Below are 143,639 nucleotides of genomic sequence, written 5' to 3'. Positions count from 1 at the left end.
GTAACCATGTTTCTGGGGACGCCATCAACTTTTTACCTTTGTTGGATATCATGTGAGATGCTATGCATGTTCGTCTTGTCTGAAGTAAGTGCGATTTCATGATCAAATGGTTTGAGTATGCATATGTTAGAGAAGAACATTGGGCAGCCAACTAAAGCCATGTATCATGGTGGAAGTTTCAGTGTGGACATACAACCTCAATCTCTTATGAGAATACTATTTGTTGTTGAATGCTTAAGCATTAAAAGAGGAGTCCATTATCTGTTGTCTATGTTGTCCCGGTATGGATGTCTAAGTTGAGAATAATCAAAAGCGAGAAATCCAATGCGTGCTTTCTCCTTAGACCTTTGTACAGGCGGCATAGAGGTACCCCTTTGTGACACTTGGTTGAAACATATGTCATGTGATGATAATCCGTGTTATCCGAGCTGATTAGGACAAGGTGCGAGCACTATTAGTACTCTATGCATGAGACTTGCAACTTGTAGGAAGTATTATGCATAGCACATATGAATTATTAATACCGTTGACAAAATTGTTTCTATGTTTTCAAAACAAAAGCTTTAGCACAAAAATAGTAATCCATGCTTCCCTCTGCGAAGGGCCATTCTTTTACTTTATGTTGAGTCAGTCTACCCACTTCTTTCTATCTTAGAAGCAAACACTTGTGTTAACTGTGTGCATTGATTCTTATATGTTTACTTATTGCACTTGTTATATTACTCTATGTTGACAAATATCCATGAGATATACATGTTACAAGTTGAAAGCAATTGCTGAAACTTAATCATCCTTTGTGTTGCTTCAATGCATTCTACTTAGAATTTATTGCTTATGAGTTAGCTCTTATGCAAGTATTGTTGATACTTGTCTTGAAAGTACTATTCATGAAAAGTTTTGCTATATGATTCATTTGTTTAGTCATTATCTTTGTTAGCAATCTTTTGTTCAGATCACTCCATTCATCTCATATGCTTTACAATAATGTTGATCAAGATTATGTTGGTAGCATGTCACTTCAGAAATTATTTGTGTTATCGTTTACCTACTCGAGGACGAGTAGGAACTAAGCTTGGGGATGCTTGATACGTCTCAAACGTATCTATAATTTCTTATGTTCCATGCTACTTTTATGACAATACTTGAATGTTTTATACATACTTTGCAGCATTACTATACATTTTCCGGCACTAACCTATTAACAAGATGCAGAAGCGCGAGTTGCTGTTTTCTGCTGTTTTTGGTTTCAGAAATCCTAGTAAGGAAATATTCTCGGAATTGGACGAAATCAACGCCCAGGGTCCTATTTTTACACGAAGCTTCCAGAAGACCGAGGGGGAAAGGAAGTGGGGCCACGAGGCGCCGACACACTAGGGCGGTGCGACCCAAGCCCTGGCCGCGCCGGCCTGTTGTGTAGGGCCCTCGTGTGGCCCCCTGACCTACCCTTCCGCCTACTTAAAGCCTTCGTCGCGAATACCCCTGTACCGAGAGCCACGATACGGAAAACCTTCCAGAGACGCCGCAGCCGCCAATCCCATCTCGGGGGATTCAGGAGATCGCCTCCGGCACCCTGCCGGAGAGGGGAATCATCACCGGAGGGGCTCTACATCATCATGCCCGCCTCCGGATTGATGCGTGAGTAGTTCATCCTTGGACTATGGGTCCATAGCAGTAGCTAGATGGTTGTCTTCTCCGCATGTGCTATCATTGTTTAGATCTTGTGAGCTGCCTAACATGATCAAAATCATCTATTTGTAATGCTACATGTTGTGTTTGGTGGGATCCGATGAATCTAGAATACTATGTTAAGTTGATTATCAATCTATCATATATGTGTTGTTTATCTTCTTGTGTGCTCTCTGTTGCTAGTAGAGGCTCTGGCCAAGTTGATACTTGTAACTCCAAGAGGGGGTAATTATGCTCGATAGTGGGTTCATGCCTCCATTGAATCTGGGATCGTGACAGTAGGTTCTAAGTTTGTGGATGTGCTGTTGCTACTAGGGATAAAACATTGATGCTTTGTCTAAGGATATTTGTGTTGATTACATTACGCACCATACTTAATGCAATTATCTGTTGTTTACCACTTAATACTGGAGGGGGTGCGGATGCTAACCTGAAGGTGGATTATTTAGGCATAGATGCATGCTGGATAGCGGTCTATGTACTTTGTCGTAATTCCCTGATTAAATCACATAGTAATCATCATTGATATGTATTGAATCTTGATTTTTCAATTGCCCACCTGTAATTTGTTCACCCAGCATGTTAGTTATCTTATTGGAGAGACACCACTAGTGAACTGTGGACCCCGGTCCATTCTTTTATATCTGAATACATTCTACTGCAATTATTGTTCTTTACTGTTCTTTGCAAACAAACACCATCTTCCACTCGATACGCTTATCCTTTGTTTTCAGCAAGCCGGTGAGATTGACAACCTCACTGTTACGTTGGGGCAAAGTATCTTGATTGTGTTGTGCAGGTTCCACGTTGGCGCCGGTTTCACTGGTGTTGCGCCGCACTACACTCCTCCACCAACAACCTTCACGTGCTTCTTGGCTCCTACTGGTTCGATAACCTTGGTTTCTTTCTGAGGGAAAACTTATTGATGTGCGCATCATACCTTCCTCTTGGGGTTCCCAATGGACGTGTACATCTACGTGCATCACCGCTGCTGTCTCCCATGATGAGGAGGGAGTAGTTCTCCCCCGAGGCTGAGGGCTCTACCGGTAGCTATGTGGTTCATCTCTCTCTCCCATGGTGTGATCTTTATATGATCATGAGCTTTGTATCACTATTAATCTATGTGTTACTCTAGTGATGTTATTAAAGTAGTCTATTCCTCCTCCATGATGTAAAGGTGACAATGTGTGCATCATGTAGTACTTGGCGTAGGTTATGATTGTAATCTCTTGTAGATTATGAAGTTAACTATTACTATAATAGTATTGATGTGATCTATTTCCCCTTTCATAGCTATTGGTGACAGTGTGTATGCTATGTTAGTACTCGGTCTAAATTTCAACGGTCTATTATGCACTCTAGAGGTTACTTTAATATGAACTCCGGATGTTGTGGAGCTTGTTTACTCCGGCTTGAGGTGTGCTCTTGTAGCCCTACACAATGAATGATGTTTGTTATCCAACAAGAGAGTGTTTGAAAGTAGCACAAGTGAGGAGAAGTTATTTATTTATTATGTGATCATTGTTGAGAGTGTCCACTAGTGAAAGTAGGATCCATAGGCCTTGTTTCCAAATACTGCAAACATCGCTTATTTACTGTTTTACTGCATCTTTACTTCCTGCAATATTTACTTCATATCGCAACCGTTTACCACCATCTATACCATCTGCGTTTTACTATCTCTTCGCCGAACTAGTGCACCTATACATCTGACAAGTGTATTAGGTGTGTTGGGGACACAAGAGACTTCTTGTATCTTAATTGCAGGGTTGCTTGAGAGGAATATCTTTGACATCTACCTCCCAGAGTTTGATAAACCTTGGGTGATCCACTTAAGGGAAACTTGCTGCTGTTCTACAAACCTCTGCTCTTGGAGGCCCAACACTGTCTATAGGAATAGAAGCGTGCGTAGACATCAATATTCTGTTTAAGAAATTGGTTATTCCATTTAGATGATACATATGTGTTATGTGTTGTTATTAATCATGCTAGTTTTATCTCGGGTCATATGCTCCCCTCTCTCTCTCCCTAGTTCTTTCTCTATTCATTGATTATTTCTACTTGTAAGTAGTTCATGTGGTTTAACATCGAATTTCACTTAGGTTCCACTATATAAAAGCATTTACCAGTAGAGAAAGAGTGGTCAGAACAACCTTCCTCAACATGATGGTGTGCATGCATGGTGGAAGAACTAGACCAAAACATGAACACTGAAAACACAACCATCACTGGCCACATGTCCAGATTCCAGTGGTAAGTCGAGTGGTGTTTTTTTGATACATTGTAAATTTAACCAAGCAACACCAACATCTCAATGTAATGATTTTCATGTCTAGTCTTGGTTATCTTGTTAAGACAATTTCCATATAGTTAACTTAATTCTTTGTTTACATTTGAATAAGAATACCATGCTATTCCCATCCATCGCTATTGTGACGCTTTGGTGCATTGCATAAATTACTTTATTAAAAATATTTTATACATGTAACCAAAATGTCACACTCTCGTGACAATAGTATTTAGAATTCGGTGACACTGCATAAAAATACCTATGTGGGTGTTGCATGGCAAAAAAAAATTGTTGTCAAGACTCATATGATAGAGCTAACTTAAAAATATTTTGTTTTCAAAACGTGAAGTTAATTTACTTGCTATAGTTATTTTCTACTAGTGATGAGCTAACTTAAAAATATTTTGTTTTCAAAACGTGAAGTTAATTTACTTGCTATAGTTGGATGCTCCATGTTTCTTCAAGTATATAAAATCAAACTTCAGTACTTATTCACCACTTCATTGGAGGGAGTATTTATGTTAAGTTTTACGGTGAGTCAAACATCGATTCACATGGTAATTTCTTTAGTAGCCCCTAGCAGGCTGGTCGATGCTCTTTGACGCTCTCCTTCGTAAGCTTTGTCGAAATAGGCTTTCTCTGTCTTATAAATAAAGCCACACATAGTTAATTGAACCGATACAAGGTGACTAGAGGAGCCTCTTACAAAGCATATCAAAGATAAAAACAAGAAAACAAGGATCGCGAACTTGCCACCGAAAGCAGTGGAGCATGACCGGGGGATACCGAAGCTCCACGACGACGCCCCCAAGAGGGTAATGGCGTGATGCGTCGCCGTCGTCAAGACCAACGGTCAAGGATTTTCACCCAAAGCCCTATATCGATGAATGTAAACACAACAACGCCACCAGGAGGGTTACAATACCCGCAAACACTAAAGTGTTGAGCTTTCGCCCGGAAAAATATGCGCATCATGCCCGGTATGTTGTCCCGCTCACTGCTTTCGAGCCAGACCGCCATACCTCGCGTGATGACGAGAATGCCTCACCCTCGGCAGCACTCTCTGGCAGCAGCGAGGAACGAGGGGCGGAGGGAAGGGGTCCAACAATACGGATTTACGATTCCTCCCTGTTGGGGGGATGACCCCCGGTATGCCAAAGATATGTCATACCGGATGGTATCACCCTTCGAGATACCGGTTTAATGTCCATGCCGGAATAAGAAAATAGAGTTTGGCTAAGTGAAGCTAGGCCGGTATCCCCAAGAGGGGTATACCGGAACCAGGAAGGAAAGACACCGGCGCACCGGAAGGAGGAACATGCCGGCTGACTGGTCAAAGATTCCGTCAGGAGCTAAAGGACAAGGATGAGCTAAGCAAAGTAGCTTTAAACGAAGACTAGAAGACAAGGAGGAGGATGACGGTCAAAGAAGCCGGTGGACGTCATCCTTCATGTTTAAAGAAGACCCCGGCGTCATCTGTGATTAAAGTAGCTTTATAAAGTATCTTTGTAAAGTAGTTTGTCTAGTCAAAGATCCCATTAGGGTTTCTTGTTCTGTAAGCCACCCTCTCCCCTATATAAGGAGAGGGGGCAGCCTCTTTCATACGCGCGATACACAGAAGGGAGAACAACCTGTAACCTGTCTTGAGATCAATGAACATGGTGATCTAGAGCGAGTTCGTCCTTGTGTCTTTCTTCTTCTACCTCTGGCCTTGGCCAAGTTCTTGAGGAAAGCATCCGGAAGTTCGTCCTTCTAGTCACAAACCCTCCCCCGAATCCTCTAGCGTCCATTCGGCCCCAACATAAGCCATCCCATGGCATCTGCTCGTTCACCACGACGACAATTGGCGCCCACCGTGGGGCATGAAGTGGCGCTTGCTGGAGTTCATATTCGGGCGGGCATCCTCGACATCAACGGCGAGCGCACGGTGTCCGCGCTCGTGGAAACCATCTACAACATGGACTTCATCAACGATAACGCTGGCTGCTTCGCCAACGGCGGCAAGTTCCCGCAGAACGGCCGCACCATCGAGTTCGGCAGCATCCGCGTCTACCTCGGCACCGTCCCTGTGCGCCAGCGCCTCTCGCCGGTGCTGGTGGCGCCGGATCCGCCAAGATGGCTGTGCGCTGGCCGCGCCGCTGGCAGTGTGGAGGTCATGATGGCTGGTGCGGTCAACACCGGCAAGGGAGCTACGGAGCAAGGAGATGAACGTGCAGCATCGACCCGCGCAGCGAAACCACCGCTGGAGCGTGACGCCGGCGTCGCGGGAGCATCATCAGCACCACCGGCAACGCCTCTCCAAGCGGCGATGAACACGTTGGCCACGCCCATCGCGCAGAACATCGACCCGGCAAAGGCTCAGGAGGAGCTGGAGGCCACGCGCAAGGCCCTGCTTACCGGTGGCGCCGACATCATCCGGGCGCAGCGCGAGCTGAACCTAACCCTACGTGAGTACAATGCTGCCCATGGCTTTGCTTCAGTTAGTGCTCATGCTGCTAGGATACCGGAAAACCGGCTTAAAGCTCGCAATCTAGATCAGGATTTGCGCAAAGAAGTTCTTGCCGGCAAAAGTGCATCTGTATCTGTGAGCATTGTAGAAAAGCCTAAGTACAGTAGTCCGGATAAAACTATAAAAGCCGCTAAAGCTGCAGTAGAGCTATGTGAATCTCTTTCCGGTGATGAGTTGGCAAAGCAGCAAGAGCGTGTAAAAGAGCTGTTGAAAACCATTGAGCAGCAAAATGCTGAGCAACTGGCTAAGCTGAACGAGGCAGTGGCCTCAAAGTCCGCGCGTTCAACAAAGAATGCCGGAAGCAAGTCTCAGGGGCAGGCATCATCCCCTCACCCGGACAAAAGAAAAGAAAAGAACGCACGGCAGATGACTGTGTATGACCCAGTTCTTGCCGGAAAACAAAAAGCCGGGCAACATGATGCCGGTAGAAAAAGCCAAGGGGCAGATCGGGGCTATGCCAAGGGAGGCTATGCCGGAAACAATCATGCCGGTAGATATGAAGCCGGGCAAAATTATCAAGCCGCAAGGGTGGCGTGCGTGGATGAAGAGATGCCACCACCAGGGTACCGGCAGGCAAGGGCCGCGGAACTGGAAGAATATGATGAATCAGATTCCGAGGCGGAACGAACAAGAGTCCACCGGAACCCCTTGGGAGAACGCCTAGGGGAAAGATGTTTGCCAGACCGGGATGCGAGGCACAGGCTGGACAGAGTACGTCTATCTGCGATAGTTGAATGTGAAGGACCTCCTGGTCCAAGGTGCTTTGGCCCTCGGATCATGAGAGAAGAACCACCAGTGCGCAATTTCCAGTTGCCCCGAGACACAAGAACATACGATGGTACGACCAAGCCGGAAGACTGGCTGGCAGATTATGTCACAGCTGTTTATGTGGCTGGTGGTGGAGTAAATCGGCGCTGGGCGGTAAGAATCATACCGTCCTACCTCGTGGGTCCTGCGAGGATCTGGCTAAACAACTTGCCGGCAGGAAGTATTAACGGATGGTTGGACTTTGAGGAAGCGTTTGTGAACAACTTCAGCAGTACTTACAAGAGGCCAAACCGGCCCCAGCAGCTTGCCCTGTGCCAACAGCGTGCAGGAGAACCAGACCGGGATTATCTCACCCGGTGGAACTCAATGAGAAACACATGTGAAGGAGTGATTGAGGCGCAAGCTATAGCTTGGTTCAGTCAAGGATGCCGGAGAGGATCGCCTTTGTGGCAAAGACTGCAGAGAAGCATGCCCACAACTCTAGCAGAGATGATACGTGTGGCAGACAGCTATGCATTGGGAGACCCAATGCAGCCGGCAGTGCAAGCTGAGCCGGAGCAGTCGAATCCGCATCAGCAGCAATACCGGGATAACCGGAACAACAAAAGGAGGGAAGATTTCCCGGATCGAAGATATGCATCACAGCAAGTTGCTGCCGTGCAAGAAAATTCTGACGCCAGCGGCGGCCAGAGACAAAAAACCGGATCGCAGCCGTGGGCGGGTCCTAAGAAGCAGTGGGTAGAAAAGAAACCCTGGGGCCAGAAAAAGAACTGGCAGGAACCCGTGAAATACACCATGGAAGCCGCCATGGACCAACCTTGCCGGTGGCACACGCCGAATCCGGATCACCCGTCGAATCACTTGACGAAGGATTGTTCTTGGACCAAGTTCTTGATGCAAAGGGGAGCAGTAAAAGATGCGCAGGCGCCAGGGGGCCCCATGCAGCAACAACAACAATTACCACCTCCACCACCGCTCACTGGAGCAAACGCCTTACCGGTGCAGCCAAACAGGCAGCAGTATCAGCAGGTCAACCGGGTGGAGCAAAACAATGACCAGCCACCTCCACCGGCACCTTTAGGCCGGAATATTTATGAAGACCCACACTTGTGCATGGTTGTTTTTGTCACTGAGCCAATGGATAGGCAAAGCGTGCATCGCCGTTCCATGGAAGTGAACGCCGTGATGCCGGCAGTCCCAAAATACATGCTGTGGTCTGATCAGGAAATCACCTGGTCGTTCAAGGATCACCCTAAGGTCATGCCGAATCCGGGTGGATACGCTCTCGTTGTGGACCCAATCATGAAGGGGCCGGAAACTCGAGTAAAATTCAGCAAGGTGCTGATAGACAATGGTAGCAGCATAAACATCATGTACAAGCACACCATGCGTACGCTGGGCATAACATAGAATATGCTGCAGCCAACTCATACAACTTTCCATGGGATTGTTCCCGGTTTGTCTTGCGCCCCGATAGGAAAAATTCGGGTGGATGTGTCGTTTGGAGGACGCGACAATTGTCGTGTTGAGAACCTTGAGTTCGAGGTGGTGGACTTAGATAGTCCCTACCATGCCTTATTGGGGAGACCGGCTTTGGCAGCGTTCATAGCATCAACCCATACGGCCTATCTTAAGATGAAGATGCCGGCACCTCGTGGACCACTAACTGTGGTGGGAAACTACAAAGTCTCAATGGAGACAGCATCTGCCGGATCGAACCTAGCGGAATCGCTGGTGATCGCGGAGGAGAAAAAGAGAATGCAAACTGCTGTTGCGCTGGCTCAGTCTTCAAAGTTGAGCCTAGCGGCAATGAGTGGAAGCTTGGACTCACCGGCATTCAAGCCGACAAATGAGACAAAGAACATTGTGCTGGATCCGGCTTACCCAGAGCGCACCGTCCGTATCGGTGCCGGCCTCAGCCAAGCATAGGAAAGCGCGCTCGTCAGCTTCCTCCGTGAGAATCGGAATATCTTCGCCTGGTCTACTGATGATTTGGTGGGTGTTCCGAGGGAGCTGGCTGAGCACTCTCTAAATGTCCGGAAGGATGCTAAGCCGGTACGGCAACCTTTGCGCCGGTTCGCTGAAGATAGGAGAAAAATCATTGGAGAAGAAGTAACAAAGCTGCTGGTTGCCGGTTTCATCGTAGAGGTCACGCACACAGAGTGGCTGGCCAATCCGGTTTTGGTTGAAAAGAAAAAAGATGAGAACCTGGAGGCAAAACTAGCAAAAATATGGCGCATGTGCATCGACTATACCAACCTCAACAAAGCTTGCCCAAGAGACCCTTTCCCTTTGCCCCGAATCGATCAAGTGATTGATTCTACTGCTAGGTGTGAGCTGTTGTCTTTCCTGGATGCTTATTCCGGCTTCCATCAAATCCCTCTGAAAAAAGAAGATCAAATAAAAACTGCGTTCATTACCCCGCACGGGGCTTATTGCTATGTCACTATGCCTTTTGGTTTGCGCAACGCTGGTGCAACGTACCAGCGCTGTATGCAAAAATGCTTTTTTGATCAAATCGGAAAAAATGTGCAAGTTTATGTGGATGACATCGTGATAAAAACTAAGGTAAAAGATACCCTAATCGACGACATCCGGCAAACATTTGATAACCTAAGGCGGTTCCGGATGAAACTCAATCCGGCAAAGTGCACCTTTGGTGTCCCTGCCGGCAAGCTGCTTGGTTTCCTTGTGTCAAGCCGGGGCATTGAGGTTAATCCGGTAAAAATCCGGGCAATAGAAAGAATGACTATCCCACGAGAACTGAAAGATGTGCAAAAGTTTACCGGAAGCTTGGCATCGCTAAGCCGGTTCATAAGCAGGCTAGGAGAAAAAGCCTTGCCGCTCTATGCTTTGATGAGAAAATCGGATACTTTCGTCTGGACCACGCAGGCATACGCAGCGTTTAAAGAATTGAAAAACATGCTCGTAACGGCCCCTGTTTTGGCCTCACCCTTGGAAAGAGAACCTATGTTGCTTTATATAGCGGCAACGAACCGGGTGGTTAGTGTTGTGGTTGTGGTGGAAAGAGAAGAGTAAGGAAAAACCGTCCAGAGGCCGGTATACTACCTGAGCGAGGTGCTCTCCTCATCAAAACAAAACTACCCACACTTCCAAAAAATGACCTATGGCGTGTTTATGGCCGCCACGAAGCTCAAGCATTACTTTGAGGAACACCCCATGAAGGTGGTGAGCGAGGCACCCATCTCCGATATCATGGGTAACAAGGACGCCAGTGGCCGGATTGCAAAATGGGCAATTCAGCTATCACCGTATGTACCGGTATATGAAAGAAGAGATGCCATAAAATCGCAAGCTTTAGCTGATTTCTTGGTCGATTGGGCGGAAATACAATACAAACCGCCAGAGCACAAGGTAGAGTACTGGAAGATGCATTTTGACGGATCCAAGCTCAAGGAGGGCCTAGGTGCCGGTGTAGTACTCACCTCACCAAAAGGAGACCACCTCCGGTATGTTCTGCAAGTGCACTTCAGGGCATCAAACAATGTCGCTGAATACGAAGCTCTGATACATGGGCTCAAGGTCGCAAAAGAAATCGGTGCACTCAGGATCATTTGCTATGGTGATTCAGATCTTGTGGTGCAACAGTGTTCCGGAGATTGGGACGCAAAAGATGCCAACATGGCCTCATACCGGTTCCAGGTGCAAAAGATTGCCGGATTCTTTGAAGGGTGTGAGTTTCACCATGTGCCGCGCGCAGAAAACGAAGCCGCGGATACCTTATCCAAGCTAGGTTCGTCCAGGCAAGAAATTCCTCCCGGAATAGCTCTGGCACACTTGAGAGTTCCATCGATCAAGCCAAGTCCGGAGTCGGAATCAATTTTTGTACCGGAATCACATGTGGTGCCAATGGAGATTGACGAAGGAAACCTGGGGACTGTACCGGCAAACTCGGGGACTGCGACGCCCATGCCGGAAGAGGCAATGCTTGTAGACAGCATGGACATAGACATGCCGGTGTTTGTGGTTAAAGAGGCGCCATCTTGGGTTGAACCTATTAAGGAATTCCTGATCAACGGCACCTTGCCGGTTGACGAAAATGAATCGAGAAGAATACAGAGAAGATCCAAAGCCTACACCATCATCAATGGCGAGGTGTACAAGAGAAGTGTTACCGGTGTCCTCCAAAGATGTGTGGAGCCGGAAGAAGGAAGAGAAATGCTAGAGGAAATTCATCGAGGAGAGTGCGGGCACCACGCCTCTTCGAGGGCTTTGGTAGCAAAGGTGTTCCGGCATGGGTTCTACTGGCCCACAGCCTTGGACAATGCTGAGGATTTGGTAAGGAAATGCAATGGCTGCCAGAGGTACGCTAAGCAAAACCATACCCCAGCATCCGGCTTAAAAACCATACCGCTAACTTGGCCTTTCGCTGTTTGGTGCCTGGACATGGTTGGACCGTTCAAAACCGCAAGGGGAAACATGACCCACATCTTGGTAATGGTGGATAAATTCACCAAGTGGCTGGAGGTGAAGCCTATCGCAAAATGTGATGGCCACACAGCAGTAAAATTCCTAAAAGATGTAATCCTACGATATGGATACCCACATAGCATCATAACTGACAATGGCACGAACTTCGCCCAAGGAGAGTTCAAGCGGTTTTGTGAAAGCAAAAACATCCGGCTGGATTTGTGCTCAGTGGCGCACCCGCAAGGCAACGGTCAAGTTGAGAGAACGAATGCTTTGGTACTTTCCGGTATCAAACCAAGACTCATTGATGCAATGGAAAAATCGCCGGGATGTTGGATCGATGAGCTACCGTCAGTGCTGTGGAGTCTAAGGACAACTCCGAACCGGTCTACCGGATACACGCCATTCTTCATGGTTTATGGAGCAGAAGCGGTCATACCAACCGACATTCTCCATGACTCACCAAGGGTGCAGCTCTATACCGAAGAAGAGGTAAAAGAGGCCAGAGAAAATGATGTAGACTTGCTAGAAGAAGCAAGAGAGCTAGCTTTGGCAAGAACAGCCATTTACCAGCAGAACCTCCGACGCTATCATAGCCGGAAGGTAAACCCGAGGGTATTCCGAGAAGGAGACCTGGTTTTACGCCTGGTGCAGCGCACTGAAGGCAGACACAAGCTGTCCCCTCCATGGGAAGGACCTTTCATTGTGAGCAAGGCTCTCCACAATGATGCATATTACCTAATCGATGCGCAGGAATGGAAGAAGGGAAAGGCGGACAAGTCCGGAGACGAGACCAAACGCCCATGGAACGTAGCCTTGTTGCGTCCTTTCTACTCTTGAAGCTGTGCCGTAAGAAGTTCCTTTTTTGTACCTTATGTGCTATGAATAAAAAGATGTCGGAACCTCGAATGAATCTCGGGGACTTGCTTTACTAAATTGCATGAAACCTGTCTATTTTTTCTGTTGCCGGTTGCTTATTGAATGTTTTTTCTTTCCGGTTTAGTAATGTGCTAAACCCTACCGGAGTCTTCGACTCTGCTGTCGTCCATAACTTGGCTTCATGGCAAGCAAGATAAACCGGTAGGGGATAAGCACATGAACTGTGGAGAGGGAAACCGGAAAATAACAATCCGGAAAAATCTAACTAACCCCGGTTATACCGGTTTTTTGCAAAAATTTCGAGTATTTCTAAGTTCAAGAAAATGCTTATTTGGTGAAAGAACCTTGTGCTCATACGCCAAAAAACGCCCAGAGAAGGCAGGCAGAGTCAAGGCAAAAGAACCAAGTGTGCATCGAATTGGATGCAGAAACAATTCGGAAATCTTTGCAAGTGCAAGATAAAAGCAGAACCAAACGTAAAATGCTAAGGCAGCTTAAAATAATTAGCTACCGGTATAACTTACCGGCACAAAATATTGTACGTCAACCATGAGCAGATTTAAAGTTTTACATCATAAGCCCCGGCATACCGGGGCAGAATTTAACGGAATATTGTCTTAAGCCACACAGGGCCAAACGTCATAGCAGGTTATGCCTCAAAGTAGATAATCAGGCAGCAGGAGCTTCCGGAGGAGCGTCGCCAGCACCGGCATCTTTGAGAGGCTCCTCATCGGCTTCATCTTCCTCTTCATCAAGATAATCTTGAACGCCGTGAGGGGGAGGAATGAAGGTGCGCATTTCGGCGTACTCCGCGATGCGATACGCGCGATCCTGCCGCTTAGCGGCAAGGATCGGGTCCAGATCGGTTTCCGCGCCTTCGCGCACTCCGGTGAGGGCATCCAGATCGAGCTCCGGGTACCAGGAACAGGCGACGCGGAGGACAGAGTCCGCTCCAGCGCGTGCAGCGGAGCATTGCCACTCCCGGATCCTTCTGCAAGCACCCTTTAACCGGTCGCTGATCAGGGAGAAGGTATCCGGCACCACTTCACCAGGCCAAAGAGTCTTGAAAAGTTGGGAGGCTACTTCAGGGATGTCGGAAAGATTCCGATCCACTGAGCGCATGTGGGAGATCCGCGCGCTTAGAGCAACCAAGTGATCGTAGGGATCCCAAGGTGCACCCAAGTTGGCGCCGGCCTGCTTTGCCCGGTGCTCCGCAACCTTCTTCATCGCATGGGCCTGAGAGTCCGGAAAGAGCCCTGCGAGACACAAAACAGCTAAGTATATGATACCGGAACAGGCAAGCTTTTAAGCAGGAACCGGAAAAGAAAGAAAAAGAAACTTACGGAGGGCAAGCGCGTCAGTCCGCGTGACCAGAAGGTCGTACTCCTTCTGTTCCGCTTTCAGCCGCGCAACCTCGCTCTCGGCTGCTTTCTGGGCCTTCTTGGCCTCCTCCGCGGCAGCTTTATGCGCTTTGGCGGCTTTGCCCTCGGCTGCTTTTATCGCCTTGGCGCCCTCCTCCAGCTCTGCCTGCAACACCGCATTGGCATTGCCGGCATCCTCCAGCGCCTCATTTAGCCTGGCCTCCGCGGCAGCTTCGGCGGCCTTCAGCTCCTCCGCGTACCGGACTGCGGCCTGCATAGCCTGGTCCTTGAGCTCTCTGGAGATGTCCCTTTGGGCGTCCAAGGCCTCCTGCTGATCCCGGATGAGCTGCTCCTTCTCAGCTAAGAACCGGAAGAGAAGATATTAGCAAAACACAAAGACACACGAGAAGCGAGTCAACCGGATAGAAGTTGTACCTTGGAGCTTGGCAACCTGCTCCTTGAGGGCCTCAATGGAGGCTTCCGGGATAGCTGTTGTGCCAAAAACTTGTCAGTCATAAAGAAAAGAAAAACCTTCCGATGAAAAGATGTCGGAGGTGCGAGAACTTACCTAGGCACTTGCTGTGTGCCTCAGCAAGGCTCCAGTGCTCCCATAGAATCTCCTCAAAGAGGGCTTTCCGGGCGTCGGCCGTGCTCTGTTTAAGGAAGTGAGGTTAGTGAAGCACAAAGGTTTTTAACCCGAAACTCGGGGACTGGTAATGCCGGTTTCATGCATTGCTAAAAAGTTTTGCGCTAAGAGCGGGCTCTCAACCCAAAACTCGGGGACTGGGAGTTTGCGGCATCTTTAAAGAAAGAGTTTTGCGCTAAGAGATAGATGCCGGTTTCGGAAGTCCTTTAAAAAGAAAGTTTTGCCCTCAGAGTTGCACTCTAAGCCCAAAACTCGGGGACTGGGAGGATAGACAAGATCCGGAAAGAGGAAAACCGGCATCAAGAAAATTTACAAGAAAAGTTGATAAAACTTACCACCACGTTGGCGGTGGCGTCGTACCACGCGCTATCGAACTCCTTCACGGCACGCTTGAGGCGCGCGAAGTGTTCTTCGGTTGAGCGAGGCCCGGCAGGATCCGGCGCTGGGAGGCGGTCCTTCCCCAAGCTGCGGGTAGCTACGGAGATGTCCGCAGCGTTCCAGCGTTGGGCGTAAGGAAGGAGAGGCCCCAATTCTTGGCCTCCGCGCTTGAGCTCAACGATCCGGCCCAAGAGGCCGGTCGGTTTGTCTTGAACCACCATGGCGGCAGGCCCGGTGTGCAGCACTAAGGGCTGCGAGCCACTTGAGGCGCTGCCGTCCGTAGCCTTTCCGCGCGACGCCCCCGGCTTCAGATAGTCGGTGATCTTGAGGGACGCTGGCGGCGGCTTGGGCGCGGTCGCGGAAGCTCCTTGGGTCGATGGAGGCGTTGGCGTAGGCCCGGTTGCCTCAGGAGCAGAGGTTTCCGGTGGCGGCGGCGGTGCTGAAGTCTCAGGCGCGGAAGCTTCCGGCCCGGTCCTGGAAGAGGTCTTCTTCTTTTTCTTCTTCTCAGGGACGGGAGGAACAGAAGGTTCCGCCCGCCCGGCAGGTTCTTTTCCGGCGCCCATGTTGCTGGCGCCGGTGTCTTGGGTCTCTGGAGGGGAAGCAAAGTCCTCCTCCGCGCGGGGATCTGGCGGTGTAGGGGCCGCGCGCCCCGAACTTGTTGTGCCCCCCAGAGGGGAGGCAGAGGTGTTGCCGGCACCAGATGGTGCCGGACTAGAGTGAGGAGGAGTCGAGGTCCTGGCCGAGCCGGCAGGGCCCTCAGGCCTGGCGCCAAGCTTAAGCGCGGGGCTGAAAGAGAAAAAAAAGAAGGAAAGATTGAGAAAAAGCAACTGAAAAAGAACTTGGTGGAAATAGAACAAGCAAGAGGAGAAGCTTTACCCGGTGGCCGTCGGCATCTGCTTGCGGCGCTTCATGGCAACGACCTTGCCCGCAACGGGCTCGGTCCTGAAGCGTTTGGCGGAAGGAGTTTGGCTTGAGCCGGCATCAGAGGCCGGGGTCTCGTTCTTCTTGCCCTGGGCCTTGAGTTCCTGGGCCATGAGTTTGTCCACAAACTCTTTGCCGGCCTCGGCCTGCAGCGGCGTCACGCGCTCATGGACCTGTGGGTCGAGGTTGGCTGAGGGCGCATCTACAGAAGGACAATAGCAAAAGAATATGAGAGGAATGAAAGAAAAGCTACCTCAAGGATGGTCAGTTCATCGGACGAACCGGAAGGTTCCGGCGGAGTCTTGCCGAGACGCGCGGCTGGAGTCCGGCCCATCTTCAAGTCCTTCCAAAAGATGACGGGGTCAGGGTCGAACTTGTCGAGACCGCGCTTCCGGCAACGGCCGCGCCTGTCGGATTCGATGCCGGGGAAACGGTCCTTGGCCTGAAAGAACAAAAGAGAGAGAAGGAGGTTAATCGCGATAAAAGATACCGGTAAACCGACCCGAGTCGCGTAATTTCTTACTTCTTGGGTCGGAGGGTTAGTAGAGCTAAGAGGCCGGAGGCCCCATTCCCACTCTTCCGGCATGGAGGTCTGGCAGATCTGCCTGGCCTTAAGGACAACATCCTTCTTGCTGAGAGGAAGCCCGGTGATCTTGGTAGGATCACCAGGGCCATACATCTCGCACATCTTGTGGGAGCGGCGCTGGAGAGGAAGCACCCGGCGCGAGACGAAGGTGCGGACGATGTCGTCGGAGCAGAGGCCGGTGTCCTTCATCTGCTGTTTCATGAAGCGTATGATCCGGTTTGTCTCGTTGTGAGACTCCTTCGGATTATAGCTCCAGTTAGTTTTGGTGGGCGGCGCCGGATCAAAAGGAGGCAGATCTATGAGATCCGCGGCGCCGGTGTTCTTAACATAGAAGAAGGTCCCTTGCCATGACCGGCATGACTCGAGACCGGAAAACTTGAAAAAGGGGCTCCCTTGACGGGAGCCGATGATGCAAGACCCGCATTGTACGGGAGGTTTAGGAGGAGGAATATCTAAGGCCCTGAACGGAATTAATCCGAAGGGCAAAGAATCGAGCAAACGTCTCGCGAGTGGGACGAATGCCGATGTAAGCCTCCATGAAGGTGGCATAGCAAGAAAGATAGAAGATGGCATTGCCGGGAAGATGGTGAGGTTGGAGTTTGTAGAAGTCAAGGAAATCCCGGAAAAAAGAAGAGACGGGAAGGCCGAAGCCGCGCTCAAAGTGAGCGAGAAAGACAACACGTTCGCCGGGTTCGAGCACCGGTTCGATCTCTTTGCCGGGAATCCGGCAGGAAACTCCTTCCGGAATCCTCCGGGACCGGTATAACCAGTCGATCTCATACTTACTCACGCTAGAGCCCATCCAGGCTCCGCGGGTGACCTCGGATAGATCGGTACCGGAAGCTAGGCTAGAGCTTCCGGCATATTGTTCTTGGGAGCTCTCGGTTTCCGTCTGCGCAAGTTCTGCGCTGACCCCGTCAGATGCGGGATCTTCCGGGTTACCGGAGGAAGAGGAGGAAGCGTATAGTTCGGAAGACATCCGGATTCAAGAGGTTTTTGGTATCTACTCGGAAGAAACAGATTCCCTAAAAACTACCCACGCGAGAAGATCTACGAAGAACAGAAAAGGCAAAGAAAAGGAAAGAATAAATATGCTTTCAACTCAAGATCCGAACTGCGAGTAAAAGAGGAGTAAATGGGAAAAAGAACTAACCTGGGGCGGCAGAATCACACAGGGAAGTGACCACCGGCGTCGGAGCGGACTCGCTGCAGACGGAGAGGTCCGGCGACGGCGAGGTGGGGAGGAACTCGAAGAAGCTCCAATGCCGCGGCGGAAAAGGAAGCGCCGCGGAAGTTTTTCCCGCGGAGAAGTCCGGCGGCGTCCGGCGGCGCGTTCGAAAGAGTTTGCTGGGCGGCGGAACTCGAGCGAAGGAGCGGCGGAGGCGTGCGAGCGAAGAACGGCAGTGCGCGAGGAAGTGGAGAATGCGAAGAAGAAGAAGGAGAAGGGGCGGTTTTGCCCTTATAAAGAAAAAGAAGTGGGCCAAAAACCGCCGAACCGTAGCGGTTCGGCCGTGGGCCGGGACGGTTCGCCTCGCGTGTGGCCACGTGGCGCAAAGATACACGCGCGGAAGAAAAGGGGCCACACGGAGGCACACAGGATCCGGAATAATGATTGGGATCCGGTGCGGCCCAATTAATGCGCGCGCGGAAGCCGAACGGAAGTGACTACTGACACTGGCACGACAGTCATAGTGCGCATGTCTCTGTCAGGCGCGGGGCCCGATATATTCTCGACTTGGCCGAGGAAGTATTTAATGACCAAGATGCCGGACAATAAGCTGCCGGAGAATGCCTTGCGAAGAAAGAAGGCATGAGTCCGGGCTAAGATGCCGGAGCCAAGTTGAACGCCGGATAAATTAAACCGGTATAAAAGAACGTGGGAACCTGGCATGGTCTGTTGGATAGAATCCGTCAGACTATACCAGCTTCGGGGACTAATGTTGGGGGGATGACCCCCGGTATGCCAAAGATATGTCATACCGGATGGTATCACCCTTCGAGATACCGGTTTAATGTCCATGCCGGAATAAGAAAATAGAGTTTGGCTAAGTGAAGCTAGGCCGGTATCCCCAAGAGGGGTATACCGGAACCAGGAAGGAAAGACACCGGCGCACCGGAAGGAGGAACATGCCGGCTGACTGGTCAAAGATTCCGTCAGGAGCTAAAGGACAAGGATGAGCTAAGCAAAGTAGCTTTAAACGAAGACTAGAAGACAAGGAGGAGGATGACGGTCAAAGAAGCCGGTGGACGTCATCCTTCATGTTTAAAGAAGACCCCGACGTCATCTGTGATTAAAGTAGCTTTATAAAGTATCTTTGTAAAGTAGTTTGTCTAGTCAAAGATCCCATTAGGGTTTCTTGTTCTGTAAGCCACCCTCTCCCCTATATAAGGAGAGGGGGCAGCCTCTTTCATACGCGCGATACACAGAAGGGAGAACAACCTGTAACCTGTCTTGAGATCAATGAACATGGTGATCTAGAGCGAGTTCGTCCTTGTGTCTTTCTTCTTCTACCTCTGGCCTTGGCCAAGTTCTTGAGGAAAGCATCCGGAAGTTCGTCCTTCTAGTCACAAACCCTCCCCCGAATCCTCTAGCGTCCATTCGGCCCCAACATAAGCCATCCCATGGCATCTGCTCGTTCACCACGACGACACTCCCTGTCCCCTCGCGGGAGCGGAGCTTGGTGTTTTTTTCCTACACGCTATCAAAAGCTCCTTGGTAAGCTCACACACAAATCTCCGCCGCCCCTAGGCGAAAAAACAACCACGACACAACAACAATCCCTCTCCACTCCTGGCACAACCAACACTGCTTGCATCTTGAGTACTCCCTCCATTCCATGAATAAGCCATCCTCATTTTCCGTGTTTTTTTTACCAAAAATTACTTCAAATATATAAAGATTCGTGGTATAAAATTAGCATCATTAGAAAGTGTTTTCCAATACGAATCCAACGATAATAATTATGTACAATATAGTCAAGATTTTGTTGTTATGTTTTTTCAGACAATGTTCATCTTCCAATACGCATTCGCCTTATTCATCGGAATGGAAATTGCGCCGATTAATTTGAGACGGAGGGAGTAGTAGTAGTGTTTGAGTCATAAATTTGGTGTTTTGAAAACTTACCCGGTTACCCCCTCTACCTCCGTTTCAACAAATAAGGCGCACACGTATTTTAAGATGAACTTTGACCATAAAAATTGAGCAATAAAATCTTAATTATATTATGTGTAATTAGTATCGTTGGATTTGTATTGAAAAGCACTTTTTAATGATACTAATTTCAAAAAAAATCTTTATCTATTTAAAGTAATTTTTGGTCAACCAAAAAACACGTAAAACGAGGACGCATTATTCCTCGAAACGGATGTGCTACTATGAAATATGTACCACAAAAATTATTATACCATTGGATTCACATGGCACAAAAATTATACCATTGAATTCATTTTTTTTCAATGATATAATGTTGTGGTCATTTTTTGTTGACCTCATGGTCAATTTTTGTTGACCCCATGGTCATTTTTTTTCCCTCAAACCTGTATAGAGAGAGTAATACTCGTAGGCCATTCAAACTTACAACCTGTTCAAAGAATAGTTTCCAATGTGTTTTTTTTGTGAATCAGCCAAGACGACCTCACTGGTTCACACGGCCGCCTAAACGCATGCAGTGGTGGCTGCTATTCAACGGTAGCAAATGTGCTCGGATTACCGAAGGACTTAAACTTATCCGCTTCACGATGCACCTAGGGACTAGGGTAGTCGATCCGTCGTCAAGTGTAAACACGTCGTCGGCGCTGGTACTTATAAAATGGGGCGCGGTCGAAATCCCAGTCGCCCGCATCGCTGTGAGATTCGCGGACGCTGGGGCCCGCGTCGGAGTCGTTGACCGAGGTTTTCCTCATATACGAGCGCACCTACGTACAATCGCAGTGTACTTTATACGAATATACGGTGAGCCAACCCCACGTCGCTCGGTGTACCCAGCCACTGCGCCACCTGCCCCAGTTCCAATTTCAAAGCAGTAGTCCTCCCAAACCGAGCCTCCCCCTTCCTCTCCTCTTCCGCCGCCGTGCGGCGTTGATCCTCCATGCAGATCCATGGCCGGCCCCAAGTTTTTAGTGAGCTGCTTATCAGGTAAGATCCCACCGTTCGGTTTTCCAAACATCCGATTTTCTGAGGTTTCCTCCGATCTGTTTCTGAGATCTCCTCCGATCTATTTCTGAGATTTCCTTCGATCTGATGGAAGAGAATCAAACTGCAGCATGAAGAGGTCTGGAGTGGCAGCAGGTCGAGTGCTGGGAGAAGTTCGTCGCCGGCAACGCCATGAACACCCGTCGTGCGTCCACCGGGCTCTGCGATGACCTGCGTCGAGGACGCCTCCACCTTGGTTGGATCTGCAGCTCGCTGTCATCTCGCAGCTTGTCAGACGGGGGACGCCGTGGAATTAGGTTATCTTTTGGAGGCGCCGACTCGCCGGGATCTGAAACCGGCGCCATCCATCCAAGTGGATCTGACTCCAGATACGAACGTCAATCCCGGCCAAGTCCACGCTCGCGGGTCGTCCGGCTCTCCTTAGCGCTTTGTGGTATGGTTACGTACATGACTGTCAATTCTTGCAGTTCAAAATCTGCTTGTGTTTGGCGAATTAAAAATTGTAGACATCTTCTAGTATTTAAGGTATTGTTGCTTCTATGCTTTCTAATTTTAGTTGTACAAAACACCGTGAGATAATGAAAAATAAGATCGACCTGGCACTAGCTTTTCCTGCTTGCAGGCTGCGATCATGTAATATGTCACTGACCTCCAACAGACCAATGGTGCTAAAGGGCACATGTGCTGAAAAATACCCTACTATGCCATATGCTAGTTATACTTATATAGCTTATCTGCAGTGTGTGCTTCTCCTTTTTTTTTTCTTCTCTAGTATCTTTGACATCTTGGTGTTTTATCTTCTCAGCTGTAGTAATTTCATGAGGCTTACTTCATGTTTTGTGAATTTAAATATACAGGCCTGCTGAATCAGCTTCTTCTGAGCTTCGGTCCTCTGTTTGAGCGGATGACATCTGTAATTTCATGGGTTCCGCAAAGAGGCACTGTACAGAAAAGAGCAAGATACCTGTAGATAGCGACGTAATCAGGTGAAGTGCTTTATTTGCTCTGAGTTTTGTGCTTCAGCTTTCCTTTTCTTGTGCTTTTCAACATATATGAAGCATGGGAATAGTTTCACTGCCCATGAGATTTGTATGGAAATGTTGCACTGACGTTCTCCATGCAGCTGTTGGCACATTATACGGGTTTCCTTTTTTACTTGTATTCCCACTAAGTCAGATATCTGCTTGTTCCATTAGTGCTGTATGGTTGCAGTATGATTGTATGATTGTTGTCACTCTTCATTGTTTTGTAATGTAATTCTATCGATAGTCCTTACTTTTGTCGTACGCAGCAAATAGGTATTCGTTTTGCATGGCATTTGCTTCAAATAGTTGCCGTTAATTCGCATATTTATAATCTAGTTATAGTTATTTTCTCCATGAGCTTCTTTTGCTAAAATGCTTATAATACAGTCTTTGTTCTTGAAGCCTGTGATCTGTAAGTATGATTAGGTTGCACTGTACATGTTAGGAAATGTATTCATTACCTGGTTAAGTTATTATTCAGAATTTTCAGGATGTAGCATATGCCAAATATGAAATTGTATTCTCCTTGTCTACATTTCATTCAATATATCTGAATTTGTTTACTTTATCCTGTAATGCAGAAAACAGCTAATAAGTGATTCTGGAAGAGTATTTAAGTCAAAAATTCCGGAGCAGATAAGGGAAGACCTGATTCAATCCCTTATATTATACTTCCATGACATATTTGATGGATACTAAAGCTTTTTCGTGGAATTTTTTCTCAAGGTAATAATAATAAGCTTACCTATATTTTTTCACAACCGGTGCAAACATAATCTTACTGAAAATTCCATGTCTCATGCGGAAATGCATGTTTTTGGTTATGGTGATGATCCTATTGTCCAGTTGGTATATTTACAATATTGCCCTTCAATACTAACAGGTTGACGTGCTTCACTATGTAGGTGGCGGTGGAATCCTGTTGGTCTACTACTCTACTACGAGATACTTGTGCCTTCTGCTGCTTATTTTTTTTAGGAATTTTTTGTTTTCTAAGATGAGATGAGAAGTAGAGTGGCCAACTCAGTTTGCTTTCGTTCTATATGCTATGGGCTTGTAACCCCAGTCTCGTTCCACCCCTTCTGTTTGTACTATGCAGCAAATTATCTCTGTCTTTCTAACAGACATAGCATAGAGGGTACGCTATGAGTTACCACAATGTACTCTATGGAACAGTATCAAAGGACAGAATGCTTAAGAAAATTTTCCTTTATCCAATATCGATTTTGGGGCTCCAAGATGTACTCTATGAGACAATACGCTAGATACCACAATGTACTCTATAGATAGTCTACAATATATCTATGGATTAGTCAATAAGATATGTAACTAGAGTTTTCATGCTGAATTACCAATCAACATACGTAAATTTTCGATGCAAAAATTAATATTAAGTGTGACATCATTCAACGAATGAGAGAATACAAATTTATAATAGTCCATGAAAGTGGTATAATTATAGTGGTGCCCGGAGCGAAGGTGCAAAGCTGTGCATGTGATATGTAGATGATTCAGAGAGGTCTTCACTGAGGGCATAGAAGTTCAAACGTGTAAATATATCTAGATATGTAGATTCAAAGAGGTCTTCACCGAGGGCATAGAAGTTCAAATGTGTAAATTTATCTCATAGCACTTCAATGACACCAAAAATCTTTCCAGACAAATATACAAGAGTGCCACACCAAAAATCTTTCCAAACGAGGATACAAGTGCCACTTCCAGCCGAATAGCTGGTAATCCTTCGATAATTCTCCACTAAACCAATAATATATCACTATCATTCCATGTTATTCTAATTTGTTGTTGAGAACAGGTGTGCACAATCACACACGGTCATTTTTGACATAGAATCAGGCGAGTAGGTTCATAACTGAGATGGGAAGAACTCCAGATCACTCATAAATGTACCACATGGTATATTTTCGAAGGACCACATGGTTAACACCGTCGGCTTTTTTTTTCTTCTATATGCTCGATTGTCATTCTCCTTGCGCCAAAAGTATTTTGTGCTCAATTTTTTAAGCACCAAACCTTGTCATGAACTATCGGCTTAATGATGAGACCATCTTTTAATCCATGCTCTTTGTATGGATTTATTGGAAACGGGTGACAATGAATTCCCCACCCGCCTCCGACATTGTCATGAATTTGGGCTTAATGATAAGATCAGTCTTTACTTTCTTGGCTACATATTTGCTTATGGGCTCAAAGCTTACCAACAAGGATCGTCATGTTTTTCAATGTTAAACCATGAATCATGTTATTCCGTGCTAATTTCTAAATTGTTGTTAGTAAAGGTGTGTATGATTACCTAGAGACGAAAAATACTTGGAATCTTGTGGGTAGTTTCACACCCGAGATGGAAGAGACTATATATCATTCAAAATGCACCATATGGCATAATTTCGAATAACCGCACGGTTAGTTTCACACCCGAGCTGGAATGGACTATATCATTAAAAAAATGTACCATGTGGTTTGTCATTTTTCGTGCTCAGAGCTTTTTTTCGTGCTTATGCGCTAGAAGTTCTTCGTGATCAAAACGTTTTTCAACCCAGGATTGCATGAACTAGGGCTCCGAGAGATGAACACCAGTCTCGCCTACGAGATGAGAGGGTACGCTATGAGATAATACAATGTACTTCATCAAATGGTATCCAAGAACTGAATGATTATGGAAAAGGACTCTCTCATTGTAGACTATTTTATGAGGGAGTACGTTATAAGATAACACAACGTACTCTATAGAGTAGCCTACCTACAATGTACTCTATAAAATAGTCTACAATACTCTATAGATTAGTCTATAATATATTCTCCAAGAATTTTCATGGTGAATTACCAATCAACATGAGCTTATTTTCAATGCACAAACTAATGTTAACAAATATGCAATGTGAATAGTCATGATGAATTACCAGTCAACATGAAATTATTTTTCAATGCACATATAACCAATATATATGACCATAATTGTTGTGTTTGGCAATGACCTTGTTGAAGGCATTGTCTTGAGAGTGGAGACTATCTTCAGCGTGGAAACCTAAGATCTACGATCGGGCGATGACGTTGTTTCCTTCATGGAGGCATTGCTTCTGGAGAACCTGGACTTCAGGTGTTGTCTTGGTAATCCTTGGATAATTCTCCACTAAACCGATAGTAGATCACCATTATTCCATGTTATTGTAATTTATTGTTGAGACCGGGTGTGCACGATCACACATAGACATTTTTTACTTAGAATCGGGTGAGTAGGTTCATAACTGAGATGGTAAGGGCTCCACATCATTCAGAAATGTACCACATGGCATATTTTCGAAGGACCATATGGTTAACACCGCCGGTTTTTTTTTCTATATGCCGGATTCTCATTCTCCATTCTCCGCTCAGATTTTTTTGCACCAAGCCTTGTCATGAACTATCGGCTTAACGACGATACTATATTTTAATCCATGCTCTTTGTATGGATTTTTTGGAAACGGGTGGCAATGAATTCCCCGCTCGCCTCCGAGATGAGAGAGTATGCTACGTGATACCACAATGTACTACATGGAAAGGTATCGAAGAACTGAATGCTTAAGGCAACCAAATATGGATTTTGCACCCCCCCCCCCCCCAAAGATATATGCAATGTGAATAGTCATGATGAATTACCAATCAACATCATATTAATTTTCAGTGCAAATATAACCAATCAAAAAACTTAAGACATTTTTTCTTTACGCTTGTTTTTTCCATGCCCTTGGATTATGCCACTATAATTTTCATGGTGCATTAACAAACAATAAGATAAGGTTTATTAGGTCAATGATTTTTACACCCGAGCTGGAATGGACTCTACAAATCGTTAGTCATTGTACACTATAGATATGGAACAAGATCTATTTTACGAGAACACATTCACATTTTTTTTACTTGTGTCCTTTAAGATGCAACAATGTAACTATGCAGGTGTTCTATTTATTTGAGGGGCCCATGCCAATATCTTCTTCTCGATTGATGTCGGCCGTATTTTGAGGATACATGAAAGACTCTATGATATTAGATTGTGAACGATATGAAAATTTTGATAAGGACCGCATGTATTATACGAGGTTAAATCGACAAGACAATGATATCACACCCGTAGGCATGAGGAGAACTAAAGGAGATTCAACTATGTAAGTCTTGAATAATTCTTGTCTTGACTTGTCACCTCTATGAGACGCAACAATGTACAGTGTAGATGATTCTTTGAGGGCGGCATGCCAATAACTTCATGATTAATCTAGCCTGTGTATGAGGTTACATGAAGTACTCTATGATATTACGATGTGTAATATATGGAGATTTTGATAAGGACTATATGATATTACCTGGTGTACGATATGGCTATTTAGTTAAGGATTGCATCGCTATACTAGTTCTAAAGATGACGAGATCACATCCGGAGGTATTAGCAAGGCTATAATAGATGGAAGGGTGTATTTTTTATGAAATTTTTGATTTTACTTGTCTCCCATGAGATGCATCAATGTAATATGGGGGTATTTTATTTATTTGAGAGCCCCATGCTAATATTGGTTCCTCGATTAATTCCGCCCATGAAGAGATCAATGCCTAAGGTAATTTTTCTTGATCCAATATCAATTTTGAGGCCCTAATTAAGATCTCCAAACAACTAGGGTTTCTTTTCAGTGAACATATAACCAATCAATAAGATTAAGACCATCTTATCTATTTTATAAAAAACATAAACAACTGTTAGAGTTGGGCCAATGTTAACATGTGCGAGCGCTAAGATTAAGAGTACTCTATGAGATTCAATAATGTACAATATGCATGGGTTTTTATTTGAAGAACTGCATGCTCCAGACAATTGGTATCCATATAGATGATAAGAAGAAGAGGACTCTATGAAATTTAACAACATACCCTACTTCATATGGTAAGGACTCCATATCATCCAACCATGTACTACAAATCGTTAGTCATTGTACTCTAAAGATATATCTATCTAAGCATTGCATAGGAACTTGTCCTCTTCGGTGGTGTAGCTCGCTGTCCTTTGGTTAACCTTCTTGCCGTCGGAAACCGTCGCAGAAAGTGATGCGGCGTGTGACTTGGGTGATTCCCTCCGCCATGGCTTTGCTAACGCCGTCGCCCATGGCTTGGGTGAAGCCGTCATTGCCAAACAATGGTTGATTGACAATGGAGTAGCCCTCATGAGCCTCATCACTAAGTCTCGTCATATTGAGCGTAGTCGTCGTCTTCCTCGCCGGCGTCGTTGTTGATCATGTCATGCAAGAGGGCCTCACCATTGTTCTCCATGTTCTACACACATAATGCCATGGAAAGGCGTTAGCAGGACCGACTAGCAATGGAAAACAATTATAAGATCAAGTTGGCAGGCGGAGCAATGTGCAAGAAATTACCGTCTTGCTCGCCGAAGGTACCTCATCAGTCAATCTGTCGAACAGGTTGACTGGCGGCGGCATATCGGCGGCAGAGATTCGTCGTTGCTTCTTCGTTGCCTCGAGCGATGATTGTCCGACCTTGGGAGTGCGATTGAGGTTGATGCCTTGCCCAGGCATCTCGGACGACTGTCGCGCGGGGATCACCTAGCCGGGACAACGTGCATCCAGCCCTCCCGTGGCCGCCTCCCTGGGATGGCGTATGCGGGCCTGGCGGCCAGGGTAGAAGAGAAGGTCGGCCGCTCGGCGTAGACTTGCGGAGCTCGTGAACGATGTGTCGGCCACGACACGGCCAGGGGGAGCCAGAGTGATAACCACACCATGGCCGAACGCCACGCTCGGTGCCTCCTAGTTCATCATCATGGCGGCCTGCTATGCGGCTTTCTACACGAGCAGCTCACCGTCGGCATACACACGCTAGGCGATGACGCGCTTGTTCGCCTTGAGCCACTCTTCTTCCAGCTTGGCGTCGGCTCCTCTTCAGCATGCGCGCTTGTCCGACTCAACCCGACGCTCGTCCGGCTTCTTGCCGGTGGTACCGTGGCAGGAGTGGCGGGGAGATCCGAATTTATGTGGAAAGGTAATTTATTAGTTGAGATGTCATTCTCAACCAAAATGGTGCACAAAAATAGAGATATCCATCATCAAGATCTATCAACGAGTCTTGAGGGTTCCCATGCATGATTGAGAGCATAGATTGCATGCACTGAAAGTGGAAGAACTGCCCATTTGGATAACAGTGTCAGTACAGCAGCCATGCGGAGGGATGCATTGTCATTCTTGAAGGAGTGATATCTCAAGATTTATGGATTTGATATTCATTCTTTGGCATGGCAGGTCCAACAATAACATCAATGTGTTGCACCGATCACCAGTTTTTAATAGGCTTATACAAGCCAAAGCTCCTTAGGTGAGCTACGAGATCAATGAAGATGAATATGACAAGCCATATTATTTTGCTGATGACATCTATCCTAACTGGACCACACTGGTGAAAACTGTCCGTAATCCAAGCACTGAAAAATTTGGAGGTTTGCCAAGATGCCAGAGGCTTGCAGGAAAGATGTAGAACGGGGATTTGGTGTGCTCCAATCTCGATGGGCAATTGTCCGTCACCCGGCAAGAACATGGTCGCTGAAGACCATGCATGAGGCGATTACATGTTGTGTGATCATGCACAACATGATCGTTGAGAATGAGCGTATTGATGGCCGCAATGAGCACCAATGAAAATTTTAAGGTGAGCTAGTTGCGCCAATCCTTAGGGCATCAACCTGGCAGCAGTATCCACATATGAATGTTGAAGTCACTGACGAGAGCATATTCAAACACCTACAGCGGATCTGATTAAACATCAATGGGTATTGGCTGACCATGAAGAAATTGCGTAGTGCTCAATATCACCTTATTTTCATATAGAATTTAAAAAATTGGAGGTAATAACTGGAACTACTTTGAACCTGTTTATTTTGTTGTTTTTATGTCCACGGTCTAAATGCGTCGACCTGCTGAAGGAACCCCAGACGCAAACGGCCGCGCGGTAAAAACGACTATTTTCGTGTCTACATGACGACGCAAACAAACGTGTGCAGACAATTTAGGTGTTTGAAAATGCGTGGTCCAGTTAGAGATGCCATTAGTCTAAACAGGTTATAAAATGTGGAGGAGTTACAACAATTGAATAAAGTAGATAGCTTAAACTGATAATTATTTGGATGGATAAGGATTAAGGAGGACTCCGGGCTGGCCGCATCTCTTCCATAAGCGTCTGTTCATCTAGTTTTCCTCAAAAGTCCGGCGACAACGAAGATCGAGGTCGCGCCGCTGGGGTGTGTACTCTGGCCGGGCTTCTTGGCCTCACCACGCCAGCGAGAGTTCCGTGGCCGCGCCTCGCCACGACGCGCTCTCTTCCCGCGTCCAAGGGGGATTCGCGGCGTCGCTCTTCAACACGGCGGAACCGGAGTGCTGCCTCCGGGCGCGGGTTCGCGCATGCGGAGCCTCCGGCGCGGGTGGTCTTCAGCAGGAGCAGCCTGGAGCTCTTCGCGACGCCGGAGACGGTTGCCCGAATATGGATCTTGGCGACGGCGACCCGAGGCGTCTCAGGGATCTGGTTTGGGCTTTCTGATCCGGAGCCGCCATTATTTTCACAGCCTTGACCCTTGGTGCGTATCGACTGCACACAGCTTTTCGCGTGTTGAATCTGAGTTCTGGCTGCATGACTGGATGTAGATAATTGGGTCGCTGCTAGTATTAGGATGCGTCCAGGGTATGCAGCTAATTTGCTATGTGTTTGGCGATTTAGCTATTTGCTTTGGAGTTGCTAAATGCTTTTTTTTGCTTATTCCACCATGACCAGATTCCGTTGATTTGATTTGCTTTTCATGGAAAAAGACACGGAACCTTGTATAGATAGTGACAAGGGATTAACTTGTCAATGCCTATGGATTGTAGGCTAGGGTTTAGTTAGAAGTAGAGGGTAAGTAGATCTCGAAGGTTTCAGCCGAAAAGTACTCGACGATTGTGAAAACTAGGGTTTGCAGACAATGATTAGGTTGATTCTTTTGTCCCTCGACTCCCCCTTATATATGAGGTGAAGCCGAGGGATTCGTGCTATACAAGTTTACAGAGTCCGGGACGGTTTCTAACTCGTCCCGCCAGATTACAAACAACACTTCCTATTACAACTCTATCTTTCCTTAGTAAATCTTGGGCTCCCGAATCTTCTTATTCTTCTTATTGGGCCTCCAAGAAACCCCGGTACCATCTTCGCGAGCCCATTTGGGATGCCTATGTCGATAGCCCCCGAGATTTTGCTTGAATCGTAGAGTCGTGGAAAATCTCCATTGTTTATTTTTACTCGAAAGCTTTAACCTTTTATATTTCTTCACATAAAATTCTATATTGTACGGGGATACCGGTAATTGGGGCTAGTTCATCCGACGGATCGTGTACTAGTTAATCGCTCTAGTGGCAATCCGCAAAAACCTACTTCAAAATCACGTCCCCGGACATGATCTCGGATACTGGTGTAAACGTCGACAGGTGCCGCTTAAGGTCTTACCATTCTCGTCGAGTCCCGGCCAAATTTATCGGATACCTAACGCGTCCGTTAGATTTTTCTTCGTATCTGTTGATAAGGATAAAAGTAGCGTAGCGTTACTTTGGCGATGCCACGCCCAACAGAACGGATCTGGGTCTTACCTTCGCAAATTTGCGGCATTCGTAAATTGATCGCAACTTCGGCGTTCCGAGAATATATTGTCGAGTGCTTTTAAAATTTGTTGGAATGGCACATTTTATCGAGTCATATATGACTTATATTGTTCTCCCGATGGGAGTATATGTAGAGTTAATTATAACTCGAAATATACTCTCTTGTTTTTCTATTTTTGTTAATTTCATCGGGCACGCGAACAGCGTTCCCGATGGGAGTAGCCCCCGAGGCTACAACCAAGAACTTGTGCTTGGTTGTAGGCTCAACATTTTAGTCCACCTTGTCGCTATATTTTCATTACTTCCCAATATGATCTCTTTCTTCTTCTCTCTTTTTTTTTTTTTTTTTTTTTATCTCTCGGGTGCGCGAGCAGTTCTTGATGGGAGTAGCCCCCGAGGCTACGGCCAAGGACTTGTGCTTGGTTGTAGGCTCCCGCAATTTCTATATTTATCATACTCGAAAATTTACTTTTTCTCAAGTAGCCCCCGAGCATTTGGGCAAAAACTTGTATTTGACCAAAGGTTCCCGAGGTATTGAATAATTCTTTCGTCGCCGTTTTTCTTGTCGACATACTTCCCTTAATCAAATTTACTTCATCCTCCTCGAATAGTCGTGATTTTTCTCGCCTCGTGGGTCCATTGCTTCGACTACGGTGACACGTCCTGCACGGAGTGGACACACGACCTCCGCATTTCCAGGCGCACGGACGGTAACGCCAATGTCAGTAAAAAGACTCCTATGCCCATGTGTCAAGAAGATCCATCCCCACCCCACGATATCTTCATCCAACGGCACACCGCTTCACCCGAATCTTATATAAACCCTTCTTCAACCTTCGTTCATCCCTCGCTTGCGCCGCTCACCTGCTTCTCTTCGCAAAACTTCCCTCGCGCCCAACTCTCTCCAATCTTCCGTACGCACATACATTGCTCGCCCATCGCCGTTGATGCCACCGCGCACGCGTCTCGACTTCGCCACAAAGACGCCGAATCCAAGATGGCCGCCGAGGATCTTGAGTGGGAGAGATCCAAAATCTCCAATCAAGACATCAACACGCCGAAGAGGCTCGGCCTCATGACGAAGGAGGACGCCATCCGCTTCCTAGCGAAGAAAGCTACCCCAAGCCTCCAATGGAGTATCGGGTTAGTTTTGTTGATCACCCGATCCGCGGCCTTTCAACCCCAATCCACGATTTCCTCCGCGGCCTTCTTTTTGTTTATGGGATTCAACCGCACCCGCTTGACTCCCAATTCCATCCTTCACATTTCTATTTTTATCACACTTTGCGAATGCTTCCTCGGAATCACTCCCAATTGGGCTCGTGGAAGCGCATTTTCCGCCTCCGCCGTAATGGCTCCCACAACGTCACTTATAACATAGGTGGCGTTGTTATCTCGTGTTCTGGACCGATGTCGATTATTTCGACGTCAAGTTTCCCGATTCTGTCCAAGGATGGCGCAAAAAGTGGCTCTACATCCACGAAGAAAGCGCCAATTGGTGGAGCACAACATAGTTCCTTTCGACGGAAGTGCCAGGATTCGGCGTCGCCGTTCCCCTGGGATGCCGAAGCTTCGAAGAAGAGAAAAGCGACAGAGGCGCTCATGGCTCGTATCCGTCATCTTCAAAACACTCGAGGCAAAGAGCTATCTGGTGTTCAAATTATCGCCTACTTCCTTAGGATTAGAGTGCACCTCTTCGTGCTCGCAAAAATCCCCTTTGGACGTATTCTCGTGAAAATGACGCCAATGTAATCTCCATGATCTTTCTCGTAAAGGACTTGGAAAAATTGGTTCGAAGAATTTCTCGATTAGGCAAGAAGGATCCTATTCCCTCCTCCCGTCGAGTGGAACCATACAAGGCTTCCAATCCTCTTCCCGAGGTATTTTCTCTTCTCGAAGTTCTATCTTGTTCTCGAACTATTCCTTGTATCTTATTGCGGTGGTATCTCACTTATTCTCTTTTGTCACTATTTCCTTGTAGAATCATCCTACTATGGCTTCCCTTCCTCCTCTTCCCGAGGATGGAGAGGTCGAAGAAAGAGCCGTTGTCGATGATGTCAACCAGAGACCCCTCTTTTGTGAATGAACCCGCAGATTCTCGAAAATCATGGGATCTACCGAGAAGGATGCTGCCTCGAAGATACAACATCAAGACAATCTCCTCCTCCGTCAAGTTTCTCCGAAGAGCAAAAGGAAAAGGAGCAATGCCGAAGATTCCGGACCTCGAAACCCGAAGAAACCGCTCTCGCACCTCGAAAAGCGACTTATGATCCATACATCGAGAGTATCATCGGCTCGTAGGTTCCTTGCTCTTTTCCTTTTTATTTGAAGAATTTTATTTTGCCTTGCTTTTATGTCGCCACTATTTTGTCACGTTGATGATGAAGAAACACCAACTTTAGATGTGGCTGCTCGAACGAGCACGTCACATACTTTAGTTATTTCGTAAAAACCGGTTGAAGGGGAGGAATCGTCGCCTCCTCAAAGAAATGTTGATACATCTACTCCTTCGAGCCCCCGTGCCCCTTCACCAAAAAGGGCACGGATTGAAAATATTGTTGATCCCGCCCCTCGGTTGGGCGTTCATCGCCCCTCTCCTAGATGATGTAAGTTTGTCGACATCTATATTTTCTTTATTTTGTTTCTTCACATCTTTTTTTTTTTTTTTTTTATGCCGATGTTTCTCTTACCGTGTTCACGTTGAACAGCCTATGATCAAGGATCTTCTCCGCATCGGTTCCCAATTTATTGGGTACCGTGAATATGCTAATAGAGCCGACGGTAACGACTTTCATACTTGTCGTTTTTCCTTAATTTGTCACTCCTGTTACTTGCCGCGATTTTTTGATCTTTCTTCTCTCTTTTTTCCATATCTCGACAGAGAAACTTGCAGAGGCTAACGAACGCGCGACGCACCGGCTCAAAAACTTGAGCAAAGTGAGGCGGCTCGCAAGAAAGCCGAACTCGCCGCTAGCAAAGCCAAGGTTGAAGCCGATGAAGCTAAGGCGAAAGCTGCCGGTGTCGAGGAACCGCAGAAGAAACTTGAGGATGCGACAACCGCCTTGGATGAGCTCAAAGCTGCACAAGCTTCTCGTGACGAAGGAATCCTCAAGCGTTTGAAGTCGCAAAGTCGACGTACTCGAGTAATATTATCAATCCCTTTTATTTTACCGCACTTCCTGTTTCTTGGTTGTTTGACCGATGTCTTGTCTCGTGTGGCAGCCCAAACAAACCAGGATTTTGATCTCGGATAATCCCGTCAACGATCCTCTCCTTGACGCACTTTCTCTTACGGAGTTTCACGGCGCGAAATTCGTGAAGGCGTGGCAAATGCTAATGCAGGATTGTCGGCCGTTGTTCCCTTATTTCTTCCCGAAGAAAGAGGAACCCGCAACTTTCCTTAACCTCGCCAAGATGTTTAATGCTTCTAAGACTCGGGATTGAAGATGCGTCAGAGAATATGAAGGTTGCTTTGTCGAGAGTATCGTTGCCCCGGTTGCCGATAGCCAACCGTACGCTTGATTGGATGAAGGTTGGCGACACCCGCCGATAGAGCAAGCCAAGATGGAGATCGCCGATCAAGGCGGCCAAGCCCAACACGAAGAAGATCTTGGCGTATCTGGGATCAAGCGCCTTCAACTCCTAGCTCCTCGAGGCCGAGGTCTAGTTGCATGCCTCTCGTTTTTCTTTCTGTTTCTTTTGCTTCGTCGCCAAAGTAGTCATTTGGCGACACGTACTTTCTTAACTCCACCGTAATGCCCTTGTAATTATTCCAAGAGATTAATGAAGACTTCTATCTTTGCTTGTTATTTGATGTTGTCTTGTTTATTTTTCAGCTTGATATTTGATAACTATACTCCATCTTCTCGCTCCTTCCAATGTTTCGCCTTCTTCTTCCCGCGCGAGGAAAGCTTTTGGTGATACCGCCTCCTGTCGACGATACCTTGTCGCAAGAACTGGATGAACTTCGCAACAACTTCGCATGCGAAGAAGCAAACACTTGTGATGATGGAGCAATCTCGTAAGTCATCTCGAAGCCGAAAAATTGCTCTTCAACAAGCTCGCGAGGCCGTAGCCGCTAAGGAAATTGCCGCTTCCGAGGTCGAAAAGGCGACTATTCGAGAAAATTTCATGCTCGAATTAATGAATGAAGCCAAGTGCGTATATGTCGGGTATGCCTGTTTCATCCGCTCGATATCCTTTATTTGCATACTATTGTTTCTTTGAAGGTTTCCGCTTTTTGTTTTGATAGGTGCCTTTACCGATGCCGCCGCCGAGGAAGAGAGGGTGAATGCTAGGACAACCCTTCTTGTTAATCTCTCCTTGGACCATGGTTCTTTGTTTTGGGCTACCCCGAAAGGACCCGCCAAATTGTCGATTTCAAGATCGCGCCTCTCAAACTCGCGATTTCCTCGACTTCGTATCAAGACCTTGTCCATGGTTTACAACTCCATGTTTCCTCGCAACGTCCAACCAAAAACTCTTCCCGAATTGATGGAAAGGTTCAAGGATGCTCGCAGATCCATGATTTTGTCAAAGCTCAACTAGTAGTCAGGTGCCGATTTGCTCTTATCATGCTCCAAATCTGCCACTCGAAGCTTGACCTTACCCAGGTTGTCGAGAAGGTTCACCAAAAAGTAAAACGGCGGAGAGTTGGTGTTGACAGGATTAACACGAAGGTTACGCCTATAGCCGAAGAAATGATTGAGGACCTACTTCGGATGGATGCCGACTTTTTTGCCGATGGCCATTATGCCGATTTTCTTGGTGCTGCTCCTGAGGAAAACAGGGTTATTCTTGATGACATATTGAATCAAGACTAGTTAGTTTCTTCTTGTAGATATTTCTTCCATGACTATATTGTAAAGCAATCATTATATTTCTCTTTTTGTTTAGCCCCCGAGTGTTTCGGTGACTCTTTACTTATATTTGTATACTTGCGAGGTTTTGAACCAAGGCATTTATATATTTAAGGCGAATATGAGCCCCCAAGCTTTTTATTGAGCACTATTTTGTATTTTTGTTGACTCACGAGGTATTTGAATACCAAGGCAAGTTTTTCCTTTTGTCGATGAACTATATTGAAATTCGTCGGAGCGAAGACTTTGGTCATGTCGATAAAGAAGAAAAGTTATATTGTCACTATCTTTATTATATTGCAGCACCGCGAGCCCGCCTCATTAAAAACCTTCTCCGCCCCACTCGGTGCCCCGAAAAAGGAAAAGAGTGCGTCTCAAAACTCGCGGGCGTTTTCAAGACATTGAAGCTTTACAAAGACTATATTTTGACTCTAGGCGTAAAAACGCCTAAGTTGCGCCACGTTCCAGGGTTTGGCTCCTCCACCCTGTCTTCTTGTCCTTTATTCTGTATGCTCCTCCTCCAATTACTTCCGTGACAATGTAAGGGCCAAGCCATGGTGACTCGAGTTTTTCATGACTTTTTTGTGTGAGCCGAAGAACTAGGTCTCCCACCTGAAAAGATCTTGGCCGCAAACGTCGACTGTGGTAATTCTTCAAGTCCTGTTGATATTTGGTTACCCGAGATAATACTTCATCTCGAGCTTCATCAAGTGCGTCGACGTCGTCTTCTAGCACTCTTCTCGACGTTTCTTCATCATATTCAGCGACACGTGGAGAGTTGTGCTCTATCTCGATTGGTAGTACCGCCTCGCTCCATGAACCAGAAAAACGGAGTTTCCTCGTTGCCGTGTTTGGTGTTGTTCGGATGCTCCACAACACGCTTGGTAGTTCTTCCGGCCAGGTATGTCGAGCTTTTTCCAAAGTGGTCCTAACAAGCGTTTCTTAATACCATTGCGTATGATGCCATTGGCTTTCTCGACTTGCCCATTGGTTTGAGGATGTGCGATCGACGCAAAGTTCAGCTTAATACCCACCTCTTCGCAATAATCTTTAAATTCATGGGATGTGAAGTTGCCGCCGTTGTCCAGATGACGATGTCGTAAGCACTCCAAATCAAGACGAGGCCTTTACGAATTTTATCGCGGATGCTCCATCTCGGTGAATTTATCGGCTTCGCTTCTATCCACTTTGTAAACTTATCGACGCCTACTAGCATGTACTCCTTTCCTCCCGGCCAGGATTTGTGTAACTTACCCACCATATCAAGTCCCCATTGAGCAAAGGGCCAAGACAATGGTATTGGTGCTAGCTCTGCTGCTGGAGAGTGAGGTTTTGCGGCGAACCTTTGACATGCGTCGCAAGTTCTTACTATGTCCTTGGCGTCCTCGATTGTCGTCAACCGCAGAATCCTGCCCGAAAACCTTGGCTGCGATAGCTCGACTACTTGCGTGGTGGCCACATATTCCTTCGTGTACATCCTTCAGATTATTCTTCCTTCTTCTGGTGTAACGCACCTTTGCAAGACGCCCGAAATACTTCGCTTATACAATTCTCCCTTGACCACCGTAAAGCTTTGGAGCGTCGAATTACTCGCCTTGCTTCAACCGGATCATCGGTATTTCTTTCCTCATGATGTATGATATGTACTACCGCATCCACGGTATCTCGTATCACCATGACCAAGTCCCGATCTTCTTCTTCGTCCTCTTGCTTTTCCTTGGCAGCCCCCGAGGGTTTCTTCTCCTTCTTTTTGACTTTGTTGGCTTAGTGGATCTCTCTCGTTATCTCTTCCCGTAATACACCCGGCGGGATTGGAAGGCACCGTGACCCGATGTTTGCAAGAACGTCGGCTTCGTCATTGCTCAACCTCGCTAATATGATTTACTTCGCATCCATCGAATAACTTCTCAAGCTCGTTGTACACCTCCTTGTATGCCATCATGCTATCATTGATTGCATCACATTGGTTCATAACTTGCCGAGCCACCAACCGTGAGTCGCCAAAGATTTTTAATCGAGTTGCTCCGTTGTGCTTTTGCCATCTTCATCCCGTGTATGAGAGCCTCATATTCTCGCTTCATTGTTAGATGCGTTAAGGAACGTCATCCGGAGGATGTACTTTAATTTGTCGCCTTCGTGTGATATGAGTACTACTCCCGCGCCCTCTTTCTAGTCTCTTGGACCCATCAAAGTTCATGGTCCAAGTTCTCGATAAACTGAGGTCCCGTATTTTGCAACTCCATCCATTCTCGCGATGAAGTCCGGCGTATTTGCGACTTTATTGCTTTTCTTTTTCATACGTGATGTCCCGAGGGGAAAGTTCTATTCCCCAAAGGGAGACACGACCCGTAGCTTCCGGGTTATTCAAGATATTTGATAAGGGAGCTTCATTGACCACTATGATCGGGTGTGCCGAAAAATAGTGGCGCAATTTTCGTGTCGTCGTGAACACTCCATATGCTAGCTTTTGGTACCGAGGGTACCTTTGTTTTGAAGGTGACAAGACTTCGCTCACGAAGTATACCGGCGCCGCACTCCATGGATTTTCCCTTCTTCCTCTCTTTCGACAACTAATACCGTGCTAACCACTTGGGGCGTGGCTGCAATATACGTAGGAGAGGTTCCTTTTCCTTTGGAGCCACCAGGATTGGTGGTGTCGAGATTTTTCGCTTCGCATCCTCGAAAGCTCTGTCGGCCTCTTCGTTCCACCGGAATTTATCTCCTTGTTTTATCGCGCATAAAATGGTAACGCTTTTTCTCCTAACCTCGGCGACGAACCCGTTCAAAGTCACGACTCGCCCAGCTTAGTCGTATTTCTTTCAACTTTGTTGGCTTTCTCATTGTTACTATGGCTTGTATTTTGTCGGGATTTGCTTCAATCCCTCTTGCCGAAACTAGAAACCCCGTAAGTTCTCCCCGCTGGGACGCCAAAAGAACACTTCGTCGGGTTCGCTTTGAGGCGTAATTTGTCGAGGTTGTCAAAAGTTTCTTTGAGATCCTCGATCAACGTTGTCCCCTTTTTTGATGTTATGACGACATCATCGATGTATACTTGCACGTTTTTCCCGATCTGTGTTGCTAAACACTTCGCATCATCCTCTCGATATGTTGCTCCCGCATTTTTTAGACCAAAGGGCATTGTTTTGTAGCAAAACACGCCGTAAGGTGTAATAAACGCCTGTCTTGGCTTCATCATCTTCTTTTAATCTGATCGTTATAACCAGAGTATGCATCCAAGAAGGAAAGACGTTCGCAACCTCGCCGTGGAGTCGATAATTTGATCGATCCTTGGGAGGGGAAAGTGATCCTTAGGACAATGTTTATTGAGACACGTAAAGTCGACGCACATGCGAAGGATCGTCGTGTTTTTCTTCGGCACCATCACCGGGTTAGCTACCCATGTGGCTTCGTAGATATTTCTCTCGATAAAACCAGCTTCTTCGAGTCGATTTATTTCGAAAGCATGGCTTTGCGGTTTGGTTCAAAAACGCCGCAAAGGTTGTCTCGATTGGTTTTTGTTGGATCCAAATTTAGGTGGTGCTCTGCAAGTTCCCCGGTACTCCTGGCATGTCACCGGACACCATGCAAAGATTTTCCGCTTCTCACGGAGGAACTTGACGAGCGCGCTTTCCTATGCGATATCCATATCGTTTGCGATAGATGTCGTCTTTTTGGATCTGTCGGGTGAATCTCGCACCTCCTTAGAATTTTTCTCTCGTGTTGAAAGTTGATTCTTTATTTGGCCTTCCAACGTCCGCAAGACGTCGTAATCGGTCAATATGCTTTTTGACGCCAAGTACTCGGCTTGCATCCCGAAAGTTTCGCCAACCCGTGAAAATCCTTGTCGCACTTATCGGCTAAGGCAAAGCTTCCCTTGACTGTGATTGGTCCTCTTGGTCCGGCAACCTCCACAACATGTGTATGTATAGTGTGGTACCGCCATAAATCTAGCATATGCTGGTCGTCCCAACAGAGCGTGGTATTGTGATGGAAAATCCACGACTTCAAATTCGAGCTTCTCGATTCTATAATTTTCTCGGGTCCCAAATTGAACATCGAGATTGATTTTTCCCAATGGATAACTTGGTTTCTCCGGTGTGATGCCGTGGAACCTTGTGTCTCGTTGGTTTCAAGTTTGCTAAGGATATGTTCATCTTCCTCAATGTATCTCGCATACATGAGGTTCAAGCTGCTGCCGCCGTCTATGAACACTCGAGAGACATCAAATCCGCGATAATCGCCGCGTAATAAGTGCCGATCGCCCCGGTCGAGGAACTTGCTGCGGATGATCTCGCTATTGTGAAGCCGATATCTTGTCCCGACCAATTAAGGTACTCAATCGTTGGTGGAGGCATTTTCTCTGCCATAAACACTGTCGTGAGATTACTTTTTGAGCTCTATTGGACGGCCTTCCCTTCCGAATCATCAACACCGCCTCCGTTGGAGTTAGGATCAACATAGGGTGGTGGTGCAAAGCCGCCGCTATTCTTAGCCGGTGTCGATTGTCCTCTCGTAATCGCGGGAGGTGGCGGTAGATGAACCTCGCTCCTAGGCTCCCGAGGGTTTCTCTCGTGCCGCTCGAGCGTGAGCATTTTCTCGCGTATCCGAACATTGCCTCGAAAATTTCGACAGCCTCTCTCGCAGTGCCCCGACTGCCTTTTCCCGTTGTCGTCGAGGAAGAAGTGCATCCGGCACGGTCCGTTCGGCATTTCCTGGGACACGAAAGGTCTTGGAAACCTCGGCCCACTATTTTGCCTGTTGCGTGAATCATCCCTATTATCACCTCGCTGTTCACTCGCTTCTCTGGTAATCATCTCTATTGCCTCCCGTATTTGTCCGAAAACCCGCCGAAATTTGTCCCGGGCGTCGTAGTTCTGGTACGTCCGAGGAAATCTTCGCCTCGGTTGATAGTTTCGACCACGGTCCTCCTCTCGGCGACCCGTGTCGTTTGTTGTGGACAGCGTCTTCTCCATCTCGCCCATTTATTTGCTATCTCCATCAACGCGGATACCGTCCTTGGATTGGTCCTTCCCAAATCCTCGACAAAGTCTCCACGCTCGACTCCCGCGACAAACGCATCTATTGCTCTCTCGTCGATATGTTTTCTCGCCGAGTTTTTGATGATATTCCACCTCTGGATGTACTTTCTCATTGGCTCATCTCGCTTTTGTCGACACGCTCTCAACTCCTCTAACGATGCGGGTTTTTTGCACGTGGATCTGAAGTTCTTGACGAACACGTCCTCGAAACTTTCCCACTGTCGATGGATCCCGGAGCGAGTTTCTTTATCCATGATCGTGCGGCACCACTCAGGTGCACTGGATGCTTTGCATGGCTGTTGCCCTAGTTCCTCCCGTCGCCTTCACCGTCTCCGCATAGTCGACTAGCCAATCCTCTCGGATCTTGAAGGCCGTCGAATTTCTTGAAATTATCGGGTAACTTGAATCCCGAGGGACTCGCGTTTTTCGGACTCTCCTCGTGAAGCATGGTAAGCCGCACATATCTTCGTCGTTAAGTTCGGGGATTGCCGATGATCCCTTCGCTTTGCCGCGCTCTCGTCGACTCTTGCTTGTGCTTCGCCGTGTCTCTTGCTCCACTTGGCCCTTCAAAGCCGCCGCTGTTGCTTCTTTGGGTCGCGGACTATTTTGCCTTGCCACTCCTTCGGGAGGCGTTGATATAAACGCCGTCCCCATAGCTCCAACTCTGCTACCGCCATATTGTACAAGTTGTTTCCCTTGGGTCACCCGGAGGTGGTTTAGATGCAAGGATAAAAGCATGTGTCGCCATATACCCACCTCTCGGTGTCTTAGGGATGATGTTTCCTCTTGTATCTATCGACATAAAGGACATGTCGAGGTTTTGAACCAAATGTTCTCTTTCTGCCTCGGGTATGTGTTGCAGCCTTGATCTTGCTCTGTTCCGCGCCTCCCGATGGCTATCACCCGTAGTTCTAGATTGTCGACTTAAATCGCCCCTTCTCCCGCTCGGATGCGTAAGCTGCCTCCTTTCTCCCGTTCAACTCACCGTCTGCTTTTCCAATTCCCCGGCAGCTCGTGCGAGCCTATATTGATATGCTTGCAATTCTTCCGGTGTGGCCGTGGTAGCCATTGGTTCTCGTGCCGTTCATAGCTCTCGCAGCTCGTCCCACGCCGCTTGTGAAAGTTGAACTCTATCTCGCGGCTCGGCCCGACGTATTTGTTGCCCAAGCCTTGTCGCAGATTGGAGGGATCGACGTATGGATTTCCCAAACCGTCGAAAGCCTCGATGTCTCCTCTTGACCTTCAATGGCGTAAATCGATGATACCTTGTACTCGTATCTATGTTGGGTTTGGTGACATCATCGTTGAGATTGATGAAGACCTTGCCCACTGTGAGAGATTTGTCGATGAAGTCATGACTGTCGACATCGCTTGAGCCATCGCTTATATACGAGTCCGCAGATGACTCAAACGATATGTCGTTGAAGATCTTGGCGAGTTTCTCTCTTGCTCTGATACTGACGTAGCGTGTCGCCGAGGTTTCTTCTTCTCCTGACTCGTTTGACGATGCATAGCTTGAAAAATCGGAATCGGCCACTGATGATCCCGACGAAATCGGATTCTCGACACGATACGATCCTTCCTTCTCGACGCGAAAGTGGAACCTTCCGAACGTCATCTCCATGGGCTCCGCCAGATACGCATATGCATCCAAACGGGAGGGTGGGTGAGGAACAAAATCGACAAGACCAGTAGCGATCTGTTTACCTCGATCCATTGTGTTGCTTGCGGTTGACGATGTCGAAGATCTTGAGCGTGCCATCGAGATCAGCTCCTTACGCCTCTAATCCCCACGGACGGCGCCAATTGACAAGGGATTAACTTGTCAATGCCTATGGATTGTAGGCTAGGGTTTAGTTAGAAGTAGAGGGTAAGTAGATCTCGAAGGTTTCAGCCGAAAAGTACTCGACGATTGTGAAAACTAGGGTTTGCAGACAATGATTAGGTTGATTCTTTTGTCCCTCGACTCCCCCTTATATATGAGGTGAAGCCGAGGGATTCGTGCTATACAAGTTTACAGAGTCCGGGACGGTTTCTAACTCGTCCCGCCAGATTACAAACAACACTTCCTATTACAACTCTATCTTTCCTTAGTAAATCTTGGGCTCCCGAATCTTCTTATTCTTCGGGTATTGGGCCTCCAGTAAACCCCGGGTACCATCTTCGGCAGGCCCATTTGGGATGCCTATGTCAGATAGTATACGGACTTAGTAACAAAATATGGAAGAACTATACAATCGCAGTGTAGAAAATCACTGCCAGGAATACTAGGACTTCATAGATATGTTATAAGTACTTTGTAAAAAAAAGAGGAATCTTTGCAATTTATGGATAAACACAAGACTTCTTTTTTGAAACATACACAGGACTTTATAGATATGTCGTATGTGCTTTGTAAGAAAAAAGAGAAGAACTCCACGATGAGCGAACCTATCTGTGACAGTTTCATAATTTGGAGTATATAGGTAATTAATCTCTTCGAAGATCAAGCCATGTGAAATCTAATTATATAGTAATCATAATCATTTGTCAAAAAGGAAGCCTGTACTAGTTGCATAGGCAGTCAGTCATGTGGTAGAACATGGAGAGGTGAAATCGGATAAAACATTCAAGCCTTTACTAGTACAGGTGGTGGGTATGGTTCGCAGTCCCGTCCCGTCCCGAGAAAGTGCGCAGAGCTCGGAGATCGAGACACAGCCATGTGCAGGCCTGAGTGGCCAGTCCGGACCCGTCCCCGGCCCTACCTAAAGGGAATCTTCCTTCCAATACATACGCCTAGAAAAACTGCTATACTCTCAATACCTGGATATACAGACAGCTGCATGCAGTTTGGTCAACAGCCGACTCGGATCCCTAGGCGACAACAACGGTCAGGATTTCAGCTTCGCCCCATTTTAACAGCACCATCTGGGGGTCGCGCCACCATCTGTTCTTCCGTCTCCACCACCTCTGTAAGTCTGTATCAACACCAGAAATGCTTCGCAAGGTTGAGGACCGGTTGAGCGCCCTGCCGGACGATCTCCTCCATGCCGTCCTTTCGCGCCTCAAGGCCCGGCAGGCCGTGCAGACTTGCGTGCTCTCCACGAGGTGGAGGTACCTATGGCGCTCCGTGCCGCGCCTCGACATCGACCAGCAGGAGTTCCGTCCCGCCGGAGATGACTACTCCATCCGCGAGGTCCAGAGTTTCAAGAACTTCGTCCACATCCTCCTGCACCGCCACGACGTGGCACACCTGGAAGAGTTCCGGCTGGATGTAAGCTATGCCATCCGCAAGTATGCCGACAGTTGGGTCCGCCATGGCATAGGCCAGGACGATGTATGGCCTTGCCGGCTCAAAAGGTTGCATCTCCGCAACGTGATCCTGGACGATTACTTCGCGAGGCACGTCAGGTTCCGGTGCCCTTCTCTCCAAGAGATGGAACTGACCAACTGCACCAACCTGCTCTCCGAGGCCAGTGTGATCACCCCCTCTTCGCTGAAGAAATTGGTTGTCAACGATTATTTGGGCGGTACTCCTTTCGGCCTGATTCTCGAGGCTCCTGCTCTTGCTTCCCTCTGCCTCGCTGGGTATGTTGATTTCATTGTTGAGAACGAGACGCCACTTACTTTGCCGTCTCTTGTCGATGCATCGATTTATATGCATGAGATCAAAATGTTGAATGACGGCATCTTTCTACGCGAAGACAGAACTGGGAACCAGATGCAACTTCTTCGCAAGCTGGCCAATGTGACGACGTTGGAGTTGTCTGGCTTAGGGGTGGTACGTCTTCTGCTTCTTTATACCCCCCTTTTTTTTTCTCCAGTCAATCTACATCTAGCTCATTTACTGATCAGAAAATGGGATTGTGTGTCACAAATTCAGTTTCAGGTCCATGATGACTGTTTGGGCTTAAATTTCCCTCAGTTCACGAACCTAAGAACACTGTCCCTGGACCATTGCGATCTTTGTGACAACTTCCTACTGTTGAAGCATTTCCTGCGCAACTCGCCTAATCTGATGAAGCTCGTTCTGTACTGCTGCAAGGTGCTACTACCACCTTCGCTTTCTTCGACTCTATCCTAATTTAGCCTCCGTAGTACAGTATATTAACTCTGTTGTGCTCTCCAACAGCTGTCGGATCCCGAACCCAGAGAGGGGGTGTTGAAGAACATTGCTTCATACCCCCAAGACATGGGGGATGTCATATACGAGAACCTCAGGCTCACCGAGATCATATACAGATTTGACGATGTCCACTTACTGGTCGAGTTTTTGCTGGGCCTGTCGAGGAACCTGCCAAATAACAAGGTCGAACTTTCTGGAGTTGATTACTAGCAACCATGTTGTCCATCATTTGTTGATCTCGGCCCAGTTGCCATGTCATACCGTATCATCAGATTTACCCTTTGTTCTTAGTTTAAGTGCAAACCTCCACTTGTATGGTTTTGATTTTGAACTATCCTCTTAGAATGTGCTTGTGACCCTGATGCTTAGTTACAGTCTTTCATGTCTGTGAGCAGCTGTGTTCTTCCACTCTAGTATGTGTGCTATGCGGTGCTAACACAAGACTGTTCCTGTTGGTTCGATGCGTTATCAGTACTGATCCACCAGGATAATAGTGCCATTCCGCTGTTGCTCTGAAGTCTGAACAGAGTGGGCATCAAGTTGTGAACTCTGAACTATGATGTAGTAGTATCTAAGTTGGTCCCTGATGCATATTTGCCAACAGAAATACTGTATTTATGACCACATTTTTGCATACTAACTAATCCATTCCGGAACATGGCTACTAGTAATAAGTAGTGATTCATGTAGTAGCGTTGGAACAGTGTGGCTACGCCTAGTCTTAAACTTGAATGATGCCAGTGCAGATGTATCAGTACAATTGTATTGAACAGAGAGCAATTTTTTTTTAACAGTGATCAATTGACCGAACCTAACAGTAGAACAGACGAGGGCTGGGTACGTGTTGCTCTGGCTCCTTTGGCAAATCGATCATCCTGAAGCAGGAACCGAGCCGGTCCAGACACAACACAATAAACTTATGATTATTCTACTTTGAGCATTGTTCTAGGCAGAGATTTGTTTGCTCCCGGAGACGTGTACACGTTCAAGTCAGGCGACATAGACGAGCTGAATCGAGAGCTAATAAACGAAGCATGCCTTCCGTTCGTCGGCAGTTCGGCGTGTTCTTAAGTCGCTCTCGGAGTCGTTGCACTTAAGGCAAATACGTACGGAGTATTCTGTTTCTGTTCAATCCGACTCGACCTCTGGCAGTATCGGGCACCGACTCGGGCCGCTAGATAGTTCGATCTCCACCAGTACTTTATAAGGGCAGCCACCCGCCCGTGTACCCTCACCAATCACCGAAACCACATACGAAGCTCCATCAGAGAAACAGATACGCACGAGCCAGCCAACGACGCGAAGTCGATCTCATCAATCGATCGAAGAAGCAGCAAGCAAACGATGGGGTGCGGGATGAGCCGCCTCACCAAGGCCGTCGTCTCGCTGGCCATCATCATCATGCTGCTCATGCCCAGCGCCCTGGCGGCAACCATGGCTAGCATCGACGCCACCCGGAGCCAGCACCTGCCGCTTCCACGCGGGACGGTGCGCGGACCGGAGAGCGTCGCCTTCGACGGCGAGGGCCACGGCCCCTACAGCGGCGTCTCGGACGGCCGCGTGCTCAAGTGGAACGGCGACAAGCTCGGCTGGACCACCTACACGCACGGCCCCGGCTACGACAGCCAGACGTGCACGGCCACCAAGTTCCGCCCGGAGACCGCCACCGAGAGCCGCTGCGGCCGCCCGCTCGGCCTGCGGTTCGACCAGAGGACGGGGGACCTGTACGTGGCCGATGCGTACAAGGGGCTCATGCGGGTCGGCCCCGGCGGCGGGGAGGCCACCGTGCTGGTCAACAACGTCGATGGCGTGCCTCTCCGCTTCACCAACGGGGTCGACGTCGACCAGACCACCGGACAGGTCTACTTCACCGACAGCTCCATGAACTACAACAGGGCCCAGCATGAGATGGTGACGAGGACAGGGGACTCGACGGGGCGCCTCATGAGGTACGACCCGCGCACCTCGGATGTCACCGTGCTCCAAACGGACATGACCTACCCTAACGGCGTCACCCTCAGCGCCGACCATACCCACCTTGTGGTCGCGTCCACCGGGCCATGCAAGCTACTAAGGCACTGGATCAAAGGGCCCGATGCGGGAAGATCCGAGCCTTTCGCCGACCTCCCGGGCTACCCTGATAATGTAAGGCCCGACACGAGAGGAGGTTACTGGGTGGCGCTACACCGTGAGAAAAACGAGCTACCCTTCGGCCGTGACAGCCATCTTCTCGCCGTGAGGGTTGGTGCCAATGGGAAGATACTTGAAGAGATGAGAGGCCCCAAGAGCGTAAGGCCGACCGAGATTATGGAGAGGGGGAATGGCAAAATCTACATGGGTTCTGTTGAGCTGCCTTATGTCAGTGTAGTTAAACGTAAATAGTAGAGACATGTTGATTTAGCATAACTTTTGGTTTCCTATTTTGTATCCGAAGTGTAATTTCTAGTTTGTTGTAGTTTCAGATACATGCATATGTTATATGTAGAAGAGTGGAAGAGGTCGGCCTGGTGCCTCTCCTCCTTTCCCTCCTATGTATTTTCAATCTGGTTGTGCATTTTTACTCTCTGGTGCCTGATCCTCCATGGAATCTGGAAATAGAAATTTGATTGTCTCTTTTTTATCAACAATTATCAATGGAAATACAGCACAAAACAACTCCAATTAAAATTCAAATTTTCTACGGAGTACCTTTTCTACTTTACTATGCTGATCGTCAACCAAAAGGAAATAATACAGTGCACAACAACTCCAAATTTAAATTCCAATTTTCTCATTACAATCAAATTCGTACACATGTGTTTGAAAAAGGGGCTGTGAAAATATCTTGCACTCATTATTGACACTATTAGGCACTCAAAACCATAATTACATGAAGTCAAAAGCTCTAGGGAAACTTGCAAGCCTTGATGTAAGCTGCTACTAATAAAGCTTATGCCGCAAAAGCATTCAAACATCAAAGTATTCCAACGGCACTGTTTTGTCCAGCCAAAAGCACAAAACATGCAAATGAGTTTTATACTCCACACTCAACCAGATATTTGTTTTGAGGAAAGAGCACAAGACCCCCCATTTCACGAACCAGCAAAGTATAACAAGGTCTCTTAAGAACTAGATCCACTTCTACTTATTAGAGAACCCCCAACAATCAAAGGCTTCTGGCTCAACGTGGAGTAACAAGACTTGATGTTACGTGGCACTGAGGCCATTTTCGGGCACACAGGCCAAGAGTTCCACTTTGTTACCGGGAGCAGTTCAGCAATATTGGTTTGATGGTGCTCTAGCTGCTCCAGCGTCTTCTCCTTCCATAATGTGCAGTATTTTCAGCCGAATTAATTCCATCGCCAAACATAGCATGGTAGACAGGAGCACCTACCAGGGAAACATTTGAAGTGGTTAAATGATATATGCGGGTTTTCCCTAGTTAAAATAATTTGCTAACAAAAAATAAATAAAAACCGAAGCTATCCAAAATGGACCCGCCGGAGGTGTTCTATTTTTTTTCTTTCTACAGATATGGGCGTTTTTCCTGAATCGAACATAATTTGAGACTTTAGAAGTAATTTGCCTTCATCAATAGCTAATGGAACCAAATAACTTTCAGAATTTATCACATTTCCAGTAACAGGAGTATTAGTAATAAAGTTTAAATATTAATTGCACATACATAGGAGGAGAGGACTGTCCCAATTGATATATTTTTTTGCAAACAATTAGGGTTGGGGCTGAAATGATCATATGCCGCACCTAGAGGGGGGTGAATAGGTGCTATCAAATTTTAGTTTTTTTTCTTCAATTTAGGCTTGACACGAAAGGTAAATTCTCCAGAGATGCAACTAAGTGAATTTACCTAGATGGCAAGCTACACAAGTAGGCAAGCTACCACTAAGCAAGATGCAATAAAAACAATAAAGGATGGACATAAACAAGAGTGGGGCACGTGGGAACACAAGAGATGATTCTTGTAATTCCGTCCTTTTGAGGGAAAATACATCTATGTTGGAGGGATGTGGTTGCTACGAAGGCCTAACCAATGCCACAAAGACTTCACCCTATTATCCGGTGAGCACCGCCACAAAGGCCTAGCTCACTTGTCCACTAAGGGATTTTCTCGAGGCGGAAATTGGGTCTTTACAAGGTTCTTGGGGCACGCATCCACAACCAAATTGGAGGTTCCCAAGGCTGTTACAACACAACAATAAGTATAAATGGAGTAAACAACAATTGGGTTTCAAAATGAAACTCTAGCCAAATGGGCCTCAAGTGAATGCGGGGGAAATTCAAATCGCTTTAGTGAGGATGTAGATCTTGATCTTCTCCCCTTTGATTCCCCAAAGGTGGTTAAGGGAGGAGATCTAGTAAAATTCTTAGCTCAGCTTTAGGGTTTCTTCTTGGTCAGGTCGAGCAACTTGAGGTTGAAGAAGGGAGGGGCATTTATACCCCTGCACAAATAAAGCCGTTGGAAGAATTTGCACAAAAATCCTTAGTCGTTTGCAAATAATCTGGCCCCGGATAATCCGGCTAGGGCGGATAGTCCAGTCCCTCCCAAACCTGGATAATCCGGCCTGGAGCTAAACTGCACCCTTTTTATAAACAACATATGATTCATAACTTTTTGAGGTTGGATGCTGACAAGACAAACAAATACAATAATCCTACACCACTTCAACATATCATTAGATAGTCAATAATGTTGTCATCTAACACACAAAACCATAATGGTGGGCAAATGTTTTTCAGCGGCCGAGAAGGCTCTCCTTGCGCGATGGGTGGGGCGAGGCGGTGCCAAACAAGCAGGATGCAGGGGAAGGGAGGGACGTATTGGAGCCGGACAAGCAGGATGCAGTGGAGGGGATAGGGCCGATGCAGGGGACGGGAATACGGGTGGCGTCGGCGAGCAGTGCTATGGGTGGCGGATGTGTGAGGGGCAAAAGAAAAAAACGGAAGAAAAAACATGTGTGTAACGTGTGTCTACCATGATAGTTACCGTCGGCCATGTGAGCCTGACATCAGACCCCCAGGTTAGAATTGTCGTTAGCATGGTTAAATAGATGTATTAGTATTTTTTTTTGTCACGATTACTCTGAACCGACGATTTTTGTAAAAATTGAAAGGAGATGAATTTTTGTTACGAAGCCACAAGTGTGGTGGGTATAGTAGTTTTCTCCAAAATAATGCATACATTGACATATGTAGTCATCCATGATCACTAATCCGTATTTACATTTTAGCCTCCAAGAGCATCTCCAATAGACACCTAAAAAAACCGCGCGCTAAAAAAACTTATAGCGAGCCTGATTTGCCATTTATTTTAACGCGCGAGGAAGGCGACTGCGTGCTGTATGTTTTCGTGCACGGATAGCAGCGTTTCACCGGACGCGCTAAAATGTAGCGCGCACGACAAGTTTGTCGCTTAATCAACATAGGACAATATTAAATAACAAACAATTTAAAACACAATCAACTAAATTCATAACTGTTGAAAATAACACATTTGAAATCCATGATATAGTTTAAAAGCAAAGAATAGTTCAACACAAGCAAGTTCAAGACAATAAAGTTCGTAGAAACAAATGAGAAATCAACATTAGTTCTTCATCACCTTCACAATCATCTTTTGCATCTTCATCTTTTGTTTCATCCTCATCTGCCACTTCGGATGTGTGTGCATGAGTGGTATAAAAATCGGAGAGGGTATGATGCCATCATTCCTAGTAGACATAGAGAGCATAGGAGCTACCATGTAAACCATGAATCCTCCAGGAGGAGCTAACATGCCCGCTGGAGAGGTTGCGGGAGAAGTTCGGCGAGAGGGGCGGTATAGTTGGAATTGGGTGGGGAAGGGGCGGAGTGGCCTTTCACCGCCGGTAGATCGCCTCCACTTTCGCGAGGAAGGTCGAAAGGGTGCACGGGGGAGAGGATTCAACTTGGCAGTTGGCTTTCGCACTCGCCGTCTCGGTTTGTCTCACGCTCTGGAGCTAACATGCTGAATGTGCCACGCTCGATAGCGAGTTATCTTGCACGCTAGAATTTCTTTACCACACACTTAGTTTATAGCGTCTGCTGGAGCACCCGATTTTCACCTCCAATGCTAAAATAAATAAATATTTTTTTAGTGCCACGTGCCGTTGAAGATGCTCTAATAATAATCTTGCGGGCTGGTCCTCGAATTTTTAGTACTACGGGGGGCCGTAAAATTCTACTCGAGAAAACTTCCGAAAAGACCCCCTCGTCTTTCCCCACTCCGATCCACTCCTACAACCTCCGATCTCTCCGGCGTCCAAAGCTCCTCCCAAACCTCGGCTCGAAATGGCGACCGCCGCCGGCGCGCCGCCGACGGCAATGGACGAGAAGGCTCGGCGCACGCGCGATCTCCTGGCCAGTTTTTACAACACCGACCCCGCGGCCGCCGGCGCTGTTCCCGCGTCCCCGGCGCGGCCCTCCCCGGCCGCCTCCTCCGTCTCGCCACTCGAATCCATCAACTCCGCCTCCTTCAACCCCGATGTCTACATGGACGTCCTGGTTCGTCCACCTGTTCTCTGCTTCCACCTTACGTGGTCTATCAGATCCAGCTCTCCGTGTCTCGGGCGGATCTTATCAATGGGCGTGCTTTGGATTGACTGCTAGCGAGTATGATAAGCTTGCAATGACTGCTAATTGCTAGACTGGTTATAATTTGCCTAATTGATGCACATCGCACAAATGCATATTTACGTGATGTGTAGGTCGAGTAGTTAAGATGCTGAAAAATTGAATGCAGTTCGTTCGTAGAACTATCTTAGGAGATGGGCTCTGGAGATATGTAATGTAACTCTGCCTGTTCATTTGAAAATTGAAACCAGAATGTCAAATTAGATTTATTTTAAGAGTATGTAGTCCTAAAGAGTGCTGTTTTCATAATTATTTTGTCGAATGATGCATATCGACATAGAATGTGTCTCCCTTAACCTCAACTGAATTTATTTAGAAAGGAGTGTGGTATCTAGGTCACGGGACGGTATTCAACTCAAATGTCAATTTGTCTGCCATTGCACTTATGCATTTATGTTCTGTACCTTAGATTGATCGCATTCTGATCATTGATAAGTTCCTGTACGAGCTACCCATGAACTATATTTGAACTGGTGAACTGTACCCCATTTCCATATCACTGCTCCATAACTTGCAATTGTTTGTTGAATTGCTTAGTTATCCACAATGCTCCTTGCAGTGTTGGCTTCCTGTGAATGCTTTATGTGAAACCTGAAATGGTTTTGAGTGTTTTTTTTTTTCAGATGAACTTTGTCTGCTAGTTCTTGTCGATTATTAAAACAGGGCAGTAGGACACATGAAACCAGACTTTTGCTTGGTAGTTCAGGAATTTAAGAGGACACATCTGACTTTTTGTGTTTATTTAGGTGCAACAATCAAACTTGGAAGGCCTTCTGCAGGGGCATGTGAAAATGGCTGCCGAGATCAAGAACCTGGACACAGACTTACAGATGCTAGTATACGAAAACTATAACAAGTTTATAAGTGCAACTGACACTATAAAAAGGTGATGGGATTTCTTTGTAGTGATAGCTCACTATTCCCCTTCCTTCTTTTAGTGAGTTTGAGGTTGTAGTGCAATTACCTGCTATAGTTGTAATATTTTTTATATACCAATGTTGATCTGCAGGATGAAGACTAACATTGTTGGTATGGAGACAAACATGGAACAACTACTTGGAAAGGTTTGCATTGTGATGTTACTGATGTATTCTTTGTGACATAGTTGAACCAATCCGCTCTCTTTTTTTTGCCAGATAACATCAGTGCAATCAAGAAGTGATACAGTGAACACATCTCTTTTCAACAAAAGGGAAAACATAGAGAAATTACACCGTACACGCAATCTTCTCCGGAAAGTTCAAGTAAATCCTGTTCTATTTGTGCTATTCTTCTCAAAGATTAATGGTATATGCCTAATCATTTACTCCCTCCGTCCCACGAAAGTTATCTTAAATTTATAAAAATCTGGATGTATCTAGATGCTATCTAGTATGTAGATACATCCATATTTTGACAAATCTAAGACAAGTTTCATGGACGGAGGGAGTATTATGTTTATTCTCAACAATGATTTATACAGACAAGTTAAACTATGCAGCCAGCAATTGCAAGTTAGTTAAAGCTAAAGTGGTATTCTATTGCTTTCCATAGATACCATAACCCTTGCCATGTTATGGTGGTCCAGTTAACCTACCTATGCTGTGAATTTTGTCATTATATGTTCATAATTAGATGTTACACTTGGCATAAAACTTCAAGGTAAACTGTTTAGCTACTTTGAGTCGTCTTCTGTTTGAAGCAAGTGCAGCACATTAGCTGTGCTGTTGTGCATGTTGTAGTTTATTTCATTTGGATTTGGCCTTAGGGTAGCTGGACCATTAATCTTAACATCGTTACATTACTCGTGTATTTTTGTGGTTGCCTCTCGTCCATTATTTCATCCCAAAGACCTTTCACATGATCCCTGGAATCATGTTACCTTGTCATAAAAACCATTATGAGTTTTTGCTTTAGTTGAAGATATTTTGTTCTGGACTGCTCTTTAGCATTTTGTTACCTGAGCTCTTCTATATTTGCAGAAGATACGCAGAGATCAACAAACTTTTGATAATGTTAATTTTCACTATTTTTCTTGCAGTTCATATATGATTTGCCAACTCGGCTGAACAAATGTATCAAGGCAGAAGCATATGCGGATGCTGTCAAATTTTTTACTGGAGCAAAACCTATTTTTGAGGTTAGTTTGAGCTATTTCATCTTATAAACTTCCTTGATGCCCTTTGAGCATTATCTTCATTTTCTTCTTTCTGGTAGGCCTACGGTGATTCATCCTTTCAAGATTGTAAAAAGGCATCCGAGGAGGCTATGGATATAGTTATACAACACCTTCAGGTAATTGTCTATATTCTGGCGGAAGGGCTAATATTAATTTTTACAACTACAATTTTAGTCTTTTCCCCTTGCTACAACACATATAGGCTAATTCCTATCTTTTACATGTTAAATAATTGTGTTATCCTAATTGTGTCATGATGTTTACTGCTGTTTATCTTCAATTTTCTTGAGTAAATTTGCAGGCAAAGTTGTACTCAGATTCTGAACCTATTGAAGCAAGAGCAGAAGCTGTGGTGCTTCTTAAACAACTTAATTTTCCTGTATGTATTTTGTCTATCTTTTTATTATTTGCATGCCAGTTTTGGTTCCGTGTAGCTCTCACTTTGCCCTTCTTACACACAAAACTTAATAATTTTGCTCCTCCTTCCACCTATCCTCACTTGTCTACACTACCGATTGGTAGGATGAGCACTGGCTTGTCAGAGACCACCTATCCTCACTTGTCTACACTACTGATTGGTAGGATGAGCAGTGGCTTGTCAGAGAAGCGTATGTAGATTGCATTGAATACAAACATGTGTACCGTACACAGTGGTCACTACTTTGTTCACACTTAGACACGCAATTTTTTCCTACTAGTATGGTGCCTTAATAATCACTATGTGACCCTCAAGCATGAACTTCTCTGATATATGCAATAAAACTGCAAAACAAGCAAAATCCTTGAACATATGCAAAATATCTAAAAATGTGGGACGATAGAATGATAACTGGTTTGTGCTCATAATGTCTAGTGCTTATACAATTTACACATGTAATAACCCTGCCAGATAGCCTTGTGAAATTTCCAAACTTTACAATTGTTTGTTATGAACCTTCCCTTGCATCTAGGCAGAGGATGTGATTTATTTGTAGCACCAGGTAAGTGTGGCCTGTTAGTCAGAGATCAGTTTAGTAAATGGCCATGCCATTCCAAAAAAACATTTCCCCTGATGCAAATATTGTTGGGCATTTTAACAACTACCATCTCTATTCATCACTCTTCCAAGGCAGCACTTTCAATTACTCAAACAAGGTTGTGTAACTACATTGAATCATTGTTTGTAGAACGTGCTAGGAACTATGTGTATGTTATGGCTTGACAGTGAATGACTGAAAATAACAACCACATGACCTTTTTTTATCTGTTCGCAAAGTATTCAAATAATAACTGTGGCACGTTACATAATTATTATGTGCATATGGAACTCAGAGCTTGTGCTCATGTTAGGCTGGTAGAAATGCAACTCTGTTTGCATATGTTGCCATTTGTTCTTTGAATCTCATCTTACTAATTTTTATGTTCTATCTTTGGACAGGTGGACAACCTAAAATCAAGCCTACTTGAGAAACTCGAAGATTGCCTTCTAAATTTCCAGAACAAGCCCACAAATGTATGTATGCTAAATATGAGATCGAATAAACAACTTACATTTTATTTTGGGTGGAAATTCTGTAATGTGGCACCAATTCAGCTTCTGTTGCCTATGTTATGACTTTGGTGGTGCAAGTAAATCATCTAATATTGTTCAAACATAAAAATCTTGTCTATTTGTAGCACTCAGGTTACAATCATTTTTGCCAACTTCTATATCATTAAATCATCTAATACTCTCTTCTATATTTATCTTAGGCTTCAATTGGTGATATTTCCAAGACATTCCGTGCTTATCTCATAATATTTCCTGATTCAGAAAGACGTCTCATTGAACTTGCTCATGCTTTGTTCACAAAGTAAGCCTTGTATATTTCATAAATTGTATTATTGGACCATTTTCTATTTTTAGATCATAGATGACTACTTCCTGTCATGGTACCTGCCATTATAGAACCGAGAATACTAGCTGAAGCGATTACTAATCAGTCCACTAAACAGGAAGTAATTTAATTTTGAATAGTTGAGACTGAAGTAGTGCATCATAGCACATTGCATCTCCAGTTCTCAATGCACCTTTAGCGTGCTTATTGTGTTTATTGCTTGATTTGCAATGCCTCTTTTTCTCTGCGAACATTTTAGTGGGTCAGAGTCTTTTTTCAGAAGATGCATTTCTTTGTCACCAAATCCAACAATTGGCTTAAATATCCTACCTGAGCTATCTCACTTTATTTTTGGCTCAAGTGTTCTGAAAATTGCACGGTTCGTATTGTTTTTGCATAGAAAGTCATTTTACAATCTAAGCTCATGTATTTGGACAAGGTATATTATTGGTTTGGTTTGACTGCTCGCATTTTTTTTTCCGAGGAAACTTTTTAAGGGATGTCCCAATAGTATATAGCAACCCAAATTCGTGTTCTAGGCTGCCTTCATCTGCTGTCATAATATTGTGGTCTGAGGTGCCAGAATGACGAATGAACCATATCTGGCGCTCTAGTGTAATTCATGGACAACCTGATGCATGTTTTGTACTACTACCTCGGTCCCAATGCATGTCGTGCCCTCAATTTTGTGTCTTAACCTTACCACTAATTTGACCAATAATACATGTCTCACCTGTTCTAAAAATTATATCATTAGGAACTTTATTCAAATACAAATTCAGTGATATAAGTTTCGTGAAACATAATCCATGTTTCTTTGGCCAAATTGATGGTCAAACTTAGACCTCGAAAAGCGTGTGCACCACCTAAAATAGGGATGGAGGGAGTCCAAGTTCAACACAGGAGTGGGACCGAAGTAATCTATGTGAAGTTAAATATTTTCTTATCTCTTGGGCAATAGTTGCCTGCACATACATATACCTTTGATTTTTAGTGAGCTGATACATATTCCGTGCTGCACAATGGGGATGCAAAAATCACTACAGTATGACATTGTGTCAGATCAACTGAAACTTGTCTTTCAACGAGGCTCCCTTTTGGCTTTTGCTTTTTGTTTTTCTTACATCTATACTATTGGAAATTCAATCCATATACATTTGTCTTATTTTGTCTTCTTTTCATGAAGCCGCTATGAAACAGTCAGAGAGACTCTGAAGGAAAGAATTCCATCAACAGATCTGTTGGCAATTCTACGTAAGAGCTTTATGTGTTATAGTACCATCATAATATTTTTTCTAGTAGATAAATAATAATATTGTTACCTCTATGGGCTCCTCTATTTTTCTTGTAAAGACAAATAATTTTGTTCCTTTTAGATCTCTTAGTCATTTGTCATTATGCGAAGCTTACAAAGGGCATTGTGCACGAAATACCATACTGATTTGCTACGTAGGTTATGGTGCTAAGTAAGTTTCAATATGGCACCCAAGCATTTTATAACGATTTACTTTATTTCCAGTTATATTGTACTGTGTAATGGGAGGGTGATTGCAAAGCATTGGTCTTAAAATTCATGGAACTTTGGTTAATTTTTAAAGAAAATTACTAACTATTTAAATTTAAATTGTTGATATTTAACTCTTAACTTGACAAAATTCGTATGTTTCTTGTCAGAGCCTTTAGTATTAGTAATGTTGCTATAATTGAATGTATTGGTGGTGCATTTACCTTTAGTTCCTATGCATATTAAGTTTTTTTTTTACCTTGAGTGCATTAAGAGGATACTACTGTGGGTTTTCAAAGATCATTGTGTTTCTATTGACTTAATCTTGCTACACCTTGATGGTTATAGGAGGCTTATGGGAGGACGCAACTGCCATCGACGAAGTTATACCAGAGGCAGCGCTGCCAGCTTTTTCCTTGGAGGTTTTTTCTGCGCCCTGTAACAGTTGCGTTGCATTCGTGTTTCAACCATAATATACCATTTAGGAGACGAATTATCTGTTCTGTTACGTGCTTACCAAAATCTATACTATCTGATTTCATATTATGTCGCTAGTTAATTTGTTTTCCCTTAAATTAGGTACACTTACATGGCTAAATATATGTAATTTTCTCCATTCTGTAGTGTTATGTTGATCCTTTCTGGTTGTGTCTTACTTCAGAATATTGGTTGAAGCCTTATTGCTTTTTTTTCCTGGCTGGTTTGTTGTTATCTGTTACCACTTACGTTAAAGGGAATAGAGTGTTGGAACAAGGGAAAATGCTTGTGGAGGCAAAACATGTTAACTGTTAATTCTGTCCCGTTCTTGAAGACGGCATAGGAGTGCACAGACCCACCAATTGGCACGGCGCACAGACCCACAAATTGACACGGTTAGGTTTAGCTGTGGATTCACCCTGCATTTGATAGTCCTGTTACCTACGATCATTTATGATGGACTGGAAACAGAAGCTTGTCCAGTTTACTTAATTGACAGAAGTTTGCCTTCTAAGGTCTTTTGTTGTTAAGTATTGTTCGTTTGTTCATGGCTATTCAAGCACTGGTTGCTAGTGGTGCATCAGATATGAGATATCTTATCTTAACAACTCATGTGATTCGCAAATCTTTTTGGTATGATATATTAAGTTTCTTTTTTTCCCCTCACATGTTCTTATTCAGTGGATAAACTTAATATTTTATTCAGTTCCCTTCTGTAGTTGCTTATATGAGGCATCCATTTCTATAAATCTTTGTATATTTCTCGATGCTGATTTAACATGTAACAGTGTCTTTTCTGTGTAGACTACTCGAGACATTATTAAGCAACACATAGCAACTGCCTTTCTTCATCTTCAAACTGAAATATCAGGTTGCTCCCCTCCCACATCAGTTTGTTTTCATTATTTGCAATTTTCGTGCAGAACCAAATGTACCCTTTGATTACAGTTCAGCCTTCATTTGACAGCAACTCATTTTGATTTAGTTTGTAATAGTACAAATAGATTTGGAAATAAGAAAGTATGTACTGGAAAACTTATATCTATTGGGCATGGCTGAGCAGATGTACTGGTCAGAACACACTCAACATCAAACGAGAAGTTGGAAGAGTCACAGCTGCAAACTGCCATGGAAAAAAGCAAAATTAAAGTATCCCAAGGGTGCATAGATCTCCTGCAGGTATATATCTGGAAGCCTAAAAAGCGTGACCATTCATTTCCATCGATAGTATGTCGAATAAAATGTAACATAGTTCTGCACAAGTACATGCTTCTGTTAGAGGATCCTTATACAGTTATACTCTATTTCATTGTTCTCGTTTGCCTATGTTTCCTTTAGGAATTCCATCACCTTATAGATGGCGATACAGAGTTGATAGTAAAGCTGAAAGATTTGATTATTGATTGGGTACAAGAAGGTTTTCAAGATTTCTTTCAGAAACTTGATGGGCATTTTCATCTGCTTTCTGGGAGAAGCAAGAGTTTCTCTCAAGAGTCAAATTCTATAGATTCTGTGCAAATCGACAAGATTCCGACAGTGTTGGTGCTTATGCTTGCACAGCTTTGTGTTTTCATAGAACAGACAACAATTCCTAAAGTGACAGAGGTATATTTCTGCACTTGTTGACAGCCTCGCTTCTTACATTTTGCATACTGGACTCAAGTGAATGTGCACTGAATGATTCTTAACTTTGTTATCGTTTTTAGGATTTGGCTGCTTCTTTCTCTGGAGGTGGGGCACGCAGCTATGAATATGGACCACCTTTTGTACCCGGGGAGATATGTCGGCTATATCGCTCATCTGGGGAGAAATTTTTGCACCATGTAGGCATACATCTTCCGTACCTTCCTTTCCCTTACACTGTTATTTGAATTCTTAGTCAATAGCGCTTTTTTCTGTATGGACTGGTGGTATGCTCTCTATGTGCCATATGTTGAAACGATTCATATTGAAAAGGAAAAGGTTTATATGGCTTGGCAGACTAGCACTTTCACATTTTTGGATTGTTATCGTAGCAAAGTGACATGCACTATTATAATCGAGAATCGTGTGATGGATCTGCGCTGTTTTGGTCTGTTCTGAATTTTCCATAGTTTAAAATAGCCGGCTATAGCCTTTCCCGCATGGTGCGGCTAACTCCATTAGCCCGCTAAAAGGTGTCAAAGTCCTTAAATAGCCGGCTATAGCCAGGCTATAGCTGTTTTGGGAGGCCGCGGCTATATCCTGTAGCCGGCTATTTTAAACATTGGAATTTTCTGAGAATTGTTTACCCATTTTTTCAGCTCTGGAAGATGAAAGTAATGTAACTGCATGGAGAATGTTGAGTATGTGAAATTAGGTCGAAAAGTAGCATGGTGGGCATCAGATTTTGAAGGAACTTAGAATAACCTTCTGTCATGATAAGCTGTCAGCCATAATATTGTTATTTGGTCTAGAATGTTGAACTTACAATTTTCAGTAACCATGACACAGTTCACATGTGGTGGAACTATGTTGCATTTTGCGATAGAGCATAGTTGGAATCATTTATGTAATTCAAGTTTTTGTTGTCTGAGAGTCGCTGCCTTTTATTCTCTTTAGAAGTACGTCTTTGTTTGTATGGATATATAGCTGAATTTTTTTTCTGGGATCAGTACATAAATATGAAGACTCAGAAGATCTCCAAACTTCTTAATAAGCGATTTTCAACACCAGTCTGGATAAAGGTTAGTTATCGTATTCAACATGAAGCATTTTTAGTCATTGACCATTCAGCTATTCTGGTTTTTGCTCAAGTTTGTATTTACTTCTGTTTATATTTGACCAAAACAGCACAAGGAACCACGGGAAGTTAACATGTTTGTTGATCTACTTCTCCTAGAGGTTTGTTCAGTTCTTTATCCTATTGGATCGCTCTGTTTCTGATGCTGACGCACTTATAAATCCAAAATTGAGCATGAATTATCTTGTACTTCTGTTCTAGGAGTCTTGAAAACTGATGCTTACGTCCCATGCTCACTACTGCATATGATTGCACCTGCTTTTCAAAAACATGAGCTCATGTTGGAAATTCTTGTTGTAGTCTCTAATACTACTAATATCTGTTTTTAACCCTGCAGTTCAATGGTGTAGTATCTGAAGTCAAGCAGATCTTGCCTGGTTTAATTCGACGACATCGGCATTCTGATAGCACTGGCAGCACCACTTCTTCAAGAAGCAATCCAATGCGAGAGGACATGTTGAACCGATCAAACACAACACGTACTAGAAGTCAGTTTCTAGAAAATCATCTAGCAAAATTATTCGAACAGAAAATGGAAATATTCACGAAAGTTGAATACACACAGGTGGAGATCTGCTTCACTTTCCTGCTATATAACTCATGAAATTGCCTATTTTCCTTTCTGTTTTATGAAATTTGTAATACCTTAGGAGGTAGGATGTTTGGATCCCTTGTTGATTAGAAATCTTTCTCCTTGCTAGTATAAACGTATCGAGTTGATCCCATTGATCATTCAATGTTCAATATTTGAATTAGGGCTCTACAATGCAACTGCCACCAGAGTTAGGGCAGAAGTTAGTTACTACTACTCCCAGTCACATGAACTTGTCACAGTGGCAATTGCATGGTCAGTTTTTATTTTTAAGTCGTAGACCAACTGTATCTTTTCGATTGCCTGGAATGATCCCATGAAAAAGATGAGTACATCTTACTGGATCATCCTATTTTTCTTTTCATAATGTTAAACTCTTCGAAGTACATCGTCGCATAAATTAATCGACAACTTTTCACATTCTAAAGAAGGTCATGTCTGTCGCAGTGGTAGAGTATCTACACTTTTGTCCTCGAGGTCCTGGATTCAAATCAGCCTCTTTGCATAAAAAACAAGGGAAAGGATGCCTAGAAAATCCCTTCCCAGACCCCACACTGTGTGGGAGCTTTCAGCATTTGGTACGCCCTTTTTTATGCACATTTTAAATTAAAAAATATAAAACAAATTCATAGGAATACAAAAACTGTTCTCTAGAAAGCCATCACAGTCCAAATGCACTGGAGGTGGCTTGAGCACATCCAGCTCTCAGACCAGGCTGACACCATGATCTGGAGATGGAGCAACAATGGCGCCTACTCCGCTAGCTCCAGCTACAAAGCCACGTTCCATGGTTCCCTGCTCTGCAAAGCCTGGCAACTAACCTGGAAGACCTGGGCGCCTCACAGCGTCAAATTCTTCCATTGGTTGGCGCACCTCGACCGGTGCTGGACGGCCGAGCGCCTTCAGCGGCGGGGACTGCCGCACCACGCCAGGTGCCTGCTCTGCGACCAGGAGATGGAAACGATACAGCACCTCTTCACTGGCTGTAGCTTTGCCCGTCAGGTGTGGTTCGAGATCCTCTCATGGCTGCCTCCACCTGCAGGCCACCAGACCAAGACGACAGGCTGACCTCCTGGTGGCTCCAAGCTAGGCAAGCGACACCTACAACCCTACACAATGGACTTGCCTCGATGGCGCTGCTTATCCCGTGGATGATCTAGAAGGAATGCAATGGCTGCGTCTTCGACGACGCAACACCCTCCGTCAATGGCGTGGTGACCAAGATCCGTGAGGAGGCAAGCATCTGGGCGAGAGCTGGAGCGGGAAGCCTGCGTGGCATTTTGCCGAACAGTTGGGATGTACACTAATTCGTCTGAGTTTTTGCCTTTTGCCTTTTCTGTTCTGCCCCCCCCCCCCCCCCCCCCCCCTTTTCTGTGGGCTGTAACTGATAAAACTTTGTTCGTCTCCTTCTTTTCATTGAAATGAAACGCAAAGGCTTTTTGCGTTTTCTCGAAAAAAAAACAGTCCAAATGCAGCACAAGTCACAGAGTGCATCTTCTGAATGAGGGCATACATCCGCTCACTGATTGAATTTGCTGATGCTTGCGAGTAGAAATGCTTTATCAAATTTGTGATTAACTTGCTAGGTGATCATGTATAACTTTTTCTTTAAGTTGCATGTACAGCAGTTTACAGTAATTTCTTGTGCGATGAATAAATTTCAGGAGTCTGTAATTTCTGCCGTCCTGAAGCTTTGCCTGAAAAGTTTGCAAGAATTTGTCCGGCTTCAGACTTTCAACAGAAGTGGATTTCAGCAGATTCAGTTGGATATGGAATTTCTGAAGAGCTCCCTTAAGGAGTTTATTGATGATGAAGCAGCTATAAGCTTCTTACTTAAAGAGGTTAGATACCACCTAACATTGATCACTGGTTTCTGTATGGAATCAATACAAGCAAATTTAGTGTGTCTCTTTTTGCATATTACGCCTACTTGTAACTCGGTTTTTATGTAGACACTAAGGATAATAAATATCTGCACACATCACATGTGAATAGGAGTTAGGATCTTTAGGGTGAAAAGAAACTGTTGCATATGTAGTTTGCTGTTGTGAATCTGTCTCTGGAAGATGTTTGAACATTGATTATTTCCCCCTCTTTTGCAGGTGAACAATGCTGCACACGAAAGATGTCTTGACCCAATACCTCTCGAGGCCCCAATACTAGATAAGCTCATAAATGCAAAACTAGCAAAAATTAAAGAGCAAGGCCCAAATGTATAGTAGCTATGTACACATTGTATCACTCAGCAGCATTCAGTTTCACTTGATTTAATACACACTGTTCAGAGCTATGTGCATATAGTTGTGGGCTTCTTGTAGCATGCCACCATTTGTAATCTGTAAATCCGAGGTCTAAATACTCGAATTGAATCGACACTGCCTGAAATGTATACTTTTTTTGAGCTGTCAGCGACTCAGCATCCCCTATACTCATCTTTGAAGCCATATTCTGCCATTCTACTGTCTTGAGTATTGACTCTAAATTGGCCATTCTCTCGGCAAACCTGTCATGAGGTGCTAGCCTGGCTCAGGATGCCAACAAGAACGCCAAACCAGGAGGCATTGCTAATGGACTGGTGACAGCAGGCAAAGCTAGACACACCCAAGCCCTTGGGTAAGGGACTCGCATCTGCTGCCTTGCTCACACCATGGCTGATCTGGAAACAATGGAATGAGCGCATCTTTGAAGGTGCACATCCATCTGACCAAAACCTGGTTGCCAGAATCAAGGATGAGGCTGCCCTTTGGGCTAGGGCTGGTGCCAAAGGTCTACCATCAACCTGGGATGTCCACTAAATACCTGTAACTTTGTTGTAATATGCCTCCTAGGAGGATTGTAAAACTCTTTTATCTTTTCAATGAAATGAAACGCATAAGTCTTTTGTGTTTTCACGAAAGAAGTCTTTGACTCTAGGAGTTCAGGTGAGTTGTTAGTATAGGGCCAGAAGTAGAACTGTGTTCTGGCATTTAGTTGTGCGTACATTTTGAAGCTGCTGAATGCAGAAGATGCAATAATTTCAGTTACAGGCCACAGCTGTCCGTACAAACTACATCCCATGTCAACGATTATGCTACGATTTTTAGTTGACAATAAACGTGGGAGCTTAATGTCATCTGTTTTTCATTATTGACAGGCTGACTACTGCGATCACCGAGGGCAATCCATCTGAAGTTCCTCTCCCTTTTTTTTGAAAAAAGTAGAATCTGTATCTGGATTCAGGCTTGGTTTACCTGTCTTGATTGTGATTTTCTTTCTACTTCCATTTTGTTGCTTACCCGTATGTTGTACCATAACGTGTACTAACAATGAAGGTAAATGGATCTTAAAAAAAAAATGAAGGTAAATGGAGTAATTGATTTGAGATTCAGTAATATGGGTTAGTATCAAGTCCAGATATGAAATCGACGCAGATTTCATGTGCCATGTCTTGGCAAAAGAGAGAAGCCACTGATTTCATTCAATTTTGTATGTTGATCGTGTTTTTGACAGGTAGCTGCTAGAAACTGCCCACTGCAATTAATTATCTTTTCAGTTCCATGTAAACATAGCTGCTTTGACTTGAGAAGACGATGAATGAAAATAATCTGTTTTCTTTTGTCACGAGCAAACTTGCAATCTTTTTTTTTTGAATAAACACAACTCATATTTCATGTACCAAGTGCAAAATGTTTTGAATAAACTTTTTTACTTCACGTCTATTAAACATCAGTAATTCTCATTGTTCTCAGGAAAAAGTAGAGAGCAACAATCTGTCATGTGCCAAGAAATACAAGCAAGACACAACCAATTACTGATTTCATGACGCTTGAACAAATGAAACACAACACCTAGTGTAGCTTAATAACTAGTGACGCTAATCCTGGCAAACCTGAAGAACTGCGTTGTACATGAAGTGCTTAACAACAACAACGGGGGAGGCACTCCAGGACTAGGCACTTGGCATTGAGGTGCAGACAACAACGTAAGCCAGGTACTGGAGGGCGTCATGTAGCTTGCTGACGGCGCAAGTCTGGTCAGACTTCAGATGGCTGGATATGTACTTAGCTTTCTCCTGCACCGACTGATGTGGGACATCGCCCTGCTTGTCCGTGAGAGCATTTTGTATAGCTGCTGCATATGCTTCCGCAACATCTGAGATGCCTACGAATACAGCACAATGTGTTTTCTTTTAATACTGAAGTTTCCACACCCTACATTCAAGTGCACGACGGAAAACCAATGTTTTCATTTACCTGTAGCAAAACTCGTGGAGACTTTCTCAATATCCCCAGCGATGGATTGCGCCCTGCATCTGATAATTTCTGCTTTTGAAACGAGATCTTCAGGCCAGTCAATTTTCACATCATCTCCATCTTCATTCTTCGATGTATCTGCAGCAGAGATAACTGATTTCCCAAGCACAAGAAGCTGAGAAACTGCAAGGCAGCACATCTCTGACAATCTCTGCAGGACGAAAATTTCTCAGAGATATGATCATAGTTTCTTAAGAGCAAGAACATCATGTAACATGAACATACGTGGACACCCTCTGAGTGAATGGTCTCCAGCCTATCCGTAGTTCGTTTGATAATATCACTCGGAGAAAGTCCACCCAAGGCAGTCGTGAACCTGCAGAAGTGATTATTTAGGCTTTTTTAAACAAAAAATGTCAAAGAATGAAGCTCAAACACTTGAGATGTTCTGCAGGAATTAGCATACTGATGGACCAATGGAACACATGGTAAACATGGGTGTTAACCTTCATACAAAAACATGGATTTACCTAACTATGTTGTCAGTATTTCCTAGCTAGAACTACATATTTGCTTCAAATCTTTTGTAGCTCTCCCTTATGATTTTTTAGTAATCTTCAACATGCTCAACTATCAGGCTGCAATTGAACATTTGGATTTACAATGCTAATATTCTTTGTTAGTCTTGTTGGTTACTATTAAGAACAGTTTTATAAGCCTTCTGCAATTGGGTCTTTATAAATGTACATTATCTCATAACTTGACAAAACCAGAAAGCAATGTTAACATTCTACTTTTGCATTTATAGAGTTAATGAGTTATGCATACCCCGCAGCCATTTTAGCAGCCTTGCTAACACTTGAGTCACATAACTTCTTCATTTCTGCATCACCATCAGTATCAGCTGCTTCAATCTTCTTCCCTTTGTCAGGTTCTGGTCCATCTTCCTCAGTCTTGGTACTAAGAGTTAAAATCTGTTGTACTTCTTTAATCTTTCCATCATAATATGCTTTCTGCTCAGCAACAAGTTTTGACTTTTTCCTATTAAATACCAACGCATAGTGGCTTGACAATGCCTCCAGCTCCTAGTATGGAAAAGATCACAGATATAAGGATAAAAAGGCAGCAACTGAAAATCAATCGCATGAAAAGAATGCAAAAACAAAAGCCACACCTCTAACTGATCAGGTCCTCCATAAATGTAGAAGCATCTGTCGAATGAAACTTCTTCAAACGGTTCCTCTTCTGTTTGCTGATCACCTTCGCCGGTGCCTTTTTCAACTTCCATTCCAGTCTCATCAATAATCAACTCCATCGTCTCTTTTCCAACACGCTCAAGCATTTCCATTCCTCTGGCTGTGAACGACTTCCCTGTCTGTGATTATCGAGGTTTGAATGTATCAACATGATTTTCACAAAGGTGTAGAGCAGTATAAGGAACATCATTATTAAGTTCCAAGGTTTACCTCTAAAATGGTTGGTGCAATTTCAGATGCTTTGGCAGGCAATTCCCCTTGTTGAATGGTTTCAGCAAAGCTTGAGGCAGAAGTTTCCAATCTAAGAAAGTAACACATTTTTATAAGTAAAGGAGGGAAAATTGCAGGCTGCATTGAAAACGTTACTACCGTCCAGCACAAACAAGAAAGTTAACTTTATAGAATGATACAGCAAAGCCATCCATATGCAGAATAACTATTTGAGAAAATTGTAGTAAAGCATTTTGATGAAGAGATTGATGAAGCTGAATAGAAGGCTTGACCCTCGAACAAGCAAAGCTCCTTATGCTCATTTACCAACAGACAAAGGGAAAGGAATAGTGTCATGGTACCAGCTCCGTTTCATTTATTTTAAACTTAAAGACAAGAAGAGTACAGAAATAATGAGTATTGTGAGTGGACAGATAACTATCTACATTATTGGGGAATCTAATCTTGCGCGGAATTGATCATAGGCTTTTTCAAATATTTCATGTACTGTAGTTTAAGTAATTCATGAGAAAATATGCAACATACTACGAAAGATAAAGAAACATTCAGCGACCCGGGAATGAGAGCAGAAAGAGAAATGGAGATCAAAATTGGGCTATACTTCTGAACAATGAGCGAGCCACTCTTCCACGCGCTTCCGAGCGCCTGCCACGTCCCGGTGGTGAGGCTCTCCACCGAGGTATCGAACGCCTTGAGCCCCTGCATAACCGCAATCCATCGAGCTTAGTTACTGGCATTGCAAAAAAATAGCTGAGCGAGAAAGAGCGGCAAGGTACTAGCCTGTCCCAGGAGCGAGTCCTCGCTAGCATTCTCCAGCTTATCCAGCGCGGCCTTGCGTCGCTCGTCCTCCTCCCCCTCGGGTTCCTTACCCTTCTCTTCCCCGTCCCCGGGTCCCGCCGCCTCCTGCTCCGGCGGCAGCTGGATGTCGGCCATGGCGCTCTTGGCCACCTCCACCGCCTGCGCAGACGCACCGCGTCACGTCAGAATCGTAAGCCTTTCAGCAACAACAAAGAAAAAATGCAATGCGTGGGGAGCGGGCGGGAGCTCGCACGTACGCTGCGGGAGATCTCGGAGAAGACGGAGAGGCCCCAGCCGCCCCAACCCCCGCCGCCCTGCTCGGCTTGCTGGCCCTTCTCGGCCTCCGCGGCGGTCGCCGCCGGCGGTTCGTCGGACATGGCGCTTGGCGTGGAGGTTGGCCGGATCTCAACACTGCAACCACCGGTGCGTGGGAGTGGTGGGACTGACTCAACCCTCCTCGACTTGACTCCTCCAGGCTCCAGCGTGCCGTGCACGTGAGGTTTGGGAGAGCGGCCCAACACGTTACGGCCCACAGACGGCCTCTTAATGGGCCAGGCCCACGAGGGAACCGGTCTGCCTGGCCTCCAAAACCCTCGAGAAACCCCAGGCCCGGCCCGACCAAGCAATCCCGTCGCTTTGCCGAGTTCCGCCGAGAGTTCAATGGAAGCGGCGGAGGAGCAAGCAGCGGCCGCGCCGGTGGCCGCCGACTGCGCGATGGAGGAGGACGCGTCTGCGGAGGTCGCGATTTCCCCGGCGGGGGAGGAGGATGCTGCTGCTGCTGCGGCGGCGGCGGCGGCGTACTCATGGCCCGAGCTCCGCTTCGATCTCCCGCCGCGCCGCGTCCACCACTTCGCCGACCAGTTCCGCGCCCCGCGCTCCTCCGCCGGCAACTTCCTCAAGGGCGTCAAGTGGTCCCCCGACGGCTCCTCCTTCCTCACCAGCTCCGACGACAACTCCCTCCGCCTCTTCTACCTGTGCGCCCGTCTCTCCTACCCCCCTACCTTCTCCTTACACCCTCTCGCGGCAACCAACCAAACCTACTAATCCGCCTCGTTCCTTTCCCTGTCAGGCCGGAGGACGCGTACAGTGCTGACACTGCCGCTGAGGCCGCCGTCGGAGGCCAAGGTGCGCCGCCGGTTTTGCATCCCTTGTTTGCTGAATGGCTGCTGCCGGGTTTTTGGTTAATTTTTTTTTCCGTGTTTTGAGTTTCGAATTTTGAACTGCAGATTCCTACGGTGCGAGCCTCCAGGTGAACGAGGGCGAGCCTGTGTACGACTTCTGCTGGTACCCCTACATGTCGGTGTCCGGTGCGTGGATTGCGTCCTTTGTCATGTTATTAGAGGGGGTTTGCAAACTGTCCGTCTTTGGTGAGTGCAAGGTGCTGTGCTGTTTTGCAGATCCAGCCACCTGTGTGTTTGCGAGCACTAGTCGTGATCATCCGATACACCTCTGGGACGCCGCCACGGGGGAGGTAGAATTTTAGGCTGATTATTCATGTTGTATTTGGTGAAGAAATATTCATTTCTGATGATTCGTGCTGGTTACTGCAGCTTCGTTGCACTTACAGAGCGTATGATGCCATGGATGAGATTACAGCTGCGCTTTCGATATCATTTAATTCTACAGGATCTAAGTATGTGCAATGGCCTCAATCGGCTGATCTGCATTTATGTTAAATATGGAAAAAACAATGCTAAAATCGTAATGGCCATGGAAGTACCCAGCCACACTTCCTTTTCGACTGTGTTACTCAATGCTGATATGGTCTTCTGTAGGCTCTTTGCTGGATACAACAAATCAATTAGAGTGTTTGATGTCCATAGGCCCGGTAGAGATTTTGAGGAATACTCTTTGGCTAAAGGGGGTGAAGGGCCAACTGGTAAGTGAAAGCGATGCACTTAGTAGTGCTTATGCTTCAAAAGTCAAAACAACATGTGTTTTCAGTTTAAGTTTCAAGTTTGAAACACAGAAATGAGCTAATGTTGACTTCACCTGCATGTAACTTTGTTTGTCTGTTCAAGGGTTTTCCATGAAAGGAAGGAAGAAAGAAACTACTTTCCATCACATGACTAAAAAGCCAATGTTCATGAATTGTTAAGTTTAGCAATTATTTTTTGTATGGTGAAGTTATGAGTGATACTGCCAGTTCATTACTGCAATACTGATGAATGGAAACTCAAGATGGTATTCATTTTAAATTTACATCATCAGACTCCAAAGTAAAATTGTGCCAGGACTTTGCTGCATCTCTTATGATATTTTCTTTAGAAATTGTGCATTGGAACTTTGGAAGCACTGCACTATTAAAAGCCAGGTTATAAAAATGTTGTTAGGACTTATGATCAGTAGTTTCATGCACAATCTGATAGATTCTGCACAAATATGTATTAAAGAGACCTTGATGGGTTCTTCTCAGATAACTTTTGGCCTATACTGATGCAAATGCTTTATTCAATCTTTAATGCTTTATTCAATCTTTAATGCTTTTCCTACAGGTATAGTATCTTCAATCTCGTTCTCTCCTCAGAATGGGATGCTTGCAGTTGGCTCGTATAGCCAGACAACAGCTGTTTATGCAGAGAGTAACATGGAGCCATTGTATGTCTTACATGGCCAGCTTGGGGGTGTTACACAGGTTAGTGAAGCAACCATAGCCGCTTACCTCTTGCTGTATAGATGGCAGATAACAATGTTGAAAATCTCAGGTGCTCTTTTCAAAAGATGGAAATTATTTATATACCGGAGGGCGGAAGGTAACTAAAACTCCTCTCTTTATCAGCCATTGTTCTTGTTGACATAACTTAAGGTTCATTATATATCATGGGCGATACTACTGACCTGGTCATAATTGTTTTGTTTAGGATCCATACATATTATGTTGGGATATTCGAAACACTGTAGAGATTGTTTACAAGTAAGTATTTGAATACATCTTCTCTTTTACTTCCACATATCAACATATTGCTTTGAACAAATATAATTATTTTGTTGGGTTAATGTCTTATTTTAAGTGGCACTAGGTTCTTCTGATTTTTTTCAAACAGTACCAATTTCTGTTTATTGGAACCCTTTAATTAGGTTGTACCGATCGTGTGATACTACTAATCAGAGAGTACAATTTGATATAGAGCCATGTGGCAAGCATCTTGCCACTGGTGGGCAGGTGTGCGCTTCTCTTGCTTCCATTCATTCTACATCTTATTCCGAACCATTGAACCTCTGAAACATGATTTTTGTGTTCTGGTAGGATGGCATGGTCCATGTTTATGATCTTCAAGGTGGCGAGTGGGTGACGGGCTTCCAAGCAGCTGCTGGTATATGTTTCTACATTTTAGCACATATGCATGTAACTCCTTTGTGGTACACCTATGTGATCTTTATCTACTTGATCTTAGATACTGTCAACGGATTCTCTTTTCATCCATACCTTCCTCTTGCTACCACATCTTCTGGGCACAGAAGGTTTGGCATGGAAGATGAATCCAAAGAGGAATCAAGCTTGTCAGGTGTGTGTGGATGTGTTATACCCAGACATACCTTTTGTATTTGGAATATGTTTGCGCTGCCTGAATGTTCTGTACACTTCTTTTTTTTGCACGCTCAGGTGATGAGAACTGCTGCTCTGTCTGGAAGTTTTCTTGCTCGCAAGAAACTTGAAAGCTCATGACGCCCTGAGCAGCGGATGGTCAAGTGAAGATTTTGGGCTACATTTGTAAAGATGGTGCAATGAGATTGGGCTAGCTGGTGATCGTAGGTACCGAGTCTAGATGAACATGAATTACTGACTGGCAGTAGTTCAGCAACCCATGGATGCAGACCACTAAAACGGTACGCTGATGAGTACAGTGTACCGATGAGTTATTTAGAGAATTCAAAGCTGTCCTGTTCCGGGCTGAGAAATCGCCGTGCTAGGTAACAAACCAACAAATTGAGCTGGCAAGAGAAGCTGCAAACCATGATAGGAGCTAATTTTATATCAGGAGATGTATCGATGAGATTTTGCCTGTAAAAACACCTTGTATGTTGGTCGACGAAGAGAACATATCTGGTACTACGAGCCCTTTGTGTGCTAGTAGTGGTTACCTCAACAATCTTCATCGTTTATGTCAAAAGAAAAAAAATCTGCATCGTGAAGTCCCAGTAGAACCTCTACCGTACTGCACTAGACATACTGATGTGCCTCACGGTGGCTCGGTTCAGTTAACCTTGCATTCCAGACCAGACGCACTATCCAGCCACCGCATCGTGCTCTTCCACCATGGCTTATCACGAGAGAGCCGATCCAGGCGTTGCCGTTCACGGGCGGGCAGGCAGGCCGGAAAGGCGGCGGACGGCTTACCAGGAACGGCGAAGAGGGAGGTGGGGCGGCCATGGTCCATGTGCGCTCGGCCGCTCGCCGTGGGTATATAGCGGCGGCTCGTCGAGGTGCCGCCCACTCCCCAGTGTTCCCCAGCAGTGCACACTCGCCTTCTCCCCCCTGCTCCGGACTCGCTCTTCCTCTTCAGTCTGCTGCTGCTCCGTCTACGACTCTACGTGCTGAGGTGAGCGAATGATTCTCCAAGCGGCAGCTCTGTTACTGCTCCATTTTTCTCTCTCGTTTCTTTCGTTAGATAGCTTATTATTGTGGAGTACATGATTGTTTGCTTCTCTGTTTTGACTTGTAATGATGTTGCTACTAAAACAGTGCAAAAGAAATTCGTCTAGTCTAAGTGAAGCTATACCACACATGTAAGAAACATCCATTAATCTAGCACAAGGCTCTAACAATGCAACATAATCTTCTACCATAGATCTTGAGCCAGCAAGACTTGCAGACATGTTTAAATTGGTCGCAAACTGGAAGGTTTTCCAGTCAGTTATTTATCTTACCTCTATCTTTGATACGATCAAAGCTATAGATACAGATAAGTGTGTATACGAGGCTCTAACAAATATATATGAAGCCTTTCTAGCGAAAGCTAAAACAACTACATAAGTTTCCTGCGTAGTTTGTTCATGGGTGACGATGCTGGTTGCCTACTTGCAGAGAAGGATGTGCACAAAAGTGAAAAAAAGTTCGATCTCAGTGCCTGTCTTCATGGGTTGGCAGCAAGCCAGCAACACACTACACACATATAATGGTCTGGGAGGAGCTCCTAAGAAGAGTTTTGTAGATCTTTTTTACAAGAATAGTATTTCTCAGTGCATAGTGCCATTGGAGAAAACACGACTAGCCAGTTAGTGCAGGAAAAATAATCCACACAATTTTTTTTTTTTGCGGGTAATAATCCACACAATTCTGGCAAAGAACAACTCAGAGCTAAACTACTAGTAGATCTGAATGCACACCGAAAAGTAACAAGTCACTAAAGTGAATTCCGAACCTCATGATACGCGTACCCAGCACAAACCTAAAACGAAATGCCAAATTGTAAGAAATCAAATTGCTGCAGCTGTATCTGTGTGTCTTAACGAGATTGAGACCACACAACATTTGTTTCCCTCCTTCATGGCTTCCAGCCACATTCTGCTGGATTTTTTTTATGTTTCTACGCAAATTTATTCTCCTTCATTAACACATTGTAGTTGTCCTTTTTATTTCACTTGTACCCAGTGTGTGTTGCACTCTCATTATTAGAATAGCTTCTCTCAAACTAGAGGATTTCTATTTATGATTATATAGAAATTGATTATCCATCACTAACACATTGCCATCGTCATTTCTGTTTGATATGTATACTCAGTGTGCTGCACTCTCAATAGAAGTAGCACTTCCGAATTACTGGATTGAGAACTAGTTAAATCTCAGCCGACTGATAGATCTGTGATGCAAAGATTTGTGCTTGTATACTTTTCTCTTTGACTGGGTCCTTAGTTTGGGATGTGGGAGCATGACCCATACTGGAGCGTGCAACATGACCAGCTCATTTATTTTTTTCATTTCGTCCTAATTTGTCTCCACATTTTTATTGATTGTGTCAGTGAGTGCACATACTATTATCGTATACTACGTACATTTTAGTGCGACACTTCTAATGTTCCCCATCCATGATTTTGTGTGTTAGTGATTGTGTTAATCAGTTTGTTTGTTAACCCAGATAATTAACGATGTTAGCCTGCAAGGCGTTGACATGCTCTTTGCTGCTGATGCTACTTGTCCTGTCATCTGGTAGGAAGACCATCGATCTACACATCTCGATCCTATCAGATTTATACAGCTTAATATGTAATTTGAATTTCTTGTTTATCGATGCAGAAGAGGTGGGGGTGGCAGGCAGATCATGTGACTGTAAATACAGCCGGACGTGGAGCGGCAAATTGTGCATTAAGCACGGAACCTGCAATAGGCCTTGTAGAGCCGAGGGATATGACAATGGGGGCTGCGAGGGCATCGCTCTATGCCTGTGCTGCAAGAAGTGCGATGGCTAACTCACCAACTTGTCCGTAATTTGTCATATGGGATACCACATGCACGGTCAGTCGGAGCTACTGCTTTGAGTGCATGTATGAACTTTCTCCATATGGCATAATAAAGGAACATTAAGATCTTGAAAGTTCAGTGTTCATATGTGGCAATGTCACCTTTGCTTGTGAGTAGCTGTCAGTGTAGGATAGTGTGTTTGAAGGTGGTGGCTGATATCTTTATATATGAACTGAAGACACAACTTCATCAAAGTTGATTATGTATCAGTAGTTGAGCATATACCTACGGAATTTGAAAATTGGGGAGAATTCCCCTCTGCAAGCAAGTGAAATTAAGTAGGATAATATGCATGATGAACTTAGAGGACATTCAAGGCAAAGGTCCTCAAGAAATTTGGATACGTCAACTTAGGATACATACATGATATGGTAAGCGTGAATCACATTGATACCTCAACTCTGGATACCCAGTTGGCAAACAAAGACGTACGCATGATATGTCGATAATCAGTGTGGGTCACATTGATACCACAACTCTGGATACATAGTTGTTTCGCACGTCAAGACATGGAAAGACACATGATATGTCGATAATCAGTGCGGGTCACATTGATACCACGCTACTTCGGAATCCGGATACATAGTTGATAATTAGTGTGGATCACATTGAAAATCCGATAGAAAAACAAAATATAAATTGCAACAAACTAGAAACTACACTTAAGATAAAAATAGGAAACCAAAAGCTGTACTACATCAATGTCTCTATTATTAAAAAGGATTCCAAAAGCGATGCTAAATCAACATGCGTCTCTACTATTTGCGTTTAACTACGCTGACATAAGGCAGCTCCACGGAACCCATGAAGATTTTACCATTGCCCCTCTCCATTATCTCTGTCGGCCTAACGCTCTTGGGGCCTCTCATCTCCTCGAGAATCTTCCCATTGGCACCAACCCTCACGGCGAGCAGATGGCTGTCACGGCCGAAGGGCAGCTCGTTTTTCTCACGGTGTAGCGCCACCCAGTAACCTCCTCTCGTGTCAGGCCTTACATTATCAGGGTAGCCAGGGAGGTCAGCGAAAGGCTCGGATCTCCCCGCGTCGGGCCCTTTGATCCAGTGCCTTAGTAGCTTGCACGGCCCGGTGGACGCGACCACGAGGTGGGTACGGTCGGTGCTGAGGGTGACGCCATTAGAGTAGGTCATGTCCGTTTGGAGCACGGTGACGTCTGATGTGCGCGGGTCGTACCTCATGAGACGCCCCGTGGAGTCCCCGGTTCTAGTCACCATCTCGTGCTGCGCCCTGTTGTAGTTCATGGAGCTATCCGTGAAGTAGACCTGCCCGGTGGTTTGGTCGACGTCGACCCCGTTGGTGAAGCGGAGAGGCACGCCGTCGACGTTGTTGACCAGCACGGTGGCCTCCCCGCCGCCGGGGCCGACCCGCATGAGCCCCTTGTACGCGTCGGCCACGTACAGGTCTCCCGTCCTCTGGTCGAACCGCAGGCCGAGCGGGCGGCCGCAGCGGCTCTCGGTGGCGGTCTCCGGGCGGAACTTGGTGGCCGTGCACGTCTGGCTGTCGTAGCCGGGGCCGTGCGTGTAGGTGGTCCAGCCGAGCTTGTCGCCGTTCCACTTGAGCACGCGGCCGTCCGAGACGCCGCTGTAGGGGCCGTGGCCCTCGCCGTCGAAGGCGACGCTCTCTGGCCCGCGCACCGTCCCGCGTGGAAGCGGCAGGTGCTGGCTCCGGGTGGCGTCGATGCTAGCCATGGTGGCCGCCAGGGCGCCGGGCATGAGCAGCATGATGATGATGGCCAGCGAGACGACGGCCTTGGCGAGGCGGCTCATCCCGCACCCCATGTTTGCTTGTTGCTTCTTTGGTCGATTGATGAGATCGACTTCGGCGTCGCTGGCTCGCTCGTACCTAGGTGTACGTACGTACGTATTTTGGTTCTGTGATGGAGCTAGCTTCGTATGTGGTTTCGCTAATTCGATCGGCGGTGAGACTTGAGACTTGAGAGTACAGGGGCGGGTGGCTGCCCTTTTATAAAGTACCGGTGGAGAAGTTTCCAGCGGTCCGAGTCGGCGCACGATACTGCCAGTGCCAGAGGTCGGAATCGGATTCCTACGTTTTGCTTAAGTGCGACGAGTCCGAGAGCGACTGTGAGTCTGCAAGGCAGGCATGTCCAAACAGCAAACGGAGGAAAGTATCCTTTTACGGCTGCACGGTCGAAAATGGGATGCGCCCCATCCCAACGGCTTCTAACATATAATAGATGCCTCCCAACGGGGGCCTCACAGGGCATCCACACATGCAACTTGGCACGCATGGGCTGGCCGGTTGCCTTTTTTCAGCTACCACTGCTGGTCCACGTGGTGTTATCTAATTGGCTCAAATAAAGAGAATACGTGAGACAAAATCAGTCCAGGACGAAACCCTTCTCAATCGCTGCAGCCGCTTCCCCAATCCCACCTCTATCCTTCCGCCCTTCTCTTTCCATCGTCTGAGACAATCACTGCAACATCTCTGATGTCGCTGGGTCGCCTTGGGCGCGAGCGCCGAGTCGACGCGAGCGGGTCCCCGGCCTTGAGCGCGGGTGCCGCGAAAGGCGCGAGCCTCGCGTATGGCATGCCCCGTCCGCCCTGCTCACCGCCCTTGCTGATAGGTAACCATCTCCTCCTTTTCTCTTCCTCTATCTCTCTACCTAGAATCCTCAACCAACCTTGAATTTTTGAATCTCTGATCTATATATTTTATCTATATGTATGTGGTACCAGTGGATCTAACCGATTTTGTTAGGTGCTGGGTCTGCTACAGGATGGTCTTCTTGGGCAAGGATATTATTTGTAGGTCATTGTTGTTTTTATTTGGGCAACATTTTCGTGCATAAGTCCTAATAGTGAGATTGTAGCTCCTTCTTTTTACATCCAAATTGCAACTCTTTATTTGATAGGGTACCTACACAATTAAGATTTATCATGTTTTGCTCTGCAGGTAATCAGGATGCAAATGTGATATTGCAACCTGTGTACCAAGCTTGAAGTAAGTAATCATAAAATCCAAGCGATTTTACATCTGAATGTTGTTGTTGAGCTGGATGGTATACCCTTTTCCTTTTCATCAATATAAATTTTAACGAAACCTATATTTTGTATTTTTTGGAGATATGCCCAAGAGGCAATAATAAATTAGTTATTGTTATATCTTATTGTTCATGATAAATGTTTACATCTCATGCTATAATTGTATTAACCGAAACATTGATACATGTGTGTTATGTAAACAACAAGGAGTCCCTAGTAAGCCTCTTGTATAACTAGCTTGTTGATTAATGGATGATCATGGTTTCGTGATCATGAACATTGGATGTTATTAATAACAAGGTTATGTCATTAGGTGAATGATATAATGGACACACACCCAAATGAGCGTAGCATAAGATCAAGTCATTAAGTTCAATTTGCTATAAGCTTTCGATACATAGTTGTCTTAGTCCTTCGACCATGAGATCATGTAAATCACTTACACCGGAAGGGTACTTTGATTACATCAAACGCCATTGCGTAAATGGGTGGCAATAAAGGTGGGATTAAGTATTTGGAAAGTGTGAGTTGAGGCATATGGATCAATAGTGGGATTTATCCATCCTGATGACGGATAGATATACTCTGGGCCCTCTCGGTGGAATGTCATCTGATTAGCTTGCAAGCATATGAATGGTTCATAAGAGATCACATACCACGGTACGAGTAAAGAGTACTTGTCGGTAACGAGGTTGAACAAGGTATGGAGATACCGATGATCGAACCTCGGACAAGTAAAATATCGCGAGACAAAGGGAATTGGCATCGTATGTAAATGGTTCAATCGATCACTAAGTCATCGTTGAATATGTGGGAGCCATTATGGATATCCAGATCCCGCTATTGGTTATTGCTCGGAGAGGAGTCTCGACCATGTCTACATAGTTCGCGAACCGTAGGGTGACGCGCTTAAGGTTCGATGTCGCATAAGTAGATTCGGAATATGAGTTGGAGTCCGAAGTTTTTGTTCGGAGTCTCGGATGGGATCCGGGACATCACGAGGAGGTCCGGAATGGTCCGGAGAATAAGATTCATATATGGGAAGTCAATTTCCGGGGTTCGGGAAAAAGTCCGGTGTTTTGACCGGAGCTTCTAGAAGGTTCAAGAGGGCCACCAGTGGGCCCACCACCCCGGGAGAGGCCACATAGGCGCCACATGGCATAGTGGGTCCTACCCACCATGACATGTGGGCCTAGGCCGGCCCCCCTTAGAGATAAGATCTATCTCCAGTTTAAATGGTTTAAATCTAGAGATAAGATCTATCTCCTAAAATAAATGGTTTAAATTAGGAGATAAGGGGGAAAACTTGGGGGAGGAGTTTGCCCCCCATGTGGCCGGCCAAAGCGGGTAGGTGGGCCCTAGGGGAAACCCTAGGCCAACCCCCCACCTATATAAAGAGGGGAGGGGGTGGCCGGCCAAGGCACCCCATCCAGAAACCCTGGCCGCCCCCCTCTCTTCCTCCTCCATATGCTGCGCAGGCTTAGGCGAAGCCCTGCAGCAATTCTTCTCCACCACCACCACCACGCCGTCGTGCTGCTGGGATTCCGTGGAGATCTACCACACCTCCGCTGCCCGCTGGAACGGGGAGAGGAAGGGCTTCATCGACACCGTACGCGCGACCGAGTACGGAAGTGCTGCCGGATTGCAGCATTGGGGATGATCGTCTACACCAACAACGAGATCTAATCTCGTAGGCTTTGGAAATCTTCAAGGGTTAGTATCTTATCAATCTCGTTGCTCCGATCTTGTAGATTAGATCTTGGGTGTTCCATAGATTAGATCTTGGATTTATTCGTCTTGCGGTAGGAAATTTTTTGTTTTCTATGCTACGAACCCCATCAGTGGTATCAGAGCCATGTCTATGCATAGATCTGTTGCACGAGTAGAACACAATGGTTTTGTGGGCGTTGATGCTTTTGTTGCTTTAGTTTGTGTACTTTGCATCTTGCGGGATGGTGGGATGAAGCGGCCCGGGCTAACTTTACATGACCGCGTCTCATGAGACTTGCTCCACGCTTGACATGCAACTTGTATTGCATAAGTGGCTTTGCGGGTGTCTGTCTCTCCCACCATAGTGAAGATTCCAATTTGAACTTTCTATTGTCAACACTAGTATCACCGTTGTGGTTCATGTTCGTAGGTAGATTGGATCTTACTCGAAAACCCTAAACCACGTAAAATATGCAAACCAAATTAGAGGAGTTTAACTTGTTTTTGCAGGGGTTTGGTGATGTGATATGGCCATGATGTGATGATGATTATATTTGATGTATGAGATGTTCATTGTTGTATTATGGCAACCGGCAGGAGCCTAATGGTTGTATTTAATTTTTGTTAAAGACCTGCGTGTCTATTCATCATGTAATAGCTTTATTTCAAGTAGTTGTCATAGTAGCTATAAGTGATGGACAACCATGAAGCGGCGCCACGGACCTTGGTGCAATGCTGGTGATGATGGAGATCATGATCATGTGCTTTGGAGATGGAGATCAAAAGCACAAGAAGAAAGGCCATATCATATCACATATTATGAATTGCATGTGATGTTAATCCTTTATGCATCTTATCTTGCTTAGATCGCGACGGTAGCATTATAAGATGATCCCTCACATTAATATCAAGATAATAAAGTGTTCTCCCCTCGTATGCACCGTTGCTACAGTTCGTCGTTTTGAAGCATCTCGTGATGATCGGATGTGATAGACTCTACGTTCACATACAACGGGTGTAAGCCATGTTTGCACACGCGGAATACTTGGGTTTGCTTGACGAGCCTAGCATGTACAGACATGGCCTCGGGACAACGGAAACCGAAAGGTTGAACACGAGTCATATGGATGATATGATCAACATGTTGATGTTCACCATTGAAGCTACATCATCTCACGTGATGATCGGTTTTGGTGTAGTGGATGTGGATCGTGTGCCACTTAACAACTATGAGGGATGTTGTATTAAGTGGGAGTTCATTAGTAATTAGATTAAAACATGAATTAATTATCATGAACATAGTCTGAATAGTATTTTGAATTAAATTTGTAGAATTGGCATCTGTTATCTACCATGCGCTAGTCTTGTAATTGAGATAGAAATATTGTTAAGTCTGACAAGTAACTCTACGGACTGGTACCGTATTGTTAAAGAATCAAGAAATGATTAAGTCCTATTGCAAACTTTTAGTAAACCTCTCCTTAATGATTCAAAGAATAATGGTTTCAATTAGTACCTAGAATCATCTTGCCTCCGTGAAACTTGAAGTTCAAATCTGTTTGAAAAGTAAGGAGCTGGAAATTTTGTTTTCAGAAATAAGCAAGGTATGAGATATATGTGATACCTAAGACCTTATTGCAAGATGATAGAATATAATCTAGTGAGACTACATAAACTCATAAGTTTTATGGGAATGTACGAAGGTTGAAGACGCCAGGCGTCCCAATCCTCCAACTAGTTGAGCACTAACGATATTCGCATATCCATGAAGTGATCGTCCTTAGTATGCACCGTTGCTAAGACTCGTCGTTTCAAAGCATCACGTGATGATCGGGTGTGATAGATTCTACGTGTGCATACAACGGGTGCAAGCCAGATTTGCACATGCGAATACTGAGGTTAAACTTTACGAGCCTAGCATGTACATACGTGGTCTCGGAAAGTCGTCATGATATAATGGATAAAATTATGAGTGAAATTGTTCATCATATTACAAAGTTACTAATAGTGATATCTAGAACACTTGTCATATGATGATCAAAACTTCAAAGTAAAAACCTCAAGGTTATTGGTATTTGACCAATGGACCTAGAAGTTATTGAAGGTGAAGTGTTTTTTCTGAGAGTGAGGAAAACTAAAAGAGAAACTACAAAAGATATTTTGCCTTAAAGAAAGAAAAAAGACTAGAAAATCTAGCTCAGGTATATAGATGATATACATGTTATGGATGTATTCCTTGTTTGGTCACATAATAATATTCTTGGGTATTTGTACCAGATTGGTTGGTATGAGATGTCATACAGTACAACGCAATACAAGAATACGATGGCCTAAGTGACTGATAAGGAATATGGTAATAATGCACTTCTGGAATATAATAAAATGTTATTATGTTTGTCGTTGGCATTCTACCTAGCCCTTAGAATTTATAATAAAGAACTTAATAATTGTTATTTTGCTCTGGTCAAATAAAAACAATGAGTTGTTCAAATTATGACATTACTCCATGTACGATGGATAAGTTATTATAAATATTTATGGTGAAGCACACATACATAACACTGACGCTAAAATGCCATAAGGCAAATGATGTGAATTTCACTCATTAGTGGAACCGCCATTTAGGTCATGTTAGAAAGGAACACATGAAGGAACTCCATGCAAATGGACTTTTGGAGTCATTTGATTTCTGAATCGTTTGGCGCTTGCAAATCTCTTCTAAAAAAATGACTAAAATACCATTTATAGGCCAAGAGTTGAACGGACAACTAATTTAGTGGAAACATACATGACGATGTATGTGGTTCACTGGGCATAGTTGTGTGCGGGAGATTCCTCTACTTAATGAAAACTTCCAACAATGAATTGAGTATATATATATATATGTGGATATATTCGATAAGGAAGAAGTTTGAAACATTTGAATGGATTCAAATAAGTTTCAGCATGAAGTGGAAATCATCGTAATAGAAAAGTCAAATATCTATGATTGGATCATAGTGGAAATATTTGAATTATAAGTTTTAGAGAACATCTAAGAGAGTTATGAAGTTCACTAGTAGGAAAAGCCTCATCAGTGGCGCACCAAAAATGGATTCTGTGGCGCATGGTTGGTGCGCCACAGAAACGTCGCCACAAAAATAAGGTTTCTGTGGCGCACCTGCCCATGCGCCACAGAATTAAGGTTTCTGTGGCGCACTGGTTCTTAGGTGCGCCACAGAAAAGCGTGCGCCACAGAATTGGTTTTTAGTGCGCCACAGAATTTGCTTGTATTATACACGATTTTGTGCTGCCTGCTATACACATGCAGTATAGACAGCAATACAGATATACAGATACACAGGTTATATACAGCAACATTCAGATATAATATAAATATCATGTACATTGCACAGATATAACATAGACATCATCATCACATTACTTAGAGCCCGATCGAATAAATATATAGTGGCAATTAAGTGTCAAATGTTTTGCATACAACTCTTAATTCATACAAATTTCACAATTTCGAGATACAAAGTAGTCTTCATCCGGTTCCTCCTTTGCTCCCTCATCTCTACCCACCAGGCTCGCTTGCATCGGGGTCTTCATATCCAGTTCCTACTATGATGAAAATGGAAGAAAGTGAGACCAACAAGTCCGATGCACAAGAGAAATGGAATAAATGCCTCATACATTGTTGGTCAACACAAATATTAACATTTAGGGATGGCGTAAGTGAGACCAAGTCCGATGCACAAGAGATTGATATTTGTGCTATCTTACCAGGCTCACTTACGCCACCCCCAAGTGTACGGGGACCAAACATTTTAATCATCGGCATTTTGAAAATCTCAAAGCAACTGGAATAACAAAATGGAATAAGTGCCTCATACATTATTGGTCAACACAAATACTATGGTCAGAAACCATAGTTGCAGTATACACCGCAGTATACTTTGCAGAAGGGCCCCCTTTCCCCGGCCGCCGTTCCGTGAACGGGTCTTTGACGAGACAACAACGCCGATCTGCCTCTCCGGTGCAGAACCACGGCAGTCCCAACCGCCTCCCTTGTGGCCGTGTGTCCCGCGTCCTGCATTGTTCGCCTTCTTGCCCGGTGAACCAATAGACTGATCGTAGGAATAAGGAAACCGATGACGGTCGGTCGCAAGATTAGATTGCGATCGGCCGTCATCGGCTTCCTTATTCCAACGATCGCCTATTGTTCAGCTGGGCAAGAAGGCGAAGAGTGCATGGCGCAGAGACGCGGCCACAAGAGAGGCGGCTGGACCGGCGTGGTTCTCGCGCCGAGAGGCATGTCGGCGTTGTTGTCTCGTCAAAGACTCGTTCACGAACGGCGGCCGGGAAAGGGGGGCCCGTCTACAAAGTATATTGCGGCGTATAGGTGACCAAACATTCTAATCATCGGCACTAAAATGGAAGAAAGAGCCAAGTGGTATCTCAACTAGATATCATATGCCTCATACTTTGTTGGTCGAAAGAAATATTAACATTCAGGGATGGGGTCAGCGAGGCCAGGTAGGATGCACAAGAGAGATTGATAGTTGTGCCATCGCACCAGGCTCAGTGGCCCCACCCCAGAGTGTACAAGTGACCAAACAATTTAATCATCGGCACTAGAATGGAAGAAAGGCCAATGCAATTAAGAAGTAGCTAGTATGAACTAAATGGAATGCCTCATACTTTGTTGGTCGAAACAAATATTAACATCCCGGGATGGCGTTAGTGAGGCCAGGTAGGATGCACAAGAGATTGATATTTGTGCCATCACACCAGGCTCACTAGCGACACCCCGGAGTGTAAAGTTGACCGAACATTCTAATCATCGGCACTAAAATGGAAGAAAGAGCCAAGTGGTATCAACTAAATAGCATATGCCTCATACTTTGTTGGTCGAAACAAATATTAACATCCAGGGATGGAGTAAGTGAGGCCAGGTAGGATGCACAAGATATTGATATTTGTGCCATCACACCAGGCTCACTTGCTCCACCCCCGAGTGTACGAGTGATATCGACCAACCATCTAATCATCGGCAAGTACAAAAACACCACCAAACCAGCAACCATGGTGACATAAGTCAAGATGCACAAACACACATAGCATGCATGGAGCAGATGCTCCAAAGGTATTATTCATCACTTGGTATATAGACCAAGTGATGCTGGCAAAAGAGAGGCCAATCAAGAACCAGTAAATCCAGTAAGTGATAGATATGCCTAAACAAGCAACAACACATAGCATATCCCAGCTAACCAGATGAGACAAGTCTTGGTAGCCAACTTAATCACCTAGCACCACCTAGCCTTTTAAAACCATCAGAAACAGTCCTTTTTCTTCAAAGGATACCACAGTGGCATTCATTTACATGATCCCCTACTGTGGATATCTCTATTTTCATCAAAGCCAACAAGAAATAGATCATAAGGCATCAATTAAGGAGGCAACCAGGGACAAAGGCATCAATTGGGGTAATGTTAAAATGTTTGTCTCCAAATTTGGGAGAAATTTTTAATATTGGAGTCTAGCTAATGGAAATCAAGAACTAGTCTTGATCTCCAAATGGTGATTAGAGGGAATTTATTCATCTTAAGCAACATTAGGGACAAATGGGATCATGCAAGGGACTTGGGTCATTTGGATCATAAGGCATCAATTAAGGAGGCAACCAGGGACAAAGGGAAACATTTGATGATCCATTATCATAGGCAACAAAGCAGCAACTTTTCCCCTCTAATCTAGCTAGAGTCCTTAAAAGAAATCCATCATAAGCATGGTCAAATACACATATATAGCATGGGGCAGATGCTCCAAAGGGATTATATATTCATCACTTGGTAATTTGGAGAGCAAACAAGCAGTAGCCATAACACTCAATCCAATAATATAGTAATTTGGATCATAGGGCATCAATTAAGGAGGCAACCAGGGACAAAGGGAAACATTTGATGATCCAGTAAGTGCATGACACTTTGAGCTACCAAGAATAAAGGCCAACAGTGGATAAACATCTGCTCAACCATTTCTTGCACTAGAGGAAAAGTAACCAACATTGAAACTTGAACAGTCAAGTGACACTACAATCCAATAATATAGTAGCATACCATAAGCTCACAACAATCCATCAAGTAAATCTTCACAAGGATACCACAGTAGCATAGTAGCATACCATAAGCTCACAAGAATCCATCATTTTCTTCACAAGGATACCACAGTAGCATACCATAGTAGCATTTCATGCATTTAAATGAACCAGTAGCATCAAAACCAACCAAATGTCCAACTAGCAAGCAATACCAAGTGAGCAAGTCTTCATTACCTTGTACAGGTTCAGACAAGGATTTATAGAACAAGTACAGAGAGGCAGAGGCAGAGGAATAGACAATTTCTATAAGCATATAGAACACTCCAATTTCTATAAGCATAGACAATTTCATTGTCACATCTTTCTATAAGCATCACTAGCAGCAGCAATGCATATGAACACCATATACAGGTACGGTTCAGAACAATTTCATTGTCACATTGTACAGGTTCAGAACAACATATAGAACACTCCAATAAGCATCACTAGCAGCAGCAGCAATGCATATGAACACCATATGATGCAAAACGATTAGGGGCAATGCATCCAGAGCAACAGCAGCAATACATCCAGAGCGAGCATTTCGTCGAGCACGTTGTGCTCGCGCGGGGGAGGAAGAGGGAGGGGAGGGGAGGAAGAGGGAGGGAGCTCACCGACGACAACAACAGTTGTGGAGGAGCTCACCGACGACGACGGCAAGGGTGGAGGTCGCGGCGGCTCCTCCACCTTGACGCGACGGCGGCCCCTCCTCGCGGCGTCCCCTCCTCGCCGTAGCGGCAGCTTGTGCTGCAGGTGGCGGGGATGGGAGGAGCGTGGCGGCAGGCGGCCCTCGCGTAGGAAGGCGGCGGCGACGGCGATGGCGACGACCATGGCGGCGCGCGGTGAGGAGAGGGGAGAGGGGAGAGGCGCGCGGTACGGATCAGAGGTGAACAGGCGTGGGCGGGGGAGGGCACGGGATGATATAGCTAGGTTCCCTTAGTTCTGTGGCGCACCAGAACAAGTGCGCCACAGAATCAACTACTTCTGTGGCGCACCAAAGCTAGTGCGCCACGAAACAAGAATTTCTGGGGCGCAGCGCGCCTTGTGCGCCACAGAAATACCTACACTGATAATTGGGGGTGACAGGTTGTGGGGCCCGCCAAGTTTTTGTGGCGCATGGTCGGCTGCTGCGCCACAAAATTAAGCTGTTTCTGTGGCGCACCTTGCCTGGTGCGCCACAAAATAAATTTCTGTGGCGCATATTTTCTGGTGCGCCACAGAACTAAGGTCCGCCTATAAGGGTTTTCCTACTAGTGGTTGTTCTACAACTCACATTTCTTGGAGTATCATAGTGATGATGAAGTATCCGAGAGACGTATCCAAACCTTGTTGGATTAATGATGAGATAAAATAAAATGAAGCCATTATATTTTTGTGTATTATGCTTTAGAGACTATCGCTTTTACATTGTATAGAGCATCATCATGATCCATTGAAATGACACCATACGAGTTATGGCATGGGTGTAAACCCTAAATAGTCCTTTCATAAATTTTGGTATGCATAGCATAAGTAAATGAGTTTACAACCAAAATCGGATAAATGTCTTTGTTGATTATCCCATGAAATTGATTGGGAATTCTTTCCATTATGAAGTCAAAGACAAAAGTGTTTGTCAATGTTTCTTACTTGTTTCAAAGAAATTGTTTCTAGCGAACTATTTGAGTGGGAGGATGATACGTCTCCAACGTATCGATAATTTCTTATGTTCCATGCTACTTTATTGATGATACCTACATGTTTTATGCACATTATATGTCGTATTTACGCATTTTCTGGAACTAACCTATTAACAAGATGCCGAAGAGCCAGTTGCTGTTTTCTGCTGTTTTTGGTTTCAGAAATCCTAGTAACGAAATATTCTCGGAACTGGACGAAATCACCGCCCAGGGTCCTATTTTTGCACGAAGCTTCCAGAAGACCGAAGAGGAGTCGAAGTGGGGCCACGAGGGGCCGACACCATAGGGCGGCGCGGCCCAGGCCTTGGCCGCGCCGACCTGTGGTGTGGGGCCCTCGTGTGGCCCCCCACGTTGCCCTTCCGCCTACAAATAGCCTCCGTCGCGAAAACCCCAGTACCGAGAGCCACGATACGGAAAACCTTCCAGAGACGCCGCCGCCGCGAATCCCATCTCGGGGGATTCAGGAGATCGCCTCGGCACCACTGCCGAGAGGGGATTCATCTCCCGGAGGACTCTACACCGCCATGGTCGCCTCCGGAGTGATGAGTGAGTAGTTCACCCCTGGACTATGGGTCCATAGCAGTAGCTAGATGGTCGTCTTCTCCTAATTGTGCTTCATTGTTGGATCTTGTGAGCTGCCTAACATGATCAAGATCATCTATCTGTAATACTATATGTTGTGTTTGTCGGGATCCGATGGATAGAGAATACTATGTTATGGTGATTATCAATCTATTGTTTATGTGTTGTTTATGATCTTGCATGCTCTCCGTTATTAGTAGAGGCTCTGGCCAAGTTTTTGCTCTTAACTCCAAGAGGGAGTATTTATGCTCGATAGTGGGTTCATGCCTTCATTGACACCTGGGACAAAGGACGAAAGTTCTAAGGTTGTGATGTCTTTGTTGCCACTAGGGATAAAACATTGATTCTATGTCTAAGGATGTAGTTGTCGATTACATTACGCACCATACTTAATGCAATTGTCTGTTGCTTTGCAACTTAATACTGAATGGGGTTCGGATGATAACCTGAAGGTGGACTTTTTAGGCATAGATGCAGTTGGATGGCGGTCTATGTACTTTGTCGTAATGCCCTGATTAAATCTCACTATATTTATCATATCATGTATATGCATTGTTATGCCCTTCTCTATTTGTCAATTGCCCGACTGTAATTTGTTCACCCAACATGCTTTTATCTTATGGGAGAGACACCTCTAGTGAACTGTGGACCCCGGTCCTATTCTTTACATAGCATACAATCTACTGCAATACTTGTTTTACTGTTTTTTTGCAAACAATCATCTTCCACACAATACGGTTAATCCTTTGTTACAGCAAGCCGGTGAGATTGACAACCTCACTGTTTCGTTGGGACAAAGTACTTGGGTTGTGTTGTGCAGGTTCCACGTTGGCGCCGGAATCCCTGTTGTTGCGCCGCATCACATTTCGCCACCATCAACCTTCAACGTGCTTCTTGGCTCCTACTGGTTGGATTAAACCTTGGTTTCTTTCTGAGGGAAAACTTGCTACTGTGCGCATCATACCTTCCTCTTGGGGTTCCCAACGAACGTGTGAGTTACACGCAATCAAGCTCTTTTTCTGGCGCCGTTGCCGGGGAGATCAAGACACGCTGCAAGGGGAGTCTCCACTTCTCAATCTCTTTACTTTGTTTTTGTCTTCCTTTATTTTATTTACTACTTTGTTTGCTGCACCTAAACAAAACACAAAAAAATTAGTTGCTAGTTTTACTTTATTTACTGTCTTGCTCTCCATATCAAAAACACACAAAAATTAGTTACTTGCATTTACTTTATCTAGTTTGTTTTATTTACCGTTGCTAAAATGAATACCCCTGAAAAATACTAAGTTGTGTGACTTCACAAATGCAAATAATAATGATTTCCTATGCACACCTATTGCTCCACCTGCTACTACAGCAGAATTCTTTAAAATTAAACCTGCTTTACTGAACTTGGTTATGAGAGATCAATTTTCTGGTGTTAGTTCTGATGATGCTGCTTACCATATCTATTATTTTGTTGAACTTTGTGAAATGCAAAAGTATAAGGATGTAGATGGTGATATTATTAAATTGAAAGTGTTTCCTTTCTCATTAAGAGGAAGAGCTAAAGATTGGTTGCTATCTTTGCCTAAGAATAGTATTGATTCATGGACTAAATGTAAGGATGCTTTTATTGGTAGATATTATCCTCCCGCTAAAATTATATCTTTGAGAAGTAGCATAATGAATTTTAAGCAATTAGATACTGAACATGTTGCTCAAGCATGGGAGAGAATGAAAACTTTGGTAAAGAATTGCCCAACCCATGGACTGACTACTTGGATGATCATCCAAACCTTCTATGCAGGACTAAATTTTTCTTCGCGGAATTTATTGGATTCAGCTGCTGGAGGTACCTTTATGTCCATCACTTTGGGGGCGGCTACAAAATTTCTTGATGATATGATGATAAATTACTCTGAATGGCACACAGAAAGAGCTCCACAAGGTAAGAAGGTAAATTCTGTTGAAGAAACCTCTTCCTTGAGTGATAAGATTGATGTGATTATGTCTATGATTGTGAATGGTAGATCTAATGTTGATCCAAATAATGTTCCTTTAGCTTCATTGGTTGCTCAAGAAGAAAATGTTGATGTGAATTTCATTAAAAATAATAATTTCAACAACAATGCTTATAGGAACAACTCTGGTAATAACTATAGGCCATATCCTTCTGCTAATGGTAATGGTTATGGAAATTCTTATGGGAATTCTTACAACAATAATAGGAGTGTACCCTCTGGTCTTGAATCTACGCTTAAAGAATTTATTAGTACACAAACTGCTTTTAACAAATCTGTTGAGGAAAAGCTTGATAAAATTGATATTATTGCTTCTAGAGTTGATAGACTTGCCTCTGATGTTAATCTTTTAAAATTGAAAGTTATGCCTAATAATGATATTGATAATAAGATTACTACTACAGCAAATGCCATCCAAGTTAGAATTAATGAGAATATAAGATTAATGGCTGAATTGCGTGCTAGGTGGGATAGAGAAGAAAATAAAAAACTAGCGAAAGAGAATAATGTAGCTAAAGTTTGGACTATTACCACCATTAGTAATGATAATGATTCACATGTTGCTGCACCTCCTACTATCAATGGTAAAATAATTGGTGTTGGCAATGTTTCTACTCCTAGTGCAAAGCGTACAAAACTGCCTGAAATTGCTAAAACTGCTGAAACTGTTTGTGATAAAACTGCTGAAATTTTTTCCAACCTTGGGAACAATGATCCCATTGCTGTAGCTCATAATGATTTAGATTTTGATGATTGCCACATCTCTGAAGTTATAAAGTTCTTGCAAAAACTTGCTAAAAGTCCTAATGCTAGTGCTATAAATTTAGCCTTTACAAAACATATTACAAATGCTCTCATAAAAGCTAGAGAAGAGAAACTAAAACTTGAAACTTCTATTCCTAGAAAGTTAGAAGATGGTTGGGAGCCCATCATTAAAATGAAATTCAATGACTTTGAATGTAATGCTTTATGTGATCTTGGTGCAAGTATTTCTGTTATGCCTAAAAAGATTTATGATATGCTTGACTTGCCACCATTGAAGAATTGTTATTTGGATGTTAATCTTGCCGATAATGTTAAAAAGAAACCTTTGGGGAGGATTGATAATGTGCGCATTACGGGTAACAATAACCTTGTCCCCGTTGATTTTGTTGTTTTGGATATCGAATGCAATGCAACTTGTCCAATTGTGTTGGGAAGATCTTTTCTTCGAACTGTTGGTGCTGTTATTGATATGAGGGAAGGTAATATTAAATATCAATTTCCTCTCAAGAAAGGTATGGAACACTTCCCTAGAAAGAGAATGAAGTTGCCTTTTGATTCTATTATTAGAACAAGCTATGATGTTGATGTTTCTACTCTCGATGTTACTTGATTTGCACTTTCTGCGCCTAGCTGAAAGGCGTTAAAGAAAAGCGCTTATGGGAGACAACTCATGTTTTTACTACAGTACTTTATTTTATATTTGAGTCTCGGAAGTTGTTTACTACTGTAGCAACCTCTCCTTATCATGTTTTTGTGCCAAGTAAAGTTTCTATGTTAAAGTTGATGTTATATTTGGGATCGCTGCGCAGAAACAGCATCATTTGTCATCACGAATCTGGGCACAAGTCTCTGTAGAAAATTCGAAAAAATCTGCCAATTTACGAGCGTGATCCTCAGATATGTACGCAACTTTCATTAGTTTTTAGTTTTTCCATTTGAGCAAGTCTGGTGCCATTTTAAAATTCGTCTTTACGGACTGTTCTGTTTTTGACAGATTCTGCCTTTTATTTCGCATTGCCTCTTTTGCTATGTTGGATTTATTTCTTTGATCCATTAATGTCCAGTAGCTTTATGCAATGTCCAGAAGTGAAAATAATGATTGCGTCACCTCTGAATGTGTGAATTATTAATTGTGCACTAACCCTCTAATGAGTTTGCTTGAAGTTTGGTGTGAAGGAAGTTTTCAAGGGTCAAGAGAGGAGTATGATATACTATGATCAAGAGGAGTGAAAGCTCTAAGCTTGGGGATGTCCCCGTGGTTCACCCCTGCATATTCTAAGAAGACTCAAGCGTCTAAGCTTGGGGATGCCCAAGGCATCCCCTTCTTCATCGACAACATCATCAGGTTCCTCCTCTGAAACTATATTTTTATTCAATCACATCTTGTGTTCTTTACTAGGAGCGTCGGTTTGTTTTTGTTTTTGTTTGAATAAAATGGATCCTAGCATTCACTTTGTGGGAGAGAGACTGCTACATGTAGTAATTCTAAAATGTCTTGGATAATGTGATACTTGGCAATTGTTGTGCTCATGTTTAAGCTCTTGCATCATATACTTTGCACCCATTAATGAAGAAATACATAGAGCTTGCTAAAATTTGATTTGCATATTTGGTCTCTCTAAGGTCTAGATAATATCTAGTATTGAGTTTTGAACAACAAGGAAGACGGTGTAGAGTCTTATAATGTTTACAATATGTCTTTTATGTGAGTTTTGCTGCACCGGTTCATCCTTGAGTTTGCTTCAAATAACCTTGCTAGCCTAAACCTTGTATCGAGAGGGAATACTTCTCATGCATCCAAAATCCTTGAGCCAACCACTATGCCATTTGTGTCCACCATATCTACCTACTACATGGTATTTCTCCGCCATTCCAAAGTAAATTGCTTGAGTGCTACCTTTAAAATTCCATCATTCACCTTTGCAATATATAGCTCATGGGACAAAATAGCCTTACAAACTATCGTAGTATTGAATATGTACTTATGCACTTTATCTCTTATTAAGTTGCTTGTTGTGCGATAACCATGCTTCTGGGGAACGCCATCAACTATTGTTGAATATCATGTGAGTTGCTATGCATGTCCGTCTTGTCTGAAGGATCTATCACTTTAATGATTGGAGCATGCAAATTGTTAGAGAAGAACATTGGACCGCTAACTAAAGCCGTGAATCATGGTTGAAGTTTCAGTTTTGGACATATATCCTCAATCTCATATGAGAATAATAATTGTTGCTACATGCTTATGCATTAAAGAGGAGTCCATTATCTGTTGTCCATGTTGTCCCGGTATGGATGTCTAAGTTGAGAATAATCAAAAGCGAGAAATCCAAAATGCGAGCTTTCTCCTTAGACCTTTGTACAGGCGGCATGGAGGTACCCCTTTGTGACACTTGGTTGAAACATGGCATGCAAAGATCCGGTAGTCCAAGCTAAGTAGGACGAGGTGCGGGCACTATTAGTATACTATGCATGAGACTTGCAACTTGTAAGATATAATTTACATAACTCATATGCTTTATTACTACCGTTGACAAAATTCTTTCATGTTTTCAAAATAAAAGCTCTAGCACAAATACAGCAATCGATGCTTTCCTCTTTGAAGGACCATTCTTTTACTTTTATTGTTGAGTTAGTTTACCTATCTCCCTCCACCTTAAGAAGCAAACACTTGTGTGAACTGTGCATTGATTCCTACATATTTGCATATTGCACTTGTTATATTACTTTATGTTGACAATATCCATGAGATATACATGTTATAAGTTGAAAGCAACCGCTGAAACTTAATCTTCCTTTGTGTTGCTTCAATACCTTTACTTTGATTTATTGCTTTATGAGTTAACTCTTATGCAAGACTTATTGATGCTTGTCTTGAAGTACTATTCATGAAAAGTCTTTGCTTTATGATTCACTTGTTTACTCATGTCATTACCATTGTTTTGATCGCTGCATTCATTACATATGTTTACAAATAGTATGATCAAGATTATGATGGCATGTCACTTCAGAAATTATCTTTGTTATCGTTTTACTCGCTTCGGGACGAGCAGAACTAAGCTTGGGGATGCTGATACGTCTCCAACGTATCGATAATTTCTTATGTTCCATGCTACTTTATTGATGATACCTACATGTTTTATGCACATTATATGTCGTATTTACGCATTTTCTGGAACTAACCTATTAACAAGATGCCGAAGAGCCAGTTGCTGTTTTCTGCTGTTTTTGGTTTCAGAAATCCTAGTAACAAAATATTCTTGGAATTGGATGAAATCACCGCCCAGGGTCCTATTTTTGCACGAAGCTTCCAGAAGACCGAAGAGGAGTCGAAGTGGGGCCACGAGGGGCCGACACCATAGGGCGGCGCGGCCCAGGCCTTGGCCGCGCCGACCTGTGGTGTGGGGCCCTCGTGTGGCCCCCCATGTTGCCCTTCCGCCTACAAATAGCCTCCGTCGCGAAAACCCCAGTACCGAGAGCCACGATACGGAAAACCTTCCAGAGACGCCGCCGCCGCGAATCCCATCTCGGGGGATTCAGGAGATCGCCTCCGGCACCCTGCCGGAGAGGGGATTCATCTCCCGGAGGACTCTACACCGCCATGGTCGCCTCCGGAGTGATGAGTGAGTAGTTCACCCCTGGACTATGGGTCCATAGCAGTAGCTAGATGGTCGTCTTCTCCTAATTGTGCTTCATTGTTGGATCTTGTGAGCTGCCTAACATGATCAAGATCATCTATCTGTAATACTATATGTTGTGTTTGTCGGGATCCGATGGATAGAGAATACTATGTTATGGTGATTATCAATCTATTGTTTATGTGTTGTTTATGATCTTGCATGCTCTCCGTTATTAGTAGAGGCTCTGGCCAAGTTTTTGCTCTTAACTCCAAGAGGGAGTATTTATGCTCGATAGTGGGTTCATGCCTTCATTGACACTGGGACAGGGAGAGAAAGTTCTAAGGTTGTGATGTGCTGTTGCCACTAGGGATAAAACATTGATTCTATGTCTAAGGATGTAGTTGTCGATTACATTACGCACCATACTTAATGCAATTGTCTGTTGCTTTGCAACTTAATACTGAATGGGGTTCGGATGATAACCTGAAGGTGGACTTTTTAGGCATTGATGCAGTTGGATGGCGGTCTATGTACTTTGTCGTAATGCCCTGATTAAATCTCACTATATTTATCATATCATGTATATGCATTGTTATGCCCTTCTCTATTTGTCAATTGCCCGACTGTAATTTGTTCACCCAACATGCTTTTATCTTATGGGAGAGACACCTCTAGTGAACTGTAGACCCCGGTCCTATTCTTTACATAGCATACAATCTACTGCAATACTTGTTTTACTGTTTTCTTGCAAACAATCATCTTCCACACAATACGGTTAGTCCTTTGTTACAGCAAGCCGGTGAGATTGACAACCTCACTGTTTCGTTGGGACAAAGTACTTGGGTTGTGTTGTGCAGGTTCCACGTTGGCGCCGGAATCCCTGTTGTTGCGCCGCATCACATTTCGCCACCATCAACCTTCAACGTGCTTCTTGGCTCCTACTGGTTGGATTAAACCTTGGTTTCTTTCTGAGGGAAAACTTGCTACTGTGTGCATCATACCTTCCTCTTGGGGTTCCCAACGAACGTGTAAGTTACACGCAATCAGAGGACAATAGAACTTGATAAGGTTTATGAACCTAAGCATGATGATCAGAGTAGCACAACATCGGAAATGGTTCCGGAAGCAGCTACGAAGATCATGGCTCCCATGTCTACAAAGTGTTATAGTCATGGAGATCAAAGTACTTATTGAACATTGTAGATGTGGTTTATTTTGTAATCAAATAAATGATTTATGGACAAAGGATTGTTTTTGAACAATGATAAACCAACTACATACAAAGAAGTTATGATGGGCCCTGACTCCGTTAAAATGGCTATGCGCCATGAAATCCAAGATAGGTGAATACTTTTTGAAAGTAAATGGATCTATAAAATAGATGGACTTGGATGAAATATCCTTAAAAAAGCTTGACTTATCGAAAAGTTGTTTACGACAAAGTTCAAAGATTTGACTACGATAAGATTAGATCTTCCGTGGCAATGCTTATATGTGGATTATTCTAGTAATCCCTACATATTTATTTTATGAGATATGATAGTAGGATGGCAGAAATACATTCCTTACCAGAAGTATGTATGAAGGATGTATACCAGATACAACCAAGAGTTTTGCTGGTCCGTGGAATACTAGATAGGTATACAAACTTCAATTGGATGAAGTAAGTATCGCGGAGTTGGAATCTTCACCGGATGAAATAATCAAAGGGTCTTGATTTCATCAGAAACGATGAAGATGCTTGCATTTGCAAGAAATTAAGTGGGAGCGCTGAGACATATTTATAATACTTTATGTAGATGACATATCGTTGATTATAAATAGTGTAATTATATAATTGATTTAAAAGGTTTCATTGAGAATTAATTTCAATGAAAGGATATGGACTAAAACATACTTAGTGTCAAGATCTATGTAGATAGATTGAAACACATAATAAGTTTAAGTCAAAGTACATAGAATGAATATTGAAGTGGTTCAATATAAAAATGTTAAGAAGGTGTTCTTTTCATGTGAAGGTTTAACAAGACTTGAGTGTATTTGACACTTGATGAGTAAAAACACATGAGTGATTTCAGATCACGAATAATATGTACAAAGTCAGATGTCCTGTGCTCTAAAATGTTACGAGCATATACCAGAATGATTCATGTAATGATCATTGGACAACAATAAGAATATCCCTGAGTGCTTTAAAAGAACCAAGGATATATATATATAGTTTTTATATGGGGTAGTGACAAACAAATCGCTGTAAGGTGTTGCACCGATATTAGTTTGGTTACATATAAAAATAAAATTTCAATCTCAATTAGGCTAAGTGTTGTTTATAAGGTAGCACAGTGAGCTAGAAGAAATCTATGCTAGATTTAGATCAGTTCTAAATATTGTGACGGATTCTACAAACAAAGGCAGAGTATGTCATTGTTTTGACAATGACTGAGGATGTTAAGTCAAGGAGTTCTTTGAGAACTTGGTGTAGTTCCGACAGTGTCAGAACTTTGAAGCTATAGTGTGTGTGACAATATTAGTGACTTATTTCAGACCGCGGAATTAAGGTTCCACCAGAGGACTAAGCATATACAATTAATGCCGACTCATTTGGAAAATAAGTGATGCGTTGAGACACAAATGAATTGCAAAATACATACGTTTCTGAGCGTGTCAGATTCGTTGACTAAAACCTCTCCCGTGAGCAAAACATGATAAGCACCAGAAGGCCAAGGTGCTATATCTTTACAAATGTTAACTAGATTATTGACTCTAGTGCAAGTGGGAGACTGTTGGAGATATGCCCAAGAGGCAATAATAAATTAGTTATTGTTATATCTTATTGTTCATGATAAATGTTTACATCTCATGCTATAATTGTATTAACCGAAACATTGATACATGTGTGTTATGTAAACAACAAGGAGTCCCTAGTAAGCCTCTTGTATAACTAGCTTGTTGATTAATGGATGATCATGGTTTCGTGATCATGAACATTGGATGTTATTAATAACAAGGTTATGTCATTAGGTGAATGATATAATGGACACACACCCAAATGAGCGTAGCATAAGATCAAGTCATTAAGTTCAATTTGCTATAAGCTTTCGATACATAGTTGCCTTAGTCCTTCGACCATGAGATCATGTAAATCACTTACACCGGAAGGGTACTTTGATTACATCAAACGCCATTGCGTAAATGGGTGGCAATAAAGGTGGGATTAAGTATTTGGAAAGTGTGAGTTGAGGCATATGGATCAATAGTGGGATTTGTCCATCCTGATGACGGATAGATATACTCTGGGCCCTCTCGGTGGAATGTCATCTGATTAGCTTGCAAGCATATGAATGGTTCATAAGAGATCACATACCACGGTACGAGTAAAGAGTACTTGTCGGTAACGAGGTTGAACAAGGTATGGAGATACCGATGATCGAACCTCGGACAAGTAAAATATCACGAGACAAAGGGAATTGGCATCGTATGTAAATGGTTCAATCGATCACTAAGTCATCGTTGAATATGTGGGAGCCATTATGGATCTTCAGATCCCGCTATTGGTTATTGCTGGGAGAGGAGTCTCGACCATGTCTACATAGTTCGTGAACCGTAGGGTGACGCGCTTAAGGTTCGATGTCGCATAAGTAGATTCGGAATATGAGTTGGAGTCCGAAGTTTTTGTTCGGAGTCTCGGATGGGATCCGGGACATCACGAGGAGGTCTGGAATGGTCCGGAGAATAAGATTCATATATGGGAAGTCAAGTTCCGGGGTTCGGAAAAAAGTCCGGTGTTTTGACCGGAGCTTCTAGAAGGTTCTAGAGGGCCACCAGTGGGCCCACCACCCCGGGAGAGGCCACATAGGAGCCACATGGCATAGTGGGTCCTACCCACCATGACATGTGGGCCTAGGCCGGCCCCCCTTAGAGATAAGATCTATCTCCAGTTTAAATGGTTTAAATCTAGAGATAAGATCTATCTCCTAAAATAAATGGTTTAAATTAGGAGATAAGGGGGAAAACTTGGGGGAGGAGTTTGCCCCCCCATGTGGCCGGCCAAAGGGGGTAGGTGGGCCCTAGGGGAAACCCTAGGCCGACCCCCCACCTATATAAAGAGGGGAGGGGGTGGCCGGCCAAGGCACCCCATCCAGAAACCCTGGCCACCCCCCTCTCTTCCTCCTCCATATGCTGCGCAGGCTTAGGCGAAGCCCTGCAGCAATTCTTCTCCACCACCACCACCACGTCATCGTGCTGCTGGGATTCCGTGGAGATCTACCACACCTCCGCTGCCCGCTGGAACGGGGAGAGGAAGGGCTTCATCGACACCGTACGCGTGACCGAGTACGAAAGTGCTGCCGGATTGCAGCACTGGGGATGATCGTCTACACCAACAACGAGATCTGATCTCATAGGCTTTGGAAATCTTCAAGGGTTAGTATCTTATCAATCTCGTTGCTCCGATCTTGTAGATTAGATCTTGGGTGTTCTATAGATTAGATCTTGGATTTGTTCGTCTTGCGGTAGGAAATTTTTTGTTTTCTATGCTACGAACCCCATCAGTATTGCCTACAACTTTGATTTAACTAATCTTCATAAAATTCCATCTTGTCCAAATGATAAGCCCACAATTTAAGTCTTGAAAACTTGCAGTAATACTTTTGTTTTCATGGGACACTCCTCGAATTCTATATTTTACATATTAGCGGCTTATAAAAAATGCCCCAAGAAATCGCACCATGGCACAAACTGAGAGGAACACAAGATGGATGCTTCAACATTTGATGCGGTTGTGGTGAGCATCTGATCCAATTGTTTTTGTAGTTATAGTTGTCGATTTGGTCATGTTTCCCAACTTTTCCCTTTTGATTTTGTTTCCATGTTTGATGTGTGAAATGTCTGCGACTTGTTGCAGGCTATGTCCATTATTTTATTTTTGGCACGAGCCGAGCCCCTTGATCTAGATTGCTTGGTCATGTTTCTCATGTTTCTTTTGCTCCACTCAGATACTCTCTGTTTGCTGCATGGTACTTTTCTATTTTTTAATATATGTGTTTGATCAATTATCTTATGCAGATACTCAAAAGGAAGGCAGACGGATAATTATGTCTATTGATGAATGTACCCAGAGAAATAGAGAAGCACAAATAACCTATGAGTTTCTATCAACATATCCATTGACCCAAATATCTTTACCTCGATAGCTTTGTCGGAAGGAGCCGCCAACACCACCACCAGGCGTTATCCCGCTGGCTGGTTCGGCGTGTGGAGGCCACGCCAGGTGAGCTTAAGAACACCGTTCCAGGTGCAGAGTTCAGAGCTGAGGGGTTCCCGAACGCTCTAGATATCGTTTTTGGAGCTTTTTGGTTTTGCAATCAGTTGATGCCTTTAATTTCTTGAACTGTAGGCATTTGATTTCTGATGTTCTGCAGCCAACAAGTGTTGGCTTTGCTCTAGCCACATCATTCGTCCTATGTCATTTAGTGTGTACAGCCATCTCCGTTTCTTGGACTATTGCAGCAGGTATACTCTTATTTTTTAATAATTTGGCTTTATCTTTCTATTCAAAATAAGCTGGATGAGATGCTTTTCATCTTGCAAACACTGTCCATTTGCGTCTATCCATGTTTGTGTGCAGATTTCAGTGTGTGTATGCAATCGAAGAATACCCCATCCTTCACATCGGATTTTGCACTGCTTGATCTTTAGGGGAATAAAAGAAAGACAAGGTAACTATTTCGAATGTATTCACATTCTACTTTTTGTGCTACCTGAAGGTTCTCTAATGTGATCTGATATTGGGTATGCATGCACTGGTCCGTTTGATGCATATAGCTTGCGAACACTTGTTCCATAAACTATTTTGGTAATCCGCATTTATTTTCTTGCTTATTTCCATTTTTGAGCAGCTCATACATAGGACAGGAAGTACATGATATTAAGATGTGAGATTAATACTGATAGAATAACATCCAATCATGTGGTAAGTGCTTTTCGGTTATCTTGCTAAAGATATGCTACGAAAGTAGGCTGGTATTATGACTATAGAATCTTATGCATATTAGATTCTTTTGTTTATACCTACACAGTTGGCTTTTATGGTTTTCTGAACTGTGGACACTGATTAGTGTGAACTGCTGTAGACTGGGCCATTCCCTGTAATTGACGCCCCTTACACTATACGAGCTGAGTGTCGCGGCGGGTTAAAAAACATAATTATGTATTTACCTAGCCAAGTTTGGCACTATTTATATTCTCAAGGGACTGGCAGTGCCTTATTTGGTTCTCAGTTAAACAGATTAAGATGAGCTTTTGTTTTACTGCAAAATTTAATTCCTGAGATTTCTAACGGGGGCACGGGGCTGGCAGCTGAGTTTCTGCTTGCACGCTTTTATGTTTAAAAATATGTACATTCTGTGTGTTAGGACCTTCAGTGAGCCGCTGAGGTGAAAAATATTGGAAGATTGTCAGATCATTCTATGATCTCCATGATTTTGAATCCATATTCTGTTTTTCATGTATGCATGTTGTTTTGTGCTCTTTGTTTGCTAGAGATGATTGTCTACTATCTTGGTTCAGGGAAGGATGTATGATTATGTAGGAAAAATAATGGCTTTTAGATCAGGGTATTTTTTTTGTAGCAGCTCTACCTTGTATTCTCCTTTTCTAAATAGCTTAGTTATGTTTGCTTCATCTTCTCCCATGTGATAGTTCCTTCCTCCATTTGTAAATAGATAATTGGCCTTCTTAAATTATACTTATTAGCGAATTTTTGCTAAGGAAGAAATAAATTCATGAATGCTCTTTTTACCATTTACATTGCTTTATGTCTATGTCATTTACTTTGATAGCTGTTAGCATTCTGAGTTACTGCTTGGTGGACCTCGGTATTTTACTTCAGTTCGCATTGTTGCAGGTCTTCTCCTTGTTGCTTTTCAAGTTGTAGGTCAAAAGAAAAGGTCTACCATTTAAGATAAATCCAGCCAACAGCCAGTTCAGAGGTATTCACTTGTTTAGGGACTTTTATTAAGTTACATTTATCCATATTTTTTTATTTTAGATGATGCATTACCTTTCATGGTTGTATTCGCTTTCCAGAACCATTTATTTGCATACGTTCTTTTCTTAGTCAGAAATCCAGTAAGCTTGACGCCAAAGAGAGGAAATGGCTTAGTTGTGTTTCCACATGCTTTTGTGTTGTAACTTTCTAGAACTTCGGCTCTACCTTGATCTTCTGTGTTCTACTATGCGAATGTGGATGAAACTACTATAATATGCCAACTTTAGACTAATGCTTTATTCAAGAATCTCTTTTTTACTACTTGCGATTGATATAATGTGCAAATGGTCCATTGGACTATCAAACTTCTTTGTCTAAATGCCTCTGTTTCCAAAATATTCTCTCAAATCGACCTGCCCAGAATATTGTTTAAACAATACATATACTTGAGAATATCTTTGTGACAGATTTGCGAAAGTTTCTCCATTTGAAAATTCAGTGTTGCCAGAAAAAATGAAAAAGAACAGTAATTCAAATAAATGTGTGTACGAAATCTGGAAAAGTTTCATTCCATTTGAGTGGGTGCTTTGAGAGAACGGTCATTTTGAATATTCAAGGAAACGACGCCTGCAGATGTTGCCGTGGTCAGCACAGGTCACTGCCGAGCAGGGCTTTCGCCTCGGCCATACACCATGACCTGATGCAGAGTCGACCGGAGATCGGGACGAGGATAAAGCTGTTAGCTTTAGCCACCACCGACAAGAGGATAGGAACACTGACAGTAAACTAATTTTCATTACTTGATTGCAATTCATGTCTGCTATTAATTTTTTTATTAAGATTGATGTTACTAATGAAGTATCACATGTAATATGCATGCTATTTCCCCAGGAAACATAGCACAAAGTCACATATAGATTAGTGTTTTTCTCTACTGTCACTTGATGGTCTTGCAGCTCCTTACCATGGCTATGTCAATATGTGCTTTGGTGACCAGTTTCTCTCTATCTCTACAGATTATTTTAATGTGATCCTAAGCAAGCTCAGTGGAAAATCGTGTTGGTGAGATACTTTCTCCGCATTGCTACAGATTGATTTGTTCATTTAACTTAGGAGTGGAATCACTCCTGAATTGCTGACTTTGGTGACTGCCCTTTTTTCCTGTTGAGCATATTGCATATTAATAGTTCACCTCTTGTGAGTTCCCTTTTTCCCTTTGAGCATGCTGCAATATTGGTTCAACTCTTGCAGCTGCAGAGACTCATACTTTATGGCCATAATTCCTTTGGGTTGAACATAGGGTATTAGTCATATCCTTTTTTTACGATAGTTACATATGTTGGGATACAAATCTGTATATAGGTTTTTGGTCTCATACACTCCCATCCTGTCCCTTTTAGTATTCCTTGTAAACAATTGCTCACTTATAATTTTTTATGTTTATAGTATGAATTTGACATTTAGCTCATATGTTTTTAAGCATTTTTCAGGCTACACAGTGTTTACTAAAACTAGGAAGTAAGAAGTTCTTATATGCACTTTACATGACTAATAAATAGCTCAGTTGTAGCGTCGTCGTTTCTAGGCATGGACTGTAATAAAATGTCGATGCAATCTCAGATGTTGTGCTTTCTACGTAGGTGCTTTTGCGGAGAGTCTTATAAATTACCCATTTGTGTGCACAAAATAAGGGCTGATTATCTAAAGTTCATTGCAGGAACATGAAAACTCTAGGTGTCTACGGATGCCAACAACAAGTGTCCCGTGCTTGAGCTACCATCGGCAATTTAGGTAGCAAATAGATCACATTGCTGCTATGTTTATGTATGTTCACTATTCCTAGCTGGTCCTATATTGTGGTATGGTCGATGGTCTCCTTTATATACTTTTTTTTTGTAGATGCAATGAGTGTGCTGGAAGCTATCCTTTATTTCAACCGGTCTTTGTGTCACTTCTGACGGTTATAACCGAACAATTTAATGAAAGGTTATATATTTTCTGTGTCTTTAGTCTGTACATTTACATTTTCAGTTTTAGCTTATTCATACAAAGAGAATAATTTCTTTTTCTGAGAGAGCTAATTATACCAAGCAAGCGGAAAGTAAAATTAAGGACATCATATTTATTTCCTTTAGCTCAGTAAAAAAGTTCAGAGCTGATCGACACAACTGGTTGATTTATGTAAATGAAGCTCACCTTTATCAGTTCAATAAAGAAGAACATACCTACTGGTAGTGTGTCAGCTCAATTCACCTCCAATGCCATACCGTGGCCACTTACAACCGACCAGTTGATCTTGATTCATATCCTATCTGAAAGAATGAAGCTTCAGTTTGCTTGCAGAACTAAATATATGATTCAAATTGACGCAAACGTTCCTTATTTAATTGACAAAGAAGAATTCAGATCTCAGTATATCTCAGGAACTAAAAACATTAGACTCAAATTGATGCGATGTTCTTCTTTGATTAATAAAAAGGAATACAGAATTGGCTAGCCAATCCAGATAAAACATACGAAATAATTTAACTGCCAGTGAGATAGACTCAAGAAAGGGAATCATGCTGATTAATCACACCCACCTTTGCCCGCTCCTTTCTCTCACCTTCTTCCTTCCTCCAATCGCCACGGCCCAGTTCTCCCTTACTGTCCCTTGCTGCACGAGCGGGCGCTAGCGGCTTCCTATAGGTAGAACATGTCTACCTAGGGTGGCCGGCAAGTAGAGCTCTCCCTGAGGCTAGCTTTTCTTTGGCCAGCAGCCAAGCTACGGCGTCGCCGGTCGCCCCGTCGTCGAAGCCCTACTGCTTTGTCGAAGCAGCTCCTCGCTGGGACAACAGCCCTAACACCGTCGGCTGGTCCGACGTGCGGGCGCTCCACGACCAGCCGTTCAGCCGCCTGCTCAGGATGTAGGAGCGTGGCCTGTTAGCCGCCTCACCGCCACCTAGACGACGACCAGAATGTTCGCGATGTGCTGCATCTCGACAAACGACCAAACTCTGATGCCACGCCCAGACGAACCACTACACCACGGTAGGCATTTCAGGGCACATTCTTAGGGGCACATTTTCTATGTGTCCTGAAAAGTTACCAATTATGGCACATATTTTAAGTGTCCTTATAGGACATACCAATTATGGCACATTTTGGATGTGCCCTCAAAAATATACTCCCTCCGTTTCAATTTATAATGCCTATAGATTTTCTGCACGGTAATTAGCGCAAGTCATTTTTTAACACAAAACCTCCTTATTTTCAATCTATAATGCCTATAGGAGGATGTACCATAAATCAGTTCCCAGATTTTATGCACGGGATCAGATCGGTTTCCTTATTTTCTGCTATTCAGATGATCGGTGGAAGGGGTTCTTTGCAAATAAACGCAGATCTACTCTTATATTATGAAACAAATGCAGAAAATCTATAGGCATTATAGATTGAAACGGAGGGAGTACCTTTTAGGGCATATTTAGATGTGCCCTAAATGGTATGACCTATTAGGGCACAAATCCATGTGCCGTAAATAGTTTTCGGGGCATATATCCTATGTGCCCTCATAGGTATACCTATAAGGGCACATATCCAATGTGCCTTAATAGATATAGCTATGAGGGCACAAATCCATGTGCCCCTAATACATATGAGGGCACATTTGTGATGTGCCCCGAAAACAACAAAGCACCAATAGAGGAAACACAGATTAATAGTTATACACCAAGTTTAGAGCATGAACTACTTAAATCTATTACAGACCAAGTTCAGATTACTAATAAATTACATCACACAGATGGAATACTTACTACTACATCACACAGATGGAGTACTTACTATTACAGACCAGATTCTACTTATATATTACATAACAAACTTAGGCACTACAATCAAAAGTACTTACTAGCAACTCGAATATGAAAACTAGTCTTAACTAACTTGCAAAAACAGTACATAATGTCTTCATTACTTGCTTCATGGGTTCATCATCTCGACAGAGTCAAGTCCAATGGCTTCATAGGTTGGAACTGCCTTCATCACAAGTAGAGAGCCTTCCACAATGTTGGATTCTTCCCTGAAATGGTTCCACCCTACAGTAATTGCAATGTGGTCATCTCCTTCAATGTGGTATCAGGCTACCTCTGGTTGGTTAAGGACCCTCCTCCACATGTGTACATCCATTCACAGGGCAGTGCACATCGTTGAAGTACTCTGGATTCAGGTACTGACAAATACATGTTAACCAAGTCAGAACATGAATGCAGTATCTTATGCTACACAAATAATTTAGAAATACTATGTGAACTAACAGGGACATCAAAGTGCAAGAATTTCATAACTAACCAGGGCATCAAAGTGCACATTTTCATCATTGTAAATGTGCACAAAGAACTTCAGATTGTCTACACTGCAATATAATTCATCATCCTCAAGTTCTCTTCTAGTATGCACATAAACTTCTTTCAAGATGGCAAAAGTAATGGCTGCCATCTGCTGCTCTGTGATTGCATTGATGTTTGAGAAAACAGTCTTGTGAAGTGCACTTCTAATATGAAGATCCACATCATTAACCACTGCTCAACCAATGAAAATTGCAAAATATCAATCCACTACAGTTGACATGCATGTCAGTCCTACAAGAGAATATGATAATAAGACAAGTCCATCATATTCATACCTGGATCTCCAACTAATAATTTCCTTTTCTTGCCATTGTCCCCATGGTGGTACACAGTGACATCATGTATGTCATCTTATTCATCATAGTTGAAAGATACCTCATCGCCAACTTGGATGTCATAAGTCCTGACCATGGACCTTCAGTATGGTCCATAAATTGTTGTCCTTGTGGCAGTTTTCTCAAAGTACAAATCATAAGTTTTCCAGGAGCACTGTGCCAACATCCAATTTTTTGACATTGCAAACTCATGAACTTACTCCCTGAATTGGAACAGCCTACATACTATTTTAAAAGTTCAGTTGAAAAGGAAAATGTAGTGAAGGAAGTTACCATAGATGAGCAGAGCGGTGACTAAATAAAGCCTAATTTGCTTGTAGACACGGAACTACCTAAGTCGCGGGTTGGCCCTGCTGGCCCAAGGGGTCACTCGAGGCCGGCTCCGTTGACCCAAATTTCGTTCAGGGCCAACCCACCTGGCCCATTGGCCATAAGTTTTTGGGTCGGGTCAGTGACCTGGCGGGTTAACCCGGCCCAGTCCCATCCTGATGGGTTGCCCTCCATCAACATATTTGGGGTTTAGATATTGCGGTGTATGCTAGACAGATGGATGCAGTTTTTCTTTTCGAGAGACAGTAACAGTTGGGCATTGGCCTCGGTCGCTCCCCGCGGGCGACCTGGGTGCTAACCCCAGCCGCCAGCAGAAGCTCCGCCTCCAACCCTATCCCCCACCGCCCCCGGCAAGCATCGCCGGGCAAAGCTCGCGCGGCGTGGGCGGCGGCGGGATCTCCTTTCCCCGCTCCATAGGCGGGCTGCGCGGGGCAGATTCGTCGACCGGCGGCGCGGGCCGGCGCGGCTTTGGCGCGGGGCGGCGCGGGGCTCCGCTCGCGCTGGCCGCCGGCCGCGCTCAGCGGCGCCGGTGCGGTTGAGGGCGCGAGCGCTCAGCGGCGTTGGGGGGCGGGTCCTTCGCGCTCAAACGAGCGGATGGCTTCAGAGCGGGCGCCGAGGGTCACGGCCTCGGGTTGCAGCGGTCGCGACCGGTGATTGTTGAGGGCGCTGGTCTGGCTTGGTTCTGCGCAAGCGCGCTGGCGGCCTGAGAGGTCCTTGGCGCGGAGGAGGCGCGGGGGTCGTTGCGGGCAGGGCCGATCTGGGCTTCTACGGGCCCATGGCGCGGTTCCTCGACGGCGTGGCGGCTGGTGACCGAATATTCGACGGCTCCCGTCCAAATCTGGCGCTCCGGCAGCTTTTGGCTGCGGAGTGAGGTGCTGCTTCTGGCTGCTGCGTCGGGTGTGTGTGTCGGGTGATCGGCGGCAAGGTCCCATGCTATGTTGGTTGCGCTCCTTCTACCCGAGCTTCAAGCGGGGCTCCATGGCGGAGATGGCATGCCAGGCGAAAGCTTTGCACCTATTCTGAGTAGGTGCCAATGACGGCGGTACCCGTGGGTGCCGTTCTCCTTCTTGAAGGCATCTTCGTGAGCTACATCTCTTGTCGTCGCGCATGTCAGGTGGTCTTGGGGTGAAAACCTCAGCTCCTCTGGTGGGCCCTCTGCTCCTCTGGTGGGCCCTCTCGCCGTCACGGACGTCGCCACATCCGCACGCCAGCCAGCGTCTTCCTCGGTTTGGTGGTGGCAGAGGATATAACGGAACTCGCCCCCGTCCAGCGTCCTTTTCCATCGGAGACCTCGCGCGCTCCAGGTTTTCTCACTGACAAGGTGTGTCTGCACGTAGTTCGGGCCCACGGATCAGCGACCAGGATATGCGTACGACGGCGGGCCCGGCGGGAGAATGAGTGAATGACGAGGCTGCCCACGGAAAACGGCAGCACCAGTTTGCGTCGCTTACCGTAACAAAACCACGAGGGAGACCCGTCTCTCAGCCTCAAAACATCCTCCTCCTCGCTGCCTTTCTCCCACCTCCCCTCGCGACCCAGGAGAGGCAGCGGGCATGGCGGCGACGGCAGATCCGAGGGCCAAGCCGCCGCCCGCGCACCACCTCGAGCCGTGGGCGCGCCAGCCGCAGCAGCCGCCTCGAGCGCACCGCGTCCGCGCGCCCGCCCACCAAACCGTTCAAGAGTCCTCTTCGGTGGGGGCCTCCGCCGCCCGCGATCGGCGCCGCTCCTCGTCCGAGTCCCACCGCAGGAGCAGCGGCGGCGGCGGGACCGAGGATCTCCGGGGCAAGCTCGTGGGCCACCTGCGGGACGCCGCGGACCGTCTCCGCGCGCCCCAGCCAAGCCCGCCTTTGCCCCCGCCCACGCCCACGCCGAAGAAGCCGGAGCCGGAGGCCGAGCCAGAGACCATGGCGCCGCCTCCCGCGCAGGAGCCGGACCCGGAGCAGCAGCCGCAGCAAGCGGAGGTGGCGGAGAAGCCGTGGAAGCTACGGGAGCGCACGCGGCGGCGTCCCGCTGCTCTGACGTCGTGGCCGGCCTCGACCCCGTCCCCGTCAAGGCGCCGCAAGCGCGCGCCGTTCTCCGTCTCCCTGGCCCCCGAGGAGATCGAGGAGGACATCTACGCGCTGACGGGCGGCCGGCCGCGGCGGCGGCCCAGGAAGCGGCCGCGCGCCGTGCAGCAGAAGCTCGATGTAAGAGGCCGATTCATTCATTCCCCATTCTGCCCCTGCCTTTCCCAACCATTTACTAATACTTTCGTACTGCTCCTAGATTACTCAATTGCCCTTCCATTTAGACATCACCTCGATCGGTCGATACGCTTTATGCTCGCTGAACTAGTATAGGTGAGTATACTAGTGGTATAGGTGAGCACTCTTGGATTCTCACTCAGTACAGTTGTAATTCTGTCATATTTTTGTTTGCCTTGGTTGTGATTGCCGTTGTGTGTATACTTCAGGTATGAATTCCAAATGCAGCATCAAGGTGGAGATCCATGATGGACCTTACAATGTCATTAAGAACTGGAACTACACCGGCCTTGTGGAAGCCATCCACAATGCGGAGGCTAAGTGCTGGACTGCCAAGGTAATCCCACTATCTCTACAACCCCGTTACTCCACTGTACTATGTCAATTGTTTGCTCTGTCAACTGTGTTCATACAGTACACCTAAGGTAATTAAATGATGTCCTGGTCATTTAGCTTGTACTCATATTTCGTGTTAGCACACGGCACCATTTGTTGGCTCAGTACATAGATATTTTTTTTATCTCCACTGGACTGCTAAATTGGCCACTGAAGTTTAAAACTATTTTCTCTTGTTCTCTTACATTTTCTAAGGCTTTTATTTTCACGTAGAGATTTATTTTAGCTTACACCAATCGTCTGGCCTGACCTTATATACTGCTGATGTTTTGCATCTTTTGTTTATCGATGAGTATCGATTTTGCAAATGGCACCAACTTCATATTGCTGGCTATGCCTGTATGGAAATATCTGATATTTATTGTTGTCATCTTCCTTCCTGAAATCAACATTTCCCCATTGATTTAAAGCTATTGCTACATATCATGTAGTCAATAGTGACCATCCCTTGAGTGATTGCAGGTGAGATAAAATTGTAGAGGTCTCCCTTGAGTGAATTTTCTTCTTTCACCGCAAGTTTGACTTCTTTCAGTTAGTTCTAGAGTCCAAATGAGTTGTGAAGGTTTCCATCCTTATATTAGAAGATACTTACAGTGAGTAACTTCACAATAACAACTTTATTTAAAAGTTTGTCTGCCCATTGTGGCCTTTGGTTGTCAGAACACAAGTACCCTTATGACTGGAGATTGAAAGAACCAACTATATTCCAAGCAACCAAACAGTGGTTTGCCTTCATGGATGGTATTCGGGATGCTCTATTGGATGCAACCAAACGGGAACTTGAGTTTCTTCTCAGGTATTTAGTTGCTTGATTTCTGGAACTATATTACGAATTAGAAACTGTGTTTATTTTCCTTCGATTTATTGTCTCACTGAACATGATCTGTGGCCCTTCTGATTTTGCTTCGGTTTAGAGAGATTTTGTTAGTGCTAGAGATGATTTGGTATTTCCTAAGTGTTCTAATTAATGCCTTGTTAGCCATGGTTAACTGATCTAGCATGTTTGTGAATGATATAGCAAATAAAAGGAAGATATAGCTGAAGAGAAGGATGCTTTTCCCAGACTGGAGAATCTGGTTAATTGAGGAGCTCGAGAGTACCATACTCTGGAATCAGGTGAACTGTCACCTTTATTTCTGTGTAGATTTATTCCTTACTGCAGTAATTTTTCTTAACAATAACACTTGGTATTTCCCTTAAGGAAGGTAACATTAACTGTGCAGTAGCATGACATGCTTTGCTTCATTTTCTTGCACCTAGAATTGTGTATTATCAACTCTAGGCCACTATATTCTCAGTATACTTGCTAGTTATCAACCTTATTGACGCATATTTTATTAGTTTGCTTAAGGTGATTCATTGAGTCAAAGAAACTACTTGTTCTTTTGTTATATATATATTTATTACCTCCTTTGTAGTTGAGAGTAACCTGGGAAGGTGTTCACAATTGCAGATCATATACCATTGGACTTTTTCTGCCATTCTTGTGCCATCTTCTTATCAATTATTTTGAGTCTTGCTTATGAGCACTTTTTCGGTTCTTACAACAGAGCTCAAAATCCTATGACAGATGTGGGTGGTTCAGTTTTAATTGCTTCTGCATGGTCACGAGAGTGGTGCTCTGATTCTCCCATCAAAGGCCTCATACACAGTCCTATATCCACCAATGAAGTATTTCCATATGTACCTTGTTGGGTTTGTACCAGTATTATATGTGCTTGAACTGTTCGAATCTTCTAGAGCAAGTAATTCTTGGACTTTGTTTTTTATTCGTTTGCACTATTGTAACCGGCACATATTTTATGTATTCGATATATACCGGCCTTTGAAGCTAGCTTAATTTCAGACTGACATTTGAAATGATATGTGTACCGAGGTTGTGTAGCTACAGATTATATGTATTGTGATTGTTGTAAACTGAATTTTGGATCTGCCCTAATAGCTTTTCGGGGCACATTTTGGATGTGCCCTCTAAACTTTTGGGGGCACATTTTGGATGTGCCCTTAAATTTTCAAGGCACATTTTGGATGTGCCCTCAAAAGTTTTTGGGGCACATTTTGCATGTGCCCTCTAAACTTTTCGGGGCACATTTTAGATGTGCCCTCAAAAGTTTTTGGGGCACATTTTGCATGTGCCCTCTATACTTTTCGGGGCACATTTTAGATGTGCCCTCAAAAGTTTCCGGGGCACATTTTTTATGTGCCCTCTAAACTTTTGAGGCACATTTTAGATGTGCCCTCAAAACTTTTCGGGGCATATTTTGAATGTGCCCTCAAATTTTTTTGGGGCATGTCTATAATGTGCCCTAAAAGGTATACCTATGACGGCACATTTTTATAGTGCCCTTAATACTTTCCGAGTAGCAAGTAAATTCGGTACATTTTTATGTGCCCTTAAAAGTTTTGAGGACATATTTTTCACATTTGAGGGTACTTAAAAGTGCCCCCAAATCTCTACCGTGATGTAGTGAACAGAGCATAGCTCCTTTTTTTCGTTCCTGTGGACATCTCCCGAATACTAATTTTGCTAATCTTTCTCGTTGACTTTTATTTCATTCCTCTCTCTCTCCCATTTTCAATCGTTTCTACTACCTCTCTTCAAAAAATAAAATAAGCGTCCCAACTTCTTACAGAATCGAATGTATCGGAAATTTAATTCGGCTCTCTCACGTATATGCTCCCTCTACCAAAAATATATATTTCGAAGTGCCGAAATTTTTTTACAAAAAATTCTACATATGCATCTTCACAATACATATGCGTTCGTCAAGTTTCGCAAAAAAAAAATACTTTTAGCGGTCTATATTGATAAGATTAAATTTATCCTCTGAAAAGCCTTATTAGTACCACCAAATTTTGTCTTTTTTACACATGTCCATTACAAGTTAGCTTTTCATGAAACGAGTTTGTACGGATGTATCACAGTGATAATGTACATGCAAATTTTGTGTTTCAAATTTTTTGACATTTTGAAATGTATCTAAGAAAATTTCAAAATAAAGAAAACAAATTCTTTCATGAGCCAAAACACCACTCCGCGAATATATCTATTATTAAAATAGATGATATTTCTAACCAACGAGCATGTGCTTGCTTTGCTTGGCGGAGTAGCGTGCTAGCTTGCTCCGTGTACTCACTTTTCTGCCTTGCTTTGTAGTTGTTGGCAGGAAGGAGCAGCAGTACTGACGAACAATCCAATCTATCTTGCTTGCTCTCTTGTTTGTGAGCAAAACATAGAAGTATTTCAGACTTCATCATGTAAAAAGTATGTCTAATACTCCCTCCGTTCCTTTCTATAATGCCTATTGTTTTTTCATATTTGTTTCAGAATATAAGAGTAAAGCTATGTTTTTTTTTGCAAAGAACCCCTTCCACCGATCAGATCAAGTCCAGAAAATCTGGAAAACGATCTCATCATGTATTTCTGAGATCTGTTTTCACTTTCCTATTTTGTCTATGATATCGCTATGGGGTTTTGTGTCAAAAAAACGGCTCGCGCTAATTTCCGTGCCAAAAAACAATAGGCACTATAGAAAGGAACGGAGGGAGTAGTATTTAGCACTACTTCCGTACCAAAATATAAAGAAGAGCAAACATTTTCAGTATGAGTAGAACAATGCCTCATCTAGCAAACTCTAGGTGTCTCCTAGATTAGTTTGTACATTGAGGATGGTTTGTGTGCAACGAGTGCATGTCTGCATCTTTGCTCTAAAAGCTTTTTCCTATTAACTTTTAGTGTTTAGTGCAATACAATAGTGGCCTATCAGTATGTCTACTCACTACTTATAAGCTAGAATTGAATTGCTTACGGGGCACATGACGGGGCACATGATGTACCTTACGACATTGGACGTGTGCATAGCGGTGCCTAATGCAAATCTTTCTTTACTGACTTGTCTCACATGCATACACATATGTGAAAGATTTCAGGTATGCTTATGTTTTGTCCTTCACTAACAATTTTTTTTTCCAACTGAAACTATATAACCGAGAACATTGATATGAACTTCACGGGATCGTGCGCCAAGGCGCACATCTAAATCTAGTGACGTTAATGGTCGGCCTATCTGCAGGAACGCAAACACGGCTCGTATTTGCGTCGCAAATGTGTCTGTACGAACTGTGTCACGGATGTATCACGTGTCGCGCCCTGTCTCCATGGGTCCGCCTGGCAGTGGGTGATGTTAGACCAAAACATTATACATATTATAGGATCACAAATTGCAGCATGCAGAACACCTAGTGCACATTAAAACAGATAGGGTAGTGATGAACATTACGAGGAGCTAGAGTTGTCATTGTTGCATGCTTGTTACAGGCGTGAAGCAATTGGACGATCTGGGGATCCTCCTGATCCCCTCATGTCTTTAGCGACACTGCCCTGATACCGCCAGCGTGTAGGATGGTCTTCCTGTTGTTCCTGGCCTCTCCTGGTCGGTGGAGATGAGAGAGAATATAGGGGGGGGGGGGGGGGGCAGTTTAGCAGATCGTGAACAAGTTAGTATCGATCGCCTTCGGGATCCCCACCCTTTTGTATAACGCAGTACAGCAGGGGACCAAACCATCGAGGCTGTTTTGGTGCCCCCAATCAGGGCGCGAAGGACGAAGTCTTAGGACTCCTACGATGAAGACTACGAGCCCTACATGCATCAAGCTCCACGTGGCTGGAAAAAAGACGGAGTACTTTGCCATGGTGACGCCAGAAGACGAGGAGGAGGCTAAGAAGCCTCACGGAAAGGGGCCTGTGGAGTCCCTGAAGCTCATCGCCGCCAACTACGCATCACCAAAACGTAAGCATAATGTTGTTGATGCAGGAACTTATGAGGAGACCACCGCTCACACTTCCACAACAACGAAGGTGACGCTGAACGCCCGCATCAACGTCAATCCAATGGAGGAGTGGGACCTCAAACTCACTAATGAACCCGCTCCACCAATCAAGCCGCTCATGAGGACTAAACAATGCATTAGCCTGCTGGAGAAGCAGCAGAAGAATGAACTCTTCCATCGGGAAATCGTGCGCCGGCGCCTCCTGGACCTGGATAACAAGAAGGAGCTCAATGAAGTTGTGGAAGTAATAATTAATGCAATGAACTCTACGCGTTTTAAACTGCAGAAAGCTCCCCGTCGCATATCTGCTTTGGAGGAGTCGAATAGGAAGCTCCGTGCAGTTGTCTCCAACGTCACCCCTCCACCTTGAAGCTGCAACGTCCACCAGGCTTGATTTCATGCTTGGGGGAGATCTATAACACCTTGTAATCTATATTTTATAGCTCGCATAATTACTTTCCAATTGCATTTAGTTTCGAATTTTGATAAGGATTGCATTAGTGCTTGTTTAATTTCCCTCGGAGAGTGAAGGATTTTTATCCAATGAATTATGAGCCGTTATTTTATTTGAAGTTTGATTGAATCATGGTTATTGTATTAGATGTATGAATTATGACGAGTATAGTTATAGTTGCATCATGATAATGACTTTAAGGTCTTCCACGCCAATAAGTCTTGATAGGATATGAGAACACTAGTAGAAAAACGTCCATTCATACCGGTTCCAGAGGGGCATTCGTACCGGTTGAGCAACCGGTATAAAATATCCGGCACTAAAGGCCCACCCCCTTTCGTACCGGTTGCTTACGAACCGGTATAAAAGGGGCCTCCACGTGGGCCACCAGGAGAGCTCAGGGCCAAGGAGCTTTGGTACCGGTTGGTAATACGAACCGGTACCAAAGGTTCCCACCCGCGGCAGGGAATTTGCACGAATCTCTGCCGCGGCAGAGATTTGAAGTTTTAGGGTTTTTGGAGGGGTTTAGGGATATCGGTTTGTTTCATATCGCGTCGATGCACCAGAAACGCGTTTTGGTTTAGGTAGTACATGAAGATCAAGATGATGCATAGCAAGTTGGTGCATATAATATAACACACATATAATTGCATAAGATCGCAAATTAAGAAGCACTATGCATGAAGATCGATCTTCATGCATAGTAGTGGTACTCTCCGAGGCGTACTTTATATATGTCTATTACATGTAGCATAGTGGTACTCTTCGAGTCAACTATATATGTAACATGTACATCTTCATTCATAGTGGAACTCTGCGAATGGTGGTATGACATCCCGAAGGAAGAATCCCGCCAATTCCTCGCCTATTGCTATGAAGCGGTCATCGATTGAGAGCTTTTTCTGCTTTCTTGCCAACTATAAAAGAATAAGATACAAATGAATACATGAGCTATGTGTGTGTGTTTATATATATATTCAAACCACAATGAAACAACTATTACTGAAACTCAGCACAACTTATGATGAGAAAACAAATTTGTGAATATTGTTTTCGTACCTCTTTATTTCTTTCATTATTTATTCTCTCGCTGACAATTCTGTGGATGTAATCGCAAACGTAGAATCCACAGAGATCAGTCCCTTCTGGTTGTTGCGGGCATTTCTTTACAAGAATATAATTCAATCAAACAATAGTCAAGTATGATAATTAAAGGTGTGTGGACCTAGGTAGTACTACTTACTTTCGCACGCCATCGCAGCTTCGGTGTCCATTCATGGGACTTATCTTCCTTGATGAAAGTTTCCCATACGCTGCCCGACAAAAGAAAATGCATAAAATAGTTATCAATTAGTTCATAGCAGAAAATTAACGAAACAAACTGATAAGAATTAAAATTACCTTTTGAGCATTAAATAACAAGACAAGTATAGTTCCGATTTTTTGCTTAGTGAGTCAAAGACTTCAACTTCTCCAATGTGCATATTGATGACTAGAAGAATAAAGTGAAACCTACGCATGTTTAAATATGTAGTGTCATATATATAAGTCATTAATTAAAATTTTGACATACGGTGAGCAAAATATAATGTGTTATAAGACAGTAAGACTCACTGGAAGTTGTAAGGCCAAATTATTAGCCTTTTGTCACGTTGTCGCTTCAAAAACCTTAGCAAAGTCTCCGGTGTATCCTTGTTATAGAGGGTATCTTCTATGGTTTTAACATGCATTGTGTGCGGGTCAATGAACCCAATGTCCGTGATTTCGTCCCTTTTGCATTCGAGCATCTCTGATCTGCATAATATAGCGCACAAAAGATTATAATCTGCAGACAATGAATGAGCTGAGCTAAAGACTTCTCAAATTAAATAAATCACTTACAGACAATAGGAACTGATGATAGATTTGTCGAGGGCCCGGAGATTGTATAACTGGAAAAGCTCGTTGAAGTCAACGTTCACACAGGAAGTAGTGCTCTTCCCTAACTCGCACCATGATAGTCTCGATCCCTTCCTTTTAGGCATTAAGGTACCACGAATGCAAGTTACGCATATATGTTGGTAGCTTCCTAAGATTCTCGACCAAATCTTTCCCTTGAACAAATTGATATGCTCGTTCACCGAAGGCGTAATCAGTTGTGTCTTGTCGAGAACTTTGAACGGGCTTCCCGTCAAACACCTTGAGAGGGGCTACCGATTGAACGGGTTGTTGTCCGAGCTGGTAGACTAGGTGTATCCCTTTTATCTCCCTGATACCCGATTGAACGGGTTTTGTCGCCTCGATCATCTTGTCATACGACCTTTCAATAGAACGCCTATAGTCAGATGGCGGCGATGGTACAGGGTCATATAGATTCTCAACGGTACGCACAACTTTCACCGGATCTAGTGTCTTCTCGAAAGGTATCTCTGGCACTTTTGGTGCAAAAAAAAATTTCACCTCGGCCTCAATGGCTTGCCTGTTTTCCTCGACACTTTTTTCCCAAGGTAACTTCTCAATGGGCGGCTGTGGTTTCTCCTTTCTAGATCTCTTCCTATGCGGCGTACCGTTCCGCTTAACGGACGCTGTCTTACGCGGAGGATCTCGAGATGGTGGACTCACGCTGGGGTCCCTCTCAGGTAGGTGTGGACTTGGCTGCTCACGAGGACTGCTACCAGGAGGAGTCGATGGCATTTGCTGCTCATGTGTAGGAGTCGGTGGCCTTCGCAAAAGGACGATGTACTTCTTCGGCCATAGGGCAAAACCGTGCTTGACATCAGCCAGTGTCCTCTCATCGTCACCTCTAGGAATATCAAGCTCCACTGTTTCAAAACCCGGAACAACTTCATCCACCCCGACACGAAGACAGCCAGGTGGAATGGGCATATGATGGTGCATTGCTCCATCTTCACTTGGGTACACATAGCCGACCGCCACCTTAACGGACGTGGTCCTGAATAACATATGTAGCTCGCAATCTGTCTTCTCCGTGACATAATCCATGGGGTAGCTTCCTCCACATCCGTCAAGATGCGAGGAACCGACACTGCTTCTTCGCTGAGATGGGGCAGCATCGGCTTGTGGATCCTGTAGAAACATCAGCTGATCAGGTGCCCTCTGATTTTTCTCAAGCGCCTCCACCCTACTCCTCAATTCTGCTAATTCGTCGGCGTCCTTCTTCTTCTTTCGCGAACGGCTTCTATAAGTGTCAGCGGACTCCGGGAACGCTTCCTTCATGGTGAGACCTGGGCGAGCTCGTACCCGTCCAACGTGTTCAGGATTCCCTAGAGCGAGTGTCAGCTCGTCATTCTCTCTATCGGGAATGTACTCTCCCTTTCGAACCTGTTCAATTGCAGTTACAAGCTTCGGTACGATTTCCTCAATTTTTTCCTTCCATTTTCCCTACGCAACGATCAGCCCTGTCTTTGGGTCCAACCCTGCCCCATGAGCGAACAACCAGAACTTGGACCGTTCGGGCCAGTCCCATGTCTGTGGAGTGATTCCTGCATTCATCAGTTTATTTTCAAACGCTGTCCACTTCGGAATGGCACTCTTGTAGCCACCTGACCCCAAATGATGCGGAAGTTTCTTCTTTGAAGCATTTTCGGTATTTTTGATCGACCGGGACACAAAAGTAGACGATTGCTTATACCTCTTAAATTCGGGTCAGTGATCTTTTATCTTCACTAGATTATCATCGAATACTGGATCTTCATTCTTATATTTGTCCCATAAATTTTTCTTCCAGGTCTGGAATTGTATGGCCATCTTCTTCCATGTCCATTCCTTGACTTTATTCTTCTGGCCTTCCGTCATGTCTTCCGGTAGGCTGAACTTTGTCAGTAGCGTGTCCCAAAGAAATTGTTTCATCGTGTCGTTGACATAACTAGCACCACTCTCCGCTTTCTTCGGCTTATGCCACTCTTGAATGCTGATCGGTACATGGTCCCTAATAAGAACTCCTGCTTGACTTGTAAATTTGCGGCAAAACTCTTTGGGATGCTCTGGTTCACCATTAGCCTTGAATGCTGATGTCTACTCACGCTTCTTTTCCTGTAGACAGTGTTGGGCCTCCAAGAGCAGAGGTTTGTAGAACAGCAGCAAGTTTTCCCTTAAGTGGATCACCCAAGGTTTATCGAACTCAGGGAGGAAGAGGTCAAAGATATCCCTCTCAAGCAACCCTGCAACCACAAAGCAAGAAGTCTCTTGTGTCCCCAACACACCTAATACACTTGTCAGATGTATAGGTGCACTAGTTCGGCGAAGAGATAGTGAAATACAAGTAGTATAGATGGTGGTAATATTGCAGAAAGTAAAGATGCAGTAAAACAGTAAACAAGCGGCGCCAGAAAATAGCTTGCTGGCGTGGGAAGCAATTCTTTGTGGTGGAAACAAGGCCTAGGGATCATACTTTCGCTAGTGGACACTCTCAACATTGATCACATAATAAATAAGTTCTCTTTCCTTTGTGCTACATATACTCTTGTTGGATGATGAACACCACTAATTGTGTAGGGCTACAAGAACCCTCAATGCCGGAGTTAACAAGCTCCACAACATTTGATATTCATGTTTAAGTAACCTTAGAGCATAATAGATCTTTGCAAAATAAACCAAGTACTAACATAGCATGCACACTGTCACCATCACACTATGAAGGAGGCATAGATCACATCAATACTATCATAGCGATAATCAACTCCATAACCTACAAGAGATTATGATCATAACCTACGACAAGAACTACACAATGCACACACTGTCACCATTACATCATGCAGGAGGAATAGACTACTTTAATAACATCACATGAGTAGCACATAGATAAATAGTGATACAAAACACATTGCAATCATAAAGGGATATAAATAAGCACTTCACTACGCCATTCATAACAGTGAATAAGTATTCTGTGAAATATAGCCTAAGAGACCCACACGGTGCACACACTGTCACCTTTACACACGTGGGACAAGGAGTCTCCGGAGATCACATAAGTAAAACCCACTTGACTAGCATAATGACATCTAGATTACAAGCATCATGATGCGCGTAGATGTACACGTCCGTTGGGAACCCCAAGAGGAAGGTATGATGCGCACAGTGGCAAGTTTCCCTCAGTAAGAAACCAAGGTTTAATCGGACCAGTAGGAGTCAAGAAGCACGTTGAAGGTTGATGGTGGCGAAATGTGATGCGGCGCAACAACAGGGATTCCGGCGCCAACGTGGAATCTGCACAACAAAACCAAAGTACTTTGCCCCAACGAAACAGTGAGGTTGTCAATCTCACCGGCTTGCTGTAACAAAGGATTAAACGTATCGAGTGGAAGATGATTGTTTGCAAGAAAATAGTAAAACACAATTGCAGTAGATTGTATGCTATGTAAAGAATAGGACCGGGGTCCACAGTTCACTAGAGGTGTCTCTCCCATAAGATAAAAGCATGTTGGGTGAACAAATTACAGTCGGGCAATTGACAAATAGAGAAGGGCATAACAATGCATGTACATGATATGATAAATATAGTGAGATTTAATTGGGCATTACGACAAAGTACATAGACCGCCATCCAACTGCATCTATGCCTAAAAAGTCCACCTTCAGGTTATCATCCGAACCCCATTCAGTATTAAGTTGCTAAGCAATAGACAATTGCATTAAGTATGGTGCGTAATGTAATCGACAACTACATCCTTAGACATAGAATCAATGTTTTATCCCTAGTGGCAACAGCACATCACAACCTTAGAACTTTCTGTCACTGTCCCAGGTGTCAATGAAGGCATGAACCCACTATCGAGCATAAATACCCCCTCTAGGAGTTAAGAGTAAAAACTTGGCCAGAGCCTCTACTAATAACGGAGAGCATGCAAGATCATAAACAACACATAAACAATAGATTGATAATCACCATAACATAGTATTCTCTATCCATCGGATAACGACAAACACAACATATAGTATTACAGATAGATGATCTTGATCATGTTAGGCAGCTCACAAGATCCAACAATGAAGCACAACAAGGAGAAGACGACCATCTAGCTACTGCTATGGACCCATGGTCCAGGGGTGAACTACTCACTCATCACTCCGGAGGCGATCATGGCGATGAAGAGTCCTCCGGGAGATGAATCCCCTCTCCGGCAGGGTGCCGGAGGCGATCTCCTGAATCCCCCGAGATGGGATTCGCAGCGGCGGCGTCTCTGGAAGGTTTTCCGTATCGTGGCTCTCGGTACTGGGGTTTTCGCGACGGGGGCTTTAAGTAGGAGAAAGGGCAACGCAGGGGGCCACACGAGGGCCCCACACCATAGGTCGGCGCGGCCTGGGCCTGGGCCGCGCCGCCCTATGGTGACGGCGCCTCGTGGCCCCACTTCCTTCCCTCTTCGGTCTTCTGGAAGCTCCGTGCAAAAATAGGACCCTGGGCGAAGATTTCGTCCAATTCCGAGAATATTTCCTTACTAGGATTTCTGAAACCAAAAACAGCAGAAAACAACAACTGGCTCTTCGGCATCTTGTTAATAGGTTAGTTCCAGAAAATGCATAAATATGACATATAATGTGCATAAAACATGTAGGTATCATCAATAAAGTGGCATGGAACATAAGAAATTATCGATACGTTGGAGACATATCAGCATCCCCAAGCTTAGTTCTGCTCGTCCCGAGCAGGTAAAACGATAACAAAGATAATTTCTGAAGTGACATGCCATTATAATCTTGATCATACTATTTGTAAACATATGTAATGAATGCAGCGATCAAAACAAAGGTAATGACATGAGTAAACAAGTGAATCATATAGCAAAGACTTTTCATGAATAGTACTTCAAGACAAGCATCAATAAGTCTTGCATAAGAGTTAACTCATAAAGCAATAAATCAAAGTAAAGGTGTTGAAGCAACACAAAGGAAGATTAAGTTTCAGCGGTTGCTTTCAACTTATAACATGTATATCTCATGGATATTGTCACCATAAAGTAATATAACAAGTGCAATATGCAAGTATGTAGGAATCAATGCACAGTTCACACAAGTGTTTGCTTCTTAAGGTGGAGGGAGATAGGTAAACTGACTCAACAATAAAAGTAAAAGAATGGTCCTTCAAAGAGGAAAGCATCGATTGCTATATTTGTGCTAGAGCTTTTATTTTGAAAACATGAAACAATTTTGTCAACGGTAGTAATAAAGCATATGAGTTATGTAAATTATATCTTACAAGTTGCAAGCCTCATGCATAGTATACTAATAGTGTCCGCACCTCGTCCTACTTAGCTTGGACTACCGGATCTTTGCATGCCATGTTCAACCAAGTGTCACAAAGGGGTACCTCCATGCCGCCAGTACAAAGGTCTAAGGAGAATGCTCGCATTTTGGATTTCTCGCTTTTGATTATTCTCAACTTAGACATCCATACCGAGACAACATGGACAACAGATAATGGACTCCTCTTAAATGCATAAGCATGTAGCAACAATTATTATTCTCATATGAGATTGAGGATATATGTCCAAAACTGAAACTTCAACCATGATTCATGGCTTTAGTTAGCGGCCCAATGTTCTTCTCTAACAATTTTGCATGCTCCAATCACTAAAATGATAGATCCTTCAGACAAGACGGACATGCATAGCAACTCACATGATATTCAACAATAGTTGATGGTGTTCCCCAGAAGCATGGTTATCGCACAACAAGCAACTTAATAAAAGATAAAGTGCATAAGTACATATTCAATACTATGATAGTTTTTAAGGCTATTTTGTCCCATGAGCTATATATTGCAAAGGTGAATGATGGAATTTTAAAGGTAGCACTCAAGCAATTTACTTTGGAATGGCGGAGAAATACCATGTAGTAGGTAGGTATGGTGGACACAAATGGCATAGTAGTTGGCTCAAGGATTTTGGATGCATGAGAAGTATTCCCTCTCGATACAAGGTTTAGGCTAGCAAGGTTATTTGAAGCAAACTCAAGGATGAACCGGTGCAGCAAAACTCACATAAAAGACATATTGTAAACATTATAAGACTCTACACCGTCTTCCTTGTTGTTCAAAACTCAATACTAGATATTATCTAGACCTTAGAGAGACCAAATATGCAAATCAAATTTTAGCAAGCTCTATGTATTTCTTCATTAATGGGTACAAAGCATATGATGCAAGAGCTTAAACATGAGCACAACAATTGCCAAGTATCACATTATCCAAGACATTTTAGAATTACTACATGTAGCATTTTCCAATTCCAACCATATAACAATTTAACGAAGAGGAAACTTCGCCTTGAACATTATGAGTAAAGCCTAAGGACATATTTGTCCATATGCAACAGTGGAGCGTGTCTCTCTCCCACAAAGTGAATGCTAGGATCCATTTTATTCAAACAAAACAAAAACAAAAACAAACCGACGCTCCAAGTAAAGAACACAAGATGTGACTGAATAAAAATATAGTTTCAGGGGAGGAACCTGATGATGTTGTCGATGAAGAAGGGGATGCCTTGGGCATCCCCAAGCTTAGACGTTTGAGTCTTCTTAAAATATGCAGGGGTGAGCCACGGGGGCATCCCCAAGCTTAGAGCTTTCACTCCTCTTGATCATAGTATATCATTCTCCTCTCTTGACCCTTGAAAACTTCCTTCACACCAAACTTCAAGCAAACTCATTAGAGGGTTAGTGCACAATTAATAATTCACACATTCAGAGGTGACACAATCATTCTTTACACTTCTGGACATTGCACAAAGCTACTGGACATTAATGGATCAAAGAAATTCATCCAACATAGCAAATATGGCAATGCGAAATAAAAGGCAGAATCTGTCAAAAACAGAACAGTCCGTAAAGACGAATTTTAAAATGGCACCAGACTTGCTCAAATGGAAAAACTCAAAACTAATGAAAGTTGAATACATATCTGAGGATCACGCTCGTAAATTGGCGGATTTTTTCGAATTTTCTACAGAGGCCTGTGCCCAGATTCGTGACAGACAGCAATGCTGTTTCTGCGCAGCGATCCCAAATATAACATCAACTATAACATAGAAACTTTACTTGGCACAAAAACATGATAAGGAGAGGTTGCTACAGTAGTAAACAACTTCCAAGACTCAACAAAACAAAAAATTGCTGTAGTAAAAACATGGGTTGTCTCCCATAAGCGCTTTTCTTTAACGCCTTTCAGCTAGGCGCAGAAAATGCAAATCAAGTAACATCAAGAGTAGAAGCATCAACATCATAACTTGTTCTAATAATAGAATCAAAAGGCAACTTCATTCTCTTTCTAGGGAAGTGTTCCATACCTTTCTTGAGAGGAAATTGATATTTAATATTACCTTCCCTCATATCAATAACAGCACCAACAGTTCGAAGAAAAGGTCTTCCCAACACAATAGGACAAGATGCATTGCATTCGATATCCAAGACAACAAAATCAACGGGGACAAGGTTATTGTTAACCGTAATGCGCACATTATCAATCCTCCCCAAAGGTTTCTTTTTAACATTATCGGCAAGATTAACATCAAAATAACAATTCTTCAATGGTGGCAAGTCAAGCATATCATAAATCTTTTTAGGCATAACAGAAATACTTGCACCAAGATCACATAAAGCATTACATTCAAAGTCATTGAATTTCATTTTAATGATGGGCTCCCAACCATCTTCTAACTTTCTAGGAATAGAAGTTTCAAGTTTTAGTTTCTCTTCTCTAGCTTTTATGAGAGCATTTGTAATATGTTTTGTAAAGGCTAAATTTATAGCACTAGCATTAGGACTTTTAGCAAGTTTTTGTAAGAACTTTATAACTTCAGAGATGTGGCAATCATCAAAATCTAAATCATTATGAGCTACAGCAATGGGATCATTGTTCCCAAGGTTGGAAAAAATTTCAGCAGTTTTATCACAAGCAGTTTCAGCAGTTTTAGCAATTTCAGGCAGTTTTGTACGCTTTGCACTAGAAGTAGAAACATTGCCAACACCAATTATTTAACCATTGATAGTAGGAGGTGCAGCAACATGTGAAGAATTAGCATTACTAGTGGTGGTAATAGTCCAAACTTTAGCTACATTATTCTCTTTAGCTAGTTTTTCATTTTCTTCTCTATCCCACCTAGCACGCAGTTCAGCCATTAATCTTATATTCTCATTAATTCTAACTTGGATGGCATTTGCTGTAGTAGTAATCTTGTTATCAATATCATTATTAGGCATAACTTTCAATTTTAAAAGATTAACGTCAGAGGCAAGCCTATCAACTCTAGAAGCAATAGTATCAATTTTATCAAGCTTTTCCTCAACAGATTTGTTAAAAGCAGTTTGTGTACTAATAAATTCTTTAAGCATAGCTTCAAGACCAGAGGGTACACTCCTATTATTGTTGTAAGAATTCCCATAAGAATTACCATAACCATTACCATTAGCAGAAGGATATGGCCTATAGTTATTACCAGAGTTGTTCCTATAAGCATTGTTGTTGAAATTATTATTTTTAATGAAATTCACATCAACATTTTCTTCTTGAGCAACCAATGAAGCTAAAGGAACATTATTTGGATCAACATTAGATCTACCATTCACAAGCATAGACATAATCACATCAATCTTATCACTCAAAGAAGAGGTTTCTTCAACAGAATTTACCTTCTTACCTTGTGGAGCTCTTTCCGTGTGCCATTCAGAGTAATTTATCATCATATCGTCAAGAAGTTTTGTAGCCGCCCCCAATGTGATGGACATAAAGGTACCTCCAGCAGCTGAATCCAATAAATTCCGCGAAGAAAAATTTAGTCCTGCATAGAAGGTTTGGATGATCATCCAAGTAGTCAGTCCATGGGTTGGGCAATTCTTTACCAAAGTTTTCATTCTCTCCCATGCTTGAGCAACATGTTCAGTATCTAATTGCTTAAAATTCATTATGCTACTTCTCAAAGATATAATTTTAGCGGGAGGATAATATCTACCAATAAAAGCATCCTTGCATTTAGTCCATGAATCAATACTATTCTTAGGCAAAGATAGCAACCAATCTTTAGCTCTTCCTCTTAACGAGAAAGGAAACACTTTCAATTTAATAATATCACCATCTACATCCTTATACTTTTGCATTTCACAAAGTTCAACAAAATTATTGAGATGGGCAGCAGCATCATCAGAACTAACACCAGAAAATTGATCTCTCATAACCAGGTTCAGTAAAGCAGGTTTAATTTCAAAGAATTCTGCTGTAGTAGCAGGTGGAGCAATAGGTGTGCATAGGAAATCATTATTATTTGCATTTGTGAAGTCACACAACTTAGTATTTTTAGGAGTATTCATTTTAGCAACGGTGAATAAAACAAACTAGATAAAATAAATGCAAGTAACTAATTTTTTTGTGTTTTTGATATGGAGAGCAAGACAGTAAATAAAGTAAAACTAGCAACTAATTTTTTTGTGTTTTGTTTAGGTGCAGCAAACAAAGTAGTAAATAGAGTAAAGCAAGACAAAAACAAAGTAAAGAGATTGAGAAGTGGAGACTCCCCTTGCAGCGTGTCTTGATCTCCCCGGCAACGGCGCCAGAAATTTGCTTGATGCGCGTAGATGTACACGTCCGTTGGGAACCCCAAGAGGAAGGTATGATGCGCACAGTGGCAAGTTTCCCTCAGTAAGAAACCAAGGTTTAATCGGACCAGTAGGAGTCAAGAAGCACGTTGAAGGTTGATGGTGGCGAAATGTGATGCGGCGCAACAACAGGGATTCCGGCGCCAACGTGGAATCTGCACAACAAAACCAAAGTACTTTGCCCCAACGAAACAGTGAGGTTGTCAATCTCACCGGCTTGCTGTAACAAAGGATTAAACGTATCGAGTGGAAGATGATTGTTTGCAAGAAAATAGTAAAACACAATTGCAGTAGATTGTATGCTATGTAAAGAATAGGACCGAGGTCCACAGTTCACTAGAGGTGTCTCTCCCATAAGATAAAAGCATGTTGGGTGAACAAATTACAGTCGGGCAATTGACAAATAGAGAAGGGCATAACAATGCATGTACATGATATGATAAATATAGTGAGATTTAATTGGGCATTACGACAAAGTACATAGACCGCCATCCAACTGCATCTATGCCTAAAAAGTCCACCTTCAGGTTATCATCCGAACCCCATTCAGTATTAAGTTGCTAAGCAACAGACAATTGCATTAAGTATGGTGCGTAATGTAATCGACAACTACATCCTTAGACATAGAATCAATGTTTTATCCCTAGTGGCAACAGCACATCACAACCTTAGAACTTTCATCACATTGTCCTGTGTCAATGAAGGCATGAACCCACTATCGAGCATAAATACCCCCTCTTGGAGTTAAGAGTAAAAACTTGGCCAGAGCCTCTACTAATAACGGAGAGCATGCAAGATCATAAACAACACATAAACAATAGATTGATAATCACCATAACATAGTATTCTCTATCCATCGGATCCCTACAAACACAACATATAGTATTACAGATAGATGATCTTGATCATGTTAGGCAGCTCACAAGATCCAACAATGAAGCACAACAAGGAGAAGACGACCATCTAGCTACTGCTATGGACCCATGGTCCAGGGGTGAACTACTCACTCATCACTCCGGAGGCGATCATGGCGATGAAGAGTCCTCCGGGAGATGAATCCCCTCTCCGGCAGGGTGCCGGAGGCGATCTCCTGAATCCCCCGAGATGGGATTCGCGGCGGCGGCGTCTCTGGAAGGTTTTCCGTATCGTGGCTCTCGGTACTGGGGTTTTCGCGATGGGGGCTTTAAGTAGGCGAAAGGGCAACGCAGGGGGCCACACGAGGGCCCCACACCATAGGTCGGCGCGGCCAGGGCCTGGGCCGCGCCGCCCTATGGTGACGGCGCCTCGTGGCCCCACTTCCTTCCCTCTTCGGTCTTCTGGAAGCTCCGTGCAAAAATAGGACCCTGGGCGAAGATTTCGTCCAATTCCGAGAATATTTCCTTACTAGGATTTCTGAAACCAAAAACAGCAGAAAACAGCAACTGGCTCTTCGGCATCTTGTTAATAGGTTAGTTCCAGAAAATGCATAAATATGACATATAATGTGCATAAAACATGTAGGTATCATCAATAAAGTGGCATGGAACATAAGAAATTATCGATACGTTGGAGACGTATCACATCATCATATGAATCTCAATCATGTAAGGCAGCTCATGAGATTATTGTATTGAAGTACATAGGAGAGAGATGAACCACATAGCTACCGGTACAGCCCCGAGCCTCGATGGAGAACTACTCCCTCCTCATGGGAGCAGCAGCGGTGATGAAGATGGCGGTGGAGATGGCAGCGGTGTCGATGGAGAAGCCTTCCGGGGGCACTTCCCCGTCCCGGCGGCGTGCCGGAACAGAGACTCCTGTCCCCCAGATCTTGGCTTCGCGATGGCGGCGGCTTTGGAACTTTTCTCGTACCGTGGCTTATTCGTCTCGGGGTTTTAGGTCAGGAGGCTTTAAATAGGCGAAGAGGCGGAGTCGGAAAGGCTACGGGGGGCCCACACACTAAGGCGGCGCGCCCCCCCTCTGGCCGCGCCGGCCACATGTGTGGGGCCCCTGGGCCTCCCCTCTGGCGGCTCTCGGGTGTTCTGGAAGCTTCGTGGGAAAATAGGATGCTGGGCGTTGATTTCGTGCAATTCCGAGAATATTTCCTTACTAGGATTTCTGAAACCAAAAACAGCAGAAAACAGGAACTGGCACTTCGACATCTCGTCAATAGGTTAGTTCCGGAAAACGCATAAATATGACATAAAGTATGCATAAAACATGTAGATATCATCAATAAAGTAGCATGGAACATAAGAAATTATAGATACGTTGGAGACGTATCAGCATCCCCAAGCTTAGTTCCTACTCGCCCTCGAGTAGGTAAACGATAACAATGATAATTTCTTAAGTGACATGCCATCATAACCTTCATCAGACTATTGTAAGCATATGTAATGAATGCAGCGATCAAAAACAATGGTAATGACATGAGTAAACAAATGAATCATAAAGCAAAGACTTTTCATGAATAGTACTTTCAAGACAAGCATCAATAAGTCTTGCATAAGAGTTAACTCATAAAGCAATAAATTCAAAGTAAAGGCATTGAAGCAACACAAAGGAAGATTAAGTTTCAGCGGTTGCTTTCAACTTATAACATGTATATCTCATGGATATTGTCAATGTAAAGTAATATAACAAGTGCAATATGCAAGTATGTAGGAATCAATGCACAGTTCACACAAGTGTTTGCTTCTTGAGATGGAGAGAAATAGGTGAACTGACTCAACAATAAAAGTAAAAGAATGGTCGTTCAAAGAGGAAAGCATCGATTGCTATATTTGTGCTAGAGCTTTTATTTTGAAAACATGAAACAATTTTGTCAACGGTAGTAATAAAGCATATGTATTATGTAAATTATATTTTACAAGTTGCAAGTCTCATGCATAGTATACTAATAGTGCCCGCACCTTGTCCTAATTAGCTTGGAATACCGGATCATCGCAATACACATGTTTTAACCAAGTGTCACAAAGGGGTACCTCCATGCCGCCTGTACAAAGGTCTAAGGAGAAAGCTCGCATTTTGGATTTCTCGCTTTTGATTATTCTCAACTTAGACATCCATACCGGGACAACATGGACAACAGATAATGGACTCCTCTTTAATGCATAAGCATGTGGCAACAATTAGTGTTCTCATATGAGATTGAGGATATATGTCCAAAACTGAAACTTCCACCATGATTCATGGCTTTAGTTAGCGGCCCAATGTTCTTCTCTAACAATATGCATGCTCTAACCATTAAGGTGGTAGATCTCTCTTACTTCAGACAAGACGGACATGCATAGCAACTCACATGATATTCAACAAAGAGTTGATGGCGTCCCCAGAAGCATGGTTATCGCACAACAAGCAACTTAATAAGAGATAAAGTGCATAAGTACATATTCAATACCACAATAGTTTTTAAGGCTATTTTGTCCCATGAGCTATATATTGCAAAGGCGAATGATGGAAATTTAAAGGTAGCACTCAAGCAATTTACTTTGGAATGGCGGAGAAATACCATGTAGTAGGTAGGTATGGTGGACACAAATGGCATAGTGGTTGGCTCAAGGATTTTAGATGCATGAGAAGTATTCCCTCTCGATACAAGGCTTAGGCTAGCAAGGTTTATTTGAAACAAACACAAGGATGAACCGGTGCAGCAAAACTCACATAAAAGACATATTGTAAACATTATAAGACTTTACACCGTCTTCCTTGTTGTTCAACCCAATACTAGAAATTATCTAGACCTTAGAGAGACCAATTATGCAAACCAAATTTTAGCGAGCTCTATGTATTTCTTCATTAATAGGTGCAAAGTATATGATGCAAGAGCTTAAACATGAGCACAACAATTGCCAAGTATCACATTATCCAAGAAATTTTACCAATTACTACATATAGCATTTTCTGTTTCCAACCATATAACAATTTAACGAAGCAGTTTCAACCTTCGCCATGAACATTAAAAGCTAAGTACACATGTGTTCATATGAAAAAGCGGAGCGTGTCTCTCTCCCACACAAGGATGAACTTATTCAGAGAATGAAAATAACAAAACGAAAATAAAAGCACACAGACGCTCCAAGTAAAATACATAAGATGTGACTGAATAAAAATATAGTTTCACTAGAAGAAACCTGATAAGTTGTCGATGAAGAAGGGGATGCCTTGGGCATCCCCAAGCTTAGATGCTTGAGTCTTCTTAAAATATGCAGGCATGAACCACCGGGGCATCCCCAAGCTTAGACCTTTCACTCTTCTCGATCACATTATATCACCCTCTTCTATTGACCCTTGAAAACTTCTGCCACACCAAACATCAAGCAAACTTATTAGAGGGTTAGTGCACAATAAAAAATTCACATGTTCAGAGGTGACACAATCATTCTTAACACTTCTGGACATTGCACAAAACTTCTGAAAGTTAATGGAACAAAGAAACCCATTCAACATAGCAAAAGCGGCAATGCGAAATAAAAGGCAGAATCTGTCAAAAACAGAACAGTCCGTAAAGATGCATCTGTACTGGGCACTTAACTTGCTCAAATGGAAAAACTCAAAACTAATGAAAGTTGCGTACATATCTGAGGATCACACACGTAAATTTGCAGATTTTTTTGATTTTTTTACAGAGACTTCTGGTCAAATTCGTGACAGACAGCAATGTTGTTTCTGCGCAGCAATCCAAATCTAGCATCAACTTTACCATAGAGACTTTACTTGGCACAAAAACATGATAAGGAGAGGTTGCTACAGTAGTAAACAACTTCCAAGACTCAACAAAACAAAAATTTCTGTAGTAAAATAAACACATGGGTTATCTCCCAAAAAGTTCTTTCTTTATAGCCATTAAGATGGGCTCAGCAGTTTTAATGATGCACTCGCAAGAAATAGTATTTGAAGCAAAAAAGAGCATCAAGAGGCAAATTCAAAACACATTTGAGTCTAACATGCTTCCTATGCATAGGAATCTTGTAAATAAACAAGTTCATGAAGAGTATAGTGGCAAGCATAGGAAGACAAAACAAGTGTAGCTTCAAAAATTTCAGCACATAGAGAGGTGTTTTAGTAACATGAAAATTTCTACAACCATATTTTCCTCTCTCATAATAACTTTCAGTAGCATCATGAACAAACTCAACAATATAACTATCACATAAAACATTCTTGTCATGAGCCATATGCATAAAATTATTACTCTCCACATAAGCATAATCAATTTTATTAGTTGTAGTGGGAGCAAATTCAACAAAGTAGCTATCATTATTATTCTCATCAAGTGTAGGAGGCATAGTATAATCATAATAAAATTTACTCTCCATAGTAGGCGGCACCAAAAGACCACTATCATTATAATCATCATAAATAGGAGGCAAAGTATCATCAAAGAAAATTTTCTCCTCAATGCTTGGGGGACTAAAAATATCATGCTCATCAAAACCAGCTTCCCCAAGCTTAGAATTTTCCATATCATTAACAACAATGGTGTTCAAAGCGTTCATACTAATATCATTGTTACCAGCATGCAAATAAGATTCCATAGGTTTTTAAATTTTCGCAGCAAACAATCCATGTCTTAACTCAGGAAATAGAATAAAAAGCTCATTGTTACTTTCCATTATGCCTAACTAGTGTAAACAAGAAACCAAAAGATGCAATTGCAGGATCTAAAGGAAATAGCTTCGAGTACTTACAACGGCGCCGGAAAATAGCTTAGTAGCCGAGATCCGGAGTGTGAGTACCTTTTACCTTTCCTCCCCGGCAACGGCGCCAGAAAATAGCTTGATGTCTACTCACGCTTCTTTTCCTGTAGACAGTGTTGGGCCTCCAAGAGGAGAGGTTTGTAGAACAGCAGCAAGTTTTCCCTTAAGTGGATCACCCAAGGTTTATCAAACTCAGGGAGGAAGAGGTCAAAGATATCCCTCTCAAGCAACCCTGCAACCACAAAGCAAGAAGTCTCTTGTGTCCCCAACACACCTAATACACTTGTCAGATGTATAGGTGCACTAGTTCGGCGAAGAGATAGTGAAATACAAGTAGTATAGATGGTGGTAATATTGCAGAAAGTAAAGATGCAGTAAAACAGTAAACAAGCGGCGCCAGAAAATAGCTTGCTGGCGTGGGAAGCAATTCTTTGTGGTGGAAACAAGGCCTAGGGATCATACTTTCGCTAGTGGACACTCTCAACATTGATCACATAATAAATAAGTTCTCTTTCCTTTGTGCTACATATACTCTTGTTGGATGATGAACACCACTAATTGTGTAGGGCTACAAGAACCCTCAATGCCGGAGTTAACAAGCTCCACAACATTCGATATTCATGTTTAAGTAACCTTAGAGCATAATAGATCTTTGCAAAATAAACCAAGTACTAACATAGCATGCACAATGTCACCATCACACTATGAAGGAGGCATAGATCACATCAATACTATCATAGCGATAATCAACTCCATAACCTACAAGAGATTATGATCATAACCTACGACAAGAACTACACAATGCACACACTGTCACCATTACATCATGCAGGAGGAATAGACTACTTTAATAACATCACATGAGTAGCACATAGATAAATAGTGATACAAAACACATTGCAATCATAAAGGGATATAAATAAGCACTTCACTACGCCATTCATAACAGTGAATAAGTATTCTATGAAATATAGCCTAAGAGACCCACACGGTGCACACACTGTCACCTTTACACACGTGGGACAAGGAGTCTCCGGAGATCACATAAGTAAAACCCACTTGACTAGCATAATGACATCTAGATTACAAGCATCATCATATGAATCTCAATCATGTAAGGCAGCTCATGAGATTATTGTATTGAAGTACATAGGAGAGAGATGAACCACATAGCTACCGGTACAGCCCCGAGCCTCGATGGAGAACTACTCCCTCCTCATGGGAGCAACAGCGGTGATGAAGATGGCGGTGGAGATGGCAGCGGTGTCGATGGAGAAGCCTTCCGGGGGTACTTCCCCGTCCCGGCGGCGTGCCGGAACAGAGACTTCTGTCCCCCAGATCTTGGCTTCGCGATGGCGGCGGCTCTAGAACTTTTCTCGTACCGTGGCTTATTCGTCTCGGGGTTTTAGGTCAGGAGGCTTTAAATAGGCGAAGAGGCGGAGTCGGAAAGGCTACGGGGGGCCCACACACTAAGGCGGCGCGCCCCCCCTCTGGCCGCGCCGGCCACATGTGTGGGTTCCCTGGGCCTCCCCTCTGGCGGCTCTCGGGTGTTCTGGAAGCTTCATGGGAAAATAGGATGATGGGCGTTGATTTCGTGCAATTCCGAGAATATTTCCTTACTAGGATTTCTGAAACCAAAAACAGCAGAAAACAGGAACTGGCACTTCGGCATCTCGTCAATAGGTTAGTTCCGGAAAACGCATAAATATGACATAAAGTATGCATAAAACATGTAGATATCATCAATAAAGTAGCATGGAACATAAGAAATTATAGATACGTTGGAGACGTATCAGCATCCCCATGGCGTTCACCACCACCATGCTGGCCTAGAGCGTCCTCGAGTTCGGCGACGACATGCCCCGCGAGGAGCGCCGGCACGCCGCCGAAGCCGTGCGCTGGGGCACTGACTACCTCCTCAAGACCATCGCCCACCCCGGCGTCATCTTCGGAGTACGCCTCCTCCACGTACGCTGCACAGCGCGCCTGTTGTTGTGGATATACTTCATAGGTATACCATCGACATGGTCCGATTCCGGCAAGCCCGGGTGACCCACAGATGGTGGTGATTGCATATGGCCCACCGGGCAGCCCAGATCAAGATGGAAGATGTCCAGCCCACGAACAAGGAGTCGGATCCCAACCGACCTATGAGGTAGCCGGATCCGAACCGCCCTACGAAGGGAGCCGGATCCATACCTATTTTTGGTAGTCGGATCCGCACCTATATTCTTGTAGCCGGATCCATACCAAAATTTTGGTAGGTGGATCCGCACCTAAATTTTTGGAAGTCGGATCCACACCTAAATTTTTGTAGGTGGATCCGCACCTAATTGCTGGTAGCCGGATCCGCACCTATATTTTGGTGATCGAATCCGCACCTACATGACCACCGCGATAATCAATCTCGCACCGGCTCGACAGAACGCCGAAGAAAAATCGCCACGACCGACGTTGACTCCGCTCCAAACAGCTAAGTCCTTATTTATATTTAATATTTTAAAATTTTATGATCATGAGATTAAGATTGGTTCACTCATATCCTGAGTCTTTTACCGCTTTCACTATAGGTCATATCTTTTCCACGATTTGCCTCGCGCTCGTGAAAAACTTTGTACTGTTTTTGCCGCTTAAGGCTCCAGTACGCTGCAAAATTTCCGCCTTCGGGCGTTAGCTTGAGTTTTCTGGCCTACATGTTTTCTGTTGTTTATATGTGGATTTCTTAGTAGTGACATTTCGGTACTTAAAGCCGGCCTCTGTTTCTGAGGTTCTTGATTGTTTCGCTATTAAGCGCTATCGCCTCAGCAGATGTTCTGTGTTTAAAGTTCGCCGTCTCGCGAAAAGTCAAGCATATAAACCAGAAGAACGGATAAACCAACACTTGCTTAAAACATATAAATTACATTAACTGTTCAAGATAGTCGAGTTGTTTCCGCCTTGACAGTTTTATGTTGTTCAACTGCTGCATAGTTTCAGCTTTAAAACATTTGTTCAAAGGCCGTTTTTATTCCGCCTTACATTTGTTTGTTGAACATGATCAAAGAAACAATTTAATACAAATATGCTTCTATGTTTATGTATCAGGTACATGATGCTTGATTGCGCTGTGCTTAGTCGGGGGCTGCGATTTTGATCTTAAGTAAAAAGTGTGTTTCCTTTCGAGTAATAGTGCTGGAAATTTCCGCCTAGATACTTGGGATTTACACTATACCTAAGTCAGATAAAGCTACTCTAAGAGCTCCAAGCCGGATTTTTAAGTAAATTCACCTTGGCGCTCGGGGGCTACACCGATGAAGTTCTCTTTGGAGCAACTAACCGAAAAATTTCCACCTTGACGCTTGGGGGCTAAGTTTCTGAGCATCGAGTCTCCTTGGAGCAAGCCGACTCAACGCTCGGGGGTTACATACATATGGTTATGTCAAGAAAAATTTCAAAGATGGCGAAAATCTGGCTAACTAGCCGGATCCGCACCTAATTTTTGGTAGCCGGATCCGTACCTATATATTTGGTAGTCGGATCCGCAACTATTTTTTGGTAGCTGGATCCGCACCTAATTTTTGGTAGCCGGATCCGCACCTCAATTTTTGGTAGCCGGATCCGCACCTAATTTTGGGTAGCCGGATCCGCACCTATATTTTGGGTAGCCGGATCCGCACCTAATTTTTGGTAGCCGGGTCCGCACCTATATTTTGGGTAGTCGGATCCACACCCATATTTTGGCTAGTCAGATCCGAACTTATATTTGGCTAGTCGGATCCATACCGAAGATTACGTTGGATGGTGTCTTCGAAGAATCTGACCATTGGATCATGAAGTTTTCGACCAATACTTGGTTGGAGATATGAAGTTTGGAGTCCTTCAAGATTCTCTATTATTCGTTCCAGCAAAAGGATGAAGATACATGCGCAAGCTGAGCTGGATGGAAGAACGGTGAATCTTGGAGAACTCCGGGGGCAGCCCAGATCAAGATGGAAGATGTCCAGCCCACGAACAAGGAGTCGGATCCCAACCGACCTATGAGGTAGCCGGATCCGAACCGACCTACAGAGGTACCCGGATCCGAAGAGGTCTATGCGAGGAGTCAGATCCGTGAAGGCCCATGAAGGAAGCCGGATCCATGACGACAAGTTAGGAATAGGTGGATCCTTGACGTACACGGCAAGACATTGTACCGTAGTTAGGCAACTTGTATTCCGGGTAGGACTCTCCATGTAAACCCTAGATCCGTGCGCCTATATAAGCCGGATCCTGGGAGCCCTTAGGGGAGATCTCGAGCTAGAAACGAGACAACCACAACCATTGTAACAACGCGGAAGCGCCCAGATAATTCCAGACAAGCAGCAGTAGGCCCTGTCATCGTGCAGGTGTTCCGAAGCTGGGTAACTCGCGTACTACCGTCCCGTGTGCACTCCGCCCTATGGCCCCTACTTCTTCTCCCCCTCGTGAGGATCCCTCCTCCGGGGTACCGTCGAATAGGCAATGACACCTGCTGCGGGCGCGGCTTGGCCCTCGCAGCGCCGTCTCCCTACAGGAGCTCCTTCCCCATGGGCGCCGCCCCCTACATGACCAGCGCAAGTTCGACCACGGCGCGCTGGTGGACCTGGTGCGCGCGCACGGCGTCACCGTGGCGCCATTCGTGCTGGTGGACCTGGTGCGCGCGCTCGGGGGGGGGGGGCATTTTGTCGAACGAGTTAGGGGCCGGCCGGGGAGCGGGGGCGTGTGCAAGGCGGTGGCCGGGGAGCGGGCGTCTGCGGCGTCGGCGAGGCGAATGGCGGCGTCGGCGAGGCGGACGGCGACGTCGGCGAGGTGGTCTCGCAGCGGCGCACGCGCAGCGTGGAGCGCGGCGGCGGCGCAGGTAGTTGCCGGAGGAGGAGGGGAGAGGGCGCGGCGGGCGCGCTCACCTTGGCCGGGTTGCCGACGCGCGGAGGAGGGAGAGCGGCTGGCGACGGCGTGGCCGACGGCGCGTCGGCTCTGCGCGTCGGCGACGGCGGCGAAGATGGCGACGGCGTGGGAGCACGCGTGGGTGACGGCGACGGTGTGGGCGCGGCGTGGGCGCGTCTGTGGAGGATTTGGGGGGATTTGGCGGTGCGGCTAAGTCAAATGGAGAGGAAACCCCCTTTGGTACCGGTTGCTACCGCCAACCGGTACCAAAGGGTTTTTTTTTGTTTTTCTATTTTGTTTTAGTGTTTTCTTTTTCTTTGCAGTTTCTTTTGTTGTTGTTTTTTTCTTTTTCTTTTCTTTTCTTTTCCTGTTTCTTTTTATTTTATTTTCTATTTATTTTCTATTTATTTTTTCTATTGCTTTTCTTTTTCTTTTCTTTCCTGTTTCTTTTCTTTTTATTTCCTCTATTGCTTTACTTTTTGTTTTCTGTTTCTTTTTTTTTCCTGTTTCTTTTTATTTTATTTTCTATTTCTTTTCTTTTTCTTTTCTTTTCTGTTTCTTTTCTTTTCTATTTCTTTTCCTTTTCATTTCTGTTTCTTTTCTATTTATTTTATTTTCTTTTCTTTTTCTTTTCTTTTGATGTTTTCTTTTCTTTTGCTGTTTTCTTTTCTGTTTCTTTTTTCTTTTCTGTTTCTTTTTCTTTTCTTTTCTGTTTTTTTTCTTTTCTATTTCTTATTTCTTATTTTCTATTTCTTTTTCTATTTCTTATTTTCTATTTCTTATTTACTGTTTCTTTTTCTTTTCTTTTCTTTTTCCTTTATGTTCATTTTTCTATTTCTTTTCTTTACTCCCATCGTCCGCGCGGGAAACTTTCCTGCCACGACGCCGCGCGTGGGAGAAAAAAGGCGGGAAAGAAAGGGCCGGAATAAAATTTTATTACGATTGAACTCGAATTAAAAGTACATAGCTTAACTGAAAATTAAAGATACATGGCCAGATTCTACTGTTGGAGTCATTCAGTCATACTCGTGCCTAGCCCTGTAGTAGTCGCCACTGTAGTCGTCGTAGTCGCCGTCATCATCGTCGCTAGCATCGGGGTCGCGGTACTCGAACGTCGGCGGGTGAGCACGCGTGGGCTGGGACTGAGGGTAGCGCAGGCGGGGGCACGGTAGGCCATGACGCCCTGGAGAGTCCGGGCACGCCACCATAGCCGACGGCCGGCCTCGTTGAAGTTCGAAGGAGGCGGGCCGCCCTCCTCGTGCCTGGAAAGTGCCCTCTCACGCTGATTGATGAAGAAGCTTTCCCAAGTCGGGCTGTAGTCGGGAGGCCACTGGGGATTCCTTCGCTGCTCTGGCGTGAGCTCGAAGTAGTAGTGGTTCGTGATGGCCATCTCGCGCGCCACACCTAGAGGGACTGGAGGGACCGGTATGCCTCCGACGCTTAGCAACCAGCCGGTCGGGACGCGGTAGCCCGGCGGGCAGGGGTAGTTCGAGGCGCAAAGCGCCTCCGCCTCCCGTGGGGTTAGAGATACGATGGAAGCCATGGGAGAGAATGATGAGGTTTGCAGATATGACTCTAGATGTGATATGTAAATGGAGGCCAAGCCTACATATATATAGTGAAAAAATTGCGGGATGACGGAGGCGGGAACCGGTGGAAAGCGCGGGAAGAAAAAAGGCGGGAAACCTTTAGTACCGGCTGGTGGGTGAAACCGGTACTAAAGGTGGTTTTTCTGTCATGTAACAAAACTGTCGGTGGGATAAGGACGCATGGGTAACCTTTTGTACCGGCTGGTGGGTGCCACCGGCACTAAAGGTCGTTTTCTGTCATGTAACAAAACTGTCGGTGGGATAAGGACGCGTGGGTAACCTTTAGTACCGGCTATTGGGTGCAACCGGTACTAAAGCTGTCGGCAGGATAAGGACGCCCTGCTCGATGAGATAAAGCATGTAGCGCACGACGCCCTGTCGGAGGAAGAAGACAAAGTAGAAGCGGCGCCGTGCCTATAAAAGGAGCATCGATACGCCATGGCAAGCAGCTCAACAATCCAACATGGATGGAGAGTTTCATCCCCATGGATGAAGGAAAGGGTTGGGAAATCTCCCGTGGCGGAACTTCTCGAAGATTCCCTTGGTGCACACGCCCTATGGCATCTTCGGAAGTTCCGCCTCGGAAAAATTTGCCTGCAAGCTCGCAAAAGACTCCATCTCCTCTAACAATTTTGGGGAAAGGGTTGGGAAATCTCCCGTGGCGGAACTTCTCGAATATGCCCTTGGTGCACATGCCCTATATATGGCATATTCGGAAGTTCCGCCTCGGAAAAATTTCCCTGCAAGCCCGTGGAACCTACTTAACTAGTAAAACAAGCCAACCATCTCCATTGTTAATATCTTACATACAGTAACATCATTACACAAAAGTGATTTCCATATTGAGATACACAAGTTATGATCCCTATCAAGTCTTCTGAGTTTTCTTCGTCTGTTTCCCTTTCTTCTGACTGCGACGCAACCATGGACAATCTTCATTGTTTAAGATGATGCTTGGGTCAATTTTTACCTTGAAGGGTGGAATATCATCAAACTTATTATAATCTTCTGACATGTCTGTCTTGTCCTCTACTCCCACGATGTTTCTTTTTCCTGAAAGAACTATGTGCCGCTTTGGCTCATCGTATGATGTGTCCTCTTGCCTTTCTTTTCTTTTTTCGGTTTCCTAGACATGTCCTTCACATAAAAAAACCGAGCCACTTCACTGGCTAGGACGAATGGTTCGGTGTCGTAACCTAGATTCTTGAAATCCACTGTAGTCATTCCGTACTGCGGGTCTACCTGTACCCCGTCTTTCAGGTTGAACCATTTGCACCGGAACAAAGTGACAAGGGATTAACTTGTCAATGCCTACAAATTGTAGACTAGGGTTTTGTTAGAAGTAGAGGGCAAGTAGATCTCGAAGGTTTTAGCCGAAAAGTACTCGCTGATTGTAAAACTAGGGTTATGTTGACAATAGATTCGATCCTTTCTTTGCCCCTCGACTCCCCCTTATATAGGAGGTTGAGCCGAGGGATTCGTCATACACAAGTTAGAGAGTCCGGGAGGGTTTCTAACCCGTCCCGTGAAATTACAAGTCTCTATATTTCCTAATACAACTCTAACTTTCCTCAACACCAATTGGGCTTCCGATCTTTGTATTCTTCGACTTGTGGGCCTTTAGTAAACCCCGGGTACCATCTTCGGCAGGCCCATTGGGGATGCCTATGTCAGTAGCCCCCGAGATTTTGCTTGAATCGAAGAATCAAGAAAAATCTCCAACTTTAATCATTCAATAATCTCGCCAATTTATCACATATCTTTTGGATACGCAAATACTATATTGTATAGGGATAATGGTAGTTGGGGCTAGTTCATCTGACGGATCAGGTACTAGTTAACTGCTCTAGTGGCAATCCGCAAAAACCTACTTCAAGATCACGTCCCTGGACATGATCTCGGGATACTGGTGTAAACTTCGACAGGTGCCACTTAAGGTCTTACCATTCTGTCGAGTCCCAGTCATATTTTATCGGGTACCTAACGCATCCGTTGGGATTTTTATTCGTATCTGTTGATACGGAAAAAAGTAGCAAACCGCCGTCAGAGACGGTGCCACGCCGCTCAGAACGGATCTGAGATCTTACCTTCGCAAAGTTTTGCGGCATTTAGAGATTATTCGCGACTTTTAGCGCTATGAGAATATATTGTCGAGTGCTTTTCGGCTGTTGGAATAGCACATTTTATTGAGTCATATTTGATGACTTATTTTGCCTTCCCGATGGGAGTATATGTAGAGTTATCTGTATAACTCAAAATATACTCACTTCTTTTTTCCTTTCTCTATATTTTTGTATAAATTCATCGGGCATGCGAACAGCGTTCCCGATGGGAGTAGCCCCCGAGGCTACAGCCAAGGATTTGTGCTTGGTTGTAGGCTCAACAGATTAGTATCTTCTGCCGCTATATTGTTATTCCTTCTCGAGTTTTTCATATCTATCGGGTGCGCGACCAGCGCTCCCGATGGGAGTAGCCCTCGAGGCTATGAACAAATGCTTGTATTTGGTCATAGGCTCTCGCCATTTTCTATTGTGTCATACTCGAATTTTCTCTTTTTCCAAAGTAGCCCCCGAGCATTTGGGCAAAAACTTGTATTTGATCAAGGGCTCTCGAAAAAATCAATAATCTTCTGCTGTCGACGTTCTTATCAAGCTTCATAGTCGAGTTTTTCTCTTGCCAAGGTGACATCATTGCTGACGATAGCCACGATCACTGTATCGGGAACAGACGAGAACTGCTCTCTCTCTGTCTCATGCGCCCAAATTTCGTATCAAATGGACACGTCGTGCCAGTGGGGGACACATGTCCTCTGCTTTTACTGGCGCACGCACTGTAGCTCATGTCCCTTCCTTTCTCGGTAAAATTGCGCTTTTACCCTTTGTTCACGCGTACATCATCTATCTCACATATTCTCCATCCAACGGTGCGCCGATTCACCGCACCTGTATTTAACGTCATCGTCTTCCTCCGTCCATCCTTTCGTTTGCGTCGCTGCTCTTCTCTCCTCTGCTAAATCCTCCACTGCGCCCCGCAGTTCTTGTGCTCATTCACTCTCGCGATCTTCTCCTCCACTCTCGTTAATGCCACCGCGGAAGCTCACCAGGCACAACACTCCTGATTCGAAGATGGCGACCACAGATCTGGGGAACAATGAATGGGAGAAATCCAAAATCTCCCAACAAGACATCAACCTGCTGAAGAAACTTGGGATCAGCAGGAAACAAGACTCGCTGCGCTTCCCCAAAGAAGAGAGCTATCCATGCCCTCCAATGGAGTATCGGGTCAGTTTTGTTGACCATCTCATCTGCGGCCTTTCTTCCCCCATCCATGATTTCCTACGTGGGTTGCTTTTCATGTACGGATTGCAACTTCACCATCTTACTCCCAACTCCATCCTCCACATCTCTATCTTCATCACCTTGTGTGAATCCTTCCTTGGAGTCCAGCCCAACTGGTCTCTATGGAAAGTATTTTTCTGTGTCGCCGTAATGGCTCTGCCAACGTCGCCTATAACATAGGCGGCGTTGTTATCTGCGTTCGCCCTGACGTCGAATACTTCGACGTCAAATTCCCTGACTCAGTTCAAGGGTGGCGCAAAAAATGGTTATACATTCATGAGGAAAACCATAACTCAGTAGAAGATAACATTCCTCCTTTTGATGGTGCCGAAAAAATCTGTCGCCGCCGATCCTGGGATGTAGAGGCTAGCGACGAAGAAAAAGCGGCGACAGAGGCACTGATGACACGCATCCGCGAGCTCCAAAATACTCGTGGACAAGAATTTTTGGGTATCCAAATCACGGCGTACTTCCTTAGGATTAGGGTGCAGCCTCTACAAGCTCGCAAAACCCCCCTTTGGATGTATGCTGGCGATGAAGATGTGGACCGCCTGTCGACAAATTTATCGGTCAAGGACTTGGAAAAACTTGTCCGAAAGATCTCGTCGCTGAGCAAAAAGGACACCGTCCCGACATCTTGCGGTGTGACGCCGTATAGCGCCACCAACGCACTCCCGCAGGTAATATGCTATTAGTTATATTTATGCATTCTTTTTTGTTTCGTGTTCTTCATACTGCTTTTCCTTCGACTGCTTTTACTGATAGAGATCCATGCCGATATATTTTCTATCTTGAATAGAACCATGCAACTGCGTCGCCGCTTCCTCCCCTTCCCGAAGGTGGGGAAGTCGAAGAAAGGGTTGTTGTCACCGATGACAACCAGGGTGCGTCTCGCCCTGAGAGTGAAACCGCGGGTTCTCGAAAATCCGCGGCATCCTCTGAAAAGGATGCTGAGACCGAGGCTACCGCGTCGACATGCTCTCCTCCCCCAGCTGCTTCTCTAAAGAACAAGAGAAAAGGGGGCGAGGTTGTCGACTCTGGCACCTCCAAAGCCGGTGTTGCACGTGCCGGAGAAACTGCACCTGATGCTGGAAAGAAAGCTTTCGATCCTTACGAGGCTGCTCTTGTCAGCTCGTAAGTTCTTGGTGCACTATATTTGTTTGTTCTCGATATTTTTCAAATTGCTTTCTTATCTTGTCGCTTTATTTGTTGTAGTGGCGATGAAGAGGAGGATGCACCTATTGACGCGACTGCTCGAACGAACACGTCCCGTACTTTAGTTGTTTCCGAAGCTCAGCCTGATGGAGACGAAACTTCGCCTCCTCAACAAAACACAGAGCATCCGACACCATCTGTGAGCCCCCAAGCTCCTTCACCAAAGAGAGCTAGGGTGGATCCAGCCAAAGAGCCTGCCTTGTTGATTGGTTGTTCCACGACTCCTCTAATGGAAGAAGTAAGTTGTTTCTTTTCCCTGTACTGATTTCATTGCTTTGGACTTCCCTCTTTACTTCTTGGTGATGCCGAACTTTTCGCTTCCTATATTGATCCTCTTTTTTATGATCTTCTCTTCAGCCTTTCCTGAAGGAGCTTATCCGCTTCGGTACCCAATTTGTCGGGTACCGTGAGTATGCCGCCAAACTTGAAGGTGCCCCCTTTTTCCTTATCTGTCTTTCCTTAGCGAGTATATTCCGTCGCCATTTTTGCCACAATTTTTCACTTTTTTTCTATTATGGCAGAAACTCTTGCGGAGTCCAACAAACGCGCTAACGCTCTTGCTGTGAAGTTAGAGCAAAGCGAAAAGGCTCGCAAGAAGGCTGAAACAGATGCTGCCGCTGTCGAAGGTCTTCGAAAAAAGCTTCATGACGCGGAAACTTCCTTGAGTGACAACATAACTCAGCAGTCTGCACGCGAGAAAGAAATTCTTACTCGCCTAGAGTCGCAAAGTCGATGTTTTGTCAGTAAGTGCCGTAGTTTTCACTTGTTTCTTCGAATCCTTTTGTTTATCCTTGCTTGCTTTTTCTTGACAAACTTCTTTTACTCATTTAGGGAAAACACAACAAGATTATGAACTGGAAAGTCCTGAAGGTGATCCTCTTCTTGACGCGCTGTCTCTTCTTGAAATTCACGGAGATGAGGCCCGTGAAGGTCTTGCTGAAGCTGGGATGGGCCTGTCGCGGCTTTTCCCATACTTCTTCAAGAAGAAGGAGGTGCCTGCGCCTTTTGTTGCTCTCGCCAAGTGCTTTAATTCTCAAGAGGACCTTGGACTTCAACTTCGCCAAGAAGGGTTGAAAGTTGGTGTCGAAGGTACAATTGCCTTGGTTGCTGACAGCCAACAAGACGTCGACTGGGCAAGGGTTGCCAATACGGAGGAGATGGAGACGAAGAGGTAGCAGTCACTTATTAAAGCGGCCAAGCCCAATTCGAAGAAAATCCTTGCCTACCTCGGATACAAGCCAGCTCCTGCTCCTAGTTCTTAGAAGCCGGAGGTCAAGTAGACCGCCTTGCCTTCTCTTTTAGTTTTAACTCTCTTTTGGCACTGTCGCTGTAGTAATTGTAGCGGCAACTGCTTCAGTAGTTCATTAGGGACCCTTCTTTTGTAATAGCCATGTACATACTTTGAGAATCAATGGAAATCTATCTTTGATTGATGATTGATGTCGAAACTTTGTATTTTTCAGTTGATTTTTGACAACTATACTGCAACTCCTCGTCCTTCCGATGTTTTTCCTGCTTCGTCCTGTTTGAAGAAAATGCCTGTTGCTGTCGAACTTACTGAAGATTCATCGAGTAAAGGTCCGGCACAAGACTTGGAAGAACTTCGCCAACAACTCCAATCTACGAAGAAACAATCACTTATGATAATGGAGCAGTCTCGAAAATCTTCCGAGAGGGAAAAAATTGCGCTTCAACAGGCTCAAGATGCCATAGCTGAAAAGGAAACCGCGGTTGCTGAGGCTGTTGCAGCTTCTGCGCGAGAAAATTTCATGCTTCAGCTGATGACGGATTCTAGCTTGGATATGAAAGGCGTGCTTCATTAACTTGGTTGTACTTAATTTTTCTCTTGCTTGTCTTCTCTTTCTCTGCTGATTCTTTTAAAACAGGTTCTTTTTTGGACACTGCTGCCGAGGATGAGCGTGTGGAAGCTCGATCCAATGCGCTTCTCAGACTTGCGCTAGAACATGGTTCTAATTTTTGGGGTACACCTCAGCGTACCCGCCAGATCGTCAGATTTCAAGATCGCGCGCTCCAGGTCCGCGAGTTTCTCGACTTCTGTACAAGGACCTTGTCTTTAGTTTACGGCACCATGTTTCCGCGTAATAAGATGCCAAAGACCCTTCCTGATTTGATGGACAAATTTCGGTATGCACCTCGAATCCATGGATTTGTGCGGGCCCAACTATCTGCCGGCGCCAGGTTTGCTATGATGATGATAAAAATATGCTATCCGAAGTTTGACTTGAGTCAAATTGTCACCAAGTGCCTGGCCAAGATGGCGAAAAGGAAGAGGAATGTTGACAAAATTGATGACATTGTAACCCCTGTAGCAGAAGATATGATGGATGAACTTCTTCGGATGGATGCTGAGTTCTTCATGAAGGGCAGCTATGCGGAATATAGTACTCATGCTGCAAATGATGAATGGTTGACTATAGATAATATACAGGGCAGCAATTGAAAATTTATTTCCCAAGAGTTGTATCCTGTATGTTGTAAATATAATCTATATTGTAAAGTCACTAGATTTGTTGTTTTTCATTGTCAAGCCCCCGGGCGTTTTGGTGGCGATGTTCTTTATAATGCGAGGTTGACCCAAGG

The 143,639-nt window shown here is 44.3% G+C and overlaps 7 protein-coding genes and 4 long non-coding RNA genes across 12 annotated transcripts; 9 read left to right on the top strand and 2 right to left on the bottom strand.

Moving 5' to 3' along the window:
* The first annotated feature begins 21,040 nt into the window (after positions 1-21,040).
* LOC127348568 (uncharacterized) lies at positions 21,041-22,828 on the top strand. Its single transcript, XR_011744358.1, has 3 exons — positions 21,041-21,597; positions 22,218-22,362; positions 22,542-22,828. It is a non-coding gene; the product is annotated as an uncharacterized lncRNA (long non-coding RNA).
* Positions 22,829-43,174: 20,346 nt separating this feature from the next.
* Positions 43,175-44,515, top strand: LOC127347081 (MEIOTIC F-BOX protein MOF-like). The gene is made up of 3 exons (XM_051373307.1): positions 43,175-43,960; positions 44,063-44,224; positions 44,312-44,515. Exons 1-3 carry the CDS (start codon positions 43,175-43,177, stop codon positions 44,513-44,515), a joined length of 1,152 nt encoding a protein of 383 aa, XP_051229267.1.
* A 1,074-nt stretch (positions 44,516-45,589) lies between these two features.
* LOC127348569 (protein STRICTOSIDINE SYNTHASE-LIKE 10-like) lies at positions 45,590-46,844 on the top strand. Its single transcript, XM_051374555.2, has one exon. The coding sequence runs from the start codon at positions 45,650-45,652 to the stop codon at positions 46,685-46,687; it is 1,038 nt and encodes a 345-aa protein (XP_051230515.1). The 5' UTR covers positions 45,590-45,649; the 3' UTR covers positions 46,688-46,844.
* Positions 46,845-50,570: 3,726 nt separating this feature from the next.
* On the top strand, positions 50,571-62,709 carry LOC127293660 (vacuolar protein sorting-associated protein 51 homolog). The gene is made up of 20 exons (XM_051323302.2): positions 50,571-50,824; positions 51,700-51,839; positions 51,963-52,017; positions 52,090-52,197; positions 52,974-53,072; positions 53,150-53,227; positions 53,413-53,490; positions 54,529-54,603; positions 54,843-54,943; positions 56,154-56,221; positions 56,820-56,893; positions 57,753-57,819; positions 58,012-58,127; positions 58,287-58,553; positions 58,655-58,771; positions 59,582-59,653; positions 59,760-59,810; positions 60,047-60,274; positions 61,966-62,142; positions 62,404-62,709. Exons 1-20 carry the CDS (start codon positions 50,612-50,614, stop codon positions 62,518-62,520), a joined length of 2,301 nt encoding a protein of 766 aa, XP_051179262.1. The 5' UTR covers positions 50,571-50,611; the 3' UTR covers positions 62,521-62,709.
* Positions 62,710-63,967: 1,258 nt separating this feature from the next.
* On the bottom strand, positions 63,968-67,222 carry LOC127293661 (uncharacterized). The gene is made up of 9 exons (XM_051323303.2): positions 67,076-67,222; positions 66,801-66,977; positions 66,622-66,719; positions 66,000-66,090; positions 65,708-65,908; positions 65,362-65,618; positions 64,819-64,909; positions 64,534-64,744; positions 63,968-64,441 (listed from the first exon to the last, which is right to left on the bottom strand). The coding sequence occupies exons 1-9, from the start codon at positions 67,193-67,195 to the stop codon at positions 64,230-64,232; spliced, it is 1,458 nt and encodes a 485-aa protein (XP_051179263.1). The 5' UTR covers positions 67,196-67,222; the 3' UTR covers positions 63,968-64,229.
* A 216-nt stretch (positions 67,223-67,438) lies between these two features.
* Positions 67,439-70,872, top strand: LOC127293662 (uncharacterized). Its single transcript, XM_051323304.2, has 13 exons — positions 67,439-67,792; positions 67,888-67,943; positions 68,045-68,125; positions 68,216-68,289; positions 68,369-68,451; positions 68,594-68,697; positions 69,314-69,453; positions 69,524-69,571; positions 69,680-69,732; positions 69,897-69,981; positions 70,066-70,132; positions 70,214-70,324; positions 70,423-70,872. The coding sequence occupies exons 1-13, from the start codon at positions 67,479-67,481 to the stop codon at positions 70,473-70,475; spliced, it is 1,269 nt and encodes a 422-aa protein (XP_051179264.1). The 5' UTR covers positions 67,439-67,478; the 3' UTR covers positions 70,476-70,872.
* A 114-nt stretch (positions 70,873-70,986) lies between these two features.
* Positions 70,987-73,487, top strand: LOC139830859 (uncharacterized). The gene is made up of 3 exons (XR_011744357.1): positions 70,987-71,359; positions 72,896-72,966; positions 73,054-73,487. It is a non-coding gene; the product is annotated as an uncharacterized lncRNA (long non-coding RNA).
* A 549-nt stretch (positions 73,488-74,036) lies between these two features.
* On the bottom strand, positions 74,037-75,074 carry LOC127348571 (protein STRICTOSIDINE SYNTHASE-LIKE 10-like). Its single transcript, XM_051374556.2, has one exon. It carries the CDS (start codon positions 75,072-75,074, stop codon positions 74,037-74,039), a length of 1,038 nt encoding a protein of 345 aa, XP_051230516.1.
* A 22,888-nt stretch (positions 75,075-97,962) lies between these two features.
* Positions 97,963-99,957, top strand: LOC127293663 (uncharacterized). The gene is made up of 3 exons (XR_007846010.1): positions 97,963-98,053; positions 98,180-98,501; positions 99,689-99,957. It is a non-coding gene; the product is annotated as an uncharacterized lncRNA (long non-coding RNA).
* A 6,424-nt stretch (positions 99,958-106,381) lies between these two features.
* On the top strand, positions 106,382-107,167 carry LOC139829940 (uncharacterized). The gene has a single exon (XM_071829019.1). It carries the CDS (start codon positions 106,382-106,384, stop codon positions 107,165-107,167), a length of 786 nt encoding a protein of 261 aa, XP_071685120.1.
* Positions 107,168-107,278: 111 nt separating this feature from the next.
* LOC127293664 (uncharacterized) lies at positions 107,279-109,355 on the top strand. Of its 2 annotated transcripts, none has more exons than XR_011744356.1 (4): positions 107,279-107,408; positions 108,128-108,263; positions 108,486-108,583; positions 109,038-109,355. It is a non-coding gene; the product is annotated as an uncharacterized lncRNA (long non-coding RNA). The 2 variants fall into 2 exon arrangements; XR_011744355.1 differs by having other exon boundaries at positions 109,018-109,355.
* The last annotated feature ends 34,284 nt before the right edge of the window (positions 109,356-143,639 follow it).

The sequence above is a fragment of the Lolium perenne genome, chromosome 4, assembly GCF_019359855.2.
Source record: "Lolium perenne isolate Kyuss_39 chromosome 4, Kyuss_2.0, whole genome shotgun sequence".
Taxonomy (NCBI): Eukaryota; Viridiplantae; Streptophyta; class Magnoliopsida; order Poales; family Poaceae; genus Lolium; species Lolium perenne.
This window is presented reverse-complemented; position numbering and strand designations above follow the sequence as displayed.

Excerpts from the sequence above, each read along its gene's own strand:
- LOC127348571 (XM_051374556.2), bottom strand. The coding sequence starts at position 75,074 with ATGGGGTGCGGGATGAGCCGCCTCGCCAAGGCCGTCGTCTCGCTGGCC.
- LOC127293660 (XM_051323302.2), top strand. The coding sequence starts at position 50,612 with ATGGCGACCGCCGCCGGCGCGCCGCCGACGGCAATGGACGAGAAGGCT. Across the intron at positions 51,840-51,962 it reads GCAACTGACACTATAAAAAG|GATGAAGACTAACATTGTTG; the intron begins GTGATGGGATTT and ends GTTGATCTGCAG. Across the intron at positions 53,491-54,528 it reads TTAAACAACTTAATTTTCCT|GTGGACAACCTAAAATCAAG; the intron begins GTATGTATTTTG and ends ATCTTTGGACAG.
- LOC127348569 (XM_051374555.2), top strand. The coding sequence starts at position 45,650 with ATGGGGTGCGGGATGAGCCGCCTCACCAAGGCCGTCGTCTCGCTGGCC.
- LOC127293662 (XM_051323304.2), top strand. The coding sequence starts at position 67,479 with ATGGAAGCGGCGGAGGAGCAAGCAGCGGCCGCGCCGGTGGCCGCCGAC. Across the intron at positions 68,452-68,593 it reads TTTAATTCTACAGGATCTAA|GCTCTTTGCTGGATACAACA; the intron begins GTATGTGCAATG and ends GGTCTTCTGTAG. Across the intron at positions 69,572-69,679 it reads TATATACCGGAGGGCGGAAG|GATCCATACATATTATGTTG; the intron begins GTAACTAAAACT and ends TGTTTTGTTTAG.
- LOC127293661 (XM_051323303.2), bottom strand. The coding sequence starts at position 67,195 with ATGTCCGACGAACCGCCGGCGGCGACCGCCGCGGAGGCCGAGAAGGGC. Across the intron at positions 65,909-65,999 it reads TTGCACCAACCATTTTAGAG|ACAGGGAAGTCGTTCACAGC; the intron begins GTAAACCTTGGA and ends CGATAATCACAG. Across the intron at positions 64,442-64,533 it reads CTCCACGAGTTTTGCTACAG|GCATCTCAGATGTTGCGGAA; the intron begins GTAAATGAAAAC and ends CTGTATTCGTAG.
- LOC139829940 (XM_071829019.1), top strand. The coding sequence starts at position 106,382 with ATGGCGGCGACGGCAGATCCGAGGGCCAAGCCGCCGCCCGCGCACCAC.
- LOC127347081 (XM_051373307.1), top strand. The coding sequence starts at position 43,175 with ATGCTTCGCAAGGTTGAGGACCGGTTGAGCGCCCTGCCGGACGATCTC. Across the intron at positions 43,961-44,062 it reads AGTTGTCTGGCTTAGGGGTG|TTTCAGGTCCATGATGACTG; the intron begins GTACGTCTTCTG and ends TCACAAATTCAG. Across the intron at positions 44,225-44,311 it reads TCGTTCTGTACTGCTGCAAG|CTGTCGGATCCCGAACCCAG; the intron begins GTGCTACTACCA and ends GCTCTCCAACAG.